At 40.9% G+C, this 144,179-nt stretch overlaps 1 protein-coding gene across 5 annotated transcripts; it reads right to left on the bottom strand.

Annotated features, from left to right (window-relative positions):
- Window positions 1-34,605: 34,605 nt before the first annotated feature.
- Window positions 34,606-141,793, bottom strand: RAD18 (RAD18 E3 ubiquitin protein ligase). Of its 5 annotated transcripts, XM_081245042.1 has the most exons (14): window positions 141,646-141,793; window positions 137,528-137,609; window positions 119,499-119,560; window positions 118,242-118,312; window positions 117,344-117,505; window positions 107,535-107,872; window positions 103,504-103,603; window positions 98,543-98,727; window positions 87,578-87,654; window positions 86,207-86,267; window positions 73,722-73,856; window positions 68,907-69,081; window positions 45,419-45,481; window positions 34,606-34,750 (listed from the first exon to the last, which is right to left on the bottom strand). In XM_081245042.1, exons 1-14 carry the CDS (start codon window positions 141,694-141,696, stop codon window positions 34,648-34,650), a joined length of 1,665 nt encoding a protein of 554 aa, XP_081101168.1. In that variant the 5' UTR covers window positions 141,697-141,793; the 3' UTR covers window positions 34,606-34,647. The 5 variants fall into 5 exon arrangements, with proteins under 5 accessions (XP_081101168.1, XP_081101169.1, XP_081101170.1 ...); XM_081245043.1 differs by lacking the exon at window positions 45,419-45,481; XM_081245044.1 differs by lacking the exon at window positions 117,344-117,505.
- Between the last annotated feature and the right edge of the window lie 2,386 nt (window positions 141,794-144,179).

The following is a 144,179-nucleotide window of genomic DNA, read 5'->3' as shown; positions in this document are numbered from 1 at the left end:
GGGTAACAAAGTGGAGAGATGGAAAAGGTCAGGGTCTTGAGGACACCGTTACGCTGCTGGGAGGGCAAAGCCCGCCTCAGCCCACGCTGCCCCTCCACCGCCTCGAATGTCAGGACGTGTAACTGAAACCTCCTGATGACAAATCGCTTCGGCCGGCAAGAGCCACACCTCGGAGATGTGTCCCATGACATGAGGACTGAAGCCCTGGACACAGGGAGGAATAAAATCGTGTTGCTTGAGTTATACAACGTCGGAGACAGGGCCCATAGCCTGGCCCAGCATCCCCGCCCCTGGGATGTTTCTTTCTAACAGGACCTGTGATGGTGTCTCCTGCTTCCAGCCTCCCTTTGCCACAGGCCATCTATGCCCAGCTGGCTCTGTGTGTCCGGCGCTGTCAACAAGGGAAACGGCCCAGGTGGAAGAATGACTTCTGTCACCACTTCTAGGCAGATGTGGGACAAGCAGGGCCGATACTTCCTCTGCGACTTCAGGGGGATGGTAAGGAGGCCTGGGCTTCAAGACTGTGGCCAGAGCTATGGCTGGGTGAGGCTGTGCCAAGCGGCTTTGCTGGGTGAGCTCAAGCGACTCACTTCTAAATAGGCACAACCCTTTGCTGGCAGAGCCTGGCCACGGGGGGAGATGCAGACAAGCAGGGTCTTTGGTGGAGACAGAGCCCACCTTTCCCTGGCCCTCCTGCTGCTCTTCCCTGCAGCCGGCAAAGAGAACTGCAGGGCAGCACAGTGGCAGGGATGGGTCTTCCAGAGCCAGATGCCTGTGGATCAGGATCACAGCCCCACGGCGAGCTGGCCTCATCTTTCTGAGCTTCAGGTCCCTCATCCATGAAATTGTGGCAACGATGCCCACTTCGCAGGCCTAATGGGAGGATGAAATGCAATGATCCCAATCACTGAGGGCACAGGAGGTACTCAATAAACGGTGGCCCTTGCTGTGATGTTGATTATTATTATCTGCTCTGATTCTTGGAGACGGGAAGTTTTAAATGTATAGAACATGGCAGGCAACCCCCAAGCATTTGGGTTGAACAAAGAGTAAGCGATGGCTTTCTGGAAGAATATCCAGGCCATAACATCACCACGCCCCAGGCACTGTGATTTGCCAATCGTCCGGTCTATGGTCTATGACTAAACACTTAAAAGAAAAGATGGCCCGGAGCTGGAAGCCAGTGAAGTGAGGCAGGGAAACTGCACAGCTGGGCAGAGAAGGGGGAACTCTGACAGTCGGGAACTGAGCGGCAATCAGCCATCTGCCTTTCTGGGGCTGTTAAACTCCATGGAAAGTGCTGGTCATTTCATGACCACGGGTGGTCAGAAAGCACCGAGCTCCACCCCTCGGCATGGACTCCAGGCTCCAGGGGCCCCGGAGGGGAGGGGACTTTCCAAGGACACTTAGCAGGTTGGGGGCTATGCAGGCATTAGAGCCCAGGGCTCCGGACACCCGAGCCCACTGCTCTGATCCTTGAGGGAATCATGACTAACAGTGTCGAGTTGGCTATGACAGATCATATTTCTCTAGATTTATTTGTTTCTTTGAATTAAAGTGTCCTTTCTGCAGTCACTGGACAGGAGAGCGGAAGAGGCCCTGGGCTGTCCTCAGCCTCCCTTTTTCCAGCCTCCCCATCCCTCCTTCCTGCCCTCTCCTCTCACCAGACAGCAGGGCTCCCAGCCGCCCCATCTAAGCCCCCTCACCTTGTTCCCATCATGGGGTCCCCACAATCTGTCATCATTTGACAGACTGTTGACTTTCCATCTGCCCCACTGGATTATACACCCCAAAAAAGCAGGAACAATGGCTGATTTACGACTACGGTTCCAGTGCCTAGAACAGTGCCTGGTACATAGTAGGTGCTCACTGAATATTTGTGCCAGGAACCGACCAACAAATTCACTTACACTGAGGTGACAGGGCCTCACCATGTTCCCTCCTGTGGTGTAATATAAACTGTAAATCCGGATCCTTAGGGAAAGCAAAAGTGCACCGGGAGGAGGGGACTAGGATGTGCTGAGCCCGGTCTAAAGGCCAGGCACTGAGCTAGGTAATTAGTGCACGTTCCCCATGATGATGACTATACATGGCAGATCCTCTTGACTGGTTAATGCCTAACCCCAAGCAATGAGTCTCTATGGAAGAAATGCAGGCATGGGAGAAAGAAAAAAGATTTTTGGGTCTCAGAATGGAATCTTCCTGGTGCCCCTCTGAGCACACTTTCTAGGCTACCTTGCCAGTCCACAGAAGGAGCCTGCTTTGGACACCATGACCAGAGGAACTATCACTGTCCAGGCAGGAGGTCTTCAAGCCAGTGGAAGCTTTGTGCAACTTGCATTACAAATGTGCACATATGACTGAAAGACCCTTTTTAACCCTCTGAGAGAATTAAGCTGTTGCCTCCTAGGAGACTCTTTCATTTAGACAAAAGGGCTCCTAGGAACTTTAAGGACACTGTCCCATGGCTGCCTGATAGGCCCAAAGTAGCTGCGAATAAATCTAAAGGAGGGTCATATCTCAAAAACAACTGTGGGTGTGACTTTTTTCAAATGGAATGAACTCAAATCACATTCATAGTAAGCCCATGTGGTTTTTACAGGAGCTGAACATGTGAAGGTGCTGCCAGCCTGGATTAAAAGGAACTTGGATGTGAAATTGTTTAAACTGCAAAAGGGCCTCTAGGTCCCCAATTTTCAAAGACAGGAAGCAGACTAAGGAAGCTACCGAGCTGCAAATGCAAGTCATTTCTTTGGAAATGCAGGTCCCAGAGTGTAGACCCAAGAGCCAGAGAGAAAAACAGACTCAGGAGCCACTCCCAGGAGGTAGACCTAACCAAGGAACATTTCCTACTCTCAAGGGGGGAGACCTGGGAACGTGAGCCCAGCTGGATTTTGGCACTGCCGTGACCAGTGACTGCTACGTGCCCCCTGTTCTTCCCCCTTCTGGACAAGCACGTCCATTACGTTGACGCTTGGCCTGTTTCACCAATGCATGTTAGGTATGTGCACATCACAGAAGTCATCTTCTTGGTTCATGGGTCTCCAAATTAAGAGGAGCCATATTCGTGGCATTTATTCACTGAAACCTGATAAAGATCATGGGATCCTGGACTTCAAGCTTGATGTCACAGTTAAATGAGAAGTTGTTAGGGTTCTGGGGTGTGAGTGAACATATTTTTCAGGAGAGAGGAACGGGAACAACATTCAGAGGATGCATGGTCAAAGGATGCACTTTGGTAGAACAAGAAAATGGCCACAACCCTACATTTCTTCCTTTGTCTGTGCCCTCTGCAGTGTTACTTTGCAGCTCCTCTCATCAAGACAGTCTATTTCCTCTTCCTTGACTGGCTGGCATTGTGACATATTTTGACCACTTGCATCCTCTCTCTCTCTTAGAATCTTGACATCACCATGTGAACAAGCCCAGGTGAGCCCACTAGACAATATGAGATATGGCCTAGTCAGCTTCTTTGTCCCAGATGACAGCCAGACAACTGTCAGACAATGAGTGTGACAGTCTTAAACCAGCTCGCCACCAGCTGACCCTGCAGCTGACCACACATACCTGAGCTGAGCAAGTTCAGCTGAGGTCAACTGAGTCTGACCCAGATCAACAGAACTGCCCAGTTCTGCCCAGAACTATAAGCAGTAATAAATGACTCCTGTTTTAAGCCACTACGTTTGGCAATGGTTTGTTACAGAGCAAAAGCTAACTGATATATTATCCTTCAGCTTTTCCTTTTCTGTTGTCAACCTACGTACTGAGTCTGTTGTTTCAATTACTAGGTTTTCCTTGTCTGGCATCTTCTTCATCACTGCCTGTGCCTGCTTCACGTTCCAACAGCCTTTCTTATTTCTTTGAGGACACATACGATGCTTATTTTTGTCTTGTTCTGTTTTATCCTCTAATTCTGCTTCCTTCGGATGAAACTTGGCAGGATGCAGTCAGACAACGAGCATGGTTGAGATGGTCTGCGGCAAACGCAAACACACTAGAGAACAAAGAAAAGAGGCTGGTGCTTGGCATCCTGAATGACCAGCGCTGGAAGAGAGCTAGACCAGCTTCCTTGATTTATAAGTGAGAGAACTGAGATGTAGAGAGGAGAAACAACTCGGAGCAAGTTGGTGGCAGAGCTGAGTCTAGAATCTAGGTTTTCTCATCTCCAACTGATCTATTCTCAGTACCCTCTGCTACATCTCCAACTCCTAACATTTTGGAGTCTTCGATGGACTCTTTCTCACTTGGCTCTCCAGCCTTCTGAGCCCTGGACACCCTCCTAACATGCACCAACTGCTTTCCAACCTTATGACCTTCCTTGGGTTGCAGGCATCTCTTCATCCCTGAATCCACTAGGGCTTATTTATTAGCACAATACCTGCCACACAGTAGGGGCTCTGCAATACTAAGTGAATGAATGAAGATGGCCTGGAGGTGCTACTTAACTTACCAAATGTGAGTTTTCTGTTTCCACGGTGAAAAATAAATTCAAGGCTCAAGACAGTGGCCTACGTGTCCTGCTCACCTCCACGGGGCCCAGCCTGGCACTGAGTAAAGACCTATCAACAGCCAATACTCTGACACCGTTGCCCTTCCTTGGTTCAGTTTCTACTAGAGGGAAGGCATGCTCTTTATGGCTCGCTTTCCCCCTCCTTCATTCCTGGCCAATTAAGCCCAGACTATTGCAAAATAACTTTTTAAAAATTAATCTGAAGGAAAGGAGAAAATTCCTTTGCCCTCAGCCATCGGGCCTGGCCTGGTTCCCTGAGGGTGGGAGGGAAGCAAACCTCTCTCTGCAAAGGGGGACTGTGAAGAAGGATCAGCTACTCCTGGAAGTCTGATTGAAGCGTTCTAGTGACAGAACGTCCCAAGGAGAGCGACAATTCACTCAGGCAGTGACGAGCGCTCTGAATCAGGCTCTGGGCTGGGAGCCAGAGGGACAAAGGGAATAATCAGATGTGCACCGTACACTTGAAAGCATCCAGGCTAGAAGGGGAACAAATACATGGAGACAAGAGACTATAAAATCGAAAATCTTAAAGGCTCACTCCATAACTCAGTCAACATTTTGTTAGCATTTACTATGTGCCAGCATGCTGGGCATTAGCCATATACAAGTGAATAACCTATGGTTGCCATCCTCAAAGAGGCCAATCGGCAAGTGAAAAGCGAGGAGATGGGATTCCTTACGACACAGAGTGGGAAACTGTCAGAGAGGTTTGGGGAGGCCTTGAAAAATGGGTATGAATTTAGCAATTAGAAATGAGGCCATTTCAAATGCGATAGGAAGGAAATTCCTATGGTAACCTCAATTAATGTAGTAAGAACATTTGATAAAATTCATCCTTTCATGTTAAAAACAAAGACACTTTAACAACCTAGGAATAGAAGAGAACTTCCTTAACCTGATAAAGGGCTCCTGTAAGAACCTAAAGAGGACACCATAACTAATGCTGAAATATTGAGAACATTCCCATTAAAATCAGGAGCAAGTTAAGGATGTCTACTAATACCTCTTCTAGTCTACACTTTACTGGAAGTCCTATGCAGTACAAAAAGATTCAAAAAATAACTCTATATAGTGTGTAAAGGAGAAAACAACACTATCATTACTTACAGATGGTATAACAAAGAACCCTCAGATAAACTATTAGAATTACTAAGATAATTTATTAAGGTTACTGGGTTTAAAATAGATAAAAGTGGACTTCCCTGGTGGGACAGTGGTTAAGAATCTGCCTGCCAATGCAGGGGACACAGGTTCGAGCCCTGGTCTGGGAAGATTCCACATGCCACGGAGCAACTGAGTCCGTGCGCCACAACTACTGAGCCTGCGCTCTAGAGCCTGAGAGCCACAAATACTGAAGCCCACACGCCTAGAGCCCGTGCTCCGCAACAAGAGAAGCACCACAATGTGAAGCCCACGCACCGCAGTGAAGAATAGCCCCTGCTCACCACAACTACAGAAAGCCTGTGCACAGCAACGAAGACCCAACGCAACCAAAAATAAATAAATAAAATAAATAAAAAATCAATAAATAAAAATAGGCAAAGATGTGCATACCCACTTCATCTGTGAAGATATACAGATGGCAAATACACATATGAAAAGGTGTTCAAATTTATATGTCACTACAGAACTGCAAATGAAAATGAGATACCACTACCCACAAATTAGAATGGCTAAGATGCAAAAACTGACAATATTAAATGCTGACGAGGATGTGAAGCAACAGGAAGTCTCACTCATTGCTGGTGGAATGAAAAATGGTCACTTTGGAAGACAGTTTGGTAGTTTCTTATAAAACTAAACAAAACTCTTACTATACAATCCAGCAATCGTGCTCCTTGGTATTTAACCAATTGTATGGAAAACTTATGTGCACACAAAAACCTGCACATGGATGTTTATAGCAGCTTTACAAACAACTGCCAAAATGTGGAAGCAACCAAGATGTTCTTCAATATGTGAATGGATAAACAAACTGGATATTTTGAATATTAATCCAAACAATGGAATATTATTCAGTGATAAAAAGAAATTAGCTACTACGTCGCAAAAGGACATGGAGAGACCTTCAATACAGTGTTAAGTGAAAGAAGCCAGTCTAAAAAGTCTACATATTGTGTGATTCCAACTATATGACATTCTGGAAAAGGCAAAACTATAGACAGTGAAAAGATCAGTGGTTGTCAGAGGTACAGGGGAAGTAGGGAGAGATGAGTGGATGGTGCACAGATTTTTTAGGGCAGTAAAACTATCTTCAACAATACTGTTACGTGGACACATGACATGATGCATTTGCCAAAACCCAGAGAATTATACAACACAGAGAGAGAACCTTAATATAAACTGTGGACTTGCGTTAATAATAATGTATTAATATTAGTGCATTAGTTACAACAAAATACCACACTAAGGCAAGATGTTAATAACAGGGGAAACTCTTGTGTATGTGCGTGTAAGTCTGAGGGGCAGAGGTAGTGTATGGAAATTCTCTGGACTACGTGCTCAATATTATTAAAAAATAAAAATTATTTTTAGGGGACTTTTCTGGTGGCACAGTGGTTGGGAATCTGCCTGCCAATGCAGGGGACATGGGTTCGAGCCCTGGTCTGGGAAGATCCCACATGCCGCAGAGCAACTAAGCCCAAGCACCACAACTCCTGAGCCTGCACTCTAGAGCCCGCGAGCCACAACTACTGGAGCCCATGTGCCTAGAGCCCGTGCTCCACAACGAAGAGTAGCCCCTGCTCGCCGCAACTAGAGAAAGCCCACGTGCAGCAACAAAGACCCAAGACAGCCAAAAATAAATAAATTTTATAAATAAGTAAGTAAATAAAATTAAAAAGCCCTCTGGGGACTTCCTTGGTGGTTCAGTGGTTAGGACTTCACCTTCCAATGCAGGAGGTGCAGGTACAATGCCTGGCTGGGGAGCTAAGACCCCACATGCCTTGCAGCCCAAAAACCAAAACATAAAACATAAGCAATATTGCTACAAATTCAATAACGACTTTAAAACTGGTCCACATAAAAAAAAAATACCTTTAAAAGGTACTCAACCTCATTGGGTCTGATGGAAACGCAAATTAAGCTATAATAAAACCTAGAGGTTGTCATACTGAGTGAAGTAAGTCAGAGAAAGACAAATATCATATGATACTGCTTATACGTGGAATCTAAAAAAAAACGATACAAATGAACTAATCTACAAAACAGAAATAGAGCCACAGATATAGAAAACAAACTTATGGTCACCAAGGAAAAGGGGGGAGGGATAAATTGGGAGATTGGGATTGACATATATACACTACTGTATATAAAATAGATAACTAATAAGAAACCTACGGTATAGCACAGGGAACTCTACTCAGTACTCTGTAATGACCTATAAGGGGAAAAGAATCTTAAAAAGAGTGGGTATATCTATAACTGATTCACTTTGCTGTACAGCAGAAACATAACAATGAAAATCAACTATATTCCAATAAAAATTAATTTTAAAAAAGCTATAATAATATACCACTGGACACCTGACAGAAGGACTAATATTAAAAGGACACAATATCAGGGAAGCAGCCGCATAGCACAGGGAGATCAGCTCGGTGCTTTGTGACCACCTAGAGGGGTGGGAGAGGGAGGGTGGGAGAGACGCAAGAGGGAGGGGATATGGGGATATATGTATACGTATAGCTGATTCACTTTGTTATACAGCAGAAACTAACACAACATTGTAAAGCAATTATACTCCAATAAAGATGTTTTAAAAAAAAAGACACAATATCAAATGATGGCCGAGATCCACTCACATGCTGAAACCGGAATCTAATACAAGTGCTGGTGGGAGTATAAATGTGTGAGCACATTTTATAAAACAGATGAACATTAGCTAATGAAGATGAACACATTTGTACTTTATGACCCCACAATTCCATTCCTACACATATAACCAATGTGTGCACGGGAACGTCAGGAAGATATACACAAGAGGATTCACAGCAGCATTATTCATAGAAGCCTCCGAGTCTAACATGCAAAATGAGAAAAATAACAACTCCCCCAAGATTGTTGTAAAGATTAAATGTCATCTATACGAAGCACTTAGTAGCCACCTGGCACCTGGCATGTACCTGGTGGATGGAAGCCACTGTTTATTATTATTCAAAGGCTGCATTAATTAGGTTTTCAGTTGCAAAACCAAAAACACAGGGCTCCCCTGGTGGTGCAGTGGTTCAGAGTCCGCCTGCCGATGCAGGGGACACAGGTTCGTGCCCTGGTCCGGGAAGATCCCACATGCCTCGGAGTGGCTGGGCCTGTGAGCCATGGCCGCTGAGCCTGCGCATCTGGAGCCTGTGCTCCGCAACGGGAGAGGCCACAACAGTGAGAGGCCTGCATACTGCAAAAAAAAAACAAAAAAACAAAAAAAAAAACACCAAAACCACAAAAATGTACTCTGATTCGCTGAAGCAAAACTAGGAATTTATTGATAAGATATTGTGCCATTCTCTGAATCTGTCACAAAAATGGAGAAGTAAGCTCAAAAAATAGGCAGAAACCAGGAGGGCCAGGTGGCCAAGACACAGCCCAGGTCAGGCCACTGGAGTAGCTGGGTTAGATCACTTCCTCTGGCACAGCTGCCACTAGAGACCAGCCATGACCTTAATTTGTCCACTCCCCCTGCATGAATTACTTCTCATGTGACCACTGTTTTTGTGCAACTCCCTCAAGGTTCAAAGTTCAAGGTGGGGGCATCTGGTTGGCCAAGCCTAGGTCACACATGCCCAAGAGGCCAGGGACTGAGGAAAAGGAATGTTTGGTCCCCTTGGTGCTCTAAGGAGACAGGACTGTGACTACCACTAATGAAGGATGTCCCCAAGTAAGGAACAGTTTGGGATGCCGGTAGCCATAAACCATCACAGTCCATTACAAGCGTCCAGTCTAAATCTATTCTCTCCTGATTGTACATCCCACTCGATTCCCTTGATCCTGTAGGGACAAAATGACAAATAACATCTGGAAACATGGTACCTGCCCTCAGGAGGACTGTGGTGTAGACCAGCAGTCCCCAACATTTTTGGCACCAGGGACTGGTTTCATGGAAGACAATTTTTCCACGGACCAGGGCAGGGGGTCGGGGGATGGTTTCGGGATGATTCAGGTGTATTACATTTATTGTGCACTTTATTTCTATTATTATTACATTGTAATACATAATGAAATAATTATACAACTCACCATAATGCAGAAGCACTGGGAGCCCTGAGCTTGTTTTCACTTGCCACTCACTGATTGGGTTTTGATATGAGTCTGCAAGCAACTGATTTATTTTGGTCTCTGGGCAGTCAAACCTCTCTGCTAATGATAATCTGTATCTGCAGCCACTCCCCAGCGCTAGCACCCCCTCAGCTCCACCTCAGATCAGGCATTAGATTCTCATAAGGAGCACACAACCTAGATCCCTCGCATGTGCAGTTCACAATAGGGTTCGTGCTCCCATGAGACTAACACCGCCGCTGATCTGACAGGAGGCGGTGCTCAGGCGGTGATGCAAGCGATGGGGAGCGGCTGTAAATACAGGTGAAGCTTTGCTCGCTTGCCCTCTGCTCACCTCCTGCTGTGTGGCCCAGTTCCTAACTGGTACTGGTCTGTGGTTGGGGACCCCTGGTCTAGACAGAGAAAGAGACCCAGAAATTGCCTAACTCCCGCTTTGCAAAGTGGAGTGGTGGACCAGGGCTGCAAGTTGAGTCCAAGGACCAGGATAGCTACTGCACCCCAAGTCTCAACTCAACCCAGAAGAACTAAATCTCAGCTAAATCCACTGTTGGCTGTTGCTCTGCATTGGAAGGTATATCCAAGCCAAAGTCTTTCTGGAAGAGTTGAGATGCATCAATTTCAGATGAAAAACACCAAACGGGAAAGTACAAGAGCAAGGTAATAGATGCAAGAGGGAATTACAGGAACCAGAGGAAAGTGGAAACTAGTCAGAAACAAGCAAGAAAGGTCTGGAACAAGAAGACTGGTGGGCAGGTGCTCACAACTGCCTTTTATGATCCAGTGGTTGTTGAGGATTGGTGTGTCCACCAGCTTAAAGGAGCAGGGTCCAGACAAACATAAACAGCATTTGGTACCCGTAACCATGTCCCTCTGATTGGCGTGTACACCTGATCCAAGCTTGGCCAAACAGATTTTCTCTCCCAGGATCCACAAGTGAGACACCGATAGATAGGATCAAAAACCTCAACTAAGACCATACATACATAACATATATTTTATATAAGAAGAATGGGATGGCATTTTCTTAGGTACTTGTCAGGATCACACCAACCTAAATCTCAGGAACCCATCCTTCTGTCCAAGATGTGTGACAACAAAATCATTTCTTAAGATCCAAACACCTGGATTTTTCTCAAAATGTGACACCTGTGGTAGACACGTCAGATACCAACAAACCAGTACATTTCCATGGTACTTTATGGTGTTTTGACCCTCTAGGCAGCCCTGCAAGGAATAGGAATTTTCCACTCTATTATAAAGAGGATGACAATGGGTTAAGGAAAAGGAAGTCACTTGCCCAAAGACACCGAGCAGAGTGTATGGTAGATTTTTTAAAATGGGAACAGATTCTTCCCATCCCTGTATGCACTCCCCTTTGCAACACGACTGCTGCTCCTCCCATTAGGAGGTGGAGTCTATCTCTTTCCACCCTTTGAATCTGGGCTTGGCTATGTGACACACCAGACAGAAGTTTGAAAGTGGCTGAGCACTGAAGTTTGTCCTCTCCTGCTGCTGGGAGCACTGGGATTCCACAGGCAGGTGCCCAAGCTAGCCTCCCGGAGGATGAAAGACTGGCTAGAGAGAGCCAGCCATGCTAAGCGGTGTCTGTTTTAAAATGAAGAGAGAAAGATGGTTTGTCCTCAGAGTTCCCAAGAAGGGGGGCATGCCAGGCCACAGGGGACCACATGGGGGATGTACCAGGGTCAGGCATAGGCAGCGGGAGGAAAACACGGCCAGGAGCCTTTACTGTGGTTTCCCCAGGAAGGAACAGGTCAGGCACCATGCTTATTACTTAACATAAGGTGTTTCAATGAATCATCATAGTAACCTTATGAGGTGCTTTATTATTATTTCCACTTTACAGATGAGGAAACCACATCTTAGGTCAGATAACTATCCCAAAGTCACATGGCTAGTATGTGGCGGAGCCAGGATTTGAACCAGGGGTGTCTGGCTTTAGAGCTCAAAGTCCACGGAAGCTGCTGGCCCTGGTCCCTCCCAGAGTACCTGGCTGATCATGAGGCCCACCAGCTGTGGCCAGGGCACCAGGATGAAGCAGCACTCACAGGCCAGCACAGAAATGTGGAGAGGGGAGGCACGGAGGAATTCCCTGGGTGCTTCTCACCTCAGGGGAAGCTCTCCTTTGGTCCTGATTCTGCCTTTCACAGCTCTTAACACCAGGCAGCACCCGCCGCCTCCAGCCCCTCGATGTCCCAGTGTAGGACCCACCCGGGACGGAGGCAGGGGCAGGGCTGGCGTGGCGGGGCGGTCTGGGGGGCCGGAAGCAGCTCAGCCGTGTGTCGCTGAGGGCTCAGCAAACACCCACACTCCAGCCCCACTACTCCAGGCTGCCCATGTTGTTCCTTGGGGTGGGGGAAAGGTGTATGAAGGACACTGACTAAAATCCTAAGGAAAAGGACTGAACACAGGCTGATGCTCTGAGCCCTCCACTGGCCACGCACTGTCTGGGATCATCAGCGTGTCCCCTGGACACGAGATGACGAACACCCATGTCGCTCTCCACCCACTCCTGGGCAACTCATTATTTTAGTGACTTAGGCCAGCCTGCACATCAGGGACCGCCCCCCAGTGTGACTCAGGAGGGCTGGGAAGACCGCCTGGAGTTGTCTCCTCTGCATCCTGTTGGAGCAGGGAAACCCACCCAGCCTTGGGTTGAAAAGCTTTTCACACTCTCCGAGTCCCCTGGGAAAAGAGGAGCTGCACCTTCAGCTTCCCCACAGGCTTCCGAAAGTTCCAGGTTCACGAGACCCTCGTGGCACCAGGGTTTGTTCACGATGCCCCTGGGCCACTAGACATGCCCACCAGCCCCATTCACCATGGAGTCAGGTCCAAGACACTCCCTGAGCACCCGTGTACTAGCAACAGCTACGACAACATGCACAGAAATTAATCTTTCCATCCCATTCTTAAAGGACCACAATTACTTCCTGGTGGGACAGGGGTGCCTGGTGGGCAACTCCTCACACCTCACGATGCGACTGGACACTGCCACCTTCCATTCTGTCCACACTGCTTGTCACCGGGACGCCCATCCCTGCAAACACTGGAAACCCAGACTTTGCAAAGACATGACATCATCTAAGGGAGCACAGAGTGATCCGCTGACCCCTTCCTCATGGGGTTGGAGAGGCATTTGCGCGGCTTTGCTTCCCTCAGAACAAAACCGGCTGAGCCCCGAGCTCGCGGCAGCTCCCTGCTAGGCTCGGCGCAGCGCGGCTACCAGTGGGCGGCAGGCAGAGCACCAGGGCCTTTGCTAACACAAGCAGGGCAGGGGCCTGGGGGCCCAGGGGACAAGGAGGCGTTTGGGGGCGGGAGGGAGGGAGGGAGAGAATGGGTGACTGCACAGGAGGCAGAAGAGACTAAACATATCATTTAACCCCTGCAAGGTTCTCTTCCCCACTGGTAAACGGGACCTAACCATAGCCGTGTCCTGCCTCCTTCAAGGATTATCAGGAGATCCTGGGTTTAGAAACGGTTTGCGAACTGGAAAGCCTGGAACAAATGCTGGACGTTGCAGCCACAGCACATCCTCATCCCCAGAGACGACTGGAGGGTCCCTTCCCCATGGGCGCATCGCGTACCCCCAGCACCCTGAGGAAACACAACCGATTCCAAATGATGCTCGCTGCTCATGCTGCTCCCTTTAGGTAACACCGTGCTGGTTGCGTACAGGTCTCTGCAGGCTTCCGAAGGAGCAGTTATTATCTCAAAGGCAAGGTTCCCATGCCCAGCAAGGTCGCTGAGGGAAAGAAGAATGCAACCCTGAATGCGGGCAAAGCACTGCCAGCATTCAGAAACCTTAAAAACAATTCCATAAATGCTGTCCTGGACTTCCCTCTGGGCCACAAGGCTTTCCAGCAAATATGAATGAAGAGGAGCTTGACTGTATTACAAAATTAATAATGTAGGATGGTAGCTGCCAAAGCCATTCATAATCTTAATTGCTTCTGCGTGCGTTTTCTTGAAAGCTATTTCATGTTTGTCAAGAAGTAGGAATGAAGTCTCTTCCTTAGACACTTATATGGTCAGGCACCAAACAGGGCTGTACTTGCTGCACACAGTAAGGGTGGCTCTGAAAATACGTGTGTTCAAAATCTAATAAACACACTTTTACTTTGCTGACAGGCTCAGAAGAAAATGCATTCCTTAAAAAGAACAACCTCCCACTCTTTCACCCCATTTTTTAGTCTACATTTTCACAGATGGCTGCTGAAAGCACTTGGATCATGTAAAATTTTGAACTAAAGGCAAATATTCGATCCGTAGAGTCAACGTATGATTTTTGCAGTTGCAAAGATACCGGAAAGGGTAAATGCGTGCAGTTTGAAGACAGGTCTAATTTTACCAAACTGCATCGTGGCCCTAAAAATTCTGCTCCTTAGATGTACAATTAGGGCTAATTCCAGGATTCTAGGAGAAACGAGGGGCCCGCAAGCCTCCCCGCAGGAGAGCAAGAGCAGAGTGAACAGGAGGGCGTGAACCAGGAGTGGTTTCTTGTGAGCACAGGAGTCTCCAGCCTGGACTTTTACAGCCACTTCTAAGCGATGATGAGAGCTGAGACACATGGGCCTCCCTGGTGCTCCCTGAAACAGACTGTGGGTCACAGAAGAAAATCATGACTCGGTTCCAGCCCCAGGATCTGGAGTCAGGCCTGTCTGCAGTTTGAATCTCATGTGGCCTTGGGCAAGTTGCATCCTATCTTTGTGCCTCAGTCCCCCATCTGTCAAACTGGGCCAATACTATCTACAGAGTGCTACGTTCCAGTGCAGCGCTGCAGGGGTCAGAGCTGCAAAGTCACCAACCCTACACAGGAAGACTTGTTTTCTTCCCGGCTGGGGACCCAAGGAGTCACAGACTCGTGAGCTGCCATGCTCACTGAGCCTGCCTCGCCTCCGGCGCATCCTCTGACCGAGCAGTTCAACGCTGGTGCGTCTCAGAATGCCCTGTGGAGCTGATAAGAACACACAGGCCCCCAACACATGGGTATAGGAGAGACTGTGTGTGGCCTGTGTGTGTTTAACCAAGTTCCCCAGGTGAGTCTGATACTGTCCAAAGGTAGAGAACACTGTCTAGATGCATTTAAAGCCCAGGATACCTTTCAGCAAGAAAAATCTTACAGAGACTGCTATATAAGTGAGTTCAGTGGTTCTCTCACATGGCTGGACATTATACCTACCCAAGGAGTTTTTACACTCCTGAGGCTGGAGACTCACGCCTCAGAATCTGGTTGAGGGATTTCCCTGGTGGCACAGTGGTTAAGAATCTGCCTGCCAGCGCAGGGCACACGGGTTTGAGCCCTGGTCTCGGAAGATCCCACATGCCGCGGAGCAACTAAGCCCGTGCGCCACAACTACTGAGCCTGTGCTCTAGAGCCCGCAAACCACAACTACTGAGCCCATGAGCCACCACTACCGAAGCTCGCGTGCCTAGAGCCCGTGCTCCGCAACAAGAGAAGTCACCGCGATGAGAAGCCCGCACAAAGAGTAGCAACAAAGAGTAGCCCCCGCTCGCCGCAACTAGAGAAAGCCTGCGCGCAGCAACAAAGACCCAACAAAGCCAAAAAAATTAATTAAATAAATATTTTTTTAAAAAAAACGCAGCAGCTGTTATTATTTTTTAAAAATCTGGTTAGATAGCCCGGGAGTGCAGCCCGGGAGCCAGATTTTCACAGCTCCCGAGGTGTCCAAACGTGCAGCAAAGTTTCAGAAGCCCTGAGTTACGTCCAAGTTAAGCACTCAGTGGCCTCTCCTTGCCACCACCCAGTGCACCCTCTTCTCCACCCCAAGGCGTCACCACCAGACCCCAAGACCTCATGAGGATGCGTGCAAACCAACTGCCTCCACTGGCAGCAGAGAAGCCCCGCCAAGCTGGTTTGACTCAGCACGTCATTCATCTCCGGCCAAGTAGGGCCAGCAGCTCAGAGGCAAGGGCAGCAAGATTATCTTCTGTTCTGGGCAGTCTGCCCCCAGCACTGTCCCCTAAACCTCTAGCCTGGCTGCCAGCTACCTGCCCCTCCAGCCCTCAGTGCAATACAGGCTGCAAGAGGGCAGGGCTTTTTGTCTGTTTGCTCAGAACCGTACCCCTGGTATGGAGAACAGGACGCAGCACTTAGTACATGCTCAACAGACATGATCTGAAAAAATGAATGAATGAGTGAATGTGACTGGGAAATGGGTCCTGGGCTTGTTGTACCCTTCCCGAGAACACGTGCATCTCTATGGGACATTCTGGAAAGACCAAAACCCCCAAAGGCCCCAAGAGATGGAACTCCAGGTATCTACCAGGTGGCTGGCCAGGAAGATTCCTTAGGGCTGGGAATCTCAAGAGAGCTCAATTCACCCCAGGAACGGGATATCCACAGGGACGTTGGAGTGCGTCTAGCTGGAGTGGGTCTAATCTATGGCTTCAAACTTTTCTACAGAGCACTATGGCTTCCACCAAGGACTTGAAGGGTCTCCATGGAAACAGTGGGGTTGGATGGGCAGGACACCCCACTCTCAAAACATCCACCAAGAGCATTCCCTGATAACCTGTTTCACATATGCAGCTCCAGGTAAGTTTCCATTAAAAGAAAGGATGTTGGGGTTTTTTTGTTTTGCTTCTGTGTTTAATGTTTGAAACAACCCTAGCTATCTTGTTTAGCTAAACAAGTAAATCTTTATACTTTCTTTATCAAGACCGAGAGTGTGTCTTCCAGCTGGAGGGAAAGGGAGGAGCTGATGCCAAGGCATCATCCAGAAGGAAGCTTCTGTTGGGTGTTACCTGTGCCTGCAGTCCAAGAAGGAGAAGGGCCCAGGACCTCTCTCCAGATGCTCCAGATTCCTACATCCTCATCCTTTCCTGCTCCTGTCAATCCAGATACGAGGCTTTGGGAATGAGAAATGAGATGGCATCACTTCTCAGCTCAAACTGCCCGAAGACTGGTCATGAAAAATGTCAAGGACGACATGCCCACACGGCCTTGCAGATGAGGTCCAGGCCCACAGAGGTCTACCAGCCTGTAACACTTGTTTCCCCGCCATGGCAGCAATGGTGGGACCATATATCATGTGCTAAGAAAACTCTTACTTGAACTTCAAATATATGGATCCTGGGTAGTAGTGATAATAAGCAATACTTTCCAATTTTCTCCATTAGACGGTATGCTTGTTTAGAAGACATAAACTTACTTAGGTCTTTACTTCTAGAGCCTAACACATAGTAGGTGGCCCAGAAATCGCCATTGTTTCACTCTATTTCATATATGTTAATTAATAATCCAACAACTCTATGATAGAGACTACCATTGACTTTATTTTTAGTTATAGAAATTGAGAATCAAAGAGGATAGATGAAGCCCCAAGTTATAATTAGCCTAAAATGGAACCAGGAACAGAATCAGAATCTTAACCCAAGTCTTCCTCATCTAAATCCTACACTTTTTTTTTTTTTGGCCACACCCTGCAGCTTGTGGGATCTTAGTTCCCTGACCAGGGATGGAACCCGTGCCCCCTGCAGTGGAAGCACAGAGTCCCTAACCACTGGACCGCCAGGGAAGTCCCCCTAAACACTACACTCTTGCAAATGCCTAAGGCTTATGGACAGAGTCTAAATGGAGCACGTCTGAAGGTTCAGTCCACTAGAGGAAGACAGGAGTCCAAGTCTGCAGGCCTCAGTCTCCAGCGAGGAGTCTTCATTTGAGAAGACCCAAGAGGACTATCTCCTATGGGCTCTTGGCCCTGAAGACTGAAGCACTTTCTAGGGCATCTTTTTTTTTTTTTTAATCTTTTATTTACTTTTTTATACAGTAGGCATTTATTAGTTATCTACTTTATATATATTAGTGTATATATGTCAATCCCAATCTCCCAATTCATCCCACCACCACCACTCCCCCGCCCTGCATTCCCCCCTTGGTGTCCATACATCTGGTCTCTACATCTGTGTCTCTGTTTCTGCCTTGCAAACCTGTTCATCTGTACCATTTTTCTAGATTCCACATATATGCCTTAATATATGACAGTTGTTCTTTCTGACTTACTTCACTCTGTATGTCAGTCTCTAGGTCCATCCACGTCTCTACAAATGACCCAATTTCGATCCTTTTTATGGCTGAGTAATATTCCATTGTATATATGTACCACATCTTCTTTATCCATTCGGCTGTTGATGGGCATTTAGGTTGCTTCCATGACCTGGCTATTGTAAATAGTGCTGCAATGAACACTGGGGTGCATGTGTCTTTCTGAATTATGGTTTTCTCTGGGTATATGCCCAGTAGTGGGATTGCTGGGTCATATGGTACTTCTATTTTTAGTTTTTTAAGGAACCTCCATACTGTTCTTCATAGTGGCTGTATCAACTGACATTCCCACCAACAGTGCAATAAGGTTCCCTTTTCTCCACACCCTCTCCAGCATTTGTTGTTTGTAGATTTTCTGATGATGCCCATTCTAACCAGTGTGAGGTGATACCTCACTGCAGTTTTGATTTGCATTTCTCTAATAATTAGTGATGTTGAGCAGCTATTCATGTGCCTCTTGGCCATCTGTATGTCTTCTTTGGAGAAATGTCTATTTAGGTCTTCCCATTTTTTGAGTGGGTTGTTTGTTTTTTTAATATTCAGCCGCATAGGCTGTTTATATATTTTGGAGATTAAGCCTTTGTCCATTGATTCATTTGCAAATATTTTCTCTCATTCTGAGGGTTGTCTTTTCGTCTTGTTTATAGTTTCGTTTGCTGTGCAAAAGCTTTTAAGTTTCATTAGGTCCCATTTGTTTATTTTTGTTTTTATTTACATTATTCTAGGAGGCGGGTCAAAAAACATCTTGCTATGATTTATGTCAAAGAGTGTTCTTCCTATGTTTTCCTCTAAGAGTTTTATAGTATCCAGGTCTTTAATCCATTTTGAGTTTATTTTTGTGTACAGTGTTAGGGAGGGTTCTAATTTCATTCTTTTACATGTAGCTGTCCAGTTTTCCCAGCACCACTTATTGAAGAGACTGTCTTTTCTTCATTGTATATCCTTGCCTCCTTTGTCATAGATTAGTTGACCACAGGTGTGTGGGTTTATCTCTGGGCTTTCTATCCTGTTCCATTGACCTATATTTCTGTTTTGGTGCAAAGTACCATATTATCTTGATTACTGTAGATTTGTAGTATAGTCTGAAGTCAGGGAGTCTGACTCCTCCACCTCCGTTTTTATCCCTCAAGACTGCTTTGGCTATTTGGGGTCTTCTGTGTCTCCATAAAATTTAAAAATTTTTTGTTCTAGTTCTGTAAAAAATGTCATTGGTAATTTGATAGGGATTGCACTGAATCTGTAGATTGCTTTGGGTAGTAGAGTCATTTTCATAATATTGATTCTTCCAATCCAAGAACATGGTATATCTCTCCATCTGTTTATGTCATCTTTGATTTCTTTCATCAGTGTCTTATAGTTTTCTGAATACAGGTCTTTTACCTCCTTAGGTAGGTTTATTCCTAGGTATTTTATTCTTTTTGTTGCAGTGGTGAATGGAATTGTTTCCTTGATTTCTCTTTCTGATCTTTTGTTGTTAGTGTATAGGAATGCAAGAGATTTCTGTGTATTAATTTTGTATCCTGCAACTTTACCAAATTCATTGATGAGCTCTAGCAGTTTTCTGGTGGTATCTTTAGGATTATGTATGTATAGTATCAGGTCATCTGCAAACAGTGACCGTATTACATCTTCTTTTCCAATCTGTATTCCTTTTATTTCTTTTTCTTCTCTGACTGCCGTGGCTAGGACTTCCAAAACTATGTTGAATAATAGTGGTGAGAGTGGACACCTTGTCTTATTCCTGATCTAGAGGAAATGCTTTCAGTTTTTCACCACTGAGACTGATGCTTGCTGTGGGTTTGTTGTATATGGCTTTTATTATGTGGAGGTAGGTTCCCTCTATGTCTAGGGCATCTTTAAGAGCCCGGCATCCTGCTTCCTCCTGCCCTATCTCCAGCTCTGAGTCACACTTGTCAGACTGTCCCCAGTGATCAGATCAGACTGGCTCTGTCGGCTGTCTGTGCCTTGACGCACTTGGGACAACAGAAAAGGAAAGAACTTGGCTGACCTGGTTTAGTCCCCAACCTTCCACACCAGTGACAAGCAGGACATTCACCATAAGACTCTGGGAAGTGCCCCAGAGTTTGGGAAAGACATTAGGTGAGGTGAGAAATCGGCTGCCCAGGAAACACTCCAGGTCTGAACACTCCAAATGCCTAACAATAGATTCCTGATCATAGGTAAGTATAGGCTCTAATAATATACAGGCCCTAGTAACAGAACAGGCTTCAGGGCTACACCCTAAAATAGGCCTTAACGTTTACCAACGGGAGACAAAGGTTGATTGAATTGGGATATGGGATATATTTCCTGCTACATTTGCCGGCATCACCTACAGATAAAATGACATCCAGTGGAAGGAAGGGATATCTCTTCCTGATGCTTCATTTTAGGAACATGAAAGCTTTTCCTAGAAGCTCCGCAGAGACATCCCCTCATGTCCCTTCAAAGAATAGCAACACATGCAGGGACCTAAACCAATCTCTGGTAAGAGATATGGGAACACCACGATTGACTCTGACGCATCAGGATTTGTCCCTGAAGCTGGGGATGGACTCACTGATTCCTGAATCCTCCTTCCAGGAAGCGGGGAGGTGGGGGAGCAAGGGATGCACAAAGAAGCTAAAGAAGAGGAAGAGGAGGAGGAGGAAAGGAAAACGGTTCTGTAAACCACTACCAGTGTTTGTTATGAAGTTAAATTATTCCACTACTTGCTGTTCCTATTATGCAACCATTAAAATAATTATTAAAAACGATGGGGCAGGGCTTCCCTGGTGGCGCAGTGGTTGGGAGTCCGCCTGCCGGTGCAGGGGACGCGGGTTCGTGCCCCGGTCCGGGAGGATCCCACATGCCTCAGAGCGGCTGTGCCCGTGAGCCATGGCCGCTGAGCCTGCGCATCCGGAGCCTGTGCTCCGCTACGGGAGAGGCCACAACAGTGAGAGGCCCGCGTACCACAAAAAACAAACAAACAAACAAACAAACAAAAACGATGGGGCAGCATGATGTCTCATAATTTAATAAGATGAAAAAACCAGGAGACAAAAACGTACGTGTATGAGGTGTGCAGCACACAAATGTGTCTGTATGTGGATAATACTGGAAATCACATGCCACAATGAAATTAATTCAGAGACACGTTAGATGGAGGGACTGAGACTGACTTCATTTTTCAATTTCCCAAACATCCTGTAATGTTAGAAAATGTTAATAATTGTAATAACGTGAATAATTAATAAAACAAAAAACAGCCTATGAGCTGAACATAGCTCTGATGGAGATACAGAAATCAAGCAGAGCGTGTGGATATTCTAGCCTAGGTCAGGCTCAGAGAGACTCTGAGATCCACATGCTGCGTTGGAGGGAATGATTTCTCAAGGCGAGATTCTGAGCATCTGGGCATCTCTCTAAACAAAATTAAGTTTGTGTTTTGTTCCTACACCAGAGCATGTTGTTTAAAAAAAAAAAAAAAGCTTAATGAACTTATAGTACGTGTGAAGGGTATGTACGTTCTCGGTGGGCAGCCAGACATTAAATATAGACTACTCAGTCCACCCAGAATTCACTCTTGAAAACACCAGAGAGAACTGGAAAAGACAGGTGCTGATCCTCCGGAGCAACAAGGTCTGGGGCCTGCATGCTACCCAGCAGGAGAGACAAACAGGGGTTTCAAAAACCAACCCAGAATCTTAAGGGTCGAGGGCAGGCACTTTGCCTATAGGTGTTGATTCTCACTCGGGCAACTCTCTGTAGCGAGACCCCAGGGTGATGTGCAGCAGATTTTTACATATATATTAAGTTCAGCTGGTCTTAGAATATAAAGGGATTTGTCTAAAATGGAGGGGTCCCCAATTAGTTGCCCCCGCGTGGACCCAGGCTCAGGAAAGGCTGGAGTGGCAGAAGATGGTTAGCTCACACTGGCAACAATAATCCGTTCTCAGGAGGGACAACCACACTCGGGAAAGCCCTGGACGTGTGACGCCCCTCAGAGTGTCCTTTGTTTTGGGAAGGATGCTGTCGGCTGCATGTAACAGACGGCCCCATCTCAAAATGCCAACGCTGAAGACAAACGTTATTTAACAGGAGTCCAGAGCTGGGTGAGCAAACGCAGCTGCCCAACAACACCTTCAGGGATGAGGAGGATTCTCTCCATCTTCCTGTTCCACTACCTTCAGCCTGGGCTTTGCTCTCAGACTCACTCCCTTCCTGGTAGCAAGACGGTGGTCCCCAGTGCAGCGTGACACCCAAACACAGTAACATGCAGAAGAAGAAAAGACGACCTTTCATTCCTGTGTGTCTCCTTCTGACAGTGAGGAATCCTCTCCCAGAAGCCCCTGCCACACGCCTCTCACACCTCCGTGACCACAACTGCACCAAGCGCTCGAGCCCAAACCAATGACCGGCGAGGGGAGCCGCCATCGCGAAGGACAGGGCCACGTGAATCAGGGCAGACACACCGGATGGAGGTGGAATTCCATTAGAAACGGGGAGGGGGACGTCCTGGGTATGAACCAAGGCACGGCTACACCCAGGTACCCATGCTCTTGACATTGCCCCCATCCCCTACAGCACAAACACGCCTCCCTGACCTCTCCCACCGTCTCCTTTCCATGGGCCTGTTTTCCAGTCTAGCCACGCATCAGAAATTCTCCTCCTAGAGCGTCACGGCTTCTGTGGAGCTGGCTGGGAACTCCTGCCTCAATCAGAACTCCTTCCTCTCCTGGGTCCCACATCATCGTCCTCATACTCGCCACCATCCACCTCCTATATTAGTCAGCTAAGTGGCTTCTGTCTTCCCCAAACTAGACTTTGAGCTTCCCGGGGACAGACACTACGTCCAGTTCACATCTCGGTGCCCACAGTGCCCAGCTCTCCATCTTGTGCTCTGCGTTTGTCCACCTGAATCCACCAGAGCTTTGCACCAAGTAGCTGAGATCCAAGTGCCCACCTAGTGCATCCACATCCTGCTCCTCAGGGCCAACGCCTACACTCCTAGTTAAAAACAAAGTTACTGTGAAGCGAGGCGAGAGGTTGCGCCCTGCACCTGTCTGCTGGTTTCCAGCACAGGTGGACGGGGTCTGCATCCTTGAGATGTTACAGAGCAGCAGATGGAGGCACCTGGGCCACAGGGAGGGTCCCCTGAAGCTTCTCCCCCAGCCTCCAGCCCAGAGAGGGACAGGGTCACCCCCAAAGCAACTACCTCAGAAACACACAGAGCATGCAGGAGATGTGCTAATTCCTTAGCAAAGACTTAATCTTATAAACTGGTCCAAACCAGGTTGGTTACTGGTCATTCCTATGGGATGAGTGTTGCCCTGCCAGTGCTCAGGACTGCCAGACCCTTTGCTTCAGAATTCCTCTCCCTTCTTGCACACAACAGCCCGTGATGCAACTGAAGACAGAGCTCCTATCTCCCATCCCTGATTCTGAAGCTAAGGCCCGAAACTCCTGCATGGTTCTCCACATGACAGGGGGAATCCTCTCAGCCGCCTGGGTGGCCTCACTCATCCCAAAGAACTCTAGCTGGCCAGTGTTTTCCAAAAATAAGAGAGCAGAGCCCGATACTCCAGTGACGGCGTGTAGCCAAAGCAGAAAAGACGGGGACTTTCCCTTCCCCAGTTAGATGTTCAAGGAACCCACGGATGCATTAATTGTCCAAGCAACTATTCCAAACTTCCCAGTTTGGAAAGAGCATCAGCTTTGAAGTCAGTTCAGAGGTACATTCAAAACCCAGGTCAGCCACTCATCAGTCTGCTGTGTGACCTCGAGCAGGTCAAATCACCTCTCTGAGCTTCAGTTCCCTCATCTCTAAAATGTCCATCGTGATAGTGATCTCATAGGGTTGTTGGGACAATCTCATTAAAAGAGAACGCATTCCGGGAAGATCCCACATGCCGTGGAGCGGCTGGGCCCGTGAGCCATGGCCGCTGAGCCTGCGCGTCCGGAGCCTGTGCTCCGCAACGGGAGAGGCCACAACAGTGAGAGGCCCGCGTACCGAAAAAAAAAAAAAAAAAAAAAAAAAAAGAGAGAACGCATTCAAAGAACCCAGCATGGAACGTGAGCTCAATAAGTGGGAGCCACGACTCCTATTACCGCTAAAAGCATTAAACCCTAAGCTGTTTTCCCACATCCTGCGCCCCCCTCCTGTACCAACCACACCAAGGTGAGTAGAGGTCACAGAATGTCAGAGCGGAAACTGCTCTCAGATACCGACTTAGCTCCATGGCTCTAACTCCACTGGGAAGTCACTGGGAAGAATGACATCCTGTTGCCTGTGGGGTCAGCAGATTGACGGAGCCCACTCCCAGAACGAAAAGCTCAACAGGCGCAACTACGCTAAAGGCGCCAAGATGCTGGCTGCGTACCTGTACGGAGGGTCCCGGCTGAAGAACTGAGCACCGCCCTCGTCCCGCCACCTCGCGCTCTTCCCGTCGCTCAGGAACGCGGAAGCCCGTCTCTCTTTCCCTCTCGTCAGATTCTCCAGGCCTCCAGGAGTGGACGTGAGAGCACCCACCTGTCTAAGGATAGTTACCTATCCCGGCAGCGATAAATGTTCAGTCCCGGGGGCCTGTAAACGACCCTGGGTGACAGCTGAGTTCTCGGTGGTGTCTCAAGAAAATAGCCGAGGCCTAAAAGCACAAGTTCTTCTGTAGAAAGTTCTGGTCGATGTCCACTGGCCTAAAGAGAGGCCTTGGTGCTTCCTGATCCCACCTCTGCCCCCAGAGTCACGGTCGCACACACTTGGAACATTGAGTCGCGGGCACCTGGTGCCTCAAGGGCCACCCTTTCTGTCCCCGGCTGTCTCGGGCACATTCTGTCCTTTTCTCAAGACCTGAACCGTTACTGGTGTCCCACGTCTTCTCTTTATTACAATCCCTCAAAACCTAAACCTATTGGGAGGGTTACTTGGTCTCAATCCGAGTTGCTAAATAAAAAGTAAAAACTGAAAGAAAAAAATCCCCCACAAAAACCCTACCATCTCACAGGCCCAATCAGAGACCAATTAAATCAGGGCACAGGGTGCGGGCATCTGTGTTTTCTTAGACCAGTCTCCTCACTGTACAGGGGCGGACAGGACACCCAGAAAGGTGAAGCGAGTGTCTGCTGATCTCTTCCAGTGTGATACTGCGGCATCAGCCCCCGTTTCAGCTATCAGAATATCTTGGGGCCTCTGATTCTATCAGCCAATGTCGAGGTCCCTTCCGGCCAACAGGTTTGACTGGCTTGTCTTCCGTACCCTCACCGAGCCCTCTTCTGTGCAGACGGGACAAGCCCTTAAAAGCTTTGTGTGATGGGCAGAGCTGGGCAAGGAGGACGGGCACATCCCAGGGGGTAGGAACGGAGGGGCTACTCTCACCGCTGCCCGAATGCTCAGAGCCTTCTCCTCACGTCCTGGCCCAGCTCCCTGACGTCCAGCGCGAGCTGCTCTCCCAGGGAGAAGGCACTTCTCCCTTCCCACTGGCTGTTTCCCACTCTGGGGCCTTAGCCCCTGCCTCAGCCCCAGCACGAGTCGGAGGCCCCCCCCCACATTAAACAATTCAAGAGCTATTCACTGAGCACCTATGGGCCAGAGACTCTCCTAGGCACGGAGTTACTACAGTGAGGGGGCCGAGCTGGTAGCTGCCAGCGCGCAAGCCGCACGTCCGTAACCCGTCCCAGGAAGAGGCCACCCCTCGTCACCTCCTACCAGAGGCCCAACTACTTGCTAGGCAAGGGAGAGCCACTGGGGAGGCACACACTGGACAAACCAGAGCTGGTCTAGAGGAGCACAGAGTTCAGGGGGCGCAGACTCTCAGAAGTACGCGCGTTTCGGGAGGGGTTCCTTTTTAGCTGAGAAAACACGGCTGCAGAAGCGTGGCCTTCGCTGATTCCGAAGCCTGACGTAAGCAGCGTGCGCGCCTGGAGTGAAGCTGTTGCTGATTGGCTGTTAGGAGCCTCTGAAGTGAACGTGTTGCTGATTGGCTGAATTCAGTTCGGAAGCGTGGGCTTGGGTGTATGGCTGGTGGGGGAGGTATAGCTACCGTACTGCGAGGAACTATGGCCTGAGTCAGTCTATTCTCTTTTTTTCATTTGTAAACTTTTTAACCTTTTTTTTTTTTTTTTTAAGGGAAGTATAGTTAATTTACAGTGTTATTCTTGTCTTGATGTTAGCGTATGGGAACTTCCCCCATCCCGAGTCCGCCTCTGGGTCCTTTCTCAGCCAAGTCTGGGTTCTGAAAGGGGGACACCCCAATACCTAAATTCAGGAAGCTCACGGTCTGCTTAGGAATTCGGGGCACACTCCTAAAAATGGAACCAGTGGGCCCAGGCGTGGTGTTCATTCAGCAAACGATTATGGTATGAACTCCAGCTGTGTTTTAGTCCATGTGGAAGCACCGGTGGCCACACAGAGCCCTAAACTCAAGGCCAATAGGAGAAGGGTCAAGAGCAAAATACATAAATAAAATAAAATAGGGCTTTGGAATCGAAGCATCTCTGAATGAAAAGCTGACAGGAACCTGAGCGTGTGTGCTCCAGCCTCCTCGTTTAAAGGGTAGGAAAACCTGATTCCCAGAGGACGTAACTGACACGCCCATGTTCATAAAGCACGTCAGTTGACAAAGTGGGACCCAGGTATCCTGACTCCTGGTCCACTTCTTTACTGAAACCTACTGCCCATGAACAAGGAGAAAGGACGAGCTGACTGCTCTCATGTAAGGTAATGGGGGAAAGCCTCATGGGGCAGCTGGGGCTGCACCTGGGCTTTGAGGGGAAGGGCATGACGAGCAAAGGCATGGGTACAGAACCCCCTTGCACCTGCTCATCCAGGCACCCCATTTCCTCACACCAGCCCCACTGTTTTTCTCCTGCCTCTGCCCTGGTGCCTGGCTTCCTCTTGCTGGAGTATTCACACCTGGAGCCCTGAATTCCAGAAGGCACATCAACCGGGATTTCTAAATTGCATTTGCTGCCTGTCCCACTGGGGAAAGAGCGCGATGAGAGGACACCAGGGAGGTCCCCAGGTATTGGGCAGGCACCCAGGGCCTCCCCTCCTCCCCTTGCTCTGGAGCAGCTCTTCCACCGTCCTCTACAGATGCTCATGTGGGGCGAGCAGCAACAGCCCACTTGCTGGCAGCGGCAGCCACAGGCTGGGAGTGGCCTGCGACCCGAGAGCGGTTATGGAGGCAAAGCCTGTCCTTGATGCTCACAGACACCCTCCGCCCCTTCGTATCTGAGCCTGCCCCCACCCTGCTCCGTGGCTCCTCCCAAAGCCCCAACCCCTCCCCCAAACCTGCTCTCTGATGTAGCCCTCCTTCCCTCTTGCAGAAGGACACATGTCCAGGTGCTGGAGATAAAGAAAAACATCAAGGTGGATCCTGTGCCCTCAAGTAATCACGAACAAGTCAGAAAAAGAGATCTAACGAATATATATGAAAGCCGAACAACATGGCAGGTGCTGTGCTGGGCACTTCCCATGTTTTATTTACCACTGCTGAGAGGTAGAGAGGGTTTGTGGTGGACAGAACCCTAAGATGGCGCCCCCCAATTCCCATCCCCTGGCTCGCCCCTCTGATGGGACTTCCCTTGCCAATTCCTGCTGTCATCCTCTACTTTTCAGGGCTAACACCTTGGCTACTTGGAGACAGAAGCTGGAAGAGCTGAGCAACAGGAACAAGCTGTGCTTTCACATCTGGCAGGGACACGGAGGTTCCCCAGGGAAGCTGAGAACAGCTGTCCCGGAAGTGAGCAAGGAGATGGCACCAGCTGGCCAGCGGTGGCAGGGGGGCGGGGGAGGGGGCAGGAATCCGCACCGCTCCAGCTCCTACCGTGGGTGATGCCTTGGCCGCTGCACAACCCAGTGCTCGCTGCTCACTTCAGACTGGCAGGAAGCAGGTAAGGGAGACGTTCCTTCAAAATTATCAGCTCCCTGCAATTCCCTACTCCAGGCCTCCTTGACCTAGAAAAACAGACCAGCGGAGAACAGTGCCCCCATCTGGACTCACAGAGAGACTTTATCCAGCTCTTCAGGAAGCCACGGGAGGAGAAATGAAAAGGGCAGAACAAGCAAGGCCATGTGCACTTTCAATCAGTCCTGGCTCCCAGAATGTTCTAGCAGGAGGGGGGTCTGAAGATCATTTTGCTGCTGAGAAGACTAAGGCCAGAGAAGGAAAATGATTTGCCCTGAATCACACAGGCGAGTTGTGGCAGAGCCTGGCTTATGGCCCAAGTCTCCTCTGCCTCCTGTAATCAAGCCTCTGTATTTCTTCCTTACCCCCCCACAACGTGTGCGTGCCTATGTGCGTGTACATACACACAAACATATAATATACGTACATACAGACACATACACACTTATATAGGATTCTCAAAGAATGCATTCTAGAGACGATTTAGAAAATGTAGAAAACAAGAAAATTGATATTCAGCCAAAATGCCAAAATTCAGAAACCGTATGTTGGGGTATTTTATTTTCTCTATGCATACACATATTGATGTATGTTGAAGCATTGGAATTTACTATAGATATGGATTGGCAATCTCTTTACTTGTTACATTAGCAAGTTACATCTATAAATATCTTCCAAAACATTTAACAGCTTTAAAATACAACATTTTAATGCATGTAATGCATGTACCACATTTATTTAACTATTTCCCTGTGGATGATCTTGAGATTATTTTTATTATTTTACAATTTAAGTGACAAGGCAATTGTTACTTACAAGGCAATTTGGGCAACTTTCACTTCCAGCCAAAGAGAAGTCACAGGGATCAGATTTACTCTGTCACTTGAACAAAAAAATTTTTTAAACATTTTGAAAACACAGGGCACATGCAAAAAAAAGTTTGTAAAATAGCAATTTTCAAGAAGGTTGCCATTGGGTGATAAAGGACGGTGATCCTTGAGAGACGGGAAACCACCAGGTGCGTGAGCCCTTCAGCTGCCCCAGGTAAGTGCCTTGGGAGAGTTTCCAGGGGGTGCAGGGAAGGGAGACCCCGGTGGAGCTTGATGAGCTCCCTGAGTTGAGTAGATGGAGCTGGGAATCCAGGGAGACCAGCTAGACAGAGATACAGAGAGGAGATTTCTGCAGAGAGCAAACCCTGGAGACCCGCAGAGAGTCTGCCCTAAGTCTTTAGGGGAATATTAATTAGCACGTGTGAGGAAACTACTGGAGGCTGGCAAAAAACTATTGGGAAGGATTCGCGGCATCCGTGCCTAGCAGTCACGTACAGCTGGACACAGCCTATTGTCACCAGCCAGACTGGAAAAGTCACAATTCACAGGGCATTCAGTTGAGTCGTCAGGAAGGTCTTGCCTCAATAGGAGGAAAAAATTAGCCCTAGACTGAGCCTTTTCTGAGCACACCAAAAATACCTTAAAAGCAAGAACCAAAAGAATCAAATTGTTTCCACATAACTCAACTGTTTCCCAGAACAATGATCCAAATTATTTGGAAGAGAAACATTCAGCATCCAACAAGGTATGATTCACAATGTCTGGCATCCAATAACAAATTACCAAGCAGGCAAAGAATCAGGAAAACACAACCCATGATGTGGGAGTAAAGTAATTGATTAAAAGTGACCCAGGTCTAACACATATATTAGAATTAGCAGACAGGACATTAAAACAGTTATTCTATCAGAATTCCATGTGTCCAGATAATGAACTAAGTAGAGACACTGAAGATGTAAAAAGATCCAAATCAAACTTCTAGAGATGAAAACTACAGTGTTTGAGATGAAGAGTACAGTGGAGGTGATTAAAGGCAGATCAGACATTTCAGAAAAGATGAAATAACTTGAAGTGTAGCAACAGAAGGTATACAAAATGAAACACAGAAAAACAGAATTTTAAAAAATGAAAAGAGCATCAGTGAACTATGGGACAACTTAATGGCCTAATATAAATGTAACTGGAATGAATCCTCAAAGGAGAGGAATGAGAGGGGAGGACAGAAGAAAATAATGGTCAAAATTTTCCACATTTGATGAAAATGATAAACCCACATATCCAAAGACCTCAATAAACCCCAAGAAACATGAAGAAAACATCACCAATGCATATTATTATTATTAAATTGTTCAAATCTAATAAAAAAGAGAAAATCTTAAAAACAGCCAGAGAAAAAAGACGTTACAAACAGAAAGGACAATGACAAGGATGACAGAAACTTTCTCACAGGAAACAAATCAAGTGACAAGAAAAAAAAAAGTCAACTCACAATTCTATACTTAACTAACATTTCTTTCAAAATCAAAAGTGAAATGAAGACATACAAAAGCTGAACAAAATTATCACCAGCAGAAGAAATATTAAAGAAAGTCCTTCAAGTGGAAGGAAAATGATACTAGATAGAAATGTGGATATATACAAAGGAATAATGAGCATGAAAAATGGTAACTACATAGATTAACAGACATGATTTTTTGCTTATTATATAAATCCCTTTAAAAGATCATTTACAGTCTAAACAACAATAACAATGTAGTACGGTGTTTATAACATATGTAAAAGTAAACTGTATAACAGCAATAATATAAAGGTGGGGGGGTGGATAAATGGAAGCATCAGAAGATTCTTATATTACACCTGAAGTAGTATAATACTTGAAAGTAGGCTGTGATAAAAATGACTACCATAAACCCTAAATCAACCACTAAAATAACAAAATAAGGAGCTATAGCTAATAAATCACCAAAGGAGATAAAATGGAATAAAAAATAATTAATCCAAATAAAGAAGAAAAAGAAGAAAAAAAGGAATAAAGAACAGATGGGACAAAATAGAAAACAATAGCACAATGACAGACTTAAACATGACCACACCAACAATCACATTAAATATAAAGGTTTTAAACACACCAATTAAAAGGCAGAAATTGCAACTGTCAGACTGGATAACAAAACAACACCAACTATATATGCTGTCTACAAGAAATGTACTTTAAATATAAAGGCACAAACAGAAACAGACTCGGGAATTCCCTGGTGGTCCAGTGGTTAGTTAAAGCTCTGTGCTCTCACTCCTGAGGGCCTGGGTTCAATCCCTGGTTGGGAAACTAAAATCCCACAAGCTGCATGGTGTGGCCAGAAACAAAACAAACAAATAAACAAAAACCCAAACAGACTCAAAGTACAGAGAACAAACTGGTGGTTACCACTGAGGAGAGGGAAGGGGGAGGGGCAAGACAGGGGCAGGAGATTAAGAGGTATAAACTACTATATATAAAATAGGGACTCCCCTGGTGGTGCAGTGGTTAAGAATCCACCTGCCAATGCACAGGACACGGGTTTGAGCCCTGGTCCGGGAAGATCCCACATGCCACAGAGCAACTAAGCCCATGCGCCAACAACTACTGAGCCTGCGCTCTAGAGCCCGTGAGCCACAACTACTGAGCCCTCGTGCCACAACTACTGAAGCCCGTGTGCCTAGAGCCCGTGCTCTGCAACAAGAAGCCACTGCAATGAGAAGCCCACGCACTGCAACAAAGAGTAGCCCCAGCTTGCCGCAACCAGAAAAAGCCCACGTGCAGCAATGAATACCCAACGCAAAGTAAGTAATAAATAAATAAATTAATTAAAAAAAATTAAAAAACCAAACTGTATAATTCACAATATTAATAAACTAAAAAATAAAAACCATATAATCATCTCAGTAAATACAGAAAAAGCATTTGACAAAATTCTATAACCATTTCTGATTTTTTAAAAATTCTCAGCAAACTAGGAGTAGAAGCAAATATTCCCAATGTGATTCAAAGCATTTATCTGGTAGAGAATTTATATCCAGAATAAAAGACATCCAGATTGGAAAGGAAGAAATACAAAAGTCTTTACATGATTACATGATTCTCTATTAGAGAAAATCGAATGGAATCTACAAAAAAGCTACCAAACTTATAACTGAGTTTAGCAAGATTGCTCGATACACAATTAATATGCAAAAATCATTTCTATCTCTCTAACCTATCAATACACAATCAGAAGCTGAAATTTTAAAAATGATACAATTAACTCTTACAATGCAATAATTTTTAAAAAACCCAATTTTAAAATGGGCAAAAGATATAAATAGACATTTTTCCAGAGAAGACATAGAAATGGCCAAAAAGCACATGAAAAGATGCTCAATGTCATTAGCTATTGAGAAAATGCAAATCAAAACCACAATGAGATACCACTTCACACCCACTAGCATGGCCATAATAAAAAAGACAGATAATCACAAGTGTTGGCAAGGACATGGAGAAATTGGAAGACTAATAAAGTGCTAGTGGGCAAATTGTGAAGCCACTTTGGAAAACAGTTTGGCAGTTAAATATAAAATATTAAGCACAGAGTTACCATATAATCTAGAAATGCCATTCGTAGGTATACACCCAAGACAAATAAAAACATGTTCACACAAAAACTTGTACACAAATGCTTACAGGCACACCATTAACAATAGTGAGAATAAACTGAAACAACCCAAATATCCATCAGCTGATGAATGGATAAACAAAATGTGGTATATCCCATACAATGAAATACTATTCCACAATAAAAAGAAATGAAGGACTGATAAATGCTACAACATGTATGACCTTGAATACATTAGGCTGAGTGAAAGAAGTCAGACCCCAAAGACCATGTATTGTATGATTCCATTGATAGGAAACATACAGAATAAGGAAATATAGAAACAGAAAGTAGGTTAGTTGTTGTCTAGGGCTAGGAAGGATGGGAGAGTTGGGGGGTGACGAATAAGGGGACCATAGGCAACAAAAGTGTTCTAAAATTGATTATGGTGATGGTCTCTAAGTATAATTGTAAGTTTTAAATGGGTGAATTGTATGTTGAGTGAACTGTATCTCAATGAAGCTGTTAAAGAAACAAGCAAGCAAAGTTGATGTGGTCTCCAAGTGGTAGGATTCCCAGGAATTTGTTCTGAGTCCTACATGAATCTACACAAAGCCATGGATGAGACCCAGTTGATGTTTCCTCCCCTTTCGACTTCTCCATCCCTCCTGTTCCCTAAATTACAAGTCTCAGAAGCCTAGATATTAGTTAGTAACTCACCACCTGAGCCCTCAGGAAGGTAGGTGGCAGCTTCAGATCCTCCTCAGCACAGTGCCTCCAAGGAACTTGCTGGCAGGCCCTCACAGAGCAGGAGCCACTTCAGTTCAGCCACAAAGCAGGATTTTCAGAGGCTGGGCAAGGCAATTGCACACCTCTTCTTTCCCACAGGTCAGTGGTCTGAAGGGTGAGCCGTGCTGGCTGCCAAGCCAAGATTACAGGGAAGGATGCCTGCTCCCACCCCTCCAAATACAGTGGAGCACGTCTGCCCCAGCCTGACCCATGGCTGCCTGGGAGAGGGTGGGAGTGGGGCATCACAGGATGGAGGCGGGGGTGGAGTGTTGCCTCCAACATGCTGGGACCAGAGAGGGGAGCCCATGGCGCCTGCAAGAGTTGCAAAGGTGGCACACGAGAGAAGGTGTGGCATTCTAACAACTTCTTGAAGCCGGAGCAGGCTGCCCCACTTACCTGCATGGCTGCCCAGAATCCTTTCCAGGCAAAAGCCTTGCCTCTTCGGTAAGCAGAGAAGAAATTGAGAAATGCCCGGCCATCTGGGAGCCAATGGAAGAGCACCTGCCCGGGTACTCCTTCCGAATTCTAGGTGCTGTTTTAAACAGCAGGGTTCCAGCCACCTCCTCCTTCCAGGAGCTCAGTGGGAGCCAGGATGGCTACCCTGAGGTGCTGGGACACTTGGCCCAGGGCAGGATCAGGCCCTCCACCCCCAAACCAACAGCAGGGTCTTCCTGGACTCTGGTGAAGTGGCTCTGCTGCCACCAGGACACAGGCAGCCCCAGAGCTGCTGGCACCGGTGGCAGGGGACTGGCTCTGAAATGCCAAAGACAGGCATTAGGAACTCTGGAAGGAACTGGGAACTGGGGGACATTTTGCACAGAGAGAACAATTTCTGATCAACCCTTTCCAATGATTTGTAGCTTGTACTCAATCATTCACAGGAGACTGTTTCAAGGACTTTATTTTAAATTCATATAGAGTCTATTCAGTGACAAAATTCATTTATTGTATTCTTTCCATTTAATAGCTGGGATTCAAAGTGTTAAAGATTTGATTTACCCACGTGAAAAAAAGACGAAGGAATCATTTGTAAGAGGCATTTCTGAAGAATATGCCTAATGTTTCAAAGTTACTGTTGTGTGCCTTTAGGTTATGGTACTAACATCCTACTCCAAGTAAAGTGTAAGATACGGGTCTAACTAACAACCACACGAAACTCGGGCAACAACCATCCTGAAACAGCTGTAACACGCACACCGGCCTCCAGGCCTCGCGTGCTCACACTCACGGAGGACTTGAGTTAGGACATCTTGCCTTTCCAGGAACACAGGGGCTCTGAATGCCTCAACTGCTCCTTGTGGTAGAGGGGTTAAAGGATCCTTTTCTGAAGTTGGCTTCTCCATGGAAGAGGAGAATGGCTTAAGGACATTCTGAAATTTAGAAACAAAATCACACAAAACCCTTCTGCCAAAAAGTCTCTGTCCTCTGCAAAGCTGGTGAACGTGTGGATGCCAGTATTTTTAGAGAGAGATGTTTTAGGGGCAGGAGGTAACTGACCAAGTGAGGATGCTTTGTAAGGTTTTTTTTTTTTCCTGGAAAGGCAGAAAAGAATAAAAATCAGTTAAACATAATATTTAGAATGTAACATCTTCACTTCGGCATCTATGAATATGAAATCACCATGGCAACAAAAGTACCATCTTCTGATGACTGCACTGGGAAAGTAAACAAACCCACACTAATTCCTGTTCCGCTTATTTCTTGGCTCAAGCTCAGCACTTTCGGCTGACCTCGTGCGACGATTCTGTCTGGGACTTATTTCTGTGTCTTGAAGATCATATCTGAAAATGGAAAAAACAAAACGGCAGCTTAGAAAATGATGCTCACTATTATTCCACAGCAGTTTCTAGTTTACAAGCCCCTTCCCGTGTGTTTTCATGTGATCCTCCAAATAGCCTTCTACTTCACTGACAAGTCTGCTATGATAATTATTATGACTTTTATTATTATTTCCACTGCACAACTGAGAAAACAGTTGACTTAGCAAAGATCACAGGTCATAAGTGACAGAGTTAGGAAGTGAACTCCTTTCTTCTGAATCAGAATCGAGCAGCTTTACGCTTCTGCTTCAGAGGCAGAAAGCTGCAGAAAATGTGCTTCCATCCTAACAAGACGAAGCCAGAGAGTCGAACAAAATCATAACTTATCTTGATCCTGTCAGACAGTTGAGGTTGTGAGGGAACCAAGAAAACAAAATCCCCTCCCAAGAGAGATGAGCCACACGCATCCTTTCACTTCAGGCAGAGCATCGGAGAAAGGGGTGGCTGCCGCACAAGCAGGTGGGAAGACGAAAGTTGACGTTTTCTGGGTTCTGCAGCACAGCCTGGTGCTGCGGGCCCCCGACACCGGAGCCTCGGCAGCACTCCTTGAGACACTGACAGAGGACAGGACGCTGAAGAGGGCCCACGTGGGGCACAAGGGTAAAGCAGAGGATGGGGAGCGGCAGGGGTCAGGCCCTGCCTGATTTCCCAGGTTTGTCAGTGGAGTAGAAGGCTATTTGGAGGATTAAATGAAAACGCATGGGAGGGCACTTATAAACTAGAAAATGATGTAGAGAATAATAAGAGATGATTTAAAGTATATGGGAGGGGCTTCCCTGGTGGCACAGTGGTTAAGAATCTGCCTGCCAATGCAGGGGACACAGGTTCAAGCCCTGGTCTGGGAAGATCCCACATACCATGGAGCAACGAAGCCCCTGTGCCACAACTACTGAGCCTGCGTGCCACAACTACTGAAGCCCGCAAGCTTAGAGCCCGTGCTCCGCAAGAAGAAAAGCCACTGCAATGAGAAGCCCGTGCACCGCAACGAAGAGTAGCCCCTGCTCGCCGCAACCAGAGAAAGCCTGTGCGCAACAACAAAGACCCGATGCAGCCAAAAATAAATAAATAAATAAATAAAATAAAAATTAAAATAAATAAAGTATATGGGAAGATGTGCATAGGTTAAATGCAAATATTACACCATTTTATATATGGGACTTGAGTATCTATGGATTTTGGTACCTGCAGCAGTGGGGGGCAGGGTCCTGGAACCAATCCCCCATGGATTCTGAGGAATAACTGTCATCTCAATATTGAGTCTTTCTTACACCTGCTCAAATCTGTTGTTGAGCCTCTTAGTGAAATTTTCATTTCAGCTATTTTGTTTTTCAACTCCAGAATGTCTATTTTTAAAAAATAATTTCTATTTCTTTATTGGTATTCTGTATTTGGTGAGACACTGTTCTCATACATCCCTTTAGTCCTTTGATCAGAGTCAAAACAGCTGATTTCATTGGTTGCTTCTGCCCCGCACCTGTGTGTATAGGCCACAGTTTCTTGTTTCTTTATGTCTAATATTTTGTTGAAAACTGGACATTTTTACCAGTATACTGTGGCAACTATGGGAATTAGATTTTCCTCCTTCCTCAGCGTCTGTTCATGTTGGTGTCTGCTGCTGTTTGTTAAGTGACTTTCTGAGCTCCTGTAAATATACATTCTTTGTTGTGTGAGACCACTGACGTGTCTGCTACATGAGCTTAGTGGTCAGCTAATGATTACATAGAACTTTCCCTAATTGCCTGGAACCAATATAACACAGAAGCCCTTGTGACAATCAGTCTTTGCCAAGGGACTCTGTGTTGGGGCATGCATTCAGCACTTGGGGGACAACTCTGCCTTAGCCTCTCCTTTCAGCTTGCATGGAGCCTCATAGTCAGCTCAAGGTGAGAGATTAGGACCCTCTCAGGTCTCTCCTGAGCACACACACAGCCCTAAGAATGCATGTGACCTTCCAGAGCCACAGTAATACATCAGAGCTGGTCAAAGCCCCGATGGAAATCTTATTTTCCAGCTTTTCCTCTAAGCTTTTTGCTTAACATATTGTTTGCCCCAACTGTTATCTACCTCAGATGGCTATGAAGTTAATCAATTGTCTCTAATAATTGTTTTAAACAAACACCTCAGGGGAAAAAGAGGCTTTCACACTGGGTGAGCTCCAAGTCAGGTAAAGTAAACACAGTCTTGTAAGTGGGAGTCCTCCAGGAAACCACCAGACAGATCAAATAATAATTCTCTGGGAATAAGGCTGTGAAGGAGCTCCAACTCCGTTCTGCCTTTTCTGCCGGCTGCCAGGCTGCTGGTCCTCATCAAGACAGCACACTACTGGCTCCCAAGGCCATTGTCGGGCTAGAGAGAGGGGGATGGGAACAGGGGAAGTCAAATCACCACAAAGCTCACTGTTCTAATTAAAATTCAGATATTTTTCCTGAAGAAATGCTCCTTGGATTGCTGCTGTCTTTGGTTAATTTTCAGTTTTGAAAAAGTTGATTCTGACAAGTTTTGCCAATTTTTTCATTGCTTTTATGGAGAGAATTTCCAGACGTCCTTATTTCACAACGTCTCCTGAATGTTTTCTCCTTTATCTTTTCTTTTCCCCCCAGCTTTTAACTCATGGTCTTAATACCTGTAAACTTTCACAAGTCAAATTTCTCATCTTTTTTTTCCCTAAATAAATTTATTTACTTATTTATTTATTTATTTTTGGCTGTGTTGGGTCTTCGTTGCTGCACGCGGGCTTTCTCTAGTTGCAGCGAGCAGGGGCTACTCTTTGTTGCGGTGTGCGGGCTTCTCATTGCGGTGGCTCCTCTTTGTTGCGGAGCACGGGCTCTAGGCATGTGGGCTTCAGTAGTTGTGGCATGTGGGCTCAGTAGTTGTGGCTCGCGGGCTCTAGAGCACAGGCTCAGTAGTTGTGGCACACGGGCTTAGTTGCTCCGTGGCATGTGGGATCTTCCCGGACCAGGGCTTGAACCCGTGTCTCCTGCATTGGCAAGCAGATTCTTAACCACTGCGCCACCAGGGAAGTCCCAAATTTCTCATCTTAATATTTTATTGACATTTATTTATTTGGCTTCTGGGTTTTGTTTTGTTTTTTTTTAATGGGATGTTCCCTCTTATATTTAACTTCTATAAAATTACTGTTACTTTGCTCTCTTACCTTGTTTTTAATTTCCTTCTAAAATTTTAAATAATGTGTTTCTCCCATATTTCCCCTCTTTGATTTGCCTTCACAATAGCTGGCAACAAACATGGCTATAGTGTTAGTGGCAGAAGCAGCCTCTACCATAAGCATGGGCTTGAAGCAGAGTCTCTAGCAAGCAAGGATCTCAAGGTTCTCCCAGAGTAATTCTCTAAAATACCTCATCCTCAAAGATGCAGGAATCCTAATAGGATAAACCACCTCAAGATTTTTTTCCCAAGCATGTAACACACTTATTTACTAGAATGATGACACTTAATAACATGGCCCAAACACAACAGGCTTTTAAATTCTTATCCTCTGGAAGGTATAATCAATGGATTTTTGAGCAAACTTTGCCAACTGCATGCTGTCAGCCAACTGGGGATACTCCTGTGGAGGACCATGGTGAGAGGCATCAGGAAGCCCTGAATCTACTGAATACAGAAGCCATACCTGGGAGATGTGGCCATCTATTACCAGCCTGCTTCCAGTATACACTATTACCAGGATGATTTACCTGGGCAGAATACGGGCCATTTAAACAGGGAAGAGGTTTCTGATTATTCTTTTTTCTTTTTTGGAAACACAAGATTGGTTGTTTCCCTGCTGTGAGTACTTTCAATTTTTTAAGCACTGTATGGGGCAAAGGGCCTGTCCAGAATACTAGTGCATAAGCTTGAAGAGGGACCAAAAACGGACAAGTATTACATGGAAGGAAAGTTACAGGCCAGTTTCTCAACATAACAACAAAACATCTTAAACAAAATATTAAGAAACCAAGTCTAGCAACATATAAAAGAGTTAATACACCATCAACAAATTAGGTTTATTTCAAGAATGCAATCTTGACTTAACATGCGAAAAATCAATGTAATTCACCACATTAACAAAATAAAGGAGAAAAATCACATATTCATCTCAATATATTCAATAGAAAACATAAAAAACACTTGAAAATATTCAACATCCATTTATATTAAAAACTAGGGGGCTTCCCTGGTGGCGCAGTGGTTGAGAGTCCGCCTGCCGATGCAGGGGACACGGGTTCGTGCCCCGGTCTGGGAAGATCCCACATGCCGCGGAGCAGCTGGGCCCGTGAGCCATGGCTGTTGAGCCTGTGCGTCCGGAGCCTGTGCTCCGCAACGGGAGAGGCCACAACAGTGAGAGGCCCATGTAACGCAAAAAAAAAAAAAAAAAAAACTAGGAATATAAGGTAAAAATATTGACTGCTTTCCCACTAAGATTGGGAATAAGAAAAGGATACCCTTATTACCACTTCTAATTAACGTCTAAGTAGCAGTCCTAACCTGTTCAGTTAAGCATTAACAAAGACTTTAGAAAAGGTATTATATTGAGATGACATGGTTATAGATGTTGAAAAAAAACACAACCCTATAGGGTATTAGAATTATTAAGTAAACTTATCAAAATTCGTGAATACAGGGTTAATGTAAAAATTTAATTTGCTTCATATATTAGCAACAAGCAATTAGAAAATAGTAAACAAACAACAAAAGAATACTATTTTTAATAACATACTTATCAGAGGAATGCAAATTTAAATCACAATGAGACGCCACTAGACCCTCTGGAGGAGAATGACTAAAATGAAAAACTAAGAATGCCAAGCATTGATGAGGACATGGAACTTCTGGACCGCCCACTGTTGATGGGAGTTTAAATCGGCGTGAGCACTTTGGAAAAATGTTTGGGAGAAGCTACTGGATACATGCACATCCTAACACCCAGCTATACCACTCCTCAGTGTATACTCAAAAGAAACAAAAGCACATGCACCAAAGGACATTTAACAGTTATGTTCCTGACAACCTTATTCATGACAGCCAAAAACTCGAAAAGATATATCTAGCAAAAGTAGTATGGGTAAATAAATGGTGACTTATTCATACAGTGGAATATTACAGAGCAGAGGTTCTCAAACTTTGGCCTGCAGCAGGATCACCTGAGGACTTCTTAAAACACAGGTTGATGGGCCCCATCCCCAGAGTTTCTCATTCAGAAGGTCTGGTGTGGGGCTCAAGAATTTCCCTTTCTAATATATTCCCAGGTGATACAAACGCTGCTGGTCAGGAAACCACACTTTGAAAACCACTGCTCTAGATAAAGCAGTGAAAAATAACAAACTACCGTCATTTGCAACCATGGAAAAATCTCAAACATGTAATGTTGTCTCCAAGAGTGCACACTATACGATTCCATTTATATGAAATTTAAAACCAGGCAAAATTAACCCATGGTGATGGAAGTCAGAACTGTGCTTACCTCTGGGAGGAGGCATGAGAAGGCTCTTAGAATGCCAGGAATGTTCCACGTTCACATCTGGGTGGTGACCTTGGTGGCCCGCCATGATCCACACCTCCTGCCTCTGTGCAATCCCCTTCCCTAGCGTCTGGGGCTGGCCCTGTGACTTACTTTAACCAACAGGATGTGGCCGAAGTGATACAGCACAAGTTTCAGGACTAAGTCTTAAGAAGGCTAAGAAATTTTTGTATTTGCACCTCTTGGGAGCTGTATCAGTCTGGGTCCAGTCAGGACCATGATAACTTGAACAGAAAAGTTTAGTATAAAGAATTACTAACTGTAACAGAGGACTGGAGTAACGAGGGGTTGGCTAGTAAGAAGGAAAGAGAATCCTGAAGAATGTATTATAGAAGGAGTAGAAATAAGGAAGAGCTGCTACTCACGGTTGAGATGCAGCACCCCAGGAAGAGCCCTCTCCCCAGACAGATCCAGACACCTGCGTGGAGAGGGCATGGCTGTGGCTAACTGAGTCAGAGCAATGAGCTGCTGGCCAGGGTACACTGTAGGACCAGGCACCGGGGAAGGCCTGCAACCAAGAGGCAAAACCCCTTCTTCCTGCAATGTCTCTCCAGTGCCCTCTACTGATAAAACTTAACATCAGGAGAGCCGGCAAAGGAAAAATATTTAAAAGGCCCAACTCAGTTTTCACAGAGCAGGCAAAAAGGATGAATTTGGAGCTGAGGCAGTAAACTGATAACTGGCACAGGGGCCCTGAGCCTCCATATACAAAATCCCAGCTATCCTGCTGGAAAGACCACATGGAGAAGAACAGGCTCCCAGACTGCATGGAAAGACAGAGAAGTCCAGACACCTCAGTGGAACATCACCTCCAGCCGCCCTGCCAGATGGCTACGTGCCACATAAATAACCACCAGCAGCCTCAGGCCAGCCCAGACTGAAGAATCATAAGCAAATGAAATGGCTGTGGCTTAAGCTCCTAAATTTCTGGGTGATTTGTTACATGGCAATTAAAAACTAAACAGAAACTTTCTGTTCAATTTGTTTTGGTTATCTACTGCTACATTCTCATGAAATAGCACAATCCCTTATTTGGTCATGATTCTAGATCTGGGCAGGGCTCAGAATAGACAGCTTAATTGGGTCTGGAGGATCCACTGTGAGGAAGGCTCACTCACATGGTGGCAAGCTGGCACTGGCTGTTGACTGGAAGCTTGGCTGGAGGGAGGGTTGGACCTCTGTTCTCCTCCAGCTGTCCTCTCTCCATGCCCGGGGTGGGCTTCTCACAGCAGAGGGGCTGGGTCCAAGACGAAGCATCCTAAAAGTGAGTGTTTGGAAAGGACAAGCCCCACTGTGCAAACGCTTACCAAACTTCTTCTCACATCACATGGCCAAACCCAGAATCAACGTGGGCCTCAGGAGTGTGAATACTGGAGGGGCGTGATTCACCGGGGCCACCAAAGTAACCCTAACCCCAGGGGTAATCAGTTGTAAAAATTAATCAAGCTGTACACTTAAGATGTGCATACATTAATAATAGTTATTAATAAGTAATAGTTAATAAAGTTCACTCCTCCAAAGAAAGACAGCCAAATTATTAATAGTCCTCCATTAGAAAATGCGATGGGCTCATTAGCACGCTGCAAATGACTTCTCATGGGGTTAGGATGAAATGCAGATTATCAATAGAGAAAATGATTCTTCCTTTTCTGATTTTATAATGCTAGAAAAAGCTATTTCCTAAAAAAAGATTTTTAAGGCACTAAGAGATAAAGGATTAAAAAAGATTTGTATGTGGCAATCCTCATCCATTCACAGGTTCTCAAAGCCATGTAAGCCATGTCACTAACAGCTAGAATCCACCAGGTAGTGTATTCAGATCCAGTGAATACTGACTGACATATTCAATCCCTCATACGCCTACTGAGTGTCCACCATGGGTCCCCCCAGGCACCGTGTGGGGCGTGATGTATAATGAACATCTGCTCTAGGAAGCGCGTCGGGTGGTAAGCGCCCACTGCTGCGGGAGCAAGGGGAGCAGCCAGGGGCTTCTGAGCAGAGCTGGGAAGGAAGGAATGACAACTCCCGTCCAAAGAAAGGGGAAAAGGCAACTCAGGCGGAAGCAACAGCAGGTACAAGGCAGCATGACTTTGAAGCAAATGTGAGTAGGTCAGCCAGGCTGCAACAAGGCGGGGCGGGGAGGGGAGGAAGGACAGTCCAGGAGCCAGCAGGTAGGCTGGGGCCATGGCTGGAAGAGCCTTGGATGCTGATGTGTCCCTGCAGGACCTTACCACAGAGAGAACACAGGGTATTTTAGGTCTCACGGGCAGAATGAAGTGTACCGACTAGAGGCACAGAGGCAGCTGGATGGCTGTGGTAGGAAGCCAGCGAGAAGAGCGAAGGGCCTGCGCAGGCCGTGGCACAGAGGGGCCAACAGAGACAGTTCAGGGGTCGTCCACAGCCCCGCTACTCAACGCGGGGCCCCAGGAGCAGCGTCAGCAACACCGGGGAGCGTGCTAAAATGTAAACTCCTGAGCCACAGCCCAAATCTCCTGAATCCTCATCTCAGGATTGAGTGGAGCCCAATAATCCGTGTTTTAACAAGTCCTCCAAGTGATCTTGATGTAAATTTAAGTCTGAGGACCACTTATCCATAGGACCTCGCAATCACTGCAGGTGAGAGGTAAGGGAGAATGAGAAGTTGAAGATGATTCTTAGGTTTCTGGCTGGAACAGTGGGGCAGATGGTGATACCACCATTCACTGAGGGAGGGGACAGTGGAAGAGGAGCAGGTCAGGAGAGAAGGGACTCAGACCCTCCGAGGAGACATTCCTCACATTTTATGGATAAGGAAGATGAAATCTGGAAATGTGAAATGATTGACCTGGACCATTTTTCTTCCTATTTTCATTCTGTTCAACATAAATATATCCTGTAGCTCAAAATGGTAAGATGAACCAATATTCACAGATATAAGAACCCAAGACCAGTCTGCAGAAAACAGGGTTTTGTATTGGGTTTTGTTTTGTTTTGTTTTTGCTGCTTATGAAAATACTGCTTTATATGGAGGCATTGTGCTGCTAATAGAACCTCTCAATCATTTATGGAATTAGGAGAACGTGTTGGGGCTGAAATAGTATGTTCTAGAACTAATATCTCAAATATGCCACTTGTGGTACCACAAAATGCCTGTAAACTTAAGATGGGTATTTGTAGAACTATCACATTTTGTTGAAAAGTAAAGCTGTGCAGCCTTTTCCTGATTCTGCTTCTAAAGCTACACTGTGGCATAAGCTGGTTTAAACTGCTCTACACTTGGCTGAAACCAGGAGGCCTGAATTCTTACCCCAGCAGCCCACTAACTAGCTGTGGACCTCAACCTCATCAACTTACCTCTCTGGAGCTCAGCCTCCTTCTTTATAAAATGAAGGGACTGGACTAGATAAGCACTTACATCCTTCCAGCTTTAACATTTATTTTCTGTGAGGATCAAGCGATGGGATTTGTTTTCTAAGTGATTTCTTATAATAATGACTTTAAGAGGTCATCGTTGCCAAGAATGGCCTTGGACTCAGGAATTTTGGGCTACAGCTTGTCATAGCCATTGACGTCAAGGTTTAGTTTAGCATAAACGGGGATTCCTGGTACAAGAGGAAGTAGTTAGCTAACGAGTGGCCTCCTCTCCTAGAATTCAAAGTTCAATAATGCTTAGGTGAGACTAATGCAGCCACAATCTCAAACTTGCATAAAACGCTACTGTTTGAGCCGCCAAATATCTCATTGGCCTGATAAACCTACTCATAATGCTTTCCCTGGATACATCACACTTTTCCATTCTCCCAGTGATTCAGCTATAATACTACAAAATGTCAGCACAGGAAACCTCATTCTTGGGAAAGACAATTTAGCTTAACGGTTCATAGAGCTGAATTTTGACATAGATTAAAATCTCAGCTCCATCACTTATCACTTATTGCTAAGTGACCTTGGATGGAGATTTACCTCTTTCAGCCTCAGAGAGGCTTTCAGAAAGGTGAAGATGTCAAGAACATCAGATGCTGTTAAGAAGTCAAAGGAGATGAAGTCTAAAAAGTTGTCCTTTGGACTTAGCCACATAGAGGTCTTCAATGACTTCAATGAAGGCTATTTCAGAAGAAGGATGGGTCTGGCTGAGGATGCTGATGAGTCAGTGGGAGATGAGGAATGGAAACTGCAAGAGGCCACCTACTGAGAAAGGAAGGAGAGACACGAGAGCAGCTTCAGGATGAGACTGAGTGAGGTGGTAGTTAGTCAGTTGGTTTCAAGATGGGAGAGATTTGGGCTCGCTGAAAACCTAACGAGAGAGAGAAAGAGAGAAAGAGAGAGAAAGAGAGGGAGAGGGAGAGGGAGAGGGAGAGAGAGGACAAGAGAGGGAGAGATGCCTAAACGAGAAAAGAGAACAGGTAACATTCCTGACAAGAGGGTAGGAATGAGGTAGGAGAAACTAGACTCTATAATAAAGAGGCAGCCCTTTATTATAAAATGAAGAAATTATAAAAGGAGGGATAAAATATGTACAAACACAGGCAGATTTATACATTTGGTGTTGGAAAGATGAGGATTCCCATACAATGGCTTCTATTTTCTCTACAAAGGAAGAGAAAAGGTCTTCAGCTAGGCTGGAGCCACTGAAAGAACTAAGAAGGGTTCAAGTAATCCTTGTGAAGAACAAGACAAAGAAATAATCACAGAAACAGTAAAAGGGCTAGGCAGTTTTGAGGGCCCACTTGTGGTATGTGAGCTTCATGAAATTTTAGTGGAACAAATCTGCCCAGTTGTACTACAGTCTTATGACTGGCAACATTTAGGAAAGGATTAAAAGTTTTCTAAAGAGTCTAAGACAGTGCTTAAGGCCCAACTGTTAATGCCTGACTATTAATTGCCCATTGGAACAATTTATCTTTAGAAAAACAACCTCAGACAAGTAACTGGAGTTATTACACTAAGATTCCATTTCTAAGCAGAAATATATAGAAACAAGTAGTGAACTGGAAATCTTTACCTTGATTTTTGTGAATTATTACTTGCTTAAGTCAGTAAGCACAAATATTCTTTGGTTTGAAAATCAATGGTATAGAATTATAATTTATCAGGTCAAAGTACATGCTTATTTCATGATTATGAGAACTCACTTATGTGATGCTTCCCAGGCTTCCTCTTCTTCTAGAAGATCTCTTATGATGTCTGAACTGGAACTAAAAGGACATGTACATCAATATTGCCAGACAATAAAAAGACCGTGGTTTCAAAATCCTAGAAGATGAAAGCTAATCTCTAGTGACAGAAAGCAAACCAGCAGACCAGTGGTTACCTGCAGGGGGCGGGCAAGGAGGGACTACAAAATGGCCCAAGGAAACTTTGGAAGAGATGGATAGGTCATCACGTTGACTGTGCTGACGACTTCACAGTACACATGTGACAAAAGTCATCAAATTGTGTGCTTTAAATATTTGCAGTTTATTATACATCAATTTCAATGAAGCTACAAAAAAACTTAATTAATCAGCAATAATAAAGAAAAAAACTCCCTAAAGCTTAAATAAACGCCTCAGTAAAAAAAGAACCTGGATTCAAATGGAATATAATCATGAGCCTTTTCAATTTCAATTTATGGCGACCAAAGGTCAAATCATGTTTTAAAAACTGCAGTTTAGTAATGAAATTCACAAGAGATATTAAGTTCCTAAGTGTCTGTTAGTCCCTCTGTAACCAAATAAAGTAAAATGTAATTAATTTGAACTGTGCTAATACTGTAATTTGTTATAACGCAACTTAGCTTAAATTGCTACGTAATCTTTGGCCTATCTGTGCAGGGCAGGGCGGGAGGCAGGGGAGCTGAGTAAATAAGGATAGAGAGGACAGGTATTACTTCTTTAAAAGAAAAATGTTTTAAGGCTTTTAGCATCTTGTTCTTACCCAACTAAATTCCTTATGTGTGTGTGTGTGTGTGTGTGTGTGTGTGTGTGTGTATTAGGAAAAAAAGCATTTCTTTAGACATCCAAGACACACAAGACACAGAATATCATGGGCAGTGTATGGGACAACTCAAATAGTCGTCACAACCCCCAGGATAAAGAAGGCTCAAACAAAGGACTAACTCTCTCTCAGGCAAGAGGCAACAGGTTTGGAAATCTTAGTGCCAATCTTATTTCTAGTGATATTCTAAGAGATAACAAAAGTTTAAAAATTATGAAGATTTAAAGTGTCAGTGAATCATTCTCAACCACTTCTGAAAAACTACTTTGAAGCAGTGTTTGCCTACAGTGCTTGAACAAAAAAAAGGGGGGGGGGCAACAGTCAGTAAACACAGTTCTGTACCAAACATTTTACTCAAGGGATTTCCCCAATTCCCAAGACCCTCAAGGAGCTACACGCAGGGTGCCCCTGACTGTGGCTTGTGTGTACAACGGCCTATGTGTAAGCGCTCCATTGGCATTGCAGTGTAGTGACCCTCCAATACAGTGAGCACAATTCAGGATGAGGTTCCTCAAAGGGTAGAAGCAAGACTTCTCATATATGTGGATGGAGAAAACATGTAACAATAATGAAGTATTATAAATTTAGTAATATTGTTAATTTATATTTTATCCATTAGAGAAGCACATATATACGTTTTAAAAATAGTAGTACATATGCCTGTGAGACACTCTCGATTATGTCCATGGATAATTCTTGATATGCATATGCTTTTGCAGACCAGCTGCAATCATTCTTTCAGGTCCCTGCGACAGGAACCATTGACCTAACCTGTCAGAGTACCTAAGCATCTACTACTCTTTTACACTGAGGATGGCCCCCTGGCTCAAATGCAAGTGTCCCTGAAAATAATAACACATTAATTTATCATCAGTCATTTTCACCTTAGTATATACAAGCCTATTATAAGCTTTCCCATTAAACAGCTAGCTAAATATAGTGTTCATTAGGAGAGAAGAGGAAAAAGCAGAAGACCCTCAAGGAGACACAGGCAGATTTCACCAACTTCATTATTTTCCTAAGAGACAGACCCACCTGGCCACTCGCCGGGGAGGGCTAGCATACACTGCCACCCTTATTCCCATAGAAGAGGTCTAAACCTTTCCGTTCACAAGATCCCAACCTTTGTTAATCCTTACTTTGGTGGTAACTACACCAACTTTATCAAGAAAACTGAAGCTGTTTCTGGGAGCTTTTCATTTCCTTCTCTCTACGCCAAGTGATACGGATTCCATCCCCGCTCTTCCTTACCTGAACGGAGCTAGGGCAGTGTCTCTCAACCTTTTTCCATGACTGGCCCCACTCCCCACACCTAAGAAGTCTTTTCAGAGCTTTTTTTTTCCTAATTGCCCCTCCATGAAATTTTAATACCACAGATATAATGTATATCTGTTTACATACTGTGTGTGTGTATACATGCTTTACACGCGGAGTAAGATTTTCTTTTTCACCATCTAGCAACCCCCCCCCAATTCCCACCCCTTGGGGGGTGAAATCGCTCCTACTGAGAACCCATGAGCTAGGGGAATGGGAGAAAGGGGCGGTCATATAGCTTTAGGTCCTGGCAGGTATCACATCACTAGAGAAACAGTAAAGTCGGCTTCCTGCTGACACCCTCCAACACACACACATACAATTTTTTTTCAACAGGAAGGTTACAAAGCATCCCTACTATTCCAGCTAAGTAAGCAGGACAGCCAAGCCTGTCAAATAACCTATTAGTCTGTGATCAATTAACCTCCGGGCTTTCAAACCATCAGTACAAATCACTGATTTGTTGAAGGAAAATATTTGCAGAGCATTAAGGACACAAATCTCAGAGGTTTTTGCTACACTACTTCAGTGAAAACAGATGGTACAGGAGGTTTACAAGACACCTCTCAGAAGTGGTCTGCAATCTCCTCTTCGTCTGCAACTTCAATACTACCAACAAGCATGATGCACAGTGCCTCGATTTCCTCAATTCTCATCACCTTTCCTTCTACTCCAGCTCAGTCACTAACCTGATGATAACCATATCACTAAACTGAATGATAGAAAGTTTGGGAGGCTTGATGTCTACCTAAAATGAAGTTTCAGCATATTTTGCTATGTCTGCTGCTCCAATTCTAGTCACCACTAAGAAACTGTGAGTTGATGCTGACTAATACATTTAAAATAGCAGACAGAAATGTCCATTCCTTTTTAAGGTAATGTACTTACTATATTCTACTCAAAAGCCACATTCCTGAAATTAAACATACTGTTTCACAAACAAGATTTTACAAAGAGACTACTGGGCAAAATAGGCAGTGTTACTAAAATTATCACTCTCAGATCTCTTCCTTGTGTATAGCAGTAATTAGTATTTTTGAAATCCTAATCATTTTAATATGCCTTGGAGATCAAAAATTCCTTTCACACACTTTCAAGGCAGCTAAACAATCCTCCACAGGAGAAAATAAATTACTCCCTCCAGTATACCCAGAGTCAGGGCACGCACAAGCCTACACAGCTGTAGCTTTTAATTCTCAGACAAGAAATTTTTTCAGAGAAAACTTCAGATTCCCTACAATTTGGGTTTGAAACACTCCGGGAGACCATGATTTAAGAGGACAGATGAATGTGGAGTCTGGAACTTGAACGTTAGAGCTCCCTGTGGGAGGGTGTTCAAATCGTGCTGTCTGATGTCACCATCCAGACCAGGCTAGAGTGGATATTATTATACAAATTAAATACATGAGATAAAGATTTATAGGCAAAAAACAGGAATCTTCAATTCTATGGAATTCCCAACCCCTATACAGGAAGAGTCTAGTAGCTCTATTTGGAACACGCACACTTACTTTTTCATACCATTTAGACTTCATTTTCAGCTCAGACTTTTAGAAGTGTAAGCTCACCTGCTTTCTTCTTCGTTTGCTGGCTGCTGGGTGGTCTTTGTCCTAGTTGGTTTCCTATAATACTTTACTCTTATCATTCTCTGATCAAAAGTAGTGGCATAACATCTTATCAGGTGAAGGAAAACACTTTCTTTGCTTATTTCTCTTGCAGCCTTCTATTTCTACCAGTCAAGATTTTACCACCAAAGCTGAAAAGTGACATACCAAATTCCTCTGGCAAAGGGATGACTGCTCGTACTACCCAGAGGAAAAAAGTCACAGGTTTTAGTGTTGGACAAAGTCAAGGTTTCAGTCTTGTTTCTGTCATTTAGTGTACCCTGGGAAAGTTACTTAATCTTTCCAAGTCTCAATATCCTCACCTGTAAAGTCAGGATAATAAGACATAGTTCAAAGGAATATTTTAAAGATTAACCAATATAATACATAGAATGTTTAGCATAGAGCTTGGCACACAGTAAGTGTTCAATAAATGCTGCATCCGTTTTCATAAACCAGATTTGGGTCTGAATTACCCAAATAACTACCTCCACACCATGCTTCAATTTGCCCTAGGAGACCAGATCACTATGTGCTGTTTTAATCTTTAATCTTTGGTTTCTATGACACCAGGGTGCAAATTCATCAGAACTTTTTATTTATCCAGCATGGCAGGTACACAGGGTACTGTGGGGTAGGTAAAATGCAAACATCTGCTATAAAAATCCTGCGGATTAAAGATTACTTACAAGTGGAATTTTTCTATTATCTACTAGTTACTCTCCACCAATCCCCACCCCCCACAAATCTCCCCTCATAATTGTGGCATTAATTTGAGCATGGTTGAGTATATCCAACTTAAAAAAATACCTCTTTAAGGGCTGATCACTGGAGGACTGATGGATATATAAGCCCGCTAGACAACAGTACTTAAATAAATGCTACCAACTCCATGAATCCTTCCTCACACCCCTGTTTCAAACACTCTGTTCTGTAGGGTGAGCAACAGCTTATGTGCCAAGTATTTTAGCAAGTGGCTGACACTAATATTAGAATAGCAAACATCCTAGGTTGAAAAAAAAAATCACTCAATGACAAAACAAAACATTACCATTTTGTTAGCAGTTACTTCTACAAATCACTGTGATGCCTAGTTTATATACACTAGCTTTAATTCATATAAGAACCCTAGGTTTTATCCCCAATTGACAGGTAGACAAAAACTCAGAGAAGCTAAAGGGAAAAGAGGGATGTTTTCATGGTCTCCACTAGATCTAGAAAAAGATAAAATGAAGAAAGCTCCAGATTCAGATATAAGAAAAATATAATAACAGAACGAACTTATTTATCAAGTAATATGTGGAAAATCCTTAATAAGAGAAGAAATGTTCAATTTACAAAGAATTCATAATACATGATCACCTCATTTGCTTTTCAGAATCACCCAGAGAGGCTGGCAGGGCACAAACACTATCATCCTATTTTATCAATGAGGAAACTGAAGCCAGGGAAATTAATTCAATAATCTACCATGTGCCAGGCACCCTGCTAGAGGCACAAAGCCATGGCTGAGCTGATGAACAAAGATGGATGGCTAGGTACAGGGATCTGATGGATGCATATAAATTTCAAGGACTCGATGTCATAGCATCTTAGGGGAAGATACACTCCCTCAGAACAATGCCCCATTCATCCAAAGGACTGTAGATCCCAGGTACCACCTAGTTTAAGCTCTTTTGAAAATGCAAAAGATATGGGAACACGACTCCATGTTCCCACATTTTCTCTACAAGCTTTCAACAATCAAAATTCTCCATCTGAAACAAGACGAACCATTTAGCTTTCAGGGGTATTCTGAAGTCCAGAAATGTTCCCAGAAAAAAAAAAAAACAACAGTCTGTAATAAAATACAAAACAGTAAGGTATATTAGTAGAAAAAGATTTTGTGGCAACTTTAAATTCATTCAATGACACATTCTTAACAGTTAAAAACCAAATGTAATGTGTTAACCTTCCAAAAACAACTAAGAAGATTTTAAAAAATAACAAAGCTATCATTGAATTACAGTAAGATACTTACACCTTAGGTTCAGTTACTTTGACAAGGTTTTCTTTAGATACTGTTTTCTCTTAATTTGACCAGAAACATAAACACCTATTCAGCAATTTTCTTAATAATTCCAGTGCCCCTAAATTACAAAACCCCGTTACTATATCTGTCTTACCTACTGCTGCATCACGAACCTTCACGAACCAATTTATATGACACTGACGAAGATGATGACGATTTCCAAAACTTTATTGTAAAGTACCTACTCTTTTTTTGGCTAAAGTAGATTCATATCTTTACATGGTTCAAAATCAAAATGACACGAGAAGATGGACACTGAGAGGTCTCACTTCCTCCTCTGTCACCAGGCAATCCGTTCGCCTCTGACTCCAGCACATAATCACTTATTAGTTTGTTGTTTATTCTTCTGATGTTTCTTTATGCAAAACCAAACAAATAAAAGTATACTCATTTCCTCCCCTTTTAGAAAAGAAACAGAATGCTTTCTATTCTGTTCTGAATTTTGGTCTTTTCACTTGCAAACGTATCCTGGAAATCTCTCCATGTCAGCATGTAGAGATTTTCTTTTTTGAACAATCACATAGCATCTCATTGTGTGGATGTACCAGAGTTTAATCAACCAGCCCCCAAGGATGAATACTCAAAGTAGTTTCCAACCTTCTGTTATGATAAACTATGACTCGATGAGTAACTCCAGGTATAGTCATTTGTACACGTGCAGGTGTACCTATAGGACAAATTCATGAGAATACTGGGTAAAAGGCCAAACAGTACTTTTGGTTGGTCTCACCAGCTTCCTCTCCTTAGGGACTGTATTATGTAGCACTCCAACCAGTAATAAATGAGTGTGTGTTTCCTCATATCCTTACTGCAGAGTCTATTAGCAAATGTTAAGATGCTTGCCAACCTAACGGGTGAGAAATAGATGCAATTTGCATTTCTCTCTGGGCAAACCATCTGTTCAGGGCTTTAGCCCATTTTTCTTTTGAGTTTGTGGGTCCTTTCCTTCTCAGTCTCTAGGTGCTCAAAAAGAATATCAAATCTTGAATGTTTTAAAAAGGTTCTATTAAACCTCTATACATGATAAGAAAATGTATTAGCATGTCTTCTTTCATAGTCAACAACATTTCTAAGTTATATCTGAAAGTTAAACACATTCGAAGTTTTTTCTTAGTTGATGACAAAGAATTCCAAAGCAAGCATCTACTATATGGGCAATCCTCACTATCAGGTGATCCTACAAAACTTTCCTGGCACGTTCTGTTTCCCATTCTCAAAGGCTCACACCTCAAACTGCCTACCCGCCAGTCCACCCCAATCTCAGCTGATGAAACTGCCTTAACTACGTTAAGAAGATAAAAGCAGGGGAGTTCCCTGGTGGCCTAGTGCTTAGGATTCTGGGCTTTCACCGCCAAGGCCCAGGTTCAACCTCTGGTTGGGGAACTGAGATCCCGCAAGCCACGCAGAGCAGCCAAAAATTTAAAAACAAAAAAACCGGCAGGAACTTGCTGCCCCTGCAACTGTGCCTATGTCCCGCCTTCCTTGCTGCTCCTACGGGTCAGTCAACCCCACTCCTACCAAAGGCCGACCCTTCCACCTGCTCCCACCTCGCTGCGTCCTCGGGACGTCACTCACGCAGCTGGCTCCCCACCCCTCATCAGTGTCCCCTTCTCAACCGTATATTCCCATCAAAGCCCTCCTGCAATCCCGTGCTCCTCCACGTACAGTCCTAATCTCCGCCACCCTTCACAGCAGAAGTTCCTGAGAGCTGGTGGGAGTTGCTCTCTCCTTCGTCCCCTCAGGCTTCCCCTCAGTGCACACTGGTCAGTCTTCCAGGGAACCCCTTCACTCGAAGCCACACTTGCTAAAACCTTCATGTTGCCCAAGCCCACAGTCCCTGCTCCCTAGTCAAATGTTTAAGTCTTGTCTCATTTGACTTCTCATCTGTTTTCTTCTGTCAGCTTCCACGGTATCACAACGTCTTAGTTTTCTTCATCCACCACTGGTCTCATTCTTCCTGGATCTCCTTTGCTCAGTCTTTTCTACATGCTTCTACTTCCTCAATGTTGGAGTGAGAGAGGGTTCAGTCCTGGGTGCCTTCTTCTTCTTCTGCACACCTGCACTACAGGCTCGGAGCCAACACCATGCCTTTAAGTGTATCTCGGGCCCTGATCGCTCTCCCTACTGCCGCCGCCTTGTCTGATATCTCTACTTGCTCATCTCACAGGCCCAAACAAAACCCCTGATCACCAACACGACCCACTGCCCAACCCCTGGCCAAGCTTTGTACTGCCTCTCTCAGATTTCCCCATCTTACTTAGCAAGTACCACCATGCACCCAGTTGTGAAAGCCAAAATTCATCCACAGGCTGAGCTTTTCCTGTCCTACCACGTCCAAACCACCTGCACGTGCTGTCTATCCTACCTCCAAAATATATCCCCAATCCCACCCATTTCCATCTTTACCATGATGGTCCTAATCTGCTCTACCATGACCCCTCGGACGGACTGGACCAAAGCCTAACTGGTCTCCCTGCTGCCACTCGCTTCACCTCTAACCCCCCGTTCACTCTTCACAGCATCTGGAGTCACCCTTTTAAACCATATAAACCAGACCATACTGTTACCAGATCAATATTGATAAGTCAGTTGGTCCCCAAATTCATCTATAGATTGAATTTAATCTCATCCAAAATTCCAGTAGACCTCTTCTTTCTTTTTTAGCAACTGAAAAATTAATTTTAAAGTTTATATAGAGATGCAAAAGGACCCAGAATAGCCAAAACAATTGTTAAGCCCATGGCAGTACCTCTGGCCTCCAGCATCAATCATCTTTTTGATGGAAGTGTCTGGCACACAAATGCTATCATTTTCTTAGGTGGCAAGAAAAGGGTTAGGAAATACTGTATTCAAGAGAGAATCATACCTTTCAGGTCAATCACTTTAAATTCTTATAAAAAGTGAAGAAAAGTACTGTGTATTTTTTTTCAAGGAAGAGATAAAAGGACATTAGGTTAATTCCGAACACTGGAATCCTCTTGGCCCTCTGGAAAAAACTCAATTTCGAGGTACAATCAAATATTTGTGCTTATGTTTAACTTACAAATTTAAGGGGAAAAAAGAAAAAAACGAAGACATCAACTCTGAGAGTCTAATGTAAGGGACAAATTTTTTTAATTAGCAAAATTTTCACTGCTACAACTAGATACTGAATCAAAACCTCAAGTTAAGTGGGCAGGGGGACAAAATCATGATGCTTCATTTTGTTCTGACTCAACTATTAGCAGCATAAATGACCAACACAAAAAAACCCCAGTACTAGAAGACAACGAGATCACAGTAACAGGTTACAATATTCAGCCCCATAAGGAGAAACGAATTACAAGACAAGCAGCATCTCAAGGTGAAAATTTCCGCTACCACTGAAGACGCTTTCATTCGAATACAAGCCCCCTTGACAACAAGAGGCAGGGTATGAAGCTCATGATGGGAGCAGCATGTCTTCTGCACAGCCAGGCCAACTTCTGTATCATCTGCCCAGCTGCCCATGCTGAGGACGCATGTTCAACTGTACAAATGTGGGATGCCTGGCCAATACCAACCACCAAACCACAGAAACCCAGTATCAAGTCAAAGTTCAGGCCATAAAACTCTAGTTTTACAATCTGTTCAAGGAGGAGGAGAATTTTAGAACTACCTTATACTGCTGGGTTTTAGGCAGTGGACACTGAACCACCTTGTGACTCAGTTCCCACAAAGATGAGGCCTTAGACCAAATGATCTACTTTATGAGAATTATCCCTCCAAAATGACATTGACTCCAAATTTTAATGTTGACACACATTTTTAAATTTTTGATTTGTACTATTACCCATTCTCCAGTAACAAGATGTAAAAGGCTCTAACGAAATGTGCTTACTAGGGCAGGGGCAGCGTAGTAAAGCACCTTACAGGCTTCCACAAGTGACTTCTGCAGAATTACCTAAAAAATAACAAGCCTCCGCATTTGAGGCCCATCGTATTTTAATGCTTGAATCTCTCTAAGATACAAGAACAGTGGGTACTACTTACATGGTAAAATCAATAGGAGTAAGCAAAATCAGCAATTTAATATGTACCCATGTTCCAGAATGTGACTATTTGTGTGGGACTAAGAGAACAAAGAAGACGTGCAAATAAACACGGCATGTCCCTCTGACAGGACAACCATATAATCTACCATCTAAACCCACACACTTGGGAGAGTGATACAGGGTACTACTAATAATGATGCCAAGAGAATAAGTGGGAACCAGCCGATCTCAGAGACACCAGAACATATGGTCATTCTATGTCTAACTGACATTTTAAATAACTCAATTAAAATGCTGTTCTACTCACAAAGGAATCAATGGCACCCAGGATAAAAATTCTGATGCAATTCATGTTATAATGGGGAAAAATCTGGGCTGAGAATTACTGGCTTCAATTCTATCCAGTGAATGACTTGAGATAAGTCACATCACCTCTCTAGGCCTCCATTTCCTTACCTGTGATATGAAGCTACTACATTTAGTGATTTCTCAAGGTACCTTTGAAATTGAAAATGTTTGTATTCTATCCTAATGTGCCTTCTTCCCAGGCTCTGAAGGTCTCCAAGGAGATCTCATAACATGTGTTCCTCTGATTTAAAAGCAAAGATAGTATAAATTGAGAAGGCAGGAAAAAAGTTCTGACTTTAACTTTCAAGTTGACTAAAACAAATGATAAACTTGAACAATTCACTGAAAATACAAAATTCCAACAGTACGATGTGCAAGTTACATATCATTTCTAGTTCATCCAATGTCATTCACCAGAACAAGACTAAAGGATTCTGATTCTGACATTTTGTTTTAAACTAGAGAAACCTCTTAACTGCCTGCCTATGTTTGGGGGTCTGGGAGTGCTGATCCCAAATAAGTATAGATCGTCTAACATTTAGAAGGAACTGGTAGTTCCTTCAAGGTCTCATACTTACTCTGCTCCAAGCATTATGAAAAATATGTTCTCACCTACTCTCTTTTTTTTATTTTAATGAAGAACTAAACTCTGAACCAGTCAAGATTATATCTCAGTTTTATGAATCAAGCCAAATATACGCAGAAGCACATTGAAACAAGAATTCCTATATGGTTTACAAAATGTCTGAAAAACTAAAAAGGGAAACACATTTTTAAAAACTTCAACCTTATGCAAATAGCAAGTATTACCACGTCATGCCAACCCAAACTCTCAACACTACAGTCATCGTTCCAAAACCTCCGGTGACAATCAGACACTGCTACAAGCTATGACAATGAAGGTATCATGTGACAAGTGCGGAACCTGGAAGGGACTGCCAATTTCAACAAGCATTTTAGATACACAAGTTAGCAACCACTATGGAATTGTAAAACTCTCTCCTGATACAGAAAATTGAAGGGCGCAAAGTAATTTTACAGAGGATCTTTATATCATGGCAGTTCATGAATTTGGTGAAAACAAAGAAAAATATCTACCACCTAGGGTTGACTCAGAATGCTGAAAAATCATGAATTTATTATAAAACAAAAACAAAAAAATCTATAGAGAAGCCCATCAGATTACCCAGTGAAAATGCAAAAAAAAAAAAAAAAAAATCCGGGCTTCCCTGGTGGCGCAGTAGTTGAGAGTCTGCCTGCCGATGCAGGGGACACGGGTTCGTGCCCCGGTCCGGGAAGATCCCACATGCCGCGGAGCGGCTAGGCCCGTGAGCCATGGCCACTGAGCCTGCGCATCCGGAGCCTGTTCTCTGCAACGGGAGAGGCCACAACAGTGAGAGGCCCGTGTACCACAGAAAAAAAAAAAAAAGATCCCTAAAAGGTGCCAACGTGAAGTATCTGAGATTAGAAGAACCTCATTATTTAACAGCAAATACCCTTTGCCGATGAGAACGGGAGAAAAGATAAAAACTATCTGTACTTTCACATTGTTCTGGGAGAATCACTACTCAAACCACTTTTACAAGTATATATTCACTAATAAAAACATGGTAACTGAAGACGATGAGGCCTATTGTAAACGGTGCATGTTTTCTCTTTTGATGAAACGTAAAGGCTGGGTAAGCTACATTATCTGAGGTGGAATCAGTCTATAAAGTAAAAATATTAGCACAAGAAAGCAAAACTGATAAAACAAGTAAGACAACCAAGAGGAAAACAGAATTCTTCCTTCACGCTTCATTTATGGATTAAATTTTAACATAGTACAAAATAATGCACTTTATGGAATGCACTACACAGGGCTTTATTAATTTATATGACTAAATGTAATACGTAATATTAAATGAAAGAAAATAAAAGAGTTCAGTAACTAAACTTACTAGAAACTGTGCAATTTACCACTGAACAAAATGTTTCAATGACTTTGGTTTTCCAATATTCAATACATTCTTTGAATATTTTCATGCCACTATGTCTCCTTATTTTGATGTTATAATGTACTTTTTAAAAAAAACTTTAGGGCTTCCCTGGTGGCGCAGTGGTTGGGAGTCCACCTGCCGATGCAGGGGACACGGGTTCGTGCCCCGGTCCGGGAAGATCCCACATGCCGTGGAGCCGCTGGGCCCGTGAGCCATGGACACTGAGCCTGCGCGTCCGGAGCCTGTGCTTCGCAATGGAAGGGGCCACAACAGTGAGAGGCCCGCGTACAGCAAAAAAAAAAAAAAACTTTAATTTTAGAATAGTTTTATATTTACAGAGACGTTGCAGAGATAGTACAGGAAGTTCCCATGTGCCCCACATCCAGTTTCTTCTATTGTTAACATCCTACATTAGGTCTGATACATTAGTTACAACCAATGAAGCAATATTAATACATTATCATTACTAAGGTTCATATTTTATTTATATTTCTTTAGTCTTTACTTAATGTCCTTTTTTGGTTCCAGGATCCCATTCAGGACACCACATTACATTTAGTAGTTTTATCTCCTTAGGTGCCTCCAGACAGTGTTGGTTTCTCAGACTTTCCTTGTTTTTGATGACCGTGACAGTTTTGAAGCATGCTGGTCAGGTTATTTTGCAGAATGACCCTCAACTGGAGTTTGTCTGATGTTTTTCTCACAGTCTGACTGAGGTTAATGAGTTTGGAGGAGGAAGACCACACAGGTAATGTGTCATTTCCAGGGCATCACACCAAGAGCAAACACGCCATCAACATAACACTGCTGTTGATGTTGACCTTGATCTCTTGGCTGAGGTATGTCTGTCAGGTTTTTGTTTTCTCTTCTTCTCCCCTCCTTTTCCCTTTCCTTTCTTCTCGCCTTCCTTCCCCCCCGCCTTTTCTGTCTCTTTTTCTAGCATTTCCCTGCTTCCTGCCCCAGTCCTGGATTCAGCCATTTCTCCAAGAAGCACTGGTTCCTTCTTTTGGAAAATGTTATTAAATACCAAGATCAGGGCACTAGGTGTGCTCCTTGCAACTGTGCTGTCCTTGCTTCTGGGCCCTGGCAGCTCACAGAAAAAGGAAACACATGTGTAAAATAACTAGCTCACTTACACACACAGATCTATAAATATTTCTGTATGTATCCATCTGACTCTATATTAAGTTAAACATGAGTTCATTTTAAGGTCTCCAATTCTAATCCACTACCACATGGATAGTTTTAGCCTTATTTGTCTGTAATCTCCCCTCCAAAGTCAGAAACCTGACTCCCATTTGCCATCCACTTAAGACAAAGACACACAAGTAACATGACAGAAAAAAAAATATTACGCTAAGCTATGGATGAGAACGCTAAGCTACGGACGAGCAGAATTAGACAAAAGTCTTCTGAAATAAGTCAGGGAAAAACCCCAGCAAATACATATTAGAGAAATATTTAAGGTTCACACATCAGTGCAAATCAAAGAGTACAGAGAAGTATACTTCAAAATACCTTCTAATTCTTAATCATGAAGAAACAATTCTGTGTAAAAAACATTTAAAAATAATTGCTATTAAAGGTGCCAAATAAAAGGTTAGCTTTCTCCCCCCCTTTTTGTCCAAGGAGGATTCAAAGGCACACAATATTGTCACCTATTAATGAGGTACTTCTAAAGACTTTCCCCAGAAAGACCAGCAGGCTTCTTCTGCCACACCCTGGAGAGTCATGTCCGAAGCGGAGAGGACATCCACAGACACCACAAGGCCCATTAACAGTGCTCTAACTGCCGCGGAGGAGAAACAAACCAGGATAATGAGGAAATATTCCCAACAATCAAAGAACTCCCAGTTCCGTGCTTGTGATTTTTCTGCCTAAGACCCAGAGATTTTTATTTAGTATGTTGGTGATCTTCAGTTTGATAAAAAAAGATTACTTCATACTTCAGTTCATTATCTATCACACAAGAGGAAAAAGTAAATTGTTTCTCATCAACAAACACATTTTCCTCCAGCAGTTTGTGGACCCATTTGTCTCAGAGCTTTCTAGATTATCTGTCCCTTTCTCTCCCTGGCATCTGCTCGTCTACCACTTATTCAACAGCCCCCAAATACCCTTACGTCTCCCCTTCCTGGCAGCGACGGGCAAGTGAGCTTGGCAAACAGGGGCACAGAGGGGCAATGAGCTCTGGGACTCCCCCCCACCCCCGCTCCTGCCTTCTCTTGGGTCCGAGATACAGACAGAAGTCTACAGTACCCCATTTGCATTAATAGAGTCTACAGAAAACCAAACCAGTTTCCTGTCTTCAGTTGGAATCACGGCCTGGGCAGATCCCACTGGTGCCCTGACCCTACCCCCTTGCCCTCATCCCCTGACGTACTTGATCTCCAAACGTAAGCGCCTTTGCCTGACGTGCTAGAGCCAGCTCTGTCGCCAGCATGGAAGGCTGGAAGCAGCAGGGAGCAGCCCCCAACCAAATGACATACCCCTGCCCCTTGCCTTGGGTGGGACAACTCAGGTGTGTGTTTTAAACCAGCTCCCAGTTCCCAGGAGGGATAAACCCCAGTCGCTCACAGTGACGTCTGGTTTGATAATATGCCCCTGAAATGCTATCTTCCCTTTCCTGTTGCACTTCCCCACTCCCTACAGTGTGGTTCTTTCACCTTCTAAATTAACCACTTCCACTCAAATCCTTGTCTCGGGGTCTGCTTCTCAGGAAGCCCAAACATTTCAAGCACTGCATGTTTACACTCTTTCAAGAATGTGAAGAGTGAGCCGGCTTGGCCATAAGCATATTATCAGTCAGGCCAACTTGGGCTCTGAGGTCAACTAGACCTCGGCTCAAGTCCTGGTACTGCCATCTACCATGTGTACAACCCTAAGCTGCTTATGTGACTCCTGAGACCTTTCATTTCCACTTCTCTAAAATGGGCTTGCCTGTGGACTAAGTGATATAACACAGAACGCTCCTAGCACTCACATATTGTTGAGTCCAAAAACCTTCTACAAAACCCATGAGCTTTTCAATAGCAAGCATCAAGGGACATACCCCCAAGGACTCTTTGAGCTCCTCTCCTCAGAATCCTCATCTTGCTGTACTCACCAATTCTGAACTATTAGGTTTACCCAGTCCTAACCAAGACCGCAGTGAAAGAACTGACTAAACAAAAATTGTAATCTCAACACACAAGTCAGCTTTGCCCCTCTGGCTGAGAGGCCACTTTGATGATAGAGGCAGTGTTTCCCATTCCCTTCAATAAGCAATAAACCCAGCGTGGTCTTATCAACTGGCTGATGGTGCCAGTACTCTACATTCCTCAGATGATTGTCACAATGGCACTTTTTCTCTTACAATTTCCCCATCATTCTCCAATTGACTCAGAATTTAAGAAAAGCTGAAACTTAACTACTACTTGAATTTTCCAACAAATTGTAATCAAGATTTCTTCACATATTTTTGTTTTTTGCTCTCTTGCTCTTAAGAAGTTTGCACAGATAGCTCTTGGAAAAATGACTGAAAAGTGAGAAAAAGTTGTACCAAAATATATGAAATGCGTGGCCCATAGTTAATACGCCTCTTTGTCAACGTTTCCGGTGTTCTGTGCCTGTCTGTATTGGAATTCCTATACAATGATGCTGCTACTGACCTAGCATCAAAGAAGAGGTAATGGTTTTGGCCAGGAAGTGTGAAAAGTTAAAATGTACTCGTTCACACCTTATCTGACCCAGGTTCTTTTATGACCAGCACTGGGCATCTGCAAGAAGGTTCACGCAGGTTACAGGTTACCAAGCAGTGAAATTAGGTGGTCTCTGTGATACTCTTCATTCCTACTGAAATCAAAGTCCCTGCTTCATTAGCCCACACTCTCTAACACACCAAAGCTGAGGTAACCATGTTGGGTCGGTCCTGAACAGACTGACTGAAATAAATATGGTTTCAGAGACTGAAAACAATACTCAGCATCCCATGTAGATCCCTGGCTACCACTTTTTTAGCCAATAAATCGTAACTATAAATCTTTCCTTTAGAAAATCTTCTGGTATAAATAAGCTTCTCTGATTATGGAAAATGACCCCTTCCAATAAATTTTTTTAATTTTAACAATTTCACACTTACAAAAAAAATGACTCTTAGACCCTTCACCCAGATTTTCCAACTGCTAACATTTTGCCGCATTTGCTTTCTCACTCTTTCTCTGTGTGTGTGTACACTCACACACATGCACATTATTTTTTTAAGCACTGAGAGTTTCAGCCATCATGTCCCTTTAACCCTTCAGCATGCATTTCTTAAGAACAAGTACATTCACTTACACAACCATAATAAAATTTTCAAAATCAGGAAAAATTGAATACTGATATAATATTACCTAATCTATGACATTACTCAATTTTTTCCAGTTATATAAAAAGTTTCTTTTTAACTTATATTGCCTAGAATTAAAGTGCATAAATATTTTTTTTAAATAATGATCTAAAGGTTCTTCCAAAGAATAGCATGACCACTATGCATCTCTACATGAAGATTAAAGCTTCCTCTCTAGGAAGTTTTAATAATCAAAAGCATCTTTTCTTATAACTTAGCATTCAATAAAAATGCAGTTTTTTCTGCTTGCCAAAACTCAGGGAACAAAAGCCCTCTTTTCTTAAGAAGAACAATAAGTGAATTTACAGAAATTTGGACAAGTCTCTTGAACTCCCGGAAGTCATCTAGGAGGTGTACAAAAATCTAAAATTCTTATCAATTTTTTTATCATCTGTCTTCAAATTGGCAAGAAAGAATCAATATAACATTAATAATTAAAACTCTAAAAGAGGTACTTATTTAAGAGTTAAGAATCAAATTAGCAACAAACAATTTCATCCCAGTAATTATTTGGATTAGATACACCTATTGGATCTTAAAGTAAGATTATTCTTAGTTGTCAATCTGGCATATTACATAAATTTAAATACTACTCTAACACAAAGAAAACCAATAGTGTAATTCAATAAGATCTATAATCTGTATTACAGCATGACTACATGAATTAAAAAAACAACTCACAATTTATTTTCACTCACATTAGACCTAAAACAGCATGACTTGTCTCTTTAAAAGAGAAAAAAAAAGCATAAAAATTTACAAAATAGTATGATCCTTCTGTATTAAAAATGTTCCTCTAAGTATCCATGTACCCATACTGCTGTCTTTAGAAGAATGTACATATGAAAGTGTTAATACAAATTTCTTTCTGGCTGATAAAATTTTACTGGACTCTTACTTTTTGTTTACCTAAATTTTCTATTTTTCACAATAAGCATGCATAACATCTAAATTAAAAGTTGTTTTGAAAATCTGCGGCTTTACAGTGAAAGCAATAAAACTATCATAAAAAGAAAAAGTGAGAAAATTTTCGTAAAAAATGAACACTTCAATATACAAGGAATAAGCATAATTCTAGAAGGTTGATTCACGGTCTGCAATGGTCAAGTGGTGAAAGAACACAGATAATTTATCAACTATTACACTTGTCAAAAAAAACAGGATTACAGAATGTTAGGGTTGGAAAAGATCTGAACAAAGTCACTGAGTGTCATGTCTCATCTCCCTTCCATGTGATGTCTGAATTATGGAAAATAAAAGTTGGACCAGACAAATAAAGACCACTAATCTCTGAAATGCTTTGATTCCACTAAAGGCATTTGGTTGTGATGGGTCCCTTTTCACTTTGAATTCTTGTCCTGATTTCTAAGGTGTTAATTACCCTAATCAACTGCATATCTCTCTTGACCATTTAGATTTTAGAGTCACTAAATCGCACTGGCATTAACCAAAGGATCACTCACTATAATTTGTGACAGCCTTCTGCCAGGTCACCAATTTTATGAGTTAGTTATGATCGACTTTATTAGTTTCCAACCAGGTGGTAAAATTATGCTTGAAGTGGGTTAGGGACCTTATTCATATTCAGATACTATATTTCAAAAATCGAAGGCAACATTAATAGTAAGAGGAACCATTATTTTTCATGTTTACATATCCAGAGTTCTTTTAAACATATGTAGACACAGGTTTTTATCTTATACCATTGTTGTACGTATATTTTTTAAAAAACTGAAATAAGTTGGTTAAAGTGTTCCTAAAACGTATTCAGATTCAGAGCCCTACTCTTCATCGTGTTTTGACTCAACGTCTACGATGTCTGATTTTTCCCTCACAAAGTCATCCTCTGTACCACCGAAAGCACTGGAGATAAAGCATTTCTCCAAATTACCTGACAATTGTCTCTAGGCATTTCATCTAAGGCACTGACACCCATTCTGCAAACTAAACTCATAATTTTGTTTTTCTCAATCACATAACCTGTGACTGGAAGATGAGCGCTTCTGTTCAAAGACAGCAAGAAATGTCTGACAAACTGATACTTGACACCCAAACAATAGTCTTGCAAGAGATGAATCCGTCAGGCTCACTGTTATTACTTTGAAATTTTTCCCATCTATTCCAAGGGATGTGACCATTTCTCCTGCCTTCAGTAGATCACGTAACAAACAAGCAATCCTTTGCACATCATTCACTAACGAAACATAACAAGTCTTCAGACACTTGTGGGCATCTTTAGGTCTCGTAAATCACTTGACTGTTTTTGCAAGAAAATACAGAACTGCAGTCATTCATCCAACAGTGAACACTACCTCGCTAACATCAAACCTTCACCCTGCTGTATTTTGTTACTTTCTTCGTACACAACTTTTTTCTCATTATTTTGTTGAAGACATTTTAAATGACAAACCAATGTAATGTTAACAATACACGTAACTCAACTGAAACTCACACACTGACAAGTATATCACAACTACCACTGGGCTGGCAGCAACTGTAAAACACCATTGATCACTGTACCTATCACAACTTCAGACATTAAAATGTAAAACAGAAAATGTACACCTTAGAATCAAGAAATCCTTCACTTAATAATGGTTGTGTAGTGACCCGAGGCAGGAGATTTTTTTTCTTAAATGAGTGACAGACTCAATTCTTAAGGACTTTGATGAGTAATAATAGGAAGGACAAGGATAGTCAAATAACTATAATACAAGGCAAGATCTGATTTAGACAAACTGCTATGGAATTCAGAGACGCTGCTACAGGAATTCACAGAGGAAGTCAAAATTACTTCCTGCATAGTGGGAAGAATAAGAGATCAGAGGAAGGGCTACGAAAAAGGGTCATCTGAGAGCAAACTTAAGACATGAGTGATGGAGCAAAGTCTCAGAGGAGGTGGATGAATTCTTCTTAAGAAAGAATATGCCGATGCAGGGGACACGGGTTCATGCCCCGGTCCGGGAAGATCCCACATGCCGCGGAGCGGCTAGGCCCGTGAGCCATGGCCGCTGAGCCTGCGCGTCCAGAGCCTGTGCTCCGCAATGGGAGAGGGAACGACAGTGAGAGGCCCGCGTACTGCAAAAAACAAAAACAAAAACAAAAACAAACAAAAAAGAACATGTCTTTAGAAATGTATTAAGAAATATGTCTTTCTCTTACAATTAACAGGAAAGAAGTGGTCAGAAATCACAAGAAACCTTAAAATGGAAAGGAAGATCTGGAGACAGGTCAGATTAGCTGCCTTGGTGAACTGGGAGACAAGGTGTTCATTCAAAGTGAGGAAACAGACACAGGCAACTGGGTTGGAAATGCAATAAGGAGTAAATTAGGTGGTGAGCACCCAGCTGAGGCTGAATTAAATGAATTTTCAATGGAACTAATTAGCCCAGGCTCACAACTTTCTAAAGTTCAGAACGGAAGTAGGAAAAGAAAAAGATAAATTGTGGGATTTACTCTATGATATAATAGCTTAAGAATTAGAATGAAGGAATAGAGGACTACGAAAGCATTGCTGAAATATCCAGTCCTAGAGACCCAGGTTTTGCAGTATTACTGAAGAAAATTCAATTGATTTGGTCTTTATAAAACCAGAGTAACCATATATTTATCAAAGACTCTCACATCTATTATCTCATTTCATCTTTCCAACAGATCTGAGATAGAAGATATTTATACATGCTTTTCATAGCTATGGAAACGGACTTCAAAAGATTGACTCCCAAATCACCCAGCAGATCCTGACCCGAAGCCACTCAAACGTAAGCCTGGACTTTCCTGCTGCACCACGGCTGCTCCCCCTGCACACTTCCTCCTCCACAGTCCACCTGGGAATCGGCTGCCCAGTGGTCTGCCCTGGTATCAAAGCAAATACCACTGCACTCCCACTCTCCCTTTAGCCTGAGTTTCTAGGTCTTATATAAGGAACAGACTCAACATTTTTTTTTTTTTTTTTTGCGGTATGCAGGCCTCTCACTGCTGTGGCCTCTCCTGTTGCGGAGCACAGGCTCCGGATGCGCAGGCTCAGCGGCCATGGCTCACGGGCCCAGCTGCTCCGCGGCATGTGGGATCTTCCCGGACCGGGGCACGAACCCGTGTCCCCTGCATCGGCAGGCAGACTCTCAACCACTGCGCCACCAGGGAAGCCCCAGACTCAACATTTTAAATGTAAAAAACCTTAGACTGATAAAATGACAGGGCAAATTAAAAGGAGGGTATAAAAGGGTACTTAATTAAATTAAAAATTTAAAGTTTAACATATTTAATATTCACAATGTGTGTAACACTTCTTTATATTTGAGCTATGAGTACCAGACACTGACCGATTTCTCAAGGCAAGCCACGCAAATCCTCATATTTGGTCTCTAAAGCTAAGCTTCCAAAGTGTACAAACAAAGTCGATGATTTTTGTCCTTGTTAAAACTACAGTTAGAAACAACCCAAACATCCATCAACTAATAAATGAATAAATAAAATGCATATCCATACAATGGAATATAATTTAGAAAGAAAAAGGAATATAGTACTGAAACATGATACAAAATGGATAAACCTTGCAGACAGTATACTAAGTAAAAGAAGCCAGTTACAAAAGACCACATATTGTATGATCCTGTTTATATGAAATGTCCAAAATAGGCAAATCAATAGAGACAGAGTAGATCAGTAGTTGCCAGGAGCTAGCAGAGTTGGGAGGAACTGTGGAGTGACTGCTAATGGGGATGAGGTTTCTTTTCAGGGTGATGAAAATGCTCTAAAATTGTGGTGACGGTGGTACAACTTTGGCAACACAGTAAAAACCATTGAATTGTCACTTAAATGAGTGAATTGTATGGTACGTAAATTATATCTCAATAAAGCTGCTAAAAATTCGCAATTAGCAGGTAGTTCCACTGGTCATGGGTGTATTGGGTGTATTGGGTGCGTGTGTGTGTGTGTGTGTGTGTGTGTGTGTGTGTAGATATATATACATGCATAACTAGTTAAAGTGTGGAAGAATATAAGAGCCTACTTTAAAAGAAATTAAATGGTTTAATAACCCTATAAGTCTGTCTGAGGCCAAGACCTCCAACAAACTCATCCTGTTTCCCACACTCTCATCACAAGATAAAAATACATCTGGCTGCCATGTGTCTCCCCTTTCATTTTCCTCCATTCCACCCTCCACTCCAAATTTATAAAAATGTCCCATTTCATCCTGGCATTCCAGAACATTCGGGCATCTCATGACTATGTTTAAAAACTCACTCTTATTTCCCTGAACTCTGTTTCTCCTCCATTTCTACCCTGTACTCCGATAAGTTTTGTGTTTAAAAACAAACACTACCCAATGAACTTACAGGAATGGCCTGATCCAGAGTAACTGTGCAGCAGAGCCACAGTCTTGCAGAAACTCGGGCTACCGTATGTTCTGCCTTTACCCAACTCGGGATAAAACTGATCCCGATCTGATCTTGCAAATGTTCGGGGCAAAATGAGAAGATTTTCCCTTCCTGATACTTGATTCTGAATAACCTGAAGCTGTTTTCCAAGAACCCTAGGAAAGCAGAGGGTCCTTGGGTATGTTCTTCTCATAAAAAAATTTCTTCTTAATTTGATATTTTAGATTAGACATAACCTATCATTCTAGAGTATTGTGAACAATTTTTAAATGAACAAATACCAAAGATTAAATAACATGTTGCTGTTAGCATTTAAAACTGGTACAATTCATTCAGAAGGCAACAACAACACCTACCAAGGTCAAAATGATGCTAAAGTTAAGGGAGTAATTCATTAGAAACAAAAGACTTCCTATAGGGAGAGCTACCACAGCTTTAGGTGTGTAAGTATAAAAAACACTGAAGAAGATGTAGAAATACAATAGAAATTTAAAAGTTTGGTCAATTATGGTACAGAAACCCAACAGAATGCTGCATCTACTAAAAAAAGTTATAAAGATGAGGTAGAAACATGGGTAGCATTTATCATATAAAGTGAATCACGAGAACACAAAATGGTAACTATAACACAACACTATGTCATCTTTCAAAAACACATCATCTTCTTAAATTGTCTTTTAAAAAATCTGGAAAAATGACTCACCTCCAAATCTCTCATTGTAAAAGGTTCCCCTTCCATTCTATTTGCTCAAGTAAATTTTTCTTTCTTTTGTCTTTCTGGCCACCTCTACTTTCTAGTATAGCTGTGTTTATCTCCTTCACTCATTCTCTTGATCAAAATTTCACTGCCAGTCATGCTCTCTTTTCTAACTCTAGGAAAAATATCTATATAAAGGCTACATTTGCAGCAACATGGATGGACTGAGAGATTGTCATACTGAGTGAAGTAAGTCAGACAGAGAAAGACAAATACCACATGATATTGCTTATATGTGGAATCTAAGAAAGGGGTACAAATGAACTTATCTACAAAAGAGAAATAGAGTTACAGATGCAGAAAAAAAACTTATGGTTACTACAGGATAAGGGGGGAGGGGGAAGGGATAAAGTTGGAAGACTGGGATTGACATATACACACTACTATATATAAAACAGATCACTAGTAAGGACCTACTGCATAGCACAAAGAACTCTACCCAATACTCATAATGGCCTATATGGGAAAAGAATCTAAAAAAGAGTGGATATATGTGTAACAGATTCACTTTGCTGTACAGCAGAAACTAATGCAACATTGTAAATCAACTATACTCCAGTAAAAATTAAAAATAATTAAAAAAAAAAAAAAGCCTACAGAGCAGAAGACAAAGTCCCCAGTGACTGCTGCACATACTCCCCACATCCTGCCCTGATCACTTTGTGAATCCTACAAAGCAGCAGGAGACAATGGAAGGAGATGAGGAATGGCACCAGGCCTCAAAGCTATTTTCTGGTTATTTTTGCTGGTCTCTTAGCATGCACAGAAAACAGAAATTTAAAATAATCAACTACTCCAAGTTTCTTACCTATTGCATGAATCTGACTCTGGTGAAGAAGGAGCTTCCTCTTGAATATCAGTACAAATGGAAGAATCATCTGGTCTGTCAGGCTCTAGTTTCCCTGGGGAGTCCAGCTTTGACTGAGGGACGTGGTTTGTTACCGAGGGCACATCTGAAAATTTCATTTTATTATCTTCCTGTCCTAAAAAGGAAAAAAGAAATGAAAGAAAGAAAAAAAATAAACATTTAAGAGTACCTTAAAATTTACAACCTCTGTATATTTATTACTCCCACAACATTTAATATTGCTATTTGGTAAAATAGAAGTTTATGGAACACTGATTCCAAAACTCTAGTGACAGCCAGAGAATAAGAATTAGCACTACACTGGTGCTATCTGGTTATACTGTCCACGCAATGTATTTCCAGATTAATTAATTCAAAAATAAAATGTTCTTTAAAACCAGGAGCAGGGAGAATCTTTTAATTCTAATGAGCCTTTTATTTACAGTATTACTAAAGAATTCCTGAATATTTCACAGATCAGAGAATAGTGATAAACATAAGAAACATGACAAAAAAGGATTAAAGATTCAATTAATAAGAGAACCACAATATTTGTCACTGACTGCTGAATGGTAGTGAATGCATCTGGACATTTTTCTGAATCTGTTACATAGAATCTAATATTCACTGGGGAAGAGAAAAACTAACCCGACATAACCAATATATCTGTTTGATCCAACACATGTCACATTTCTACACATCCCTTGTCGTATTCTCACTTTCCGAGGTCTCTTATTGCAGATAAAGATAAAGGCCCAGGAAAGCTGGGGGGATGCAGACACAGTGTTTGCAGGAATATGACATGCAGATGTGACCAAATATCTGTGAATATGAGTGCAGAAAATCATCTCTGTGCAGGATTCTTCAGTGTCCAGGCCCCTCCCTCACGATGTGTTTCAGGGCTCTGCTGGGACTTCACTTGTGCTGGCTTTAAGATTCAGGGACCAAGGCAGTTCTTGACATGCCTGACACGTGCTACTGGGATAGAGCCCCCTTTCGTGTGTTTGCTCACAGAGAAGAAGAGCTTTCACACATCACTCATGCACTTGTGGAGGCAAGTGACCTTTAACAAAGGACACCAACAAGAACTGTCAAGGTTTTGTTATAAAGATAAAGTTTATGGAAAAAGAATAAGACAGATTCTTCAAACAAACAAACAAAAACCTTTCCAACTCCATATGGTCAAGATTTTTCCAGAAATAATTATAAGTTTTTGTTACACTCGTGAACAGCGTACATCACACAAGAGAATAATTTCTAAAAATAAGCTCCTGATGTTGTCTGGCTTTCACTAAGCCTTCTCATTACCAAAACAAAACTGTACCCTCTAATGTTTATCTGGGAAAGAGAAACAAGCAGTTAACTAAGAGGACCATCCAGGATCTCTAGGATATTCTCTTGTAAACAGACACCTAGGACCAGGTTGAGAGGAATCAATCACCCAGTAAACCCGGTGAACCCAGGCAACTCTATCACTCAACTGGCTGGGAGAATGCAATCAAGCCGGCAAACCAGGGAGCAGGAACTCAACATAAAACTACCTTTTATTTTTGCACCTGATTTATATTCTTCTCTTACTTCTTCCCATCTTATATAAGCTTCTACAGGATAAATTCCCTCTTGCAGACAAATATCATTCAACAACTGTGGGCAATGAAAGTCAGTTATCCTTTATATCTGCCCATGGATCTCAGGACAGAACTCCAAATAAAGCCGAAAACATGAGGCCCCGACATTAAACCTCCCTAAAGAAACGTAAAGTAACAAAAACAGATGAAGGTTTTACTTAACAGGACACATACCTTGTTCACTTATATTGGCACTTTAATGAGCAAGTTTACTCTAAAGAGCAAAAGTTACACTGGTTGTATGATGCTATAAAAAGCCCAACCTGGGCTCCCCTGGTGGCGCAGTGGTTGAGAGTCCGCCTGCTGATGCAGGGGACACGGGTTCGTGCCCCGGTCCGGGAAGATCCCACATGCCGCAGAGCGGCTGGGCCCGTGAGCCATGGCTGCTGAGCCTGCGCGTCCGGAGCCTGTGCTCCGTAACGGGAGAGGCCACAACAGTGAGAGGCCCGTGTACCGCAAAAAAAAAAAAAAAAAAAAAAAAAAAAAAGCCCAACCTTTTGGTCTGTGCCAGTCTGTCTGCCTCTCTCTCACAGTCCCCACCCCTCCCAGACACGTGTTCACGCACAGCTATCTACCAGCAGCACTCATCTCTGAACCCCAGACAGAGCAATACTCATGTGCACATACACAAAGAATACACCACCCCTGACTACAAGCAATGAATCATTTTCAAAAGAGATTCAGGCAATAAACAAAAATATTCTCTTAATCCGAGATATTAAGCCAGATTTTCTCAGACCTCAACTACTCTCTGACAATCTCCTTTAACAACTGCATGAACAAATTTAACTTGTTCACAAAGACCATGAAGTATATACTTATACTCAGGCAGCAACGTACTACATGACACCAAGAGAACTGAGGACAAAAATAAAGAACGCAATAGCATTGAAAGAATAAAACACTTAGAAATAAATCTAACCAAGGAGGTGAAAGACTTGCATGCTGAAAACTACAAAACATTGTTGAAAGTAATTTTTAAAAAGACAAAAATGAATGACAGACATCCTGTGATCATGGAACGGAAGACTTAATATTGTTAAGATGTCACCTAACCAAAGCAACTAATCAATGCAATCCCAATGGCACTTTTTGCAAAAATAGAAAAATCCATCATAACATTCACATGGACTCTCAAGGGAACCAAATGGCCAAAACAACCTTGAAAAGGAAGAAAAAAGTTGGAGGACTCATACCTTCCAACTCTTAAATTTGTTACAAAGCTATGGTAATTAAAACAGTATAGCACTGGTGTAAGGATAGACATACAGACCAACTAAATAGAACACAGAGTACAGAAATAAACCCTCACATACATGGTCAATTGATTTTCAACAAGGATGTCAAAAGCATTCAACAGGGAAAGGACAGTCTTTTTAACAAATGGTGCTCAGAAAACTGGAGTATCTACATACAAAAAGATGAAGATGGACCGTTACTTACACCATATACAAAAATTAACTCAAAGTGGACCACAGACCTAAACATAAGAGCTAAAACTATAAAACTCTTCGGAGGAAACACATAGGAAAATCTTCATGACACTGATTTTGCAACAACTTCATGGCTATAACAGCAGAAGCACAAGCAACAAAAGAAAAAATTGATAAACTGGTCTTCATCAAAATAAAGCACTCTATGCATCAAAAGATACTATCCTGAAAACAGAAAGACAACCCAGAAAAAAGCTGAAAAATATTTGCAAATCATATATATAACGGATTAATATTCAAAATATTTAAAGAACTCTTAAAACTCAACAAAAAAACAAGCCAATTAAAAAATGGGCAAAAGACTTGAACAGACATTGCTCCAAAGAAGAAAAACAAATGGCCACTAACCATATAAAAAGATGCTAAACATCATTAGTCATTAGAAAAATACAAATCAAAAAATCACAATGAGATACAAATTCACATCTACCAAGATGGCTACAGTAAAAAAAAAAAAAAAAAAAGGAAAATAACGAGTGTTGACATGCATATAGAGAAATTGGAATCCTCAAGCATTGCTGGTGGAAATGTAAAATGGTGCAGTCACTATGGAAAATAGTTTGGTGGTTTCTGAAAAGGTAAACGAAGAATTACTATGTGAACCAGAAATTCCATTGCTAGGTACATATCCAAAATAATGGAAAGCAGAGACTTGAACAGATACATGAACACCAATGCACACAGCAGCATTATTCACAACTGCCAAAAGGTGAAAATAACTCATTACAGACGAATGGATAAACAAAATGTGGTATATAGATACAATGGAATTCAGCCATAAAAAGTAATGAAATTTTGATATATGCTACAATATGGGGACATTGAAAACATTATGCTTAATGAAATAAGCTGACAAAGAAGGACAAATAATACATGATTCCACTTATATGAAGTACCTAGAATAAGCAAATTCATAGACACAGAAAGTAGACCAGAGATTACCAAGCAATGGTGGGGAAAGTGGAAGAGTTATTATTTAATGGGTACAGAGTTTTCGCTGGAGATGATGAAAAAGTTTTGGGTGTAATAGTGGTGATGGTGACACAACACTGTGAATGTACTTAATGCCACTGAATTGTACATTTATGAATGGTTAAAATGATCAATATGTTTTGTATATTTTTATCACAATAAAGAAAAAATAATAAAGAGTTTTCTTGTTCACTTTCCTCCATTATGATTGTTTTTTGTTCACTGGCCCAAAGTCCTGGCAACATAAATATAATATCAATCTCAAATTTTAAAATGGGTTGAATTTGGAATGTGCTATGTATTAGCCTTAGATATTTCAGCAGAACATTCCATCCAAAGTTAATATCAGTGACCTATAATAAAAATAACTTATTCTCTTTGTAGGATACTTAAGGATCTGCAGCAATAAATCCTATACCTCAAGCTTAAACAACTAAAAAACTTCTGACTTCTCATTAATGGAAAGGAAGACATTTTAGAAACTGTGTCTTCAGGACATCTCCACGATCATTCTTCCCAGAGTAATAAACCTAGTTTATATCCAACAGCTGCTATATGTCTAAAAGTACTTTTGCCCATTTCAAATACCAATTAAGTCCAAAGTAAATTCCTTTGGTTTTTCCCTTTTGATATTAAAAATTATAAAATTCCATATACTTCTGTTTTTAGTTAAAGTCTCTTACCCACGCATACAGGTAATAGCTTTTCTGTAGATTCATCTTCTTCTGTTACTTTTTTTTTTGACATTCCAACAGTTTTCTTATATCCTTTTTTGGCTTGATCCACCAGACGCTGAAATTCATTCTGATGTTTTATACCTGAAATTCAAAAGATCTTCTCAGTAAATCAAGGACTATAAAAGTTACATGTCTACAACCGATGGACTGAACATCAAGAATAACACAAGCTTGCTCAAGAACAGCACTCTTTGGACACACAACGAACTTAAAAGGCCTGGGGAGCTGAGGAAGCATTCTTTTATATCTTCCCCGTTCCTCAGATACAAACTTGAAACATAATATTCCTAGTTCGCAACTGTAGGTTTCTTCCCATATCCCATTCTTTTAAAAAGGCTTTTTGATAGAGCATGAAAGATGCTGTTTTCTTAAATATAACCAAAAGACACCATTCTAACTTCCCAGACACAACCGAGTAATAAGAGGAAGAACATTAACTGGGTATAAAAGCAGAAGCTTCTAGGAAAGTTGGATAAAAACATAGGATATCTACTTTAATTTCCCCTTTTTCCTTCACATTCCTTGCCTGTTTCCTATCAGAACCCCTTTAATAATCTAAGATCCTCACCACCACCAATCTACCTTATCTTAGGATGTTATAATTAACCAATCTTAATTTACTACTACTTTAACACCTCTGAAGATAATTTAAGCCTGACCTCCAGGTCACCATTATTAATGTACATTAATTTAGTCAATAAAGAGTAGCCGTTCGTCATTCAAGCATGGACTTGAACACATCTATTTGTGATTCTGAACCATGGTTCAAACAGCTGAGGCTGTACTTACTTATCTAGCAACCTTAAACACTGAAGTCATGGTCCAAAATGATGTTGTAGATCCTATAAAAATACATTTTAGAAAGATTCATACTGCTAGTACTCAAAGTTTTGAGACTGTTTTCCACCAATAATCATCATTTTCCCTGTAGTGCAATACCATGAATAACTGGGTTTAGGGGAAAATTTGTGCTTCGGTTGAAAACTATGCATTTTCTAGAGCCACCCTTCCAGGATTCCAGTCATCCACTGCCCTTGAGCTATGTTACAGTTCTGTAAATTGTAGATAACTGACCACAATAGAAAACAATTCTTGTCTACAGACAAGCAGAATCCTGTCTGGTGAAGGTTCGATTGACTTCCGACCCCCTCTGGAAAAAGCCAGTTTTCCCTCCATTTGCATATTCATTTCAATATTCCTGATCTATTCATGTGACTGTTCTTTGGACATTAGGGAGAATGCTCTTAATTCCAACATATTTATGTGCATGGTATGTGTATGAAAACTCCCAGTGAAACTAATGTGTTGGGTTGCAAAGTGTCTGGTAAATTTTAAATAAGAGACTGGTTAAAATTTCAGCAAAATATAAGCTGCCCATAAAGATTACTAGAAAAAATTAGCTCTTCAGAAATAGGTGAGATCTCATGTAGAATACAAGCTAGGTGATTTCTTTTAAGTCCTATTTAACTCTATACATTTGAGAACAATTACTTTGTACTTGTTCAGCTCCCCGGAATCAATGGGCTACCACCACTGCCATCCTTATGTAGTTTGTGTTAGGCAAGGGTAACACAGCACTATGGGGTCTACATAATTTAAGCAGATCAGCCTGGGCCATTCTGCTAGTGAGGCTTCTCCTGCTAGTAAGGCTCCTCCATTGTGTACTTATGGATTGTAGATTTAGAATGACTCAAGAAACCTGCTAAAGTAATCTCATAACAGTTAAGGAGGCTTAATGACTTTATCTTCTGAAGTAATAAAATCCCAGGTTTAGAAGAGATTTTCTTTTTAAATCTAATTACCCCTACAGCTAGGCTGGAAACCAAAAAGTAAATGGCAACCACAGCTTTGGCTTTGGCCCAAGAAGTCCAATAACCCCTCAAAAAATGAACAATGCCAAGAGATTATCACTAATAAAATTGTTCCCACTCATTTCTCCACCTCGTTTTAGGAGTTCTGCCATTTGGCAGGGAGAACTTTAAAGTCTCAGTTCTGCTGGCTCAGTGCCCTGAATTTACCTCTTAAAAGTTTTAAGTGGTTCAGATAGTGGTAGGAGCTGAGGAATAAGCCCACAATGAACCAAGTCATACTCTTCAAGATTTTTAATACTTGAATCATACCACCCTTTATGCCTCACCAAGTTGAAATACCACAATCTTTTCTAGTGCCAAGTCAAGCCCTTCATGCCCCGACCACCTCACCTGCTCTTTTTTTAGAGCAGCTTTTACAGCCAGAGTATCTCTGGGTCTGCCCATGAACCCAGGGGTGCACCAAAATCAGGATCCCAAGAGTGGGAGACTCAAGCCTCTAAAGTGATGTCACTGAGATACATACTCATCTACTTTAAATCACAGAGTGAGTCTGAAGTCAGTGTCTCCCAAAGTAAAATCTCATGTCTTTTTTCCCCAACTACCTATGACACCCACGCAGCAAACATGGATGAAGAACAGATTAACAGTAAAGGCTAACATTCACTCAGGATTTATTCATTTAACCTGAACTGACTAGCCTCACTTTAAATTCATGACCGTAAGTCTCAAACAAGCACTCAGCACTATCGTACAACTTTTCTACATTTCTCAAGTAAACTTTGCTTTACAATTCTCCAAAATGTCGACTTCATACCTTCTCCAAACCTCCAACACTCCCTTCTCAGTTGGGCTCACACTACTTTGAAAATACAGAAAAGTTCTAACAGGAACTCTGTCGTCTTCCAACTACCACTACTTCATCTGTGCACACATGATCTATCTTCCTGGCAGTTAGCATGAAATGGCGATCCTTGCTGCAATTAAGGGCCAACTGCTAATTTATGCTCTGGATTCCATCACTAAGGCCTTCTCAGTGATACAGTATGTGCAATTATCCTTTACTCTATCATCTATTTCCCGCCTCTCATTTGAATCTTTCCCACTGCATACAAATAAGCCTAGGACGGGACCGTGCTTTTGAAACAGAGTGTGGGTTGTGAAAACAACTTAGTAGATCCAGACCAGCATTTTTAAAAAAAAAAACAATAATAAGAATAGGATAAAAAGTGCTAGAGTGCATTAAAAATGGAAAGAGGAAAAAACCAAGATGTCCTTCGTTAGGTTAATGGATAATAAACTGTGGTACATCCAGAGAGTAGAGTGTCATTCAGCTCTAAAAAGAAGTAAACTATTGGTACTTCCCTAGGGGCTCAGTGGTTAAGAATCCGCCTGCCAATGCAGGGGTCATGGGTTTGAGCCCTGGTCCGGGAAGACTCTACATGCTGCGGAGCAACTAAGCCCGTGCACCACAACTACTGAGCCCGTGTGCCACAACTACCGAAGCCCATGAGCCTAGAGCCCATGCTCCGCAACGAGAAGCCACCGCAGTGAGAAGCCCACGCACCGCAACGAAGAGTAGCCCCCGCTCACCGCAACTAGAGAAAGCCCACACACAGCAACAAAGACTCAACACAGCCAAAAATAAATAAAATAAAATAAATTTATAAAAAAAAATAAATAAAAATCTAGATGTGGACATATGCTTTCACTTCTGCTGGGTAAATAACTAGGAGTAGAATTACTGGTAGGTAGGTTTATGTTTCCATTTATAACAGACTACTAAACTGTTTATTTAAGTGGCTGTATCATATTGCATTCTCACCAACAATGTATGAGAGTTCCATTAGCTCTACATCCGGCCAACACTTGGGATTATCCTTTCTTTTTTTTTTTTTCTTTTTTGCCATTAAAATAACCATATCTTTTCATGCGGTTATTTGGTATTTGAGTATCTCCTCTGAAGATCTGTTTAAATATCTGCACTTTAAAAAAATACATCCTAGGACTTATTGAATTTTAAAAGTTCTTTATATAATACAGATACTAGCACTTTGTCAAATATAAATTTTACAATATTTTCTCACCATCTGTGACTTGCTTCTTCATTTTCGTATTTGTCTTTTTTTTTTGTTTTTGGTCGCACCACGCAGCATGTGGGACCTTAGTTTCCTTACCAGCAATCGAACCCGTGCCCCCTGCAGTGGAAACATGGAGTCTTAACCACTGGACCGCCAGGGAAGTCCCTTCATATTTGTCTTCTGAATGTAAAAGCTTTTATTTTATTGAAATATAATTTATCACTTTTTCTTTTACGATTCATACTATTTGTGAAAGATGATCGTGTCAACTGTGAACAAAAAACTCTTATTTCTTCCTTTCAAATCTGAATATTACTTCTCTTTCTTGCCTTATCACACTGGCAAGGACCCACGGTACAATGCTGAACAAAAGTGGTAAGAATAGACGTCTCTACCCTGTTCCTAGTCAGAAGAGAAGCATTCAATATTTTACCATTAAATATGATGTTAGTTGTACGTTTTTCAGATATCCTATACTAGAGCGGTTCCCAACCTTTTTGCACCAGGGACTGATTTCATGGAAGACAAGTTTTCCACAGACCAGGGTTGGGGGATGGTTCAGGCGGTAATGGGAGCGACGGGGAGCGGCAGATGAAGCTTCACTCGTTCGCCCGCCACTCACCTCCTGCTGTGTGGCCCGGTTCCTAACAGGCCGTGGACTGGTACTGGTCCATGGCCCAGGGGTTGGGGATCCCTGCTATACCAGATTAAAGAAATTCTCATTTAGTGACAGTTTTTATTACTAATGGGTGTTCAACTTTGACATATAGTTATTCTGCATCTACTTATAAAATTATACAGTGTTTTTTTTTCCAGTATGTTAATACACTGAATTATATTGATTAATTTTCTAACATTAAACCAATCTTGCATTCTTAGGATAAATTCCACTTGGTTATAATGCATTATCCTTTTTATGTAGTGCTGGATTTGATTTACTAAAATATTGTTAAGAATTTTTGCATCTATGTTCATGAGGAATATTGGTCAGAACTTTTTATTATACCATCCTTGTCTGGTTTTTACTTTCATGGAAACTTTAGCTTCATAAAATGAGGTAGGAAGTATTCCTTCCTTTTCAATTTTTTAGAAAAATTTTTTTAGAATTGGTATTATTTCCTTCCTTATGTGTTTCATAGAATTCACCAGTGATGCCATCTGGATCTGGAGTTTTCTTCCTGGGGATGCAAATTCAATTCATTTACTAGATATAGGGCTATTCAACCTTATCTATTTCTTCTTGAGTAAGGTTTAGTAATTTGTGTCTTTCAAGAAATTTGTCCATTTCATGTATGTTTCCACACTGACTGGCATGAAGTTATTCATAATATTCCCTTACTGTTCTTTTAATATCAATAGGATACTTAGTAATTCTCCCTCTTTTATTCCTGATATTGGCAATTTGTGCTTTCTCTCTTTTTGTCCTAATCAGGCTTGCTAGAGGGCTCCCAATTTTGTTGACCTTTACAAACAGCTTGTGGTTTCATAGATTTTCTCTGTTATTTTTCTGTCTTCAATTTCACTGATTTCTGCTCTTCACTGTTACTTTCCATCTGCTTACTTAGGATGGAATTTGCCCTTCTTTTTCTAGTTTCTTAAGATGAAAGCATAGATAACAAATTTAAAACCTCTTCTCTTTTCTAATATAAGCTTTTAATGCTACACATTTCCCTCTAAGCATTGCTTTAGCTGCAATACACATTGCTATGATGTCCTTTCATTCAGTTCAATTTATTCCCTAATCTGCATTTACCTCAGCCAGAATATTTTTCAATTCAAGTATGTATGTCATCTAAGGAATTCCATTTTTTTTTTGTTTTTGTTTTCGTTTTTTGGCCACACTGTGCGGCTTCTGGGATCTAGTTCCCCAACCAGGGATCAAATCTGGGTCAGTGAAAGTGAGGAGTCCTAACCACTGGACTGCCAGGGAATTCCCTTTTTGGTCTTTTTTTAATACTGTCCATTTCTCAACTCAGTAGGACCCTCCCTCAGTCTTCCTTCTTCATACAAAGAACATATTTGTAAATGTTGTTTAAACATTTTTATCTCCTAGTTTCATCATCTCTGTCATTGCTGGGTCTGGTTCTATTAATTGATTTTTCTCTTTTCTAGGATGTTATTTTTTTGCTTCTTTGAATTCCTGGTAATTTCAATAGGATATTGTTAATTTTATATTGTTGTACCTATTTAGTGATTATTTTGAGGTTCCCCCACCCAGGACCTTAAAGCTGCCTGCAAGCTGCTGGACCTGTAGAGCTCACCATCTTATTTGTTTTCTTTCTCTCGGCGGAAACAGTCCTGTGCTACCTTTTTCCAATATCTGAAAATCCAGTGATTTATATATTTCATCTGGTTTTCTAGCTTTTAAGGGAGAAAAGTAAATACAGTCTGTTATTCCATCTGGGCTAGGAGTAGAAATCTCCAATTACTTTGAATTTTCTGTGCTGGGAAAGTTATTTTTTTACCAAAATATGCTATTTATGATTTATGTCAATGTAATAAATTTATTGTTGTTTTTAAATAAGTTAATAAATATTTTTGAAATTTCTTGGTTTTAATTTTTCTTAGACCCATGTGTTATCTGGAAGTGTATTATTTAGTTTCCAAATATTGGTGATCTTCCAGAGGGCTTTGTTACTGATTTCTAATTTGATTTCATCTCATGGTAGAGAACAGACTTTGTGCACTGAATGAACTCACAAGGTGACCTTCTGCAGATCCCCGGGGTTCTCTCTTCAGTGCAACTTTCTCCTCTCCGCACTCTGTCTTGCAAACTTCAGCTCCTTCAGTTTCTCTGGTCTTTCTTTCTCCTTAACTCAGAGCCCTCCAAGCTCTGCCTAGGATCTCCCTGCCCGACCCAGAGCCTAGAAACTCTATTATAGGGCTCGTATAATAAATTTTTCCATCTCTCAGAGATTCCTTTCCTTTGTTACCTAATGTCTAACGTCTTGAAAACTATTTCATATGTTTTGTCCATTTACAATGGTTGTTTGTTGTTTTTTTTGGAGGGGGCGGGGGGATTGTTGTATATCAGGTCCCAATTATTCTGTCTTGGCCAAAAGCAGAAGTCCCCCAAGCTTTAACCTGTAATATGATACATATCAACAACTATAACCCACATAAATGAAAACTCTTTGGTGCCCTAGGCAAATTTTAAGAGTGTACAGAGGCTTAGAGAACTAAGAATTGTTGCTCTAAACGTTGGGGTGCCCCAGGGCTTAGCCTTAGGCTCTGTTCCCCACAGTACTCTTCTCCCAGCTAATTGTATCTAAGTATACAATTTTAAAGCACATGTCTTTTTAGTTAGATAGATTCATCCATTTGTGCTTAATTCTATTTTCCACTTGGATATCCACTAGAAACCAAAACTTAACAGAGACAAAATAGGAATTTTGATTCCATTTCCCCATCCACAATCCTCACCCTGGTCTCCATCTCAGTAAGTGGCATCATCACTTCTCCAGGTGCTTGAACCAAAAATGCTAGGGGTCATTCTTGATTCCTCTTTTATTCACCCCCCTATATTAAATTCATCAGAAAGTACTATTGGTTCTACTTTGAAAGTTTACCTTGAATTGTGTATTTTACTTCTGCTACCACTCTAGAAATGCCACATCCCTGACCTAATTTACTAAAATGGCTTCACTTCATTCAGGTCTCTTCTGAAACATCACATCACCCTTCTTAAAGGAGCCCTTCTGGTCCAGCAGCTCCATCAATTTCTATCCCTACCTTAAGTCTCTTCATAGCACGTATCACTATCTGATACATCTTACTCGTTTGTTTACTGTCTGACTATTCCCAATAGAGTGTAAGCCCCATGTGGGCAGAGACTTGGTCTGTTTCTTTAATGTTATATTCCCAATACCTAGAATACTGTCTGGGTGATCCATAAATATTGCCTGAGTGAAGAGCCTTTAGGTTAGTTTTCTTACTATTTCTTGCTACCTTACAATTTATTATCTGTTCAGCAGATGCCATCTTTTTAGACATAGATAAAATCACATTACTTGTCTTTCTAAACTCTCCAGTGACTTCCCACTGCAGGAAGAATAAAACCCAAGTACACTCATACAAGGTCTTTCCTTCCGGGACCTGGCCCTGCCTCCCTGTACACCACTCTTCCGCTTCGCTCACTACACTCTACTCACACCCGCTGACGCGGTGTCTACCTCAGAGCCTCTGCCCCTGACGCTCCCTCTGCCTGCAGTACTCTTCCTCCGGCTCTGTGAATGGCTGCCTTTATTTTCATTTCGATTTTTTTTTTTTTTTTTTTTGGCTGCGCCTGACCGGGGATCAAACCCAAGCCCCCTGCATTAGAAGCGCAGAGTCTTAATCACTGCGCCACCAGGGAAGTTCCGCTAGCAATATTGTTTTGTTTTGTATTTTTTAATTTTACGTCATTTTTTAATTTTTTATTTATTTAATTTTATTTTTTGGCTGTGTTGGGTCTTCGTTTCTGCGCGAGGGCTTTCTCTAGTTGCGGCGAGTGGGGGCCACTCTTCACCGCGGTGCGCAGGCCTCTCACTGTCACAGCCTCTCCTGTTGCGGAGCACAAGCTCCAGATGCGCAGGCTCAGTAGTTGTGGCTCACGGGCCTAGTTGCTCCACAGCATGTGGGATCTTCCCAGACCAGGGCTCAAACCCGTGTCCCCTACATTGGCAGGCAGATTCTCAACCACTGTGCCACCAGGGAAGCCCATTTCGATTTTTTTTTTTTTTTTTTTTTTACTTATGACTCATCTCAAATGTCAACTCCTCAAGAAAAACCTTTTCTTGACTACGTTACCTAATGCCCCCATAATTTCTATAAATTACTCTCCTTTATAGCATCTGCCACCTAAAATTGTTATAATCATCTGCTGATTTACTGTTATTTATCTGTCTGCTATTAGAATATAAGCTCCATGACGAGAAATTTATGTATCTTGCTCACTGCTCTATACTCACTACCTAGAAGAACAGCTAGCACATAGTAGATGCTCAATAAATATTTAGTGAATTAATGAATAACCAAATAAAAAAAACAAAGGAACATATTAAGCTAAAATGCCTTGCCTACTTAACAGGATTAAGCTGGTGCTCTCAGGAAAAGTTACAGGAGGTAATCCCAGAGTGTTCATTAGAGGTTTGTCTTTTTTTTCTTGGCAACGTATAAAACTATATTTTACCAAGGTGAAGAGTGTAAAGATCCCCAAAATATGTCTGTCATGGCAGTTAGGCAAGTAAAGTAACTTTGTTCAGGCTAAGATTCCACCTCTTACTGGAGCAATTCAGTCTTAATTAAGAAGACCTACCAAAAGCATTTGCAACCTGAAACCTGCAGGTAACTCAATAAACTCATTTGATTCAACTCTGTATCAAATACACTTTCTACAGATCTGCAACTAAGCCTCAAATTGATTTCACTGTTTCTCTCCTCTTCTAAAAGAGGGACTCATGAAGATAAATCTATCCAAAAGACTGCTAAAGAAAGACATACTGTCACAAAACTACCAAAGTAACTCATTCATAAAATTAAGCTTTTTTTAAGCAAGATAACCTGAAACTAAAGCTTATATGTATGGACTCAAAAAGTATTCCTCCATATACCTTTTTTTTCCCCAGAGACTTGCCTGGAAAAATGTATTCCACCAAAACAAGGAAAAAGAAGAGGCAGATTTGGATCCTGAAATAGGTGAACTGACACAGGAGGGAGGAGAGAATACCCAGAAGGCTGGTGAAAGGGAATTCCAGGGTAGCTATGAAGGAGGCCCAAAGCACAGGCACAGTAGCCTGGAAAAGGGCTGGGGGCTGCTTCAGGCAAGATGTTCTGGAGAAAATAGTGAGTTGATAAATAATCTATGAGTTTCAATGTAATAGAAAGTCACTGACATTTCTCATGGAAAGTTAACAGATAAATTAATATCAGATAAATAGAAAACTAAGCAAATAAAATTACTAATTATAGAGAAAGTAGAATGTTTTCCTAAAAGAAATTACAACTGTAAGGGAAGAAAAAATAATCTCCCTTCTAACCTTCTTAGTTCTTAGCTGGGGCTTTATAACAAAAGACAAATTTACATGAGAAAAACAAACAGATGTCTTTTAACATGTATACCTCATGTATATATGGAAGATACCCAGAGAAAAATAAGTAACTCTAAACCACTTGGAGGTGACTTAGAACACTGGCTTAAATATCATCTTCAGCTAGACTTTAAAAAAAAAAAAAAAGAAAGGTGTGTGGGAGGCCAGTTATGGGGAGATGGCCAGGAAAAACACAGTAAACAAGAGTGAAGTCTGCTATGCTGATTTAAGTCACAGCCTTCTCCATCAACAGGAAGACTAACTTATTTCTAGGGATAGAGAGGGGAGGAGGGACAGACACCTTTGTAATTGTGTCCTACACTTAGGCAAATGGGGGAAGGCAGAGAGCTTTCCTTTCTGCTGCTTCTCAATTGCCTTCTGCCCAAAGCAGCATGTCATGGTGGCATATTCTTGGGTGGTGGCATACTCTGACACACTTCATAACCATAGTATTGTATGTTGCCTGGTTCAAACTGTATACAACGTCTCTAACTAATACTGACCTTTAAAAAATTATGACAATATTCAGAAATTGGGAGGGAGGAGAAGGTAAGAGTCAGGATGTACAAAAGAGCTAAATTTTCATTTTTCAAATTAGGGCTTCAATCAATTGTTAACATGGAAAACTGAAACACTTCAAGAAATAGCAGAAAGAATAATCTTTTATAAACATGAAGATAATTACTAAAACAAAAGCCAAAAGGTTTGACAGTTGTTAATTCTAGGAAATGAAGATGGAGACAAGGAGGTGGCGAGAGGCAGAGTTTTTAATAAGCCTTAGAGAAATGTGATTAAAAACCACATACATGGGCTTCCCTGGTGGCGCAGTGGTTGAGAATTCGCCTGCCAATGCAGGCGACACGGGTTCGAGCCCTGGTCCGGGAAGATCCCACAAGCCATGGAGCAACTAAGCCCGTGCACCACAACTACTGAGCCTGCACTCTAGAGCCTGCGAGCCACAACTACTGAGCCCGTGCGCCACAAGTACTGAAGCCCACGTGCCTACAGCCTGTGCTCTACAACAAGAGAAGCCACCAAAATGAGAAGGCCGTGCACCGCAACGAAGAGTAGCTCCTGCTCTCCGCAACTACAGAAAGCCCGCGCACAGCACCAAAGACCCCACACAGCCAAAAAGTAAATTAAAAAAATTAAAAACCCATGTACATTAAAACATTAATAAAAATGTTTAAAAAACAGAAGAACCATCAATGGTATATTTAGATCCTGATACTAAATCAAACTGTAACTAGACTATAATGCTAATAATAAGTGCTTGAGCTTTAGGAAGTGCCCAAAAGGTTTAAAAAAAAAAAAAGTATATACTGAGGTTTATTTTAGAGCTAAGTGAATTAATTTAACATGCTGACCTATTTAGTAAAATTAAAGTTTTTAAAGATATTTAAATGGTGGGCAATAGATATTTGTATATTTTCTTGCCTATATCTAACCCACGTTTTCTTTAGTGTAGCATAATTGTTAGATACCATCCTTTAGTGATTTAAATTATTTTTGTTCCATGCACATTTTCTGGTTTCCTTATTGTTACAGGCCTTAGTTTTGCCACTTCAGTGATCGTCTGATATTCTCTAGCTCCTGTATCAAGAAAAATTACTTTGGCTTCCCAAAGGTTGATCAAAGAGGATCGATCACATCTGTCTATCTTTAGAGCACCAGCGCTGTATCTCTTGTGGTTCAGCCTCCGGTCCGTGAATCCTCCAGCCTCCTTTCCCCACTCCGAGAAGGCTCGGGCCATCACAACTGCATCTAGTGCCTGTGTACTTCCTCTTTCCTCCCCACACAGATCACAGCTGTATCTGCCCCTTCAAAGCTTAAGAAGTGAAAAAAGAAAACACAATTCTTTTGGCACAACTAAGGCATATCATGTGTGGAATATTCATTCAGCAAATATTAACTATCTACTGTTTGCCAGGCACTTAAATTTAAATTTAAACTAAAAACCAACCAACCAGCCAAAGAAAAAGCAGCTATCTAATTGACAAAACAGTAATGTGCTAACTGGGAAAGATACATATAAAGGTCATTTAAGGAAAATGAAGCGATAAAGTTGGGAAGCTGGTAATAATGAATAAAATGAAAACTACCTTCAGCATAAATATGCAAGCTGCAGAGTGCTGAAATTCTTTACATAAATACTGTCACTGGCCTGAGGACAGGATGGCAAGTCAGCAATGTTTCCATTTTAATCCCATTTTCTTCTCACAGAGATGCTTTGAGAGCAACTAATTAATATTTGCAAAGTGCTTAGTGATAAGCTCAAAGTAGAATGTTAGTCACAAATCAAAGAGCACACACATAGTAACAAAAAAAGGTCACTGTCTTGAGTAAACACTCAACCAAAATTCAGTCTCTTAAGTAATATTAACAAGAAAGTTTGTGTTAAACATTAATATAAAAATACTTACGATGAAAAACTGTAACCCAAGTTCTTTGTAAATAAAGAAAACATAACTTACGATAGTTACTGTGAATTTCATCTATTTCCTTTTCTGTTTGGTCCTTTGTAAAAACCATTATCTAAAAAATCCAGAAATTCTTAATTAAAAATTACCAAAAATGATAAAAAATAGAAATTAGTACTATAAACTTTAAAATCTCAAATGTGGATGTTTAAAATAGAGGAAAATAATCTCTCATCTCTGTTTTATATAGACTTAGGAAGATTAACTCCTGTTTACTTCTCTTGAATATTGTAATTAACATACATTTTACTCATTATTTTTTTTCATCAGTAGAAAATGCAATACTGATTCCATTAGAATTTATGAAGTATTAAGACAACAATCAATTAAGTTTCCTACTTTCAATATTTAATTTTCCACATTCATTACTACAATAGGTAACATAAAACTACAAGACTGAAGAGACATTTAGCAGATCATTAACAAGGCAGATCTTCTTGTTTGTCTTCTACCTTTTCCAGCCTAACTTGTCCAAGTCTACCACAAAGGTATACAGAGAAAATGCAATAATACAAGACTTCATGTGTTAAATTTCTAATTCACTTTTTAAAATTTTAGACTTAAAAGATCTGAAATGTACTTACACAATTCATTATAGTCTCCATCTTATAGTTAGCACACAGGTAATAGCAAAGTCAATGAAAATCTCATTTTTTTCTACTATCTGATTATAAACTTACTTCCCTAAGGTTGTTGCTTTCCTTACAAACACATTACCGATGGTCTAGAAAAAAAGTTTACTTGGGAGAGCCCAAAACACTTCCTCCCGTGTCAAAGGACACAATGGTTATTTTCTTCTTTGGTATCCTTTCCTCAAGTTTTGGACCATCAAGCTATAGGAAGGCAATAGTGAAGAAATTTAGGTCTCTGATTTCCTCAGTAAGCTCAATAGATGCTCAATCCTCATCAACTCTTAAAATTACTTAATTTCACCATCAGTATAACCATAGAATTGCAGAATGCCAGAGCTAAAAGGGGATCTTAGAGATTATATAGTTAAACCCCTGAGTTTTACAGATGAAGATCTTAAGGGCCACAGAGGTTAAATGTTAAACAGCTTATTAAATGCAACCACCAGAAAAAGGACCAATACCAAGGTTACCTGATGTACGGGCACATGCTTTTTTCCATAAAACTGTAATTCATCAATCAACTCTACTTTGGATTGATCTTGTGCCAGAAGACTGCTAAATATGATAAAAATGCTAAAATGAGCTGCAAGTAAATCATAATACATTAAATGGAAATGTGTTCTAGTATATTTCCCACTGAACAGATTTAACACTGGTTTGCTTTAATTTATAGGGTATTCGACTTTTCCTTCCTTCATTTCTACCGAGATACTGAAAAAGACCATCAACATACGCTTTCGTTGAGTTTACTAGCTTCAAGACGCATCCTAGTCTTCTCCATATTTTCAATTTCTTGAACTATTTCAGCAGCTGTTAAAATAAGGGCATATAGCCAATATTAATTACATGGTGTTGCTCAATGTACCCTGGTTATATAAACTCTTAACACTGAAGCTGGACGATGGGTATACATGAACTCCCTGTCCTGTCTTTGCAATTTTTCTGTAAGTCTAAAGTCATTTCAAAATAAAAGGGTTTAAAAAAAAATAACAGAGTTAAAACACTTAACTTTTACACATGCAATTTCAGTTTAAAATATAACTGGAAGAGTACAGCAAAGTCATTTTGCTCTTTCCTTTGAGGATACAGGTATAAACAAGAGTCCCAATGGAATATGAAAATTAATGTTAGTGTGAATTCTACTCTTAGGGGATATCCACTGAAACTCCAATGTACAAAATGTTACAACAGTCTACTTTTCAAGGAAAGACAAAGGTCTACGAATACTAGAGGGTAGATGGCCTTGACTCCAGAATTTTTGTCAGTAGGTGTATTTACCAATCACATACATCAAAGAGATCTGAAATACACTCCATCTCATATATAAATACCTTTGAATGCAAATAGCATGAAATTCGCCAATGCTATCCTTCTGCCTACTAGGCCAACATATTAAGACTAAAATACACATATAGTATAGGGGAAAAAAACTACAATCCCTTACACACATTTATACATAAAAAGATACTATATCTAGAATTTGCCTCAAAATAATCCATGGGGGGAAGGGATGTAAATGACAGACAACACGCAATTAGGCATGAGTTGATAACTGTTTGAGTCAGGTAACAGGTAAATAGGGGAAATCACCATATCCTTCACCGTAAGAATTTAAATTCTATAGAACTTATAAATAATCTCTATTAAAAAGTTTTTTACAAAACTGACAGCCCTCGAGAGGATCATTTAAGAATGCAATTACCTCATTTCAGTGTTTGTTTTTCAAGCACTGAGAGGTACTTCTTGCCTCCCTAATATCATAAGAGCAGTAGAAACAATGTAAACAATCTCTCCCTCTGTGAATCATGGTATAACAGGAAAGCAAAGGGACCACTTGCTTTCTACCCAATCCACTAACCCAAGTATCACTCAAGTTAGAGAACATCTGGCATACTCTCTTCTAAGGTATTAAGGAAACTGTACTAGGATTAGATGCAATTTAGGGGCTTAAATCTTTCAGGGAGACTTCTGATTCTGTTTGTGATGTAAAGAGCTGGATATAGTGTCATTCTCACCCTAACAATGAGAAAAGGCTGGATAACCTATAAAACTGTAACTTTACTCGAATCCAACAGGGTCACAGGGAAACCAACTAGCCTAGAATCTAAGGAAAGTCAGGTGCCTTAGAGAAGAGAGGGGTCACGAGTACTGGTTGACATAAGAAAATAAGGATTATCCTATCGCTGAGTAAGAAGATTTCAGATAAACTTTTTTTTTTTTTGGCCGCACAGCAAGGCATGCGAGATCTTAGTTCCCAGACTAGGGATCGAACCTGTGCTCCCTGCAGTGGAAGCACATAGTCTTAACCACTGGACCGCCAGGAAAGTCCCTCAGATAAACTTTTTGATGAATTGTAAAAGGCCAAGGGTGAACCAGCATGAAAATATAAAAATCTTGGGAATATTAGACACAAGGGGACTCACACCTATTCCAAGGTTTTCTATAGACCTTACTGGATACTCTCAACAACTACTGGGGAAGGATGAGAAATTAGAAAAAGTATCCCTCCGGATACAGGCTTGGGAAAGAACAGCCCCCAGTGCAGGAAGGACATGAAAAGCCCCATCAGATTTTTAACCCTAGGAAACAAAAGCATTAAGCCACTGAGGGAAGCTCAGCAAAACTGAGGTCGCCAGAGCACAGGTAAATGGAGAAAAAGTAAACAAACAAAACCCTCTACTCCGGCAGAAGGGTCAGGAAACTACCCTGGGCCCAGACCACTAGAGGACCCTTGCCACTTGGGGAGGCACAGGATCACTGAGAGAGACCCACCTGTGAGACCCAGAATCAAGGGCCTGCCTAAGACGGAGGCTAAGCTAGAAAAACAGAGAACAACCTCATGTTCCCTACCACAGAGCCAGGACACTCCAAGTGACAGGTAACTGTAATCAGCCACTGGGAGAGAAGTGAGCATGGAAAGACTCCTTAAGGCACAGGTTCACAGGGAAAACCTAAGTGCGAGTGATACAGGTACATTTTAAAAACAAACAAACAAACTTCTGGTAGCTCAGGCACCGACCTAAAAAGCACAAGGGATATGAAAGTGGTGGTCAAACGAGGACAACCACAGCAATAACAAAATCCAAACCAATCAACCACACACAGTGAAGTCCTAGCAGAAGAGGAGACAAGTCCATTTTTTAGTCATTCATACTATTTACTTCAGCATTTAGAGTCTCACATATTAAGTCTGGTTTTCAACCAAAATTTACAAGATATATGAACAAGCAAGCAAACAAACAACAATAACAAAACCAAACTCAGATATCAGTTGCCCAGATGTTACAACTACCAGACATGGAATTTAAAATAACTACGATTAATATGCTAAAACATCTAGTGGAAAAGATGAACAACATGCAGGAACAGATGGGGCAATTCAGGAGAGAGATGAAATCATCAAGAAGAATAAACAGAAATGTTAGAAATAAAAAAACATTAGCAGAGATAACTTGACCCAGCTAAGGAAAGAATAGGTGAACTTAAAAATGGGATCGATGGTATTACCCAAATAGAAACAGAGAAAAAGGGGGGGAAAAAACCACAAAAAAAAAAAACAGAATAGAGCAACTAAGAGCTGTGAGACAATATCAAAAGCCCTAACACACACGTAATAGAAATGCCAGAAGAAGAAAAAAGGGAGAGAAAATATTTGAAAACCTAATGGCCAGAATTTACTAAATATAATGAAAGATGTCAAACCACAAATGCAAGAAGCTCAAAGAATATCAAGCAGAATAAATAACAAAAAACATAACAAAACAAAAATGCAACAATATACCTACACATAGACACACAAAGAAAATCTTGAAGCCAGTGAGAAAAAGGGGTATACCACACCCATAAAAGTCATATATTACATCATACTGCTCATCAAAAACTATTCAATCCAGAAGACAACAATGAAGAATTTAAAGTGTTGGGGAAAAAACCTACCAACCCAGAATTCTATATCAAGAGCAATATTTTTCAAAAGTGAAAGAGAAATGAAGACTTTCTGAGACAAACAAAAACTGACAGAATATATTATTAGCAGATTTGTACCAAAAAAAGTTTTAAAGGAATTTCTTCAAGCAAAAGAAATTTAAAACCAGAAATTCATCTCTGTAAGAAGAAACAAAGTGTTAGAAATGGTAAAAATGAAGGTAAATATGAAATATACTTTTCTTATTTTTAACTACTATAAAAGATAATTGTCTGTTTAAAGGAAAAACAATAGCAATGCATTGTGTTAACAGCATGACAACAACAGCACAAAGAATTAGGGACTGGGAGTAAACTGTTGTATAAGGTTCTTATACTACAAGCAAAGCAGTTTATTATCTGAAGGTAGACTGTGACTAAATAAAGGTGTACACTGTAAACCCTAAGGCAAACACTAAAATTTTGAAAAAGAGGTACAATAATAAGTCAATAGTAAAAATGAAATATAATTTTTAAAATACTCAATTAATCCAAGATATTTAAAAAAAAGGATAGAAGGAACAAAAAGCAGATGGAACAAACAAAACAACTAGCAAGATGTTAAGTCGAAAGCCAACTACATCAAATGTAAATGGTCTAAAGGCACTAATAAGAGCCAGAGAATTGCAGACTGGATTAAAAAAGAAAAACCAAACAATATACTGTCAACAAAGAACCCATTTTAAATAAAAGGCATAGATTCAAAATAGGTTCAAAACAAAGAATGGAAAGCGATGTATCCTGTAAGTACCAATGAAAAGAAATCTGAAATAGCTGTATTAATATGAGGCGTGAGAGACTCCAGAGCAATGAATGTTATCAGGGACAAAGAGGGAAATTACAGAAAGGGGTCAAGTCACCAAGAAGACTTAACAATCCTAATGTGTTTGCACCTAAAACAGAAATCAAAAATACATACAAGAACAAGAACTTCTGTTTCCAAACAAGACGGCCTAGATTCATGTCTCTTCTCATTTCTCATAATCTTACCTGCAAAGTATAACTACAAACCCTGGATATAACAGACAAGGTTAAGAGAATTCTGAAAAGTGGAAGGAGGAAAATGGACTGGCTAAGGACCTCAGAATTTGAGGAACAACACTGTGGTAAGTTTCCCGGGTTTTCTTTTTATCTTCACAATATCCCAGACTCCGCCTGCAATCCAGAACCACCAACACTCACAGAAGAAAGAAAAAAAAAGTCCCAAGAAAAACCTATTTTAAGCAAAGGTCAGTGAAAGGGAGAGATCAGAAACCTTTCTGACAATATCGGACCTACTCCAGCTAAACCCTGCTGATGCTCCCAGCCTGCCACACAAACTTCTCCCCACACTTAGTTAATTTAAAGACCTGTAAAATTAAAACACAGGTACTATATTTACTGAAAAAACTCTGCATATAATCTGCAGTTCAAACCCATGTTGTTCAAGGGTCAACTGTATATCTCTTTAAAGCAGTTTAAATGATACATCTGTTATTAATTTCTCATACTTAGAAGAGGAAACTAAATAACAACAATAAAAACTGGAAACAAAGGGCCTCCCTGGTGGCACAGTGGTTAAGAATCTGCCTGCCAATGCAGGGGACATGGATTCGAGCCCTGGCCCAGGAAGATCTCACATGCCACAGAGCAACTAAGCCCATGTGCCGCAATTACTGAGCCTGTGCTCTAGAGCCCACGAGCCACAACTACTGAGCCCACGAGCCACAACTACTGAAGCCCATGCGCCTAGAGCCCATGCTCTGCAACAAGAGAAGCCACTGCAATGAGAAGTCCGTGCACTGTAATGAAGAGTAGCCCCCACTCACCACAACTAGAGAAAGCCCGCACGCAGCAACGAAAACCCAACACAGCCAAAAATAAAAACAAATAAATAAATAAACTTATCTTTTTTAATTGGAAACAAAGTGAAACAAATGAACTGTCACTGTATTATTTCAAATAACATAACCACAATAAAGGGAAAAAATAACTTATGAACACAGTAAATGACTATGTACCCTTAATGCAGGTGAGGGGGGAGGGGAGAGGGAAGACTGGGTAGAGAGAACTAAAAAAAAATCTGGAATTCTTTCTCTGGTTGCAGAGAGGTGTAGTAGTACAGATGAAGCAATTCTGAAACGATTTTAGATATATTACAGAACTGAACAAATTAGTAAATGTGCTGATGCTACTGAGAGGGAAGATTCTCCCTGTCGAAAAAGGGAAATACAAATATGAAATACAGAAAGGTAAAGAAGACCTCTGTGGGGCTGGATTGAAAGTAAAGGTATTGGTATGTTCTCATGATTTCTAATATGTATAAGTGGATTTACATGCACACATATACATGTAGTATACAGGCAAACATGCATGTGTATGTATACACATATCCATGTATGCATATGTATATGTGTGTATATATTCCTGAGCTCCATCTGCTGAAAGAGTCTAGAAGCAAAGGTACCAGGTAGCAATGAGCATAGCTGGTAGTCTTATCTTGTTTTCCCCTCAAAAGAGCCAAAGCTTCTCAGGGAAATGTCTGATTCCAGGGCTGGGACAGGGAATCACTACCTTGTTATGCTAGAAATAAGGAAATGGTAAAAAAAATAATAATGATAATAATGAAAGTATGGCATGAGGACCAAGGATCAGCATGGAGAAGCTCCCGCTGGCCAAATCTAGAAACATAAACACCAAAATGATTAAGGATGGAAATAAGCTATAAATCTGTGAATCCATATTGATAATAGACAAATGAAATACAAGAAAGGAAGGCTCCTGTTTTCAGAACCATGGCAGGTGTCAACTGGCAAATGTGGAAGGAAGGCTAAAATTAGAAAATCAACATTGTGCAACTACACAGAAAAGACTAGTTCAGGTAAAAATTACCAAAGAATGTTAAATACAGGCGTGAGATTTTAATGAGGTTTAGAATATTTAGATGGTATAAAAGTGTCTCTCTACAGATTTCTTACTAGGAGTAATGAGGAAACTACACAGTGAAGAAATCGACAAGGTGATCAAACCTGCCATCACAAATGAAGGGCACAAAGATGTCAAATACCTCTAGATGTGATATTCTGAGAAGGACAAAACATCACTCATATAGTATTCTGGCCACAAATGCACAACCTGAACATAATTATAAGGAAACATAGGACAAAGCCAAAATGAGGAACATTCTATTTGGGGAAAAAACCCAACAACAACAAAGACTGTATTCTTTTAAAATGCCAATGTCAATGTCATAGAAGACAAAGAAAGGCTGAGGAATTGTTCCAGACTGAAAGAGACTGAGAGGATATTACAACTAAATTTAATAATGTGATCCAAAACTGGATCATGTACTGGAGGGGGAAAAAAAATCCATAAAGGCCATTACGGGGTCAACTGCTGAAACTGGAATAGAGATGATAGATTAAAGAACTATTTAACAAAGATGAATTTACTAAAGTTGATAACTGTACTGCAGCAATAAAAGAGAATATCTCTTTTCTTAGGAAATACACAATGAAGTATTTAGGAGACAAGATTATATGCCTTATTCTCAGATGGTTTAAGAAAAAAATGTGTATATAAAGATGTACACATACACAAACACATATACATTAATAAAGAGAGAGAAACAATAATTCATAAAGCAAATGGGACAAAATGTTAACAGGTGAATCTGTGTAAAGGGTACATATGTGTTCTTTATGATAATGTTTCAACCTTCCTATAAGTGCAAAATTATTTCCAAATAAAGTTTTTTTTAAAGAATGCAAAGCTAAGACTTTTTCAGACAAATAAAAGTGGAAAGAACTTGTCTCAACACATGTGCACTACAAGAAACATTAAATGAAGATTTTCAGACCAAAAGAAAATGACATCAGATGGAAACCTGGATCTAAGCAAAGAAATAAGGAATACTATAAATGGTGAATGTGTAGGCACATAAAGACTTTCCTTTTCAATTTTTAAAATTTCTTTCAAGGAAAATTGACAGTCTAAAGCAAAAATGGTAACAAAGTATCATGAGGTTTATAACACATAGAAGAAAAATCTTTGACAATAAAACCAAGGATGGAAAGGGTAAGGTCCTTATGTTAAACACGTAATACAATAATATCTGAAGGTAGGCTGTGATAAGTTTAAGATGCACGTGGTAAACTCTACAACAATTGCTAAAAGAAATTAAACAGAGGTACAGCTAATAAGCCAACAATGGAGATAGAACAGAGAACTAAAAAATAATCTAAAAGAAAGCAAGAAAAGAAAGAAAAAAACAAAGAATGGACAGGACAAAGAGAAAATAAAGAGCAAGATGGTAGACTCAAATCCAACTAAATAGATTAAATGAAAAAGTTTTAAATTCTACAATTTAATGGTATATCTTGTCAAATTAAGTTTAAAAAGCAAATCCAAACCACATACTGCTTACCAAAAAACACAGTTTAAATAAAATGACACAGTATGTTTAAAGAAAAAAGTGAAATAAGATTATTATTTATGGAATATTACCAGAGACTAAAACAAATATGTCATAATAATGAATAGGTTAATTCATCAAGAAGACATAACAATACTAAATGTACATACACCTCATTACTGAGATTCAAAATGTAAAGAAAACAGACCATACTGAAAGGAAAAATAAAAAATCCACAAATACCCTTGGAGATTTCAATAATCCTCTCAGTACTGATAAAATCAGTAAACATAGCATAAGTAAGGATGTAGAATACTTGAACATACTACCTAGCAACTTTACATAACTAACACTACAGATCATTGAACAAAAAACCCCAAAATTTTCAAGTGCTTAAGGAACACTCACCAAGGAAGACCTAATGTTGAGTTATAAAACAAGTCTCAATAAATGTAAAAGGTCTGAAATCATACAGAACTGCTTTAATGGAATCAAATTAGAAATGATTAAAAATATATATATCTGGGAAATATTCAAATATTTGGAAATTGAAAACACTTCCAAATAACCCATGGGTAAAAGAAGAGATCACAATAAAAATTAGAAAATATTTTAACTGAATGAAAAGGAAAATACCAGAGAAATGAAAGCACATGGCTACATAAAAATCTATAAGACCATGTTTATAGTAGCTTTATCCAGAATAGCCAAAAATTGGAGACAAGCCCAGTTGCCTATTAATAGTCATTTAGTCATCATTTCAGCCAAAATCTAGAACATTTCCTTCACCCCCAGAAATTCTTCTGCCCCACTGCAGTAAGTTCCCTCCCCCTTACCCTCAGGGCCTGGGACATACTGATCTCTTCTATGTCCCTATAGTTTTGCCCTTTCTAAAATGCTAAATAAATGGAGTTTTAAAATTATACAGTGTGTTGTCTTTTGTATCTGGCTTCTTTCACTTAGCAAAATGCTTTTGAGATTTATCCATGTTGTTGCAGTTATCAGTAGTTCATTTTTTGTTTTTTGGGTTTTTTTTGCAGTATGCGGGCCTCTCATTGCCGCGGCCTCTCCCATTGCGGAGCACAGGCTCCGGACACGCAGGCCCAGCGGCCATGGCCCACGGGCCCAGCCGCTCCGCAGCATGTGGGACCCTCCCGGACTGGGGCACGAACCCGTGTCCCCTGCATCGGCAGGCGGACCCCCAACCACTGCACCACCAGGGAAGCCCAGTAGTTCATTTTTAATGCTAAGCAGTGTTCCACTGTATGGCTGTACCACGATTTGTATACCCATTCACCTATAAATAGACAATCTCAATAAACAACAAAGCTGGAGGAACTACATTACCAGACAGCAAGATCTATTACAAATTACTCATAAAGTAACTAAGACAGTGCACTACTGGCACAAGGATAAATAAATGACCCAATGGAACAAAACAATGTCCAGACCCACACATATACGGTTAGCTGATTCTCAACCAAGCTGTACCAACAATTCAATGTGTAAAGGATGGTTTTTCAATAAATGGTGCGACATCAATCAGCTATCCATACGGAAACAGCAAAAGAATCTCGCCCCTTACCTCGCAACGTATGCTAAAATCAATTCCAGATAAACTGTAGATTGAAAGGTAGAAGCAAAAAGAATAATGCTCTTAGAAGAAAACATGATCTTGCGGTAGGCAAAGACAAAAAAGTACTAACCAATGGGAAAATGCAACGAATTGGATATAAAATTTAAAACTTCTACCTCTCAAATGAAGACATTAAGAGAGGGAAAAGATGAAATTAAAGGAGAAACATATATACACCCAGCAAGATGTGTATCCAGAAAAATTCACGTACCCCCACAAGTAAATCAGGAAACAACAGATCCACAGCACAGAAAAATAGGGCACAAGACTTAAATGGGTATTTCACCAAAGAGAATATCCAGATGGCCAATAACAATATAAAAATATGCTGAACACTACAAGCCATTAGGGAAACAAAAATTAAAACCATAATGAGATACTACTGTAGACCCACCAGAATGGCCCAAACGGAAAATTGACAATATTGATGTTGTTAAGGATGTGGAAAAACTGGAATCTCATACCCTCCTGATGAGAGCATACATTGGCACTGAGTTTCTGCCTGTATCCATGAAAGCTGAACATCTGCAAAAACATAATTTGGGGCATAGGTATACGTATCCCCCAAACATGTGTGCCTACGAGCACCAAGAGACCTGCAAAAGGTTACTCATAGCAGCATTATTCTTAAAAGCCAAAGAGTGGAAAAATCCAAATGTCCATCAGCCACCGAATGGACAGTGTAATATATTTATATAATAGAATATGCTACAGCAACAAAAATTTTTAAAAATCACAACTGTACACAAAAATATGGATAAATCTTATAAACATAATGTTGGAAAAAAATGAAATCAGACTGAGAAGAATGCATAAGCTACTTATTATTCCATTTATATAAAGATAAAATACAGGCAAAAATAGGCAAAATGAATATATGGTTTGAGAAGTCAAGAAGGTGGTCATCTGTGAGAATGAAGGTAGTAGTGATTGGGAGGGGGCTTCTGTGATGCTGGTAGTGATCTGAGTAGTGGTTTCAAAGGCACTTTCCCTTTGCTTTGTGATAATTCACCAAACAATATATTTACAATTCGTGTAAGTTCCTATTTGCATATTATACTTTAGTTTTTTTTAATTAGGCAATTCCATCCATATGCTAATAACTGAAATAACTCCAAGATTTGTGTGTGGTTAAATGGAAAAAACAAACTATTAAGCAGTATGTATGTCAAATTAACATTTTTATAACAATAATGATCAAGGATATATTTTTGTGTATAACAACCTTAATAATCTAATGGTAACATTTATTCAATGCTGACTACTTGCTAAGGTACTATGCTAGGACTTTACATGCATTTTATCATTTATTCTGCTCAAAAACACTATGAAGTAGGTAGTATTATAACTCTTACTTTATGGATGAGAAAACCGAGGTCAGATATAATAAGTAATTTGCCCATAGTCACCCAGTCATAAAGTTGCAAAACTAGGATTATAGGCCACGCTCTCTAGATCAACCTTCATATTCATGAGAAGCTGGCGGCAGTGGTTGTCTCTGAGAAGGGAAGGGGGACGGAGAGGCAGGCTGAGAGAAAGGCTGGCTTATCACAGGACACTCTAGGTACCTTCGGAAGGAGTACATTTGCGTACCTTACCTATTATCAAAAATGTATTAAAAATTTTTTCTGTGATTTATAACCACTAAGCCACACAAAACTGCTTTATCCAGAGGATAAACACAACTCATTGTTTAATTACTTTACCTGATTTAGGATGCAAAGCATCACACTGGGCATTGTACATGTGTACAAATTCTTGGTGCCTTTTAATGAGCTGTTGTTTATTTCCTTGAACAGATAATCCATGCTGTTTTAGCTTTTTCTTTAAATCTCTATCTGAGAGCAAGTTATATACAGTTTTGGGTAGTGGCTTCCTCTTGTGAACAGAGCTGAAAACGGAGAAAAGAGATCACTGAGGTTTACTGTGAATTATCCAACGCTTTTCATGTAAAACAGTAATTTTCCTTCTGACTCAATACGAAGGCGACTGGGAGAATAGCAGAACCATTAAGACAAAAACAGGAAAGAGAAGGAGGATTAAATTTACAAATAAAGTTGACAGTATTTTTCTGACAGTAATGCATCTAAAGTGGCAGTGGGACATTCAGATAGAGGGGCCTAGGTGGCAGCCAAAACTTAGACAAAGTTAGTTTAGGTCTCAGAGAGAGGCCTGGCCTAAAGATGTAGACCTGGCACTCATACAGAAGGCTTGTGGACTAAATGCTATGAGAAATTAGGGTCATACTTATGTGAACTTATTCACTTCTTCACCTATTTAAAGCATGCTTTTCCTAAAATTTGCCCATGGTTTTCACACAAATCTCTATAAAACCAGCTATCTCAGGTGATTAGAGTACAAATGCTATCGCGGGTCAGGCTATGGATTTAAGAATATCATCATATACAGCTTCTTTAAAAAAATTTCTGATGCATAGCCAAAAATGCCCGCTTAGGCCCAAGGCAATCATTTTGCAAAAGCACTAGATGAAATAAAAGAAGACTTGTTGGGATGGTTAGCTTTACCCAACTCATTACACCAATGGAAAAAGAATTCAGAGTTGATGGGTAGGTAGTATTCTTATGGGATCATCTTCAAAAGAACACAACTGAAAACAACAGCAAGAAACACAGCACTGTTTTTTTTTTTTCTCCAACTTCAATTAACTATATTAACAAATATATAAGGCATTAAGAAGTGTACTGGCAAAATCCCCACCTGGCTCTTCACTGTATTTACATAACGAATACAATGATAAGCACTCAGCTACAATTTTAAATATGACAAAGCTCTATCAAATGACTTTCTTATACTCCCTCTAAACACCAATTAAGAAACATTATTTCTTTAAATAGAATATGTAGAAGTCAAGCTACCTAAGGGTATCAATGACTTGAGACAATTATTTAAACAGGAAACCCAGAGTGGATTTTAATCTATTTAGTCTGATTATACCTGGTTCTCTAAGTACATCACCTGGCTCACCACTATGGCAATAAAGTGCTTAATAAAATGTATTCAAGGTAGTCACTACAACTGCAATCATTTTTAGATGAAATATCAAAACTTCAGGTAAAAATTAATAGGAACTTGAAAGTAATAGGTTTATCCAGAAAAACAAGATTTTACAAAAGACTTGCATATAACTAGCTGGCACAAGGCCATGCTGCTCAAACTTGAGTGCATCTCAGAACCACCTGGAGAGCTTATTTAAAATGCAGTTCTCAGTCGCATGGCCACACCACCCACCAATTCTGACTCAGCTCTTTAAGTGGAAACCTAAAATCTCTATTAACAAGGTTCCACGTGGAAATCTAATGCAAATGGTCCAGAGACCACACTGAGAGGGAGAGAGTACAGTTGAATACAGACTGAAAACAACCAAACATTTCTCTATTACCCAACAGTACCATTCCCTGGCTAGGTTATTTCTTTTATGCTCTATCAATATGGTCTAAAAGCCAGAAATAACTATATAACTGCAGAAAGACCTGTAAACCCTCAACAGGTTACATTTTTCTGAAAATTGCTCTTCTTATAATGACAGACAGCCTATTGGACTCTACAACACTGATAAGATTATGGCTAAATAAAATCACAGAAGGTAGCGAGAGCTGAAAAACCTTTTGTAGGAGTTTATACAAGAATACTGTGAGGGATAATTCAGTAAGTCTGTACCTAAAACATTTTTTAAATTTTATTAAGGATAGATGATAAAACTTAGGACTGTGAAATTCTAATGGAAAACTCTACTGTTCACTGGCATTTACAATGAAAAGCACCAGCAGAAATCAACAATTTCTGTCATGAATTTTAAAATACGAAGCCTGATAAATGTTTCCCAAAACATGAAAATGCTACTTTACCTTTCTTCCATGGTTTGGTGAAACAGTAATGCATTTTAGGGTCCTAAGAATCTGAGGACATCAAAAGGAAGAGTATTCTTTGAATCAACTGTGATATGAATCTACATAGAATGGGTTAAGGGCTGTCATCCATATTAAAGAAGTGGCCTGTCGGGGTGTTGTGGAGAAAATTTTTTAAATGTCAGAGATTCTTTTATGTGACCAGACCCCAGGACCAGGATGTAACTAAAGAGAAAGGTGGTTCAATGTCTCCCTAAGTGTATCTCCACAAACACTAGCTTGGCAAGATGAGTTATAAGGACAAAAAGGTTTTAAGGTCAAATAAATTTAGGAATTACTGGATTAAACAAAATCCAACAATTATGTTTGACGAAGGAATTCTCAGAGCCTTCAAGACACTAACTTACACAGTGACTCTTTCCCTAAGAGAGAGAGAAAGAGGGAGTGAATGCAGTGCTTCTAAATTGCGCTACAGAGTAATCAGCAGGATTATGGTATTCCACGGAGCCTGTCTGGAATCACTGCTGGAATTTGAACTTAATTACACACGGAGGAGTACGTCGTTGGATAAACTGACAGAGCGAAGTGTGTTAGAAGAAATACAATGGATGCATCTAGAGAAAGAGCAGTCCAAGCAAGATTATCAGTGCCGATTCCTTACTCTTCAAGGAGAAAATGCCCAGCTTCTGTAGTCCCAACTCACTCTTCAGGAAAAAAACATTTCTAAAGAGAAAGGCAGGTCATTAGATTCTCACGGCTTAAGAGAAATAATCCTCGTGATGATCCAGCTTTATTCTGAATCTCGACTAACTAGGCAACCTAAAAATCTAAATTTTATTCTCGTCAACAAACATACCCACTAGGAGTGAGTACTGGGCACGCAGGACCGCACAGGCATCTGTCGCAGGGACCTGTGGAGGGATGTTGGGGCCTGAAGGCCACTGTGGATACGAGGCAGGGACACAGAGGGAGGTCAGGGAGAGGAGCACAGTCCCCAAGCCCTCCAGCTCCACTTTAACGGAACAGGGCCAATTCTCTCTCTTTTATATGTTATGGTTTACTGTGCGTTTTCACTTGCAAAAAAGGTTCTGCTCGGGGAAAGAAGTTAACTATCAAGCTAAAAACACGACAGTAAGAACTGTCAATTGGTGCCCCCCACTGTAAATTAATAAAGCATCACTGTGCTTTATATGTTAGCTTCTGTAAATTATAACAGCCAGAGTTTGTCCCTTGGAACCTGCATTGACTCCAGACTTACTCATAAAATCTAGTGACACCATTTTAGCTTTACTCACAAAAGAACAGTAAAATAGTCCTGTCTTATCAGCATGGTTTTTGGCACTCTTCCAAGTTCTTCCAAACAGACCAAACGTAAGAGCCAATCATTCTGTTCATTCCCACCTCCCGAATACGATTAATTTCTTCAATTTCCGCCCTCTCCTTTCCAGATCTCGGAATTATCACCTATTCTCTCCCTCTTCCATCCTGTTTCAGAAGAAGGGTTCCTTCTGCATGTCAAGGATAACTGCATTACTGGACTTTTGATCTCTTGTTCTTTATATCATCTGCTCTCTCCCTGGAGATAGTAGAAGGAGGCTAAAGGCTTATATAATTGCTATTTTAAAAAATAAAATCTTCTCTGATCTTGCTCCTTAATCCTTCCCCAAACTACCATCTCATCTCTCCTCTTCCCTTCATCACCAGACTCATCTAATTTGCGGCTTCTGCTTCCTTATTATCTTCATTATCACTGATTCTTTAACACCCTGCAGGTTAACTTTGACTACAATTTGATTCCTAACTTACAAACTTACATGTGTAACAACAGTGGCCTAGTTTAATAAACTATTGTGATTTTGATGTATAAGGGGAGGCAGAATAGTGTGAGTTTAGGTGCAGATACTGGGTTGACAACGTAGTTATCTCACCTGGGTAGCTGGACGGCACACACACACACACACACACACACACTCTCTCTCTCTCTCTCTCTCTCTCTCTCTCTCTCTCTCCATTTCAAACACACCCTTTTGAATCTGCCCCACAGACAAACTATACAACTGCAAGCTTCTACATATGCAATAACAGAGAAAACCACTGCCTTCAAAATGCAAGCCTACTGGTTGCATCCTTCCAGAACAAAAGGGTGTTAAGAGCAGAGAATTTGACTTTCATTCACCAGTGATTCACCAATGCTTTGTAGAATGCCTGGCACACAGTTATGTGCATAATAAGTATTTGTTGAATGAATAAATGATTCCATATTTTCTAAAAAAAAAAAAAAAGACCAAAAAAAAACACCCTTTTGTACCTTTTTTCTTTTTAATTTTTACTGGAGTACAGTTGATTTACAATGTTGTGTTACTTTCAGGTGTCTTTTGTCACTTTTACTGTCATGTGTATATAGTATGTCATATGTATATAGTAATTAACTATTCAGAATTTTTGAAAAAGCTAGATTTTACAAATTTAAACTTCTGAGCTTCCTAAGAACCAAAACCAGATTTGATGTGTTCTATATTCAGAGTCTAACCTTGCTTTCTTGGGCCAAGGGCTTTATGGTAGTTCTAAAATTCTAAGAGAAGAAAACAAGTTTAAAAAGAACTGAATTCTAAATCACTAGTTTCTTGTTAAGTCAAATTTTATTAGCATATAATAAAGTTAATTATATTTGGCAAGGTGGGAGTTGAGGAAAGAACAAGGAGAGAGATGGACAAGGAGAGCCAATGGAGTTGGCTCATATTTTATAAACCATAGGCAGCAACAAGCTAAAGTAGCTCAACGGTTATGCTTAACTTTCTTACCTTCTGAGGCTTTCTTTCTTCTCTTCACGTGATAAACAGCTGTCTAAGTGCTTATTAATGTGATTTTCTGGAATATGAACCCCACAAACAGGACAATCCACTGTATTTTTCAAAAAGAGAAAGAGATTTTATTATTTGTGGAAAGAGCAAAAATAATACAACCCAGCATCTTTCAGCAACTAAGATAAAAAAAAGAATCCAACCTTAACATGCACTTGGAAAAGCAGAAGAGAAAAAGGACACCTCAGGGCAGCAGGAGTAGAATAGACTGCTTACTGGGTAAGGGCTACATTGTGGAAAGTCACATAATTAGAATCCGGGGCCTAGAGGAAGAGACTGTGAAGAAGTTTGGAAATCTGTTCTTTAGAAAATGCTTTAGTTAAATCTTTTCTACCAAGGCGTGACAAAGCTATAAAACTAATATTAAGTTTTCCCATCTCAGGACCCATTCATCTTTAGCACCGAAGCAATCCTAACCACCTGAGTAAGATATACCTGCCACAGGAGGAAGGTGAGGTGAGGGTATGTACAGCTAGGGGCATGTGGGATCTTAGTTCCCTGACCAGGGATTGAACCCAGACCCTCGGCAGTGAGAGCACAGAGTCCTAACCACTGGACCACCAGGGAAGTCCCAGCATTTTTTTTTTTAACTGAAGTAGTTGATTCGCAATGTTGTTAGCTTCTTGTGTACAACAAAGTGATTCACTTATACATATATATAGATACATATATCTATTCTTTTTCATATTCTTCATTATGGTTTATTACAGGATATTGAATATAGTTCCCCATGCTATATAGTAGGACCATGTCATTTATCTATTTTATATATAGCAGCTTGTATCTGCTAATCCCACACTCCTAACTTATCCCCCTCTCACTCTCTTTCCCCTTTGGTAAACATAAGTTTATTTTCTAAGTCTGTGAGTCTGTTTCTGTTTCGTAGATATGTTCATTTGTGTTGTATTTTAGATTTCACATATGTGATATCATATGGTATTTGTCTTTCTCTTTCTGACTTGCTTTGCTTAGTATGATAATCTCTAGGTCTATGCATGTTGCTGCAAATGGTATTATTTCATTCTTTTCTATTGCTGAGTAATATTCCATTGTATATATGCACCACATCTTCTTTATCCATTCATCTGTCAATGAACATTTAGGCTGTTTCAAAGTCTTGGCTATTGTAAATAGTGCTGCTGTGAACATAGGGGTGCATGTATCTTTTCGAATTATAGTTTTGTCTGGATATATGCCCAGGAGTGGGATTGTTGGATCATATGGTAACCCTATTTTTAGCTATTAAAGGAACCTCCATACTGTTTTCCTCAGTGGCTGCACCAATTTACATTTCTACCAACAATGTAGCAGTGTTCCCTCTTCTCCACACCCCCTCCAGCATTTGTTATTGTAGACTTTTTGATGGCCATCTGACCAGTGTGAGGTGGTACCTCATTGTAGTTCTGATTTGCATTTCACTACTAATTAGCAATGTTGAGCATCTTTTCATGTGCCTGTTGGCCATCTGTATGTCTTCTTTGGAGAAATGTCTGTTTAGGTCTTCTGTCCATTTTTTTTTTTTTTTTTTTTTTGGCGGTACGGGGGCCTCTCACCGTTGCGGCCTCTCCCGTTGCGGAGCACAGGCTCCGGATGCGCAGGCTCAGCGGCCACGGCCCACGGGCCCAGCCGCTCCACGGCACGTGGGATCCTCCCGGACCGGGGCACGAACCCGCGTCCCCTGCATCGGCAGGCGGACCCTCAACCACTGCGCCACCAGGGAAGCCCCTTCTGTCCATTTTTTGATTGGGTTTTGTTTTTTCATTATTGAGCTGCATGAGCTGTTTGTATACTTTGAAATTAAGCCCTTGTCAGTCACATCATTTGCAAAAATTTTCTCCCATTCCATAGGTTGTCTTTTTGCTTTGTTTATGGTTTCCTTTGCTGTACAAAAGCTTTTAGGTTTGATTAAGCCCCATTTGTTTATTTTTGCTTTTATTTTATTTTATTTTGGGCCGCACCAGGCAGCTTGTGGGATCTTAGCTCCCCGACCAGGGATTGAACCCAGGCCCTCAGCAGTGGAAGCTCTGTGTCCTAACAATTGGACTGCCAGGAAGTTCCCCTATTTTTGTTTTTATTTCTATTGCCTTGGGAGACTAACCTAAGAAAACACTGGTATGATTTATGTCAGAGAATGTTTTGCCTATGTTCTCTTCTAAAAGTTTTGTGGTGTCATGTCTTATATTTAAATCTTTAAGCCATTTTGAATTTATTTTTGTGTATGGTGTGAGAGTGTGTTCTAACTTCATTGATTTACATGCAGCTGTCTAGCTTTCCCAACACCACTTGCTGAAGACACTGTCTTTTCTCCATTTTATATTCCTGTTTCCTTTGTTGACGATTAATTGAGACTGTCAGCATTTTTAAGCAATAAACCATTTTTTAATCAAGGTGTGTATATTGTTTTTGTAGACATAATGCTATGGCACACTTAACAGACTACAGTATAGTGTAAATATAACTTTTATATGTACTGGGAAACAAAAAAATTCATGACTCACTTTATTGTGATATTTGCTTTACTGCAGTGGTTTGGAACCAAACCCGCAATTTCTTTGAGGTATGCCTATACAAGTGTAGTGTTAAAAAGTGGAAACACAATCATTCTGAAACTGTTTGATGGAGTTAAGGGACCTGTGGAGGTATCTCAGGGCCTAGAGGCCACCGTGGCTAACAGGCAGGGATGCAGGGGGAGCTCACGTGGAGGAGCACAATCCCCAGACCTTCCACATCCACTTTAATGGAGCAAGGCCAATTTTATCCACTTTGTATGTTATGGTTCACTGCAAGATTTCGCTTGGAAAAAAGGTTTTGCTACAGGGAAAATGTTATCAACTTAAAAACATATAATAAGAAGTGGCAATTAATTTAAAAAATTGAAAGAGATAAGATATCCTAGGAAATGTAAGTAAAAAATCCACATAGCCATATGAAATTTAAACACTTGAGTACTAAGAAACTAATTTCAACCTAAGTTTAATAACCACTAATAGCCCTGCACTGAGTGTGGTATGGGCGTACCAAAAATAACTAAGACAGAGTTTCTACCTAAAAGGTGCTCTGAACTTCACTGGCAAGAAGATATAGAAACAAGAGAATAAACAAGCTGACCTAGTCATCAAAAGTTAAGCCAACTATACACAAAACAGTCCAGAAAAGAAGTGCTGTAATACTTTAGTAATGTGAGAAACCAATACTATGTAACATAACCAAAGAATGGTTAGACCTGGATAGAGTCTGGAAAGGTGGAACAGGGTTGGCAGACATTTGTAGCAAAGGGGCAGGTAGTAAAGATTTTAGGCTTTGGGGGCCAGATGGTCTCTGTCACAGCCAATAAACCATGGCAGGTAGCATGAAAGCAGCCATAGACAACAGGTAAACAAATGGACATGGCTGTGTTCCAGTGAAGCCTTGTTTACAAAAACGGGCAACAAGCCAAATCTGGCCTGCAGGTTGTACTTTTCCAATGCCCAAGTGTTTTCAAGGAATAGTGGGGAGATCAGCTTGGCTATGGCAGAAGGATTTTGAGAGGGAGAGGTGAGAAATAAGGTCAGACAGCTAGGGGAGTGGTCAAACTGTCTAAGGCTATAAATGCCACTGAGAACAGCTTGGAAGTGTTCAAGTGCTGATATCTTAAGATAAAATGAGCTCTTTAAGGTTAAACTGGAACCGATATAAAGGATGAGGGGGGAATGAAAAGCTGAAAAACAGAAAGGTACGCCATACGTGAAGTATGAACTAATTAAAACGGTTTCACTTTTCCAGCCGTCAGCCTGAATTCCTATTCTTTGAGGCAGAAAGAGAACACATCTGGAAGCACTGCCTACATCCATCTCCGAGGCTGTTACAAGATGAAAGCGGGTCTGCCCTTTCCCATTCCTTCCCCCTCAAAAATGCTGCTTATATATTATGTCATGTGGGATGAGAAGATTTCTCTTAAGTAAGAAAACAAACATGTGAAAATAATTTCTTACCTTTAGTAACTTCTTTCAAGGCCGATGTAGAGGGTGTCTCAGGAACACTAGCCTCTGAGAAACCTGGAGCTGACTTTTCTACGGAAGGCGTCCCTCTGGTCTTTGCAGAAGAGGTCAGCTCTTTTTGAGGGCTGAATTTGCTTTCATTCTCTTTTATCAACAACTCTGACACAGAACCACCAGCTTCTCTAATCAAGAAGTTCTCCATTAACCTGCTTCCTTGCTTTAATGAATGTCTGAAGGCTACAGAAGTGTGCATTTTGGCAGCAAGTTTCTTTGAAGAGGAAGAAGCAGAAGAGATGGGTGGTGACTCTAAGGCAAACTGCAACAGATGATTCCTTGAAGCACAGAAAACATAACAGTTAATTAAGACCTCAACTTCTGTATACATAATAATCTAACTGACATAAGCTGTGTTCTCAACACTTGTTTCTACGAAATATAGAACTTACTCTATAATGACAACAAAACCAGTGTTTCTTCTAGACTAAAATACAAAGCAATAAATCTGATTTTAAAAGCAGTTCATCTGTCTATAAAAAATAATGGGAGGACTTCAGATTCTGGTCACAAGAATAGATAGCTCATATGAGACTTACTCTCCAACCATAAATAATTTTAAATCTAAACAGAACATATAAAACTGTCTGTAAGCATGGACTATAGTCAACATGGGTGGAAGGAACAGAGATTAGAGCTCTGGGCAAAGATCACTAGGACTGGAGGGACAGGGTGCTGGGCAGGGAGTAGCCACAGAATACCCTAAAAGTATGCTGAGAAATGCTCATCAATTCCTGATCATCTTCAGGGCTGGAGAAGCATAAGACGAAGCCATAGGAGGCCTGGCAGGAAGCAGATGCCGGGAAGCTGATATTCTAAAGGTCAATGCTGGAAAGTTGTTAGAGTTTGAGCCCAGCCAAAGCTGAGAGATTTTGGTAAAGATCCTAGACGTTCAGCTGAAACCCCACAAAGGCCACAGAAGGACCACACTCTAGAAATAGAAACAAAAGTGAAATAGACCAAATCTAACAAAAAACTAATCCAAACCTTGACAGAATGAAAGTGAAGAGCTAGTAATTTAACTGCATGTCAGAACAAAATTCAACATTTTTCAAAGGAAGGTAATTCACAGCCTCTATAACATTACATCCACGTTCAACAAACATTTAAAAATTACTAGACATGCAGAGAAATTAGCCACTATCAAGAGATAAAATAGTCATTAGAAGCAGATCCAGGTGATCCGAATGGCATTAGAAGAACTTCAAAAGAACTATGATGAATATGTTAAAGAAAAAAGAAGAAAATAATAGACAAATGAATTTTTAAAATTGTATGCTGTAAGAGGGAATTAAAATCCATCCCAAAAAAGGATAAAACAAAGAAAATGAAACCTAGGCACATGATAATCAAACTGCTGAAAAATAAAAGAATAGAGAAAACCTTGTAAACAACCAGAGAAAAATAAGACACACTACCTACTACCTCTAGGCACAATTCCCCAACCTTGGTACTATTGACACTGTGAGTCAAATAATATTTTGTTGTAAGAGACTGTTCTGTGCCTTGTAGGAATGTCAATAGCATAACACCCCTGCCCCAGGTTGGTACAACCAAAACAAACAGATATCACCAAATATCCCCTGGGGGAAGAGGTAAAGAGAAAGCAAAATCACTCTCAGTTAAGAACCTAGGCTCTAAGGAAATAACAGTAAGAAATATCAGTGACTTATCCACAAAATCTATGGAAGCAAGAAGATAACAGAATGACATCTTGAAAGTACAGGAGGGCTTCCCTGGTGGCACAGTGGTTAAGAATCTGCCTGCCAATGCAGGGGACACCGGTTCAAGCCCTGGTCCAGGAAGATCCCACATGCCGCGGAGCAACTACACCCGTGCGTCACAACTACTGAGCCTGCGCTACAACTACTGAGCCTGCACTCTAGAGCCCACAAGCCACAACTACTGAGCCCACATGCCACAACTGCTGAAGCCTGTGTGCCTAGAGCCTGTGCTCTGCAACAAGAGAAGCCACCGCAATGAGAAGCCCGCGCACCACAACAAAAAGTAGCCCCCACTCGCCACAACTAGAGGAAGCCCGCGTGCAGCAACAAAGACCCAATGCAGCCAAAAATAAATAAATAAATTTATTTATTTAAAAATTTATTTTAAAAAAAGTACAGGAAAAAAAAACACAGATGAATTCTATTCCCATTGAAAATATTCTTCCAAAATGAAAGCAAAATACATTCTCAAGCAAACAAAAGCTAAGAGAATTCCTCACTGAGAGACAAGAATTACTACAAGAACTGTTCTTCAGCTTAAGGAAAATAATCGTAGATGGAAGCACAAAAAAATGTCAGCAAGGCTCGAGAAAAGGTAAATATGTGGTTAAATTCAAGAGTATTGACTTTTAAAAAGCACTAGCAATGGCTTGTGGAATTCATAACATACATGGAAGTAAAATAACTCTAACATAGCAAAAAAGAGGCATTAAGATAATGCAAAAATATTATAAAATTCCTGCATTGTTCAGGACATGATAAAAGTACTAACTTATGGTTAGTACTATAATACGTTAAGGATGTATTTTGTAATTTGTTCAGTAAAGACTAAAAAGAGCAACACTAAGAAGTATAACGCAAAAACTTGAGATAAAATAATAAAAATAGTCAAAAAAAGGACAGGAAAGGAATAATTTTTTTAAAAAGAACAAATGGGCAAAGAGAAAACAGAGAGCGAGGTGGTAAACTGTAATCAATTAAATGTAATGGATACAGACTCCAGTTAAAACACAAAGCTTATCAGACTGGATTAAAATATAAGATGCAACTATATACTATTTAAAAGAAAACACTTTAAATATAAAGACCCAGGAAGGTTGGGAAAAAAAGGACGGGAAAAGATGTACCACGCAAACACTAACCAAAAGAAAACTGATGTGGCAATACAGTGAGTCTTTTTAATAAATGGGGCTGGAGCAAATGAATATCTGCTGAGAAAAAAATGAATCCTGACGCTTACCTCCATCACACCTAAAAATTAACTTGAATAGGTTCATAGGCCTACCTATAAAAGCTAAAACCACAATTCTATGAAAACATCTTTATGACCTGAGGTAGGCAAAGATTTCTTAGGCAGGATCAAAAAAAAAGTTATAATCATTTTATTAAAAAGAGAAAGAGACACAGAAAGAGAGAGAGAAAGAAAAAGAGAGAGACAACAGACTGGACTTCAAAATTAAAATGTCTGTTCATCAAATGACACCCTTAGAAAATGAAAAGGCAAGCTACAGACAGGAAGGAAAATATATTTGACCAAAATAAAGAACCACTAATTGATAAGAAAGAGACAAACAATGCAATTTTTAAAAATTGGGTAAGAAACCAGGACACTTCACCAAAGATAAAAAGAAGAGTCAATAAGCACATGAAAAGGTACACTAGTCATCAGGAAATGTAAATTAAACCACCATGAGTTACCACTTCACACCCAATAGAATGCTTACAACTAAAAGGACTAACAGTACCAAATATTAACCAGGATGTGGAGCAACTGAAATTCACTGTGGTCCAAACAAACTGGAAAACTGTTTGCCAATTCCTTATAAAGTTCAATATACATCTGCCCTATAAGCCTGCAATTCCATTCCTGGATATATACCCAAAAGAATGAAAATAGATGCCTACACAAAGACTGCACACAAATGTTCACAGGAGCTTTTACAATACTAGCCATAAATTGGAAACAATTCAAATTCATCAATAGAGGTATAGATAAGCATATTGTGCGTATTCATACAATGGATACTATTCAGCACTAAAAAAGAAAATACCGACACAAGCAATAACATAGGCAAATAACAGAAATAGTATGTGAAGCAAAAGAAAAGAATAAACATATACTATATGATTCCACTTACATGAAGCTTAAGAACAATCTATGATGATAGAAACCCAAATGGTCTATGGGTGTGGGACTGACTAGAAGCAGAATAAAGAAGCCATGGTATGGAAATGTTTCATATCTTGACTATGATGGTAATGACACAGATGTATGATTATCAGAATTCAATGATCAAAATTCAAACTTACTGTACGTATTTCATTATATGTAAATTTTACCACAGTTTTAAAAAAATCAAGAAATAGAAAGAATAAAAACAATAACAATATTTTTTTTAAATCTCACTGATATACTTTTGAAAAAGGCTACAACTAGAAAGACCAGGAATAGCAACTGTTGGTGAGGCTATGGAGCAACTGGAACTCTCATACTTCACAGTAGAAATGTAATTGCTTTAACCATTTGGAAACTAGCTTTAAAGATACCAGCAAATAAATGAATGCCTACTCTCTGACCTAGCAACTACACTTCACTTCTAGATATATGCCAAAAGACATACATGCCAAAAGATATGTACCAGAATGTTCACAGCAGTAGTATTCATAATAGACAAAAACCAGAAACAGCCCAAATGTCTATCAATATGGAAACAGGGAAAAAATAATCCATATACTATCATTTGAAATCAAAAGATCCAGAAAAAGACCAAATGCTTACCACAACGACATATTTTTTTATCGAATTTCCCTTTCTCTGTTGGCCTGACGTCAATAAAACTACTCTATTAACACTCATACCACCTCGAGGTTAGTTACTTCGCTGGGCAGGAAATAATACAAAAAGAAAAAAGCAGTAAATATCTTATTCTGCTTTACAGTTTTACAGAAATCCACAAAAACTCTATTTACAACAAGATATCCTGCTTTATATCATATTTAATTGCCAGTCATAATCTGAATGCTTTGATCCTTTCAAATATGTCCTTAGACTAATAGGAATATCTACTATTTTCAACATTATTATTAAATATTTTTAAATGAATAATCAGGGTTGAGAGAGGGTGAGTAGATGTGTAGAAGCTCAAGAACGTCCATAAGCTGATAAATGTTTAGGGCAGGTGATGTGTACCTGAGGGTCATTATACCATGTTCTCTATTTTTATATATATTTGAACTTTTACACAATAAAAAGTTTTTAAGTGAATGAATAAAAGCTACAGTGGGAGAAAGGTTAAAAAAATTCAGGATCTTCATCTTTGCAAGGAAAGAGAAATAAAGTAAAAGTAGAGAACCACAATCATTAAGTCTCTTTTCCTTCTAGGATGTGGATTTGGTACAAAGAAGGTTCTAAGAAAAGCTTTCATCTCATTATGACAAAGTAAAAGACACACTCTCCAACTAATGGATAAAACTGTCACTGATAAATCACTTCCATGCTGCTACACAAGTATACCTTTTCAGCTAAGTGTCTACCCTAGAGATAACTCCTTTTTGCTTTTATTCACAATTCAGATGAATTTTAGTCTTCCAATTTGATCTCTTACTTCAACACATGCCAATAAAGAACGTGGCAGACAGTTGCACCACTGCAATAATAAAATTATGTCCCATGCTAAAATTAAAATTCATTAACTTCTTCAGCTGCCTGCTAATCTCAGCAGTGGAAATATAATAGAGAACAAAATAGTTTCTGTCCTCATGAAGTTTACACTATAGTAAGGGAAGAGAGAATAGACACCCACAACATATGTGAAAATTACTATGAAAAAAAAGGAAGCCGATGAAGCCATGAATTAGGAGAGGATAAGCTTGATACTCTTTACAGGATGGTCACAGAAGACTTCACTGAGAAGATGCCTATGAAAAACACAGCCCAAGAAAGTAGAGGATTAAACTGTGTGGACATCTAGGGAAACACTTTCACTCAGAAATAACAGTAAGCACAGAGTCTCTAAGGTCAGAGTGTGATTAACATGTCTGAGAAACAGGGAGAAGGCCAGTGTGACTGGAGCTAATTGACCTGGGGGAGAGAAGCAGGCAAGGAAGTCAGGGAGCCTACTCTGTAGGGCCCAGAGGACTGCCATCGAGATGACTTGGGGTTCTGCTCCAAATGAGATAGGAAACCACATCTGAACGACATGCAGCATGACCTACTTTTTATTTTCAAGGATCGGTTTGGTTGCTGCCCTCAGAAGGACTATAAGAGGAGTCCTTACAAGAGAAGCCACCACAGTAAGAAGCCCGCGTACCATAACGAAGAGTAGCCCCTGCTCACTGCAAGTAGAGAAAGCCCGCGCACAACAACGAAGACCCAACGCAGCCAAAAATAAATAAATAAACTAATAAATTCATTTAAAAAAAAAAAGAATGATGTTCCACTTGGACAACAATATTCTAAATAAATTTTGTTCAATACAACAGTTTCTTAGGAACATTATTTTAAATAAAAAGCAGAGGTAAGAAGACCACTAAGAATTAATCACCGTATCTGGGCTGACGCTGGCTTGAACAGGATAGTATTGGCATGGTGAGGGAAAGTTGTCAGATTCTGGAAGGAGAGCAGAGATAGAACCAATGGGATTTACTGACGGAATGACAGACTAAGTGTGAAAGAAAGGGGTCAAGGATGACCCCAAGGTTTTTTGGCCTTGAGGGAGAGAGGCGGGAGCTGCCATTTGCTGAGATGAGGGAGACTGTGGGAGCAGCAGATTGGGAGTGGGGCCTCGGGGGCAGCAGAGGGAATCAGTTTAGTTCTGGTTTTAAGAGGTCCAAGCAGAGGTGTGAGATAAGCAGTTGGATATGTGATGCTGATGTCCTGGAGAGAGATCTAGCTGATACATAAATCTGGAAACCATGAACGTACAACTGGTATTTAAAACCATGAGACTGTTTACGGCAATTCACATACCTTAAAAATGAGCTGTGTGAAAATATTAATGCCAAAATTGATACTCAGATTGAATTGCTAATTTTTCCTTCACTTTCCATCACTCCTATATATTAAAGTGAGTTGGCATTATAACGCCTAACAGCATTCCTCACAGACATTCACATTGGATGAATTATGGACTTTCAGAATAACTGTGACAATAAAATACAGGAAAATCTTGCCCACTTGTTAACTATACAATAACTTTACCTCCTCAGAATGTGGCTAAGAATCATAAGTGAAAACAGGCCTCTGGGTAGACATGGGCAGTCATAAAATCCATGCAATCAAGTCCATGGACTTTGGCAACTAGTAAATGTCCCTGCAAATATTTGTTCTAATCCGGAACACGCAAACGGCAGTCTAGCACCATTTGGTCAAACAGGCAGAGGCCCACCAAAGCACAAGGTCTCATTAGCTCCTTAGGGCACGCACATATGTATAACAGGGCAACACAATATAAATAGATAAAATATATAGATAGTAATGATAGGGACCTTTTCTTAGGTTCCTTTGTTCCAGATACAGTACTATGCTATATATCTTTTAATATATCTCTTCATTTCTAATCCTTACAATTCCTCAAAGTGTCAACAATATTATTCCATTTCTCAGATGTGGAATAGAAGCCGAAAAGAATTAATATCTTGATCACACTCATATCAAAACTAGTAGGGTCAAGACTGGAACCTAATTCTGCCTGAACCCAAACCCAGTATGCTTTAAATAAACTATACCATAAGGAAAGGTGAAATTATACTCTACATACTCTTGTGAGATGCTAAGGGAATTATCCATTATCATCTGTTTAAATTTATTTATTTATTTATTTATTCATTCATTCATTTATTTATTGGCTGCATTGGGTCTTCATTGCTGCACACGGGCTTTCTCTAGTTGTGGCGAGAGGAGGCTACTCTTTGTTGTGGTGCACAGACTTCTCATTTCAGTGGCTCCTCCTGTTGCGGAACACGGGCTCCAGGCACATGGGCTTCAGTAGTTGTGGCACGTGGGCTCAGTAGTTGTGGCTCGCGGGCTCTAGAGCACAGGCTCAGTAGTTGCGGCGCACGGGCTTAGTTGCTCCGCAGCATGTGGGATCTTCCTGGACCAGGGCTCGAACCCACGTCCCCTGCACTGGATTCTTAACCACTGTGCCACCAGGGATGTCCCTGTTTAAATTTTTAAACTTGGAATAAGTACCTGGAGAAAAATTCATACCTTGATGGTGGATAAACCAAAGCAATAAATAATGCTCTATAGTCTCAATTTGTAAAAAAATATAATATACATGCAAAGCAATAAATAATGCTCTATACTCTCAATTTGTAAAAAATATATATATAATATACATGTAGACTGGCTGCTATGCAAAAATACAAAATCAACATTTTCTTGCTTAGGTCAAGAATGATGCTCCAGGGACTTCCTTGGTGGCACAGTGGTCAAGGATCTGCCTGCCAATGCAGGGACATGGGTTCGAGCCCTGGTCCGGGAAGATCCAACATGCCACGGAGCAACTAAGCCCATGCACCACAACTACCGAGACTGTGCTCTAGAGCCCGCACCACACACCTAGAGCCCACACTCTGCAACAAGAGAAGCCACCACAGTAAGAAGCCCGCGTACCATAACGAAGAGTAGCCCCTGCTCACTGCAAGTAGAGAAAGCCTGTGCACAACAACGAAGACCCAACGCAGCCAAAAATAAATAAATAAGTTCATTTAAAAAAAAAAAAGAATGATGTTCCACTTGGACAACAATATTCTAAATAAATTTTGTTCAATACAACAGTTTCTTAAGAACATTATTTTAAATAAAAATGAGTCAAGGGAAAAAACAAAACACTTGTTTCCTGAAAATAAAAGGCAAACGTTAGAAGAAAATGTAAGATCCACAAGACAGCCTTGTGCCTGAAAACCTCTGGAATTATTTCCAATACTCTTTTGTTATTCAGTTTGGAATATTAAATTTTTAAAAATCATAATATCATAAAATGGCAATGACAGATGGGAAGTACAGGAAGAAATAAAATCAACAAACAATATAAATAACTTACGTTTTACTCATAAAATTAAACTTCCTCCCTCACCGATCTTAAACCAAATTTCGAACAAGTAATGAAACCGATTACGTTGAATTTCATTCCTACTAATTTTGCAAATGAAGTACCACAGTACTTTAGATATGACAAATGTCCAAGAAATGTTCCCCATAAAGCAATTCCAAGAAGGCAAACAGAGGGAGAAACAAATGATAAAATCTGTCCCAAATCTACAAAGACTGTTTCCTACCCCACCACACCCACTACAAAGAATATTTAAATAGCCTATTTCTTTGGGGAGGGAGGAGAGGAGGAGAGAGCGCAATCATTCCAAGGCCTCCCTTTAAGTTACCAAAGGGTCTATGAACCCAAAGATGCTGATCATTTATCTTCAACAAACAGATGCAGTTCTTCGTAACAGTCCCTTTTTCCTAGCAGGGAGGCTGGTATGCTTTCGATACCAGCTGAGGAGAACATAAGCCATGAGATACAATTTTACAGCCTCAGAGAAGAGCAAACAGCCGATCGATTCCTTTCTAAATACATGTCTCCATCTTTTCTTATCAACTTCAATATCTAACTGGTGAAGGACTTTAGAATAAGAAAAGCAATCACTTTAATTATGAGCACCAGAGAATCTCAGAGTGTCTTCATCTAGGAAAGTATACCACCTTCTTATGACTCTGCCTAGGGAAATAACCAACTAGCTGATTTCTAAAATGCCCTACTAGGTGAGTTCAGAGTACTAAATCTGATCATCTTTAGTACGCAAACCAATGAAAAAATGTGCAATTCTACTGGAAGAAATCTCTTTACATTTTTAGAAGTAATGTAATGAACCTCCAAGAATGTCCTAACAAGCTTGGAATTCATGTACTTAAGTATGTGGGCACCTAACCGTTAACTAAACACAATATGTTCCTAATAAAAACTCCTGCTTGGCTTGCATGATTAAAACTAAAAATAATTCAAGATATTGTCTGATAAAACATGCCTTTTTAAATCCCTCTGGGTGGGCTTCCCTGGTGGCGCAGTGGTTGAGAGTCCGCCTGCCGATGCAGGGGACACGGGTTCGTGCCCCGGTCCAGGAAGATCCCACATGCCGCGGAGCGGCTGGGTCCGTGAGCCATGGCTGCTGAGCCTGCGTGTCTGGAGCCTGTGCTCCGCAACGGGAGAGGCCACAACAGTGAGAGGCCCCCGTACCGCAAAAAAATAAATAAATAAAAAATAAATAAATAAAATAAATCCCTCTGGGTGAGCACTGACTATCACCATCATATATCTGACAGTTAAGAAGTAAAGTTACACTTTATAAAGCACCAGCAATTACACATTTCATGTTACATATCATTTTACACATGCTGAGCAAATTGGATTAAGAATTAATGGATTAATATATGACACAGAAACCATTATACATATATGTGTGTACACATACACATGCATATGCTACCCAGCTCTGTCCACTGAGAGGGTTTAGAAGCAATGACACCCCAGTGACAATGAGCATACCCAGCTCCAGATCCTGATTTCTAAATGCCATTCTCCAATAAAAGGAACCAGGGCTCCTTGGGGGAATGGTTGATTCTAATGGTGGGGCAGGGAAAATAAAAGATAAAGCTGAAGTATTTCTGAAATACTCAAAAGTAAGTGCCCAAATCTACATTTTAACTCTTGTTTTCCTTAACAGGAGACTTTCTGTTAGGTAAAGGAAGAAAATCCTATTATGATTAGATTGTCCATATGTGATTAATGACTGTTGTTGCATCCCTTCTTTTACCCCCAAATATTCAGCCCTGCATTCCCTAATCCCGAAAAGTGCACAGAGTAAAGGGGCGGACACATATAAAAGGCAAAAGCAGTTAGGGATTAGTCACAAAGGTAAATCATACCGTGCAAAATTCAAGCTTTTTACCAGTTCATCTAATACGCGGTTATTTTTCAGGTCCGGCTCTGTGACTGTCTAGAAAAGAAAAACAACAGAGAGAAAAAGGTCAGAAACAATAGTTAACTTGTCATAATCTTGTTTTTGAAAACGTGTGTCTCATCCTCCTGAGATTCCCCATCCCACTAAGTCTTCCAGGAAAACCTCAGAATAAAGTTCATTCATCTCATACTAATACGGAATTTTAAAACAGTGAATCACTACCTGCTGACTGGAAGTCTGATTAAAAACTCTCCAGAGCATCTGGTAAAAACATACGTACTCTGTACTAAGATAAAACCTAATATGAGCAAGAATCCTTCTTCAAAATGCCAGCACTCAGCTTCCCCCAAAAATGTCTCTTGAAAAGCACAACACAGATGCTCTTTTAAAGTAATAACACGGGAGCCTTGGGTGCTCAAAGAGACTTTAAAAACAAGATTGGTATTCAAGAATGCAAGAGGAGAACGAGGAACCCAGTAGCTATCTAGCACAAATGGCACACACTTTATCTCGGTGATGACACCATCCTGATCACAGCAGCATCCCAGGCTGGAAAGAGCTTAGACTTGGGAGCCAGACAAGTTCAGGGACATCCTGACACCATGTACCCACCAGAGGCACCAAACTAGAAGCCAAACCCTTTCATTAGCCCCAGCGCCCTTTCTATCAGACCTCACTATCTCTTTTTCTTCTTTCTTTATTCCTACTTATGTTTACCTTCCCTTTTTACATTCCTTTTCACCTATTTCCACTACATAAAATGCTTCAGAAACTTTAACAAATGTCTTGGTGTTTTCCTTGAAGGTCTGGTTTGGGGAAGAGGTAAGGGGCCCATTAAGCTGAATCTTTGCCTTCTGCACAAATACGTAAACATCAATCCTTTGCAAATAAATGATCCTACCATCAGATTTTCTACCCAAGTTGAGAAATTATAAAAAGTGAGGAGCCATAAAAACACAGTTCATAAGATTTAAAGTGTGCTATGTCCTGATCTTAAAATTAGTCTTTTCTTCCTAAAATACATTTAGGTTATCAGAAATCTTTATGAAAAGTTGAACAAAGCCCAGTTCTCCATATATGTATTTTATAAGTCCTTTCTGAAACTGTCTTTGATATAGCTTAATTCAATAATTATACATCTTCCCATGGGCTTTTGTGTATACATGAAGCAGAAATATCTGCACCACTTAGTTTAAAGAAAAAAAAGAAAAGAAAAACTCACCACACAGCAAGTTGGACATTGTGTTTTATAGGACAGAAATTTTCTTATACAAAGAGAACAGTCTGCAAAAACACAAATGCAACATAATAAATTACTTAAGCTGTATAAGACTATTGGATTCTGACTTCTAACAAAACCTGACTTAAACCCTAGAATATTTCCATCCTCTAAGGTATATCATTATAATCTCAAAATTCTAGTACCTCTACTCTATCTCTACACATTTGCAAATATGATTAAATAGCATTTTTAGAAAAGGGAAACATATCAAATAATAATAATTATGAGTCCCTAGCATAACACAACTCTATAAGCAACATGTATCACTCTCTGTATCTTCCATCTGTAAAATGAAGGAAACATACACTTAAGACCTAGGATGAATTTGTATAAACATGTCAGATATCTCCACTGCCTAACATTCTAAAATATAAATTTTGAAATAAGATCTATACATGTGTTAAGAAATAATATATACCTGGATTATCAAATTAGGGATTTCTACATCCTAACTCTGTAAATGATATCCTTCATCCCACACTTTACAAATATCTTTGTGGCAGGCATTAACGAAAGAGGGAAGATTCTTGACCTCAAGGAGTTAAAAAAGCGTGAGGCAACTATAGTACAATTCAGTGTATTAAGGACAATGTATTAAGTCTTAACAATTAAAGTGGAAACTGGCATGAACTAATTCTTCACACCCAAGGCAGCATAAAATGATCTCCCAAAATGTGACTAATACAATGGTACCTTACTGGTACCATTTGCTATTGGCACAAATTCACCTTAGTGAAGGGGCCTCATTAAAGGATTCAGTTTAGTTAAGGAGAAGGAGACAGTATGATTTCGGGTACAGACATCCTGGAAGTGAACAAGTCATGCCAGCCTCAGTAAGAGCACCCAGGAACAGTGAAACACATTATGAAAAAGAAAAATCAGGCAACAAGTGAAGTTCTTTGGGGAAGCAAAGACAAATAAACGAGGACTTCCAGTTTGGCATGTAAGGAGCTTGGAAGTCATCACTCCAACTAATAACACGTAAAAAGCTGAACAAGCTAAAAAATCAATAATTCTTCTTAGATCCATCAGAGAAGTGACCTTATGAGGCAAACTGCTGCCTCCAAAACTGAAGAGACAGACAGGATGGATACAAAGAAATACAACTTACCAGAGCAGAAACTTCCATGGGAACCAGAGAAAGAGGTTCTGCTGGAACCACTGTTGGCGTAGGAAAATCTGAACCGTAACTGACAAATTGCTGGAGGCTCAGTGTGGACAAGTCTGAGAGTTAAAAACTCAGTGGGGACCCAGACATTGGGGAGGGGAGGCCTGACAGCTATGTGAGCTTTTGCTCCAAGGGTTCTACCAGGTTCTCACAGTGACTATCAGAAAACAATTCCCTAGTTCTTCTGCAGGGAGAGGAGGAAAAGTAAATCATTTTGAAATACACGAAAGCACTCTGTTCTTCTTAACAAGGCCTAACTTCAAGAGAAACAGTTTTACTGGAGCCTATTCCATTGGGCTATTACCAGAGCCCAGCTAACCTGGGGGATGGGAAATAACCAACTCCAGCTACCTCTAGCCATCCTGTCCCACCTAAGTGGGTAAAAAATTGAGAACCACTTGTGAAGTTCACAGTCCAGGCCACAGGCTCACTAAGAGACAGACCTAATTGTAGGAATATAGAATGCTACCCAGCCCCCCTCAATCTCATGACACCCCCAATCTCATGACACATTACTACAGGCCTATTTACTACACTTGCTTTTACCCAGTACATCATGTCCCACTATTAGGAAAAAATTATAAGGCATACTAAAAGGCAAAAAACACAGTTTGAAGAAACTGCAGGCATCATTAGCATAGATATGGCAGGAATGTTGGAATTATCGACCAGAAACTTAAAACAACTATGATATGATTAAGATGCTAAGGGCTCTACTGGACAAAGTAGACAACGTGCAAGAAGAAATGGGTAATGTATACAGAGAGGTGAAAATTCTAAGGAAGAATCAAAAAAAGAAATGCTAGAGATGAGAAACTGTAGAAGAAATGAAGAATGTCTTTCATGTGCTCATTAGTAGACAGTACACAGCTAAGGGGAAAAAAATCAGTGCACTTGAGGATATCTCAATAAAATCTTCCAAAACTGTAAAGCAAAAAGAAAAAAGACTGGAAAAAAAAAAAAACCCAGAGAACAATATTCAAGAACATTTTGTAGCAGGACAACTATAAAAGGTGTAACATACACGTAATAACAATACCAGAAACAGAAGAAAAAGAGAAAGAAAGCAAGAAATATTTGAAGCATTAATGACTGAGAATTTCCCTCAGATTGTCAGACACCAAACCACAGATCCAAGCAGCTAAAAGAACACCAAGCAGGAAAAATGCCAAAAAACCCAGAACTTGGTATATCACATTCAAACTTTGGAAAATCAAAAATAAAGAAAAAATCTTGGAAAAAGCCAGAGGGGAAAAAATACCTTACTTACAGATGAGCAAAGATAAGAATTAAATCTGATTTCTCAGAAACCATGCAAGCAGGAGAGAAAAAAACCCACCAATCTAGAATTTTATATTCTGCAAAATGATCCCTCAAAAGTGAAAGAGAGGGCTTCCCTGGTGGCGCAGTGGTTGAGAGTCCGCCTGCCGATGTAGGGGACACGGGTTCGTGCCCCGGTCTGGGAAGATCCCACATGCCGTGGAGTGGCTGGGCCCGTGAGCCATGGCTGCTGGGCCTGTGTGTCCGGAGCCTGTGCTCCGCAACGGGAGAGGCCACACTAGTGAGAGGCCCGTGTACCGCGCAAAAAAAAAAAAAAAAAAAGTGAAAGAGAAATAAAAGACTTTCTCAGACAAACAATAATTAAGGAAATGTGCTCCCAGTAGACTGACATTGGCAGAAATGTTAAAAAAAGAAGTTCTTCAGAGAAAAGAAAAATAATATAAGCCAGACACTTGGATCCACATATAGAAAAGAAGAGCAATTCCAGAAGGAATAAGTACAGGTAAAATTAAAACCTTTTTTTCTTATTCTTAATTGATGTAACGGACAATAGTTTGTTCAAAATAATAATAGCAGCAAATTAGATTATTTATGCTTATGTAAATATACATATGCTTATGTGTAAGTAAAATGAATGATAGCAGTGATACAAAGGACTGGAGGGAGGAATTAGGTGTCTTAGCTCTGCCTGCCGTAAAAAATACCACAGACTGGTTGCTTAAACAACAGAAATTTCTTTTCTCACAGTTCTGGAAGCTAGAAGTTCAAGATCAAGGTGCCAGTATCATAGGTTTGTGGTGAGGACTCTCTTCCTGGCTTATAAACAGCTGCCTACTCACTGTGTCCTGTTATGGCCAGAGAAGAAAGAACAAGCTTTCTACAGCTCTTCTATTTTTTTAATTTTTCTACATCTCTTCTTATAAGGGCACTAATCCCACTATCAGGGGCATCTCCCAAAGGCACCACCTCCAAATACCATCAAACTGGGGCTGAGGGCTTATGAATTCTGGGGGAGGGGGACACTTCAGTCCATAGTATTTCACCACTTACCCCCCAAATCCATGTCCTTCTCACATGCAAAACACATTCTCCCCATCCCACCAATCCCAAAAGTCATAATTCATCCCAACATCAACTCTAAAGTCTGAAGTCCAAACTCTCATCTAAATATCACCTAAATCAGATGCGGATGAGACCTGAAATATGATTCATCCTGAGGCAAAATTCCTCTCTAGACTCATTCTCTTGACTATCAATGTTATTCTCTCCACAGTATATAAAGTCTCCTGAGTGATACTGTAAGTCAAGAATTCCCAAACCTGGCTGCTCATCTGAGTCACCTGGGGAGATTATTGTTGGCTTTAGTTTAGTTGCCAGGCTCTATCCCCGGTCATACCGATTCAGTGGATTTTCATCAGTAAATCACATCCATAATATGTGATTCTGATTGAACAATTATTTTTTTAATTAGTATGTTTCTTTACTAGGTTGAACCATATGAAACTTTTGGTAAGTCAAAAAAGGACAAATATTGGCAATTTCATTCGATTTAACATAACATTGTGTACTTACTGTGCACTCTGTTTTAAGCATGCTAGCTGTATTAACATTTTCAATCCATACAGCAACCCTGAGGTCGGTACTATTAGTCCCATTTTACAAGAAGGAAAATGCAGCATACAGCTTAACCAACTTGCCCAAGATCATGGAATTAACAGGTGGCAAAGGCACGTACCAGAGCCCGAGCTTTTAACATATTTCTAACTAATTATTTAAAATATTTATAATTTGCTTATAAGATGTACTTATTATATATACCTATGTAATACCAATATGTACTTAATTAATAGGATCACTTGTATCAGAGTATGTAAAATGAGGCTACTGCTTTCTCTTCTGCATAATCTTATACGTGTTTTCTTTCTAAACATGGAGAACCAGACACTAGTCCAAAGTGGATCAAGCCCTTGACTTAATTTCAACCTACCAGTCTACTACCAAATATGTACTGGTGAACTGCAGACCAGCATAATTTATTCTCTAGTGAGCAACCATGATATTTCAATCAAAGTAGAGCAGTTGAAGAACTCTGAACCATGTATTCCTAGCTGGCTTTATTTAAATCACCTGTGAAGTCTGTTTTTCCACCCAAAAGCCCAACTATGAGCCATGTGTATAGGGTGGGGGAGGGAAGAATAAAACAATGAAATAAAGGGTAGTTTCAAAGAAACAAGCAAGCCTGGGGAAGGAGGTATTTCTAATCTCAAACAGGATGCAGCCATCTGCTGGCATTCATATATCAGAAGAGCATAGCATCCTGACAGTAAAAAGCAAGTTTCTAAAACTTAAACCAATCCATATTGCATGTGATCTTAACGATTTTTATGAGAAAATGAACCATCTCAAAAATAATTCTAAAGTGTCCAATTAAAAAAAACAAAATCCAGGGCTTCCCTGGTGGCGCAGTGGTTGAGAGTCCGCCTGCCGATGCAGGGGACACGGGTTCGTGCCCCTATCCCGGAGGATCCCACATGCCGCGGAGCGGCTGGGCCCGCGAGCCATGGCCGCGGAGCCTGTGTGTCCGGAGCCTGTGCTCCGCAACGGGAGAGGCCACAGCAGTGAGAGGCCCGCGTACAGCAAAAAAAAAAAAAAAAAAAAAAAACAAAATCCAGTTCCAAGTTTGTAAGGTATAGGAGATGCTTTCAAAGGATCCTTTCAAAGCTGAGAAAGCTGGCCTCTGCCTCCAAGTCCAGTGTTAAGTGACCAGTTAGCAGCTGATAAGAGAATAACATCCCCCCAACTAACAACCAGCACTCCAGCATCTCCATAAGGGCAGTTCTGCATAACTATATGTCCCTTCTGTATGTGTAACTATCTCTTTTCTCCCGTCTTGCTTCACAGTGCTGCCTCATAAGAATGATAAAGAAGAATAACACTGACTATTTGCCTAAAAGAATCTTACATTGCCTCTTAATTTAGAAAAAGTCAGTAAACGGAACATTTCACATTTCACTTTTTTTTTTTTTAGTAAAATTAAATTGCTTTTTCTTGGCTGTGTTGGGTCTTTGCTGCTGTGCATGGGCTTTCTCTAGTTGCGGGGAGCGGGGGCTACTCTTCACTGAGGTGCACGGGCTTCTCATTGCGGTGGCTTCCCTAGTTGTGGAGCACGGGCTCTAGGCATGTAGGCTCAGTAGTTGTGGTACACGGGCTTAGCTGCTCCACAGCATGTGGGATCTTCCCAGACCAGGGCTCGAACCCATGTCCCCTGCATTGGCAGGTGGATTCTTAACCACTGCGCTACCAGGGAAGCCGTAAATTGCTTTTTATTACAACACAAGCCTCAATTAATTTTTTTTTTTTTTTTGCGGTACGCGGGCCTCTCACTGCCGTGGCCAAGAGGGGGCTTCCCTGGTGGCGCAGTGGTTGAGAGTCCGCCTGCCAATGCAGGGGACACGGGTTCGTGTCCCGGTCCGGGAAGGTCCCACATGCCGCGGAGCGGCTGAGCCCGTGAGCCATGGCCGCTGGGCCTGCGCGTCCGGACCCCGTGCTCCGCAGCGGGAGAGGCCACGGCAGTGAGAGGCCCGCGTACCGCAAAAAAAAAAAAAAAAAAAAAAAAAAAAATCCACAAAAGAAAAAGAAAAATGACTGCTGGTCCATCTTTAAAACAGTGGTAATTTAACAGTGCCTAAAAGCCAATGACTTCACATAGCAGTAAATATTTTGAGCATCTTCCATTATCAAGTCAGAAAAACTGCAAGTGCAAAGTAAATTGGCACTTAAGCAGATCAATCTATTAGTGAGAACATTCTCACTTAATGGTGTTTTATGGATTGGAGTTAAGTCCAGGCCCTCTCCCCCAAAATGTACTCTTTAATAGCATGAATTTGGATCAATTTAACTGTCCTGCATTCTGCCACTGCACCCCACTCAAACCTTAAGAGCAGCGGATATGCAAATGCAATATTCATTACCTACACCCAAAAAGCTAACATAGGAAAACCGAATAAAGGAATTTAAAATGACAAATCCTGAAATGTTTAAGGAAAAGAACAGCAAAGTGGCTAGGATTCTGGGTCACCAATTCTAGTCAATCCAGGATGACAGCAGAACATGATAGCTAAGGCTGGCTTCTACTAAGCTCTGGGGGCTTTTATGTCATTAAAACAATTACAGACCCAGAGCAACTTTTAGCCTTGAGGGAACCTGTGACAACTGATGATTAGTAGAAAATGTCTATTGAATCATGACAAGTAGAGTATGAAAAATAAGTGCTCATAAAATAAATGATCATTATTGGAAGTATTCTCCACTGAATTCCTCTTAGATGAAGAATGACATCAGTGACAACTGTATGTGACAAAGAAACATGAAAAAGAAAAAAGAATAGAAGTAAAGGTTAATTTTTCAGCTGAGTTCACTGATTTCATAAAAAGTCAAGTCTTTCTTCCCTAAAATGACATAATTAAAATATATAGAGTAGACTTCCATCTCTGTCCATGAGAAGGTAACCAATATCCAGAATTACCCTCCTTCTGTAAACAACTAAAATACCAGGGGAAAATATAAAACAACTCTTTCTAAATTTTCAGACTTTGGACCACAGTGCAGGGAGGAAAGCCAACAGCCCATCAGTCTTGCTAGTTGAAGAAACAAAGATCAGAGTTCAGGGCAATCCAGGTAGCTAGAAATTTGTAGGGCAGAGTACCAGAAAGAAAGATGCTACATACAGAAAGACCTCCAGAAATATGAATACAAATCCATTCGATTCTATGACTGAACACAAATCTGCACATACACGGGCGTGAAAATCCATAAGGCCAAACAAAGATCAACGTCCAGGGAAAGAACAATAACTGGAGAGGTAACAAAGCACCAAGAGTTCATGAAATTTCTAGCAGCCAGGTTGGAGGAACCTCACTAAATGCATGGGCATTGAGTAGACACCCCAGAACATCATACCTTAGTATATGAATAAATTAGCCATAGAGAGTGGATGATGTCAGCAAGATGGCAGAACAGGAAGCCAGACCTACTTTTCCCATGAAAACACAAATCAACAACAATACATAAACCAATCCCCTTTGTGAGAAATCCAGATACTAGTTAAGATGCTCCTATACCCCAAGGCAAGCACAAAACCAGCCACATCAAAGCCAGTAGAAAATTTGTAGCCCTCACTTGCCAGAGTTCCTACCCCTGGCTCAGCACCACATAATCAGAAAGACACTCCCAACTCCGGGAGAGGGAGCAAGAGGAGACTGAAACACATATGAAATGTTCAGACTTTTCATGCGGCTGCCCCAGGGACTGGTTTCCATCTTGCCTGAATCTAATCACTGACAAGAAAGGGGACCAGGTTGGCGTCGCTGAGAACAAAGGTAACAGTTTGCACGAGTAGTCACTCATTCACCATTACCCCTCCCCTGGGAGTGAGCAAGAGAAATTCCCACCTCTCAGCTTCTCTTGGGGAAGAACGTGCATCCAACGTTCCAGCTTTTCAGGGGGCTTCCCAAGGGACTTGTGTCTATCTCACCCAACTCATAGTACTGAAGAGACTTGTCATACTCTAGATGCCTGGAGACTAATGAGAACAAAAAAGAGCTGGGACACTGCTCCAGAGGACCCAGAGTACAGATGGAGGCCGATACAACTCAGTGGCTTCTCATTTGGAGAGAAAGAGAAGAGAGAAGGATGCAACCAGTATTTCAGCTTTCCAAGGGGCTGCCCAAGGGACTGCTTCTACCTTGCCTGACTTGGAGTTCTGATGGGACCTGGCATACACTAGTGCCCGGGGGCCACTAGGAACAAAAAAGAGCTAGGCAGTTTGCTGCAATTCCAGAGACTCTACAGTACCACAGATACAAGAAGCAGCAAAAGATTACACAGTAATGAAAAAAGAAACCAGCAAAACATCTCTAACTATACTCATACGTCTAGAGAAGATCCATCACAGAAAAGGTTTAAGAGGTCCCCAGAATCTCTAGCTGGGCTGGCTGGTGAGTTAGTGCAGGAACATCTGGCTTTCCCTATATGAAGCTTGTCTGTAAATCCTGTACAAGGTGACTGTTTTTTTCAAATGCATGGAGCCCAACAGAGTAACAAGGCATACAAAGAAACAGGAAAAGATGGCCAATCTCCAGAAACTAATCCTAAAAAAACAGATGTGTATGAATTACCTGACAAAAAATTTTAAATAACCATCATAAAGATGCTCAATGAACTAAGGAAAATGATGCATGAACAAAACGAAAATATCAACACAGACATAAAATACAAAAGAGAACAAAACAGAAATTCTGGAGATGAAGAATATAATACAGGTTTCCCCCACCATCTGAAAGTTGACTGTTCCTGTAAAAACTTTCATAAGCCAAAATGGCATAAAGTGAAAAAGTGAAGATGCACAAAATAAAGCAAAATGAAACACAGATACTCACAGACACAGTTCAAAGTTATGGCGGCTTGATGCTGCGATGCTGAGTATAGTTGCCAGGGGTGCCACTCTCACTGTTCAGGGTGCACATCACTTCTATTACAGTTCACTTCAAAAAAAATACTGAAGGCTATTTTCACCTTTTGCCTTTTTTTTGTAAAAGTGAAAATCCTCTTCAGATTTCTTTTGGTTAGTGGAAATTGGTCCTAATGTAGGTCTTTCATAAAAGGGAAGTGTTAAAAAGCAAACTTTTGAAAAGCAGGGGATACTTGTAACTGAAATGAAAAATTTACCAGAAGAGCTCAGCAGTGGACTTGATCAAGCAGAAGAAAGAATCAATGCACTTAAAGACAAGTCATTTGAAATTATTCATTCATAGGCACAAAAAGGAAAAAGGAAGACACCTAAGGGACTTATAGGACACCATAAAAGAGCACCCAAACACACAAAGCAAACACCAACAGAACTAGAGAAACAGATAGCAAAACAATAATAGTAGAAGGTTTCAATGCCTCAACTTTCAATGATGGATAGGACAGAAGATGAATAAGGAAACAGAGGATTTAGACAATACCATAAACCAAAGGCATCTAACAGACATATACAGAACATCAGCAGAGCACACATTCTTTTCAAGTGCACACAGACCATTGTCCAGGAGAGATTACATGTTGAGTCACAAAATAATCACATCAAGTATCTTTTCTGACCATAACAAAATGAAACTAGAAATCAACAGCAGAAGAAAAAAAATGGAAAATTCACAAATATGTGGAAATTAACACACTCCTGAACTGGCAATGGGTCAAAGAAGAAATGAAAAGGGAAATCAGAAAATGTTTAAAAAAAATGAAAACACAACACACCAAAACTTAAGGGATGCAGCAAAAGCACCACTGAGAGGGAGGTTTATAGAAGTAAATGACTACATTAAGAACAAGAAAAAAAAATCTAAAATAAAAACCTAACTGTACATATCAAGGAACTAGAAAAAGAACAAACTAAGCCCAAAGTTACTGAAAGAAAGGAAATAGTAAAGATTAGAGCAGAAATAAACAAAAGAGAATAGGAAAAAAAAAATCAATGGAATTAAGAGTTGGTTCCTGAAAAGACTGACAGAACTGACAAACCCTTAACCAGACTAAGAAAAAAAGAGAGAAGACTCAAGTAAATAAAATCAGAAATGAAAGAGGAGACATTAAAACTGATGCCACAGAAATAAAAAGAGTTAAGAGACTAGTGTGAACAATATATACCAACAAGTTGTACGTACCAAGACTGATTCATGAAGAAATAGAAAACACAAACTGACTTGAAACTAGTGCATAGACTGAACCAGTAATCAAAAATCTCCCAACAAAGAAAAGCCCACAACCAGATGGCTTCACTGCAGAATTCTACCAAACATTAAAAGAATGAACACCAATCTTTCTCAAACATTTCATAAAAATTGAGAAAGAAACACTTCCAAATTTATTTTATGAGGCAAGCATTATTCTGATACCAAAGACATTACAAGAAAACTACAGACCAATATCCCTGATGAAAAATCATCAACAAATATTAGCAAACTGAATTCAACCACACATTAAAAGCATCATCACCATGACCCAGTGGGATTCATTCCTGGGATGCAAGGATAGGTTGACATACAAAAATCAATGTGCTACACCACTAACAGAATAAGGATAAAAATCATATGATCATCTCAATAGATGCAGAAAAAGCATCTGACAAAATTCAACCCCCTTACATGATAAAAAAAAACCTCAACAAAATTAGAAGGAAATTACCTCAACATAATAAAAGCCATTATGAAAAGCACACAGCTAATATCATACCCAATGATTTCCATTAAGATCAGAAGCATGGCAACAATGCCCACTCTTGCCACTTCTATTCAACATAGTACTTGAAGTCCTACCTAGAGCAATTAAACGTTAAAAAGAAATAAAGAACATCCAAATCAGAAAGGAAAAAGTAAAATGATCTCAGTTCACAGATGACATAATCTTATATGTAGAAAATTCTAAAGATACCACAAGAAAAATTGTTAGAACTAATAAATGAATTCAGCAAAGTTGATGGATACGAAATCAAAATGCACAAGTCAGTTTCACTTCTAAAACTAGCAATCCAGAAAAGATATTAAGAAAACAATCACATTTACAATAGCATCACAAAGAATAACATAATTAGGAATAAACTTAACCAAGGCAGCAAAAGACAAGTACACTGAAAACTATAAAACACTGCTGAAAGAAACTGCAGAAGACACTTCCATGTTCATTGACTGGATAACTTAACATTGTTAAAATGCTCATACTAACAAAATCAATCCATAGATTCAATGCAATCCTTATCAAAATACCAATGGTATTTTTTGCAGAAACAGGTAAGTCAATTCTAAAATTCATATGGAACCACAAAGGACCTTGAATAGCCAAAATAATGTGAAAGGCAAAGCTAGAGGTCTCACATTGCCAGACTTCAAAACATATTACAAATCTACAGTAATCAAAATAATATGGTATTAGCATAAAGACAGGAATGTACACCAATGGAATAGAGAACCCAGAAATAAACCCACACATAGGCAGTCAAATGGTCCTTGAAAAGGGTGCCAGGAGTACACAATGGGGAAAGGACAGTCTCTTCAACATATGGTGTTGGGAAAACTGGATTTCCACTGCAAAAGAATAAAGACTTGAAACTATAAAGCTCCCTGGAGAAAATAAAGGGAAAAAGCCTCATAACATTAGTCTTAGGAATGATTTCCTGGATATGATACCAAAAGCACAGGCAATAAAAGCAAAAATAGACAAATGGGACTTCATCAAACTAAAAAGCTTCTACAATCAATAGAATAAAAGAAAAACTTATGAAACATAAGAAAATATTTGCTAACCATATACCTGATGAGTTAATATCCAAAAACATCAAAACATACAACAAACGCCTGTAATTCAATAACAAAAAAACATGTAACCTGATTAAAAATGGGCAAAGAACTTGAAAAGGCATTTCTCCAAAGACATACAAATGGCAAACAGGTATATGAAAAGATCGTCGCCATCACTAACCATCCAGGAAATACAAATCAAAACCATAATGACATCATCTGTTAGGACAGCCACTATCAAAAAAAAGAAAAAGAAGAAAAGAAAATAACAAGCATTGGTGATGGCGTGGAGAAATCAGAACCCTTGTGCACTGTTGATGGGAATGTAAAATGGTGCAGTCACTATGGAAAAAAGTATGGAGAGACATTTCAAAAAATTAAAAATACAGTTACCATATGATCCAACAACCCACTTCTGGGTATTGATCAAAAAGAACTGAAGACAGAATTTCAAAGAGATATTTGCACTCCTGTGTTCATAGCAGCACTATTCACAAGAGCCAAAAGGAGGGAGCAACCCAAGTGTCCACCAGTGGATGAACAGATTAAAAAAATATACGCTCTAGACATAAAATGGAATATTATTCAGCCTTAAAAAAGAAGGAAACTCTGTCATATGCCACAACATGGATGAACCTCGAGAATATTAAGCTAGGTGAAATAAGCCAATCACAGAAGGACAAATACTGCATGATTATATTTATATGCGGTATCTAAATGAACTCACAGAAGCAGAAAATAGAATGGTTGTTGCCAGGGTCAGGGTGGGGGAGAAAAGGGTAGCTGCCGTGCAATGGGTACAGAATTTTAGTCATGCAAGATGAGAAAGTTCTAAAGACATGCTGTACAACAATGCACATATAGTTAACAATACTATACTATACACTTACCAACTTGTTAATGGAGAAGGTTTTATGTTATGTGTTTCTCACCCTCCCCCCCACTATAGTCCTATAAAAAAGGTTACTCTAGATTCATCATGACAAAGCTTAGAAACAAAACTTGACAGAACCAATCTGATCCACAAGTAACTTAACTGCCTCGCATTACCACCTGAACCATCCCCCACCCCCCGCGTCCATGGAAAAATTGTCTTCCACAAAACCAGTCCCTGGTGCCAAAAAGGTTGGGGACCGCTGTTGTACAGCACAGAGAAGGTAGCCAATATTTGATAATAACTTTAAATGTAGTACAATCTATGAAAATATTGAATCACTGTTGTACACCTGAAACTAATATAATATTGTAAATCAACTATACTTCAATGTAAAAAAGGAAGAAGTGCACAGTTTTAACAGTTTTACACTAGTCAAGTGGTATAATATCATTCAAAGGGAGACTGTAATAACTTAAAGACGCCTATTTTAAACAGCCGCTAAAATAATAAAACAAAGAAATAGCACTAAAGTCAACTGTGGAAAAGATTTAATATTTTTTAAATGTTCAATTATTTTTTTTAAAAGGCCGGAAGAGAAGAAAAAATAGATGAGTAAATAAAAAACAGAAAGCAAGGTAGTATTTCTAGATCCAGCCTTATCAATAATTAACTTTCTGCAATGATGGAAATGTTCTATATCTGCATTATCCAAGACAGTAGCCACTAGCCACATGTGCTATTCAACACTTGAAATGAGGCTAGTGGAACTGGGAATCTAAAGTTTTAATTTTATTTAACTTTAATTAATTTTAACTGAAATATAAATAGCCACATGAGGCTAGCAGCTACTATATTATACAGTGTATGTCTAAATATTCCAAATAAAAATAGATATTTTCAGACTAGACTGAATGGGAAGACCCAAAATATATACTGTCTAAAAAAGTCCAGTATAAATATCAAGACACAGGTAGATGAGAAGTAAAAGGATGGAAAAAGACAAACCATGAAAACACTAATCTTAAAGAAGTGGGAGTGACTATATTAATATCAGAAAAAAGAAGACTTTAGAACAAAGAACATTACCAGGGATAAAGAGAGGACCATTTCACAATAACAAAACAGCCAATTCATCAGGAAGACAAAATAATCATAAATGTGTACGTGCCTAATAAAAATGCTTCAAAAATACATAAAGCACAAACTTACAGAAGTAAAAAGAAAAATCAGACAAATCCACAATTATATTTGGAGATTTCAACACTCCTCTCTCAGTAGTGATAAAATAATACACAGAGAACCAGCACAGATACAGAAGATTTAAAAAGCACTGTCAACCAACTTGATCTAATTGACATTCATAGAACACTCCGCCCAACTAGAATAGACATTCTTTTAAAGTATACGTGAAACATTAACCAAGAATGACCATATTGTGGGCCATAAAACAAGTCTCAGTTTGATTTAAAAACTGAAATCAGACATAATTGTTTGATTTTTGAAAAGGACATAAATTAGACATTAATAACAGGAAGATAGCAGGAAAACTCCCAAATTTTTAGAAATTAAAATAAAGACTTCTAAATAACTCATGGATCAAAAATTGAATCAAAAAGCACATTAGCATATACTTTAAACAAAAATGAAAACTCACATATCAAAATTTGTGGAATGTAGCTAAAGCAGGGCTTAAAGAAAAATTTATAGCTTTAAATGTTTATATTAGAAAAGGTCTAATATCGATCTCATCTTCTACCTTAGAAAGCTAGAAATATAAGAGCAAATTAAACTCATATAAGTAAAAGAAAGGAAATAATAAAGATTCTAAAAGTGTAAATCAATAAAATAGAAAAAAGATAAAATACAGAAAACAATGAACCAAAAGTTGGTTGTTTGAAAACAGCAATAAAATGATAAACCTTTAGCTAGATTAATCAAGGAAAAAAAAAGAAAACACACCTTTCTAGCATATGTATAAAAGGGAATATCACTACATATCCTCCAGACAAGAGAAGGACAGTAGGGAGTAGGTTGTTCCGTTTTGTTTTGTTGTTTTTTTTCTGGGCCGTTGCAGTGCGGCATGTGGGAACTTCCTTTCCTGACCAGGGATCAAACCCGCACCCCCTGCAGTGTAAGTGAAGAGTCTTAACCACTGGACTGCCAGGGAAGTCCCTAGGGAGTAGCATTTTTCAAACTCTATGCTGATAAACTCAACAGCTTAGATTAAATGGACAAATTTCTTGAAAGGAATTCAAGGTTGTTGTAACATTTAAAAACAAATCAGTGCAATTAATCATATTCTAAAATAAAGGAATCAAATCATATGAGCATCTCTATACATGCAAAAAAAACAAACTTGACAAAATTCAGTAACCATTCATGATTAAAAAAAAAACTCTCAGCTAATTCAGAGCATAGCTGAATTGCCTCAACCTGATAAATTTATGAAAATGTATTAAGAATACGATAAAACTTACAGCTAACCTTATGCCTGAAAGACTGAAAGCTTTCCTCATAAAACTGGGAATAAAGAAAGGATATTCACTTACACCACTTCTTTTTAACATTCTACTAGAGGTACTTAGCCTGTCTAACAACTAGAAATATGAGGCATGCAGATTAAGGAAGGAAGAAGTAAAACTGTTTTTATTCACAGATGACATGATTGTGTATATAAAAATTCCCAAGGAATCAACAAAAAAGACGCTGGAATTAAAAAGTGAATTTAGCAAGATCACAAGATAAAAAGTCAATACAAAAAACTGTTATTTCTATGTGCAAGGCCTGTGCACTGAAAACTAACGGCACTGTGGAGAGAAATTAAAGAAGAGCTAAAGAATGGAGGAACACACCACGTTCATATAAAAATAAAATCCCCTAAGGAAAAGTACAAATAGGAGGAATCCCTGTGTAAGGAACTTAGAAAATGGGCCCAGTGTGGCTAACAGGGACCCAAAATAAAACAGAGCCAGGCAGTCATGACAGACCTGGGGTTCAGTCACGTACTCTGTGTTCTCAGAAAAACCAAGAACAGAAAACTATGACTTCTGATTCTGCTAAGGGTCCTACCTGGAAACGTCCCCAACTAGAAGCTCTGATGACCAAGCCAATCATCAAAAACTATAGTCAGGCTTCAAGGACTTGTGGTCAGGCTGCACGGGTCAGTCAATCCTCTTTGCAAGTCTCCCAACTGTGACTTCTACAGATTTTGTTTTTAAAAATCCCTCACTCTCTTTACCCCTTACACCCAAAGGTACTTTAGGTTACAGCCAAAGGCTGCATATCCCCTGTCTGCAAACCTTGCAAGCAATAAAGCTGTCCTTTTGCTTTAAGATAATCCTGACTATTTTCTGGGATTTATTTCTAATTTAGGACAACATTCTTACATTGAAGACAACACTGTTAAGATGTCATAGGGACTTCCCTGGTGGTACAGTGGTAAAGAATCCGCCTTACAAGGCAGGGGACGCAAGTTCGATCCCTGGTCAGGGAACTAAGATCCCACATGCCGCAGGGTAACTAAGCCCACATGCCACAACTACTGAGCTTGCGCACCTCAACTAGAGCCTGAGTGCCACACACTACAGAGCCCATGCGTCCTGGAACCTGCACCCCACAACTACAGAGCCCATGCGCCCTGAAGCCTGTGCGCCACAACTAGAGAGAGAAAACCCGCACACCACAACTAGAGAGAAGACTGCACACTGCAACGAAAGATCCCGCATGCCTCAACAAAGATCCCGCGTGCTGCAACTAAAACCCGACACAACCAAAAATAAATAAAAAATAAATAAATACTAAATAAATCTCAAAAAAAAAAAGTCATATATCCTCAGATGGATCTCTAGATTTAGTGCAATCCCAAGGAACATCCCAGCAGGCTTTTTTTGGTAGAAATTGACAACCTGATTCTAAAATTTATATTGAAATGCATATAAAATGCAAAGATCCTAAAAGAACCAAAACAATCTTGATAAAGAAAAACGTTGGAGTAGTTACAATACTTGACTTGAAGATTTACTAGAAGGCTATGGTAATTAAGACAGTGTAGTACTGGCACAAGGATAGACATAAAAATCAATGAAATAGAAGAGAATCCAGAAACAGACCCACAAATAATTCTCTGGGGCAATGCTGACTGATAATGGGGAGAACTCTATCAAGTGACAGAAATGTTTAATATCTTAATTGTAGTCATTACCTGGTATAAACATTTGTTGAAACTCGTTGACACTTGTACATTTCACTGTGCACTTAAAATGGATGCCTTTTACTACATATAAATCATACCTAAATAAAGGTGATTTTAACACATATTTAGAAACAATCCCCAAAACTTATCTTGGTTCCTAATATGAATCTAGCCTAGAAGGAAACTAAGATTTATTAAGGCCCTATAACGCGCCAGACACTGGACTCTGTACATTTAATCCTCACAACCATCTCCTAAGGCAGAAACTACTCACCAGGGTTTCACATCTGAAGAAATGTTGAGCATTTGCAATCTCACCCACCTAATAAGTGGGGAACTAAGAGTCAAGCCTAAGCTTATCTCTAATGCCCATGTTGCTACCACCACCATCCTCTTATTATGTCTTCCCTCTGGAAATTTTTTCACCAAAGCTACTACTATCCACTAAAACCATTTTTTAAGGCTGACTTTTTTTTTTAACTTTCCAAGGCAAATCAACTCGAAAATAGAGAATAAGAACGATCATAAGCCTAGATAATCCATCAACTGATGGCTAGATCCAGAACAATGACAAGTGCACCCCATGCACTAAATACGTCAAACTACAGTATACTAGACTCATGGAGAGAAGTACAAGCACATTTCAACATATGAGTCTTCCCACCATCACACAGCAAGCTAAGTGATAAAACTGTCTGTAATACTCTTCAGTTGTAGAACTCTCCCAGTGGAATTTTTAAACTTTAAAATTCTACGCCAAGGACTACTTGGTTGAACCACCTATCTCTTATCCTGCTAAAAATGAAAAATCTGAAATTTAACATCTAAAAGTGCCGGGCAAATAACAATATATAGTGATCAAAATCTTTATTCCTGTAAATGTTACAAAAGGCATAAAAGTATCCAAGAGGAAGGTGGTAGAAAATATAGGAGTCTTGTAAAAAACATTCAGTATTTAAGAGGGAGGTCATGGAAAAGACCTTGCTAAAACTTCCAGATAGAGGAGCTAAAGGTGAGAAATAAATAATAAATGTGTGCTTATCTTTGGTGTTAAAATAATACTACACTATATAAAAAACCACGTTTTTGTAACTCAGAGAAACAATACATACTTACAGTTATGTGAACACTGAGGAATCATCATTGCAATGTTGAAATATTCAAAGCAAATTCCACAGCGCAGCAAATCATCTATTGTCTGAAATGCATAAATACATACACAACTATCAGAAAGCCACCAAGACTGGAACATCTGCCACAGAACTCCTTCTCCATCCCCTAAAAAAATAATTTAATAATACTTCTTTGTCAAATATTCAAACTCAAAAGCTAAGTCCACATAAACTGCAGGGGAGAGAAAACCTCCCCCATATGACTTATGCAAATCTTAGGTTATGGAGAACACTACAGAAAGATAAAGCTGACACTGTACAGATTCCCACTCCATGTTGCCAGCCCTTCACAAAAGGGCTACTCTATTTTTCTACTTGCCATGTATTTCCAGCTCCTCCTCCAAGCCTCCTCCTCTTCAGACTCCATTCCCTGGCCCACTGTCACTGCAGGGTGAAAGGTACCAGCAGCCATTCACCACACAGGGTAAGAACCAGATCAGAGAATATTAAAGAAACACTAGAAATTATCTAGTTAAAACCCTTACTTCACAAATGAGTAAACTTGTAACCAGAGCAGGCTCACAGCACATGTGTCAAGCCAGGACAAAACTTCCTGTCTACTGGCCGTCAGTCCAGTGCTTTCTGCTCGGTACTGTACGGTACTACAGGGTGGAGCCAGATGAGGAAGCCCGGGAAAGAGCTGGCGCCAGTGACAGCAGAAGGAGGGGAAGAGGCAGGCAATCTGCAAAGTCAGATAGATGTGCGTCCATCTGGAATGAAACCCAAACAGGAAAGGATCTCTCTTGCAACCTAAAATCTTCTAAATCATTTAAAATGCTATTTCTTTTTTTATATATAAATTTATTTATTTTATTTATTTATTATTTTTGGCTGCGTTGGGTCTTCGTTGCTGCACACAGGCTTTCTCTAGTTGTGGCGAGGGGGCTACTCTTCGTTGCGGTATGTGGGCTTCTCATTGTGGTGGCCTCTCTTGTTGCGGAGCACAGGCTCTAGGCACGCAGGTTTCTGTAGTTGTGGCACGCGGTCTTCAGTAGCTGTGGCATGCGGGCTCTAGAGCGCAAGCTCAGTAGTTATGGCACACGGGCCTAGTTGCTCCGCGGCATGTGGGATCTTCCCCGACCAGGGCTCGAACCCGTGTCCCCTGCATTGGCAGGCAGACTCTTAACCACTGCGACACCAGGGAAGCCCTAAAATGTTATTTCATTCAAAAGAATACTGAGCAGATATTTAAGAGGAAAAAAAGAGAGAGAGAGAGAGAGAGAGAGAGCGTGCTCTCTTATGTACTGGTACGGAAAGACTGCCAAGAAAAGTGAAAAAAGGAAGTAAGGTACAGGCAGTACACACGGTCTGTGACCTTTTGTTACAAAGGGAGGAGGGAATAAGAATATAAATCTGAACGCAAATCTGAACACAAGAACATAACAAATAATGGTCAAAGGGGTCAGGAAACTGGACAGATGAGGGACAAGTATGGAGCAAGACTTTTACTTTTTATTTCGCATACTTTTTGAACCATGAGTGTATGACCTAAATTTTAAAAATGCAAACAAACAAAGACTAATGTCTCCAATAGTTCACATATGATATATTGTTACCATTAGAGAAAACATGCTTTCAAAGAATAATTAATGCATGGAAAAATGTTCATGTTTTAATGCAAACAAAAAAAAAATCAGAGAACAAACCTACAACAATAATATATAACAAAAGAACTATGTAGTTTAATCTCCTTAACAATCTTAGGTGGTCTATAGCATCTATATGCCAATTTTTTAGATGAAGCCTATACAGCTTATAAGGCATTGGATCAAATCCGAGAGGTTGACTCCAAGGTGATCCCAAATTTTCAATGCATATACACATTGTGGGTATGTGTGTGCATGGTGACACATGAGAAAAACTGAAGAACAATAAGAGAAAATGTTAAACAGTGGTTCTCTCTAGATGGTAGGATGCTAGGCAACTTTCATTTCCTCCTTTATCTTACTGTAAACTTTAATTTTTTCCTACTATATACACATTCTACATTTATAACCTGTCAAAAACAAATTTTTGTTACAGTAAAACCAGGGAAATAAACATTCAAATGCCCAAATCTTCCATTACTTTGGATGGTAAGCTACCACTGACACAAAAAGCTAGAGGATTGTGTTGAAAATCAATCAAGAGCAGAGGCAGGACCAGAAGCCAAAGCCCTGGCACCTGGTCTATTTGCTTTCTTCTCTATCACCGTCCTCTCCTGGAGGAGGAGTGGTTCTGACAGATGTGCTGAGCAAGATCTGTGGAAGTGATACCGCATCCGATGAGCTATAACATTCTTGCACAGATTTTCAGTCCAGTGGATGCCCTAGGATTTCCTCAACTTAGAGAAAGTGGAAGGGGGAAGCTTTCACTTCCCTTATCCAATTAATAATCTTCATGACAACAAATAAAAAGCAGGGGGAGAAATACTTAACACATGTTAAGCATTAATAATAATAATAAAGATATATTAATTTAATGGTTACTACCTTCTAGATACCTTCAATCAATTAGCAAATAATTTTTGAGCACCCACTATGTGCCAGGCATTGTGTTAGGCACAGTGAATAAGCCAGACAGGATCTCTATCCACACACATCAACTCATTTAACCAAACTTATAAACTATTTCTGTCTCCAGTTTATAGTTGAGGCAACCCAGGCTCAGAGAGGTTAAGTAACTGAATCAAGGTCACAGTTAAATAGAAGGCAGAGACTAAATTTAACCCAGAACCATTGGAACTCAAATCTCTGCTCTTCTCCACTGCACACTGGAGCCAAAGCCACCACAACTGCAAAACAACGGCTTTCCCAGATCCTTCCACAATGTCAGCTCTTCAACATGGGGAGATCTTCAGTCACCAAGCCCTGTAGATGACACTGATGATGGCAGGTAGAACAAGGCCTTCCACTTACTTTAACCTCCCCCAAGTCCCTTCACTTAATCCTCAAAGTCACCTTAAGAGTCAGTGGGGCAGATGCCATAATCCCTAGTTTACAAAACTGAGCAACAGAAGGAGAACGTGATTTTGCTCAGTCACAAACGGAAGTAATCACAGAACAAGGAGAAAAACCAAGCAACTGATTTTTAGCTAGTACAGAATGGTGTGTTTGCTCTTGACCAAACATAGTAGGAATCCAGGACTCAACCACTACCGTCCATGGAAACAGGAATGCATTGCCAAAAACAAAGTAGCCACAAAACTCAATGTTATTTGAGTGAAAGACTTCAATAAAATGAAAGGATAGGGCTTCCCTGGTGGCGCAGTGGTTGAGAGTCCGCCTGCCGATGCAGGTGACACGGGTTCGTGCCCCGGTCCGGGAAGATCCCACATGCCGCGGAGCGGCTGGACCCGTGAGCCATGGCCGCTGAGCCTGCACGTCCGGAGCCTGTGCTCTGCAGCGGGAGAGGCCACGGCAGTGAGAGGCCCGCGTACCGCAAAAAAAAAAAAAAAAAAAAAAACGAAAAAAAGAAAGGCTAGTGCTAAACGTGAGTCCTGATTCCTTTGTTTAAAAGAAAGGATGCACAACTATCAAGAGTTAGGCCACGTTAGGGAGGAATTAGGGCAAAGTAGCACTAGGCTTCTTGAGGGTAATTAGAAGAAATGAATGATAATGTAAAGGAGACTGCCCGCTTTGCTAGGTGATTACATAAATGTTTTCTGATGCAAGCTCCACTCCAAACCGTGTCCGGTGTCACTGTGGGAGATTGTTCACTAAAGTACAGGGAGAGTTTACATAATGCTTGGCACGCAGTAAGCTCTAAGAAAGGATTAGGTATCACTGTCCTTTCCACTGTTTACAGTTTCTTTCCACATCACTGTGGTTGTTGTGACTGAAAAGCAGAATACCCCGTCCCATACGACAGCCAACCTAGGCTCACCATAAGGGACCGAGGCCTGTCCCCGGTACTTCCCAGGAGAGGAAGAAACTGAGGCCCAGATCCACGCGGTGGCAAGTGGCAAAGCAGAGCCGGGTATCCTGGCCCAGCTCGGCGCTGGCGCCTTGTCCTTTGTCCTCCTCAAGGCGGGGCTGGCCTCCCGCGGACGTCGTACGCCCCCGACCACCCCGAAGCACTCACCTTCATGACTGCCAGGCCCGGAGGCCACTGGGGCTCGACTAGGGAGTCCATGGCCTCCCCTGAAGAGGGTAGAGGGTCCACTACCCACTGATCTCCCTCGCTCCACTACCACTCGAAATTCCCCGCGCTACAGTGCTACGTCAGCAGTCGGCGACGCGCCCGACGCGTGTGCGGAGCACGCTGGGAGTTGTAGGACGTGGCCGAAGCGCAACCGAAGATGCTCTCTTTGCGCACGCGCCAGGCTTTCGCTACGCCTCCGAGCGCAGATGTGTGGTTAAAAAACCCACTTGCGGGTTTTGTACTGTACCATTAATAAGTGAATGCCTGTTGAGTGTTAGGAAGAGACAGCCTAAAATCAAACCAAGCCCAGGCCTTGCCAAAGCTTTCAAGGTCTGGGCTCCTGCCTCTTTCCTCCGGTCGCCCTCGCTGATTGCTATAATGAGCTGTCTCTGCTCAGAGCTGGGGTTTTCACATCCATTATTTCATCTCACCCCATCACAATACTGAGAGGTAAATATCATTATTCGTTTACACAAGAAGAGGCTTTGGCTCAAAAATGTGAATAGAGTTTCTCTGAGTCACGCAACGTCTTTGACCAGACTACACATAGGGCCTCTGGCCTTAAAATAGGAGCTCTTTTATCAAATAGGATGGTTAATTTAATTTAATCATCTTAACTTTGGCGTGTAGCCTTCCAGATATTTCCTGTGCAGATACATAGATACAGTTTTTTTTGCCTACAAATGTTGATATATTAAATGCATACCTCTGTCAACTTGAGGTTTTCTGTTGGTTTAGTTACATACATCCTGAGACCTCTCCATGTTAATACATATAGATTTACTTTGTTCCTTTTAATAGCTACGTAGTCCATAATACAGATGTACCACAATTTACTTATGTACACCCATACTGAGGACCATTTAGGCTGTTTCCAGTTTTTCATTATTGCAAACAGTTGCAATGAACACACTATCTATATAAATCTTGGCACACTTGAGCCAGAATATTGGGGGATGATTTCCTATAAATGGAACTGCTAGGTGAATTTGTGTGCTCTTTAAACACTGTGATAGCTAGCACTATGTGATTTTCCAAAAGGGCTGTACCGTTACATTTATACTCTCACCAAGTGAGTACGAGTGCCCGTTACCCAGATGTGAAGCGCTGACCATCGCACCACTCAGTCTGTCTGCTCAACTCAGCACTCATCGATAGGCTGCCTGATGTGGGCCTCCTTCACATCACATCTCATGGGCAGCAAGTCAGCATACAGCAAGTCAGTTACTCAGGGAAGACCCCTGCAACTTGCCACTGCTTCCCCCTGTGGTCCATGTATTCATTCCTTCGTAATTTTTTTTTAAGTGTTTACCATTGGCCAGTCAGAGCTTCCCTGTGAAGCAGGCAGAAGTGAGGCTGCTATTGCCATTTTACAGATGAAGACAAGGAGGCTCAGAGAGGTTAAGGCTTCACTCCTTTGGGCTCTCTTCATAAGGAACTCTGGCCCCTGAGTCAGAGATATATTAAATTGATTTTTCCCAGCCTGTGCCCAGACTCATTGGGCAATAATGATATTAACAGCATTTGGACAAAGGACTTTAATATCCGTCACAATAATAGCTGACATTTATTAGGCACTTTGTATGCAAAGCACTGTTCTAGATGTTTTTACATATGTTGACTTATTTCAGACTCACTCCAACCAAATGAGGAAAGAGAAATAAATAGATAACTGGCATTGTGCATTCTGCTACTAAGTGGAAGAGGAAGGATTTGACTTGGGCAGTCTGGCTTGAGTCCATATTAAGCACTACAGAATATTCTTATAAGGACCCCATCATGAGAATTATTCCCATTTTATAGATGTAGGAACTGAATCTCAGAGAGGCAAAAGGACTCATTCAAGATCACACAGCTTGTCAGTGGCAAAGTCCGGCATTGAATCTAGATCTTTTAACCCCAAACCAGAAGGGATCACCCATTGACACTTTATAGAGAAATAACAGCAGACAAGGCCGCAGGGCAGAGGTCTAAGGATTCCAGGATGCTAGACCTAGTGGGGCTCCAACAGGAAGGTGGGGAGTGGCAGGTTAGGGGAGGCAGTGGGTTTGTATCAGCCAATTAGAAAGGGGCACGGAAATGAACTCCAGGCTGTGCTGTATGTATTGGATCCAGGCTGTGCTGGATGTATTGCCTAGTCCTGGATGCAGGGAGATGGGGTAGGCTTGGGAAGACAAAGGAAATGAGATCAAGACCAGATCCCAAGCCTGGGTGCGCCAGTAATTGTTCTTTTATAGTACTAGTTGGCTACAAGGTTTAAGGTGGCAAAGCGCTGGGGAAGTGAGAGAAGGATAGAGAGGAGATGAGAAAAGAGAAAAGGAATGGGGAAGGAAGGGGAGAGAGAGAGAAGACAGGGAAAGAAATGCATGCTTCCTATTCAACTATGAAGACAGATTTGGAAGCAGGCATCACTCGCTGGCCCTGGGGTCCAAATCCATCTCCCTGTCTCTGGAGATCCTCCAGGGCAGCACCCA

The sequence above is a fragment of the Mesoplodon bidens genome, assembly GCF_964165515.1.
Source record: "Mesoplodon bidens genome assembly, chromosome: 10".
Classification (NCBI taxonomy): Eukaryota; Metazoa; Chordata; class Mammalia; order Artiodactyla; family Ziphiidae; genus Mesoplodon; species Mesoplodon bidens.
This window is presented reverse-complemented; position numbering and strand designations above follow the sequence as displayed.

What these genes read in the sequence shown, in the direction of transcription:
- RAD18 (XM_081245042.1), bottom strand. Translation starts at nt 141,696, where the DNA reads ATGGACTCCCTAGTCGAGCCCCAGTGGCCTCCGGGCCTGGCAGTCATG. An exon ending in CGGGCCTGGCAGTCATGAAG is followed by an intron (nt 137,610 to 141,645) that starts GTGAGTGCTTCG and finishes TATGCATTTCAG; the next exon opens with ACAATAGATGATTTGCTGCG. An exon ending in CTAGTAAACTCAACGAAAGC is followed by an intron (nt 86,268 to 87,577) that starts GTATGTTGATGG and finishes TGGATTTTTTAG; the next exon opens with ATAATGGTTTTTACAAAGGA.